Genomic DNA, 123572 nt, shown 5'->3' with positions numbered 1-123572 from the left:
CTTATCTGCGCAATCTGGATAGAAGAACGCATACCCGATGATTGGGCCTCAGCATACTATGCCCCGTACTCAAGAAAGGAGACAAGATGGAATGTGCCAACTACAGAGGAATAAGTCTTCTCCCCATCGCATTCAAGATACTCTCGAGCGTGTGAAAGATTAAAACCTAAAGTCAATGAGACAATTGGGCCCTACCAATGCGGCTTTAGATCTGGTAAATCCACCCTGTACCAGATATTGACATTGCGTCAAATCCTGGAAGAGGCCCGAGAAGGACAAATCAACACCTACGATATATTTCTTGACTACAAAACCGCTTTAGATACCCCTTTACGTTCAAAGGTATTCCAAGCCATGTCTGAGTTTGGTATCCCTGCAAAATTAATAAGACTCTGCAGGATGACACTTGCTGATACGCGTTCCACAGTAAGAATAGGAAATAATCTCTCCGAACCATTTAATACCAAACGAGGTTTCAAACAAGGAGACAGCCTATCGTGTGATCTCTTTAATATCCTGCTGGAGAAGATTATACGAGATGCAGATGTGAATAGATATGGCACACTAATCACAAGAGAACACATGCTACTCGCCTATGCCGACGACGAAGTAGTAACTGCAGCCTTTGAAAGAGTCGAAAGAGAGTCAGTGAAAACGGGTCTGGCAGTAAATGGAGATAAGACGAAATGGGTGGTTTCAACTTCCAAAACGCCTTGTACAACCGAGCAGATAAAGAAAGTGGAGAAATTTGGGAACCACTACTTTGGACTAAGTAAGCAGTTAAGAAACAAGGCCAACTCTCGACAGACGAAGATTACACTATACAAGACATTGATATTACCCGTGTTGTTATATGGTTCTGAGGCATTGGTACTTGTGAAAACTGATGAAACAGTGCTTGGAGTATTTGAGAGAAAGATTCTTCGTAAAATACACCAGTTTTGAGATAAAGCGAAGAACAATACTGGCAAACAGATGCTACTTTGAACTAAGTAAGCAGTTTAGAAACAAGGCCACCTCTCGACCGGCGAAGATTACACTATACAAGACACTGATACTACCCGTGTTGTTATATGGTTCTGAGGCAAGGGTACTTGTTAAAGCAGATGAGGCAGTGCTTGGAGTATTTGAGAGAAAGATTCTTCGTAAAATATATGGACCAGTTTGCGTTAATGGAGAATATAGGCGACGTATGAACCACGAGCTGTATGACGACGATAGCATAGTTACACGCATCAAAATACAATGGCTGCGTTGGCAAGATCATGTTGTCAGAATGGATGAAGAAGCTCCAGCAAATAAGTCTTTTGAAGACAATCACGGTGGTAGACGCAAACCGGGAAGACCAAAAGCCCGATGGAAAGATCAAGTGGTGGGAGACACCTCGAAACTCGTTGTCAGAGATTTTAAAATGATCGCAGAAGATCGAGGCGCTTGGAACGCTATTCTACGTTCGGCAAATGGAACAAATGTTCTGTCATAGCTAATTAAAGTAAGTAAACTTGGTTTTCAATAAATTGATTGTGACATTTGCTGTGTGGCTTGGGGCGTTGTTTTGTTGGAACCACATGTCCTCCAAGTCCATATCATCCGATTGGGGCTAAAAATATTCTATTCACTGTAACGTGCCAGACTTGATCATCACGGAAGAAGTACGGCCAATGACGCCACCGGCCCATAAACCGCACCAAACCATAAAAAATGGCGTTGTTTGCTGTCCCTATCGGTTTACTTTTGTAGCGTCTCTGAAAAACCACCATTAGGTGTCCACAATTAATTAACATGGACTTTTGCCAAATTAAAGCCACTCAGAAATGTTACCTTGTACATATATGTACATTGAATTTCCTATGAAGAGAACCGCAATCTTGGTAAAAACTCATGGCCTTATTAGCAAAACTTAATGAAGCCCTAAAATAGATTTATTTGACAGTTCTATAAAATCTATCAAATTAACCCAAGGCGTATTTATAAGTTGGCCGCATCGGCGAATTGCTACAACAAAGCATCTTTTTTGGGAACTTGATATGTCAAAATTTGTAAACATGGTGAAGAAAATTTAATTCGCCCTGACATTTAAAATTTTCGGCAAATTTGCTTTGACCAGTCAGAGCAAGAACAAAGAAGTTTATTAATTTTTGAGTAGAGTGTCAAGCAAAAAATACAATTTAAAATTGTTCAAATTTCTTCTTATCTCCAGACAAAACCATCAGGATGGCAGGTTTAAATAGTTTTCATATGAATGTTGTAGCGGTAAACTAGCATTCAATAGCTACCAAGAATGCATTTAACCTTCCACGGTAGACCAGGGTAGTTCTAGCTCAATTCCAATGGGGCTGGGATTGAATCCAACGTCATAGACGTTTGTCTCTATTATCACCAGACAAATTGCAAATGTTGCCCATGAACACTCCACTAAGGAACATAGGCAAACTTCTCACATATCAATGAGTGCAGTCCGATTCAGGTTTAAGCTCAATTATAAGGGGCCTCCTTTTTATAGCCGAGTCCGTACGGCGTGCAGCAGTGCGATACCTCTTTGGAGAGAAGTTTTATATGGCATAGTACTTCACAAATGTTGCCAGCATTAGGAGGGGAAAACCACCGCTGAAAATTTTTTTCTGATGGTCTCGCTAGGATTCGAACCCAGGAGTTCAGCGTCATAGGCGGACATGCTAACCTCTGCGCTACGGGACCACACATCACATGTGTCAAATGCATGACTCACTGGTGGACATGAGTATTCCTCCTGAATTGAGTTTTTACGATGTTGATGGGCAGAATAATTAGCCTAGCACTAGCAAAGGGCTCCAATAGGAAAATTGTGACTAGAGCTCAAGTACGGTTTTTGTAACCCTTTTTTGGGCTCTTGGATAATTGTGGGATTTTTAGGTCATTTGAAAAGTATGGAGCTAAAGTTTATTGGCTACGAGGAAGACGTTTTCATCTTGGTGTGTAGCTGTTCAGAGAATATATTGTAAAGATACATTTGGTGCTATTCTCCAACATGAAGTAATTTGGTGTGTTCAGGGGACCTCTCCTAGATGGGGTGGAGCTTTCGCTGTAACTACTGATAGTGCTTCTAACAAGCAATTGCAACGTCAGTATTGAGTTTATACGATGTTGATGGGCAGAATAATTAGCCTAGGACTAGCAAAGGGCTCCAATAGGAAAATTGTGACTAGAGCTCAAGGACGGTTTTTGTAACATTTTTTTGGGCTCTTGGATAATTGTGGGACTTTTTGGGTCCTTTGAAAAGTATGGGGCTAAAGTTTGTTGGCTACGAGGAAGACGTTTTCATCTTGGTGTGTAGCCGTTCAGAGAATATATTGTATGCTGGCAAGATTGGCCATTCTCGGAAAGATAAATTTGGTGCTATTAACCAACATGAAGTAATTTGGTGTGTTCAGGGGACCTCTCCTAGATGGGGTGGAGCTTTCGCTGTAACTACTGATAGTGCTTCTAACAAGCAATTGCAACGTCAGTATTGAGTTTATACGATGTTGATGGGCAGAATAATTAGCCTAGGACTAGCAAAGGGCTCCAATAGGAAAATTGTGACTAGAGCTCAAGTACGGTTTTTGTAACCCTTTTTTGGGCTCTTGGATAATTGTGGGACTTTTTGGGTCCTTTGAAAAGTATGGGGCTAAAGTTTGTTGGCTAAGAGGAAGACGTTTTCATCTTGGTGTGTAGCCGTTCAGAGAATATATTGTATGCTGGCAAGATTGGCCAATCTCGGAAAGATAAATTTGGTGCTATTCACCAACATGAAGTAATTTGGTGTGTTCAGGGGACCTCTCCTAGATGGGTTGGAGCTTTCGCTCTCACTACTGATAGGGTTTCTAACAAGCAATTGCAATGTCAGTACTTTGAAATCGCGCTGTTTGACGGTTGTGTACCTATTGTGAAACTGCCTAAATTGGTTCAGGATTATGGCTAATTGAACACCTTTTTTCCCGTCTAAATTATTTTCAAGCACATAGTCTTTTCGATATTATCGACTGCAATAGGGGCATGCAATGGCCCCCAATATTGTCATGCATCTAATATCTGGCATTGTACCGCCGTAAATTTTGTCTTTGTCCTTCTGCACTTTTTAAATCAATTTCAGGGGCGACGCAATAAGTTCATTGAATGAAGCTGATAGCGATTAAGGTTGTTAGTTGCGTACCATTATCCAATCTAAGTTTAAGAACCAAAACAGCAGCAAACACAAGTAAAAAGGCGTTAAGTTCGGCCGGGCCGAACTTTGGATACCCACCACCTCGGGTATTTATGTAAACCACCTTTCATTAAAATTCGGTGAAAAACGCATACCTTATGCCCCATAGCAGCTATATCAATATATGTTCCGATTTAGACCAAATACTAATAAGTAAAAGTTATTGATCAATTGTATAGATCAAAATATTGGCAACATCGGACAATAAATGCGTTTTTTATGGCTCCAAAACCTAAAATCGAGAGATCGGTCTATATGGCAGCTATGTCCTAATCTGAACCGATCTGAGCCATGTTGACGGAGGATGTCGAAGGGCCTAAGACAATTCACTGCCCCAAATTTCAGCAAAATCGGTTAATAAATGTGGCTTTTATGGGCCTAAGACCCTAAATCGGAGGATAGGTCTATATGGGGGCTTTATCAAGATATAGTCCGATATAGCCCATCTTCGAACTTAACCTGCTTATGGACAAAAAACGAATCTGTGCAAAGTTTCAGCTCAATATCTCTATTTTTGAAGACTGTAGCGTGATTTCAACAGACAGACGGACGGACATGTCTAGATCGTCTTAGATTTTTGCGCTGATCAAGAATATATATACTTTATAGGGTCGGAAATGGATATTTCGATGTGTTGGTGTCGGTGGTGGGTATAAAAATCAATTTATAAATATTTATTTTGAAGTTTAAATTTTTATAAGGCGAATTCAAAAATGATTTGACATTTCAAATTCCATCAGCTGTTCTGATGCGGCTACCTTATTAAATACGCCTTGAATAAACCTATTTCACAGCTAAATTAAGTTTGGATGTCAATTTTTTACAACTTTTCCATACACTTCCTGCATAAAAAAGAATACATCGAACTATTTTTTTTTTGTAATATTTTTTATTTGAATTTTATTTTTCTTTAGTCTCTTTTGTTGTTGTTGTTTTTGTTGCTATGTTTATATGTTTGCAAATTTATACCTGTGTTTCAGTTATTTCTCATTATTTTATTTATTCATATATATATGTATATGTAAGTTTTAATCAATTTCTTGCTATTGATTTATGTACACAGATTTAATATTAATTTAATTTTTTTTTAATCGTTCTGTTTCATTTTTAATTTTAACACTAAAAGATTTTGTTGTTGTATTATTTTCACGTTTTGTTGTGGTAACATTATTTGGATTAGTTAGAATAGTTTTGTTTCGATATTTCATTATGTATGTGTGTGTATATTAATTTATTTATTTAATATAAAATATATATAAGTATAGTTTTTTTCTACATTTTTTCTTTTATTCTGTAGATATAATCAACGTTTTATTCATTATTTGTTTATTTTTTATTATATTTATAGAGGAAAATTTAAAGAGTTTGAAATAGCGATAGAGGGCATAAAGAGAGAGATTTCCATGAATGTTCATATAACCATAATTAACCATGTACATTTATATGTGTTTTGTTTTATTTTTCATTTTTTTTTCCTTTTGCTATTTTTAATAGTAAAGTGTTTTATTTTACATTATATGTAAATGTAATTTTTAAAAAATTACAATAATAAAATGATTTTTTGTTTGTTTTCAATGCATTTATATTCTAATTAATGAATTTATACTTCCAATTTTTGTTTTCATGTTCATATTTGTTTAGTGTTACATACATACAGGAGTGTGTAAATAAATTTGAAATTATTTTTTTTTTAATTTTAAAATTACTTTATGTACACAAATATTTAAGAAAATCAAATAACTTAAGGGCATTACAAAATAAAAAAAAATTGTAAGAACAAGTTGTAGTACGATTCGGACCATAAATGAATGCTGAACATTGTAGAAGTCATTGTGTAATATTTCAGTACATTCGGATAAGAATTGGGCCTTGTAGGCCTTCAAGAAGCAAAATCGAGAGATTGGTTTATATGGGAGCTGTATCAAGCTATTGATCGATCTTATAAGATGTTGAAAGTCACGAGAGAAGCCGTTGTACAAGATTTCTGCCAAATCGGGTGAGAATTCGGCCCTCTAGAGGCTCAAGAAGTCGAAATCCCAGATCGGTTTATATGGCAACTATATCAGGTTCTAAACCGATTTACGCCATACTTAGCACACTTATTGGAAGTCATAACAGAACACCTCATGCAAAATTTCAGCCAAATCGGTTGAGAATTGCGCGCTCTATTGGTTCACGAAGTCAAGATCCCAGATCGGCTTACATGACAGCTATACCAGATTATGAACCGATTTGAATCATACTAAACACAGTTGTTGGGAGTGCTACCAAAACACTACGTTCAAAATTTCAGTTAAATCGGCCGAGAATTGCGCCCTCTAGAGGCTGAAGAAGTCAAGACCCAAGATGGGTTTATATGGCAGCTGTATCAAAACATGGACCGATTTGGTCCATTTACAATACCAACCGACCTACACTATAATAAAAAGTTTTGTGCAAAATTTCAAGCGGCCAGCTTTACTCCATCGAAAGTAAGCGTGCTTTCGACAGACAGACAGACGGACGGACAGACGAACGGACATGGCTAGAAAAACCTAAAATGACATAACGATCAAGAATATATAAACTTTATGGGGTCTTAGACGCATATTTCGAGGTGTTACAAACAGAATGACGAAATCATTATACCCCCATCCTATGGTGGAGGGTATAAAAATTAAATGGACATGGAAACTATGATGGATTTTTCATCTTGTTCTAGGCTTCTTAAATGGATTGTCCCTTCGGCGTTAAAAACAGCATTGGGATTTCTGTGTCCTATCAGTGATTGAGATCATTTCGGCAGACCGTCTAACTTCGATGATGACAAACATTTTAACCCATTAATGATGAATGGGTAGAATAATACCCAAGAATAGAGCTGTCTTAGAAAAATTCTGGCTCGAGTTGGAAAAGAGGTATCCTAATCAAACTGGGATTGGCATAAGGCGGATGAATGAATTAAATTCAGTGTGTATTCCAAAATACGGACGCCATAATTTTTCCAACTGACAGCTGAGCTGTTGGCCGCTTTAGACGTGGTTCTCCAAATGCAGTCCACAAACAGGACGCTTGTTAGGACCCCGGTGTATTCCCAGCGGCGGAAAGAGGTGTGCAGCAGGCTTTTTTTAATGCCTGCAAAGAAGTCTGCAGGCAAGTTGGTTGTCACCATGGTTAAACTGCACAAACTATGTTTTGAATTGCTTACGCATTCCCAGTATTCACCAGAATTTGCCCCCAGCGACTAATACCTATTTGCAAACCAGACAAAAATTATCCAAGGAAAGTGATGACGAAGTGATTGGTAAAACTGAAATCTATTTTGGGGACAAGGATTAATCGTTCTACAAAAAAGATATTGGAAATATTTAGAAACGCTAGAATGATTTGGTTGTCCTCGAAAGATACTATGTTATTTGTTTTTATTAGTTATCCTAGGGTCTTTTCAGCCTATAGGTCATGTTATGGGCCACTTCTCCATTACTACTAATCGCACCATCAAAATGCCACATTACCTCAATAAAAGGATTTTAATATCTGACAAGGCTTGACACTGGGGAGTGTCCTCAGATAAAAAATTAATTAAGATGTGCCAAATTCAGCCAGGAGGCCACCGTAGCACAGAGGTTAGCATTTCCGCCTATTACCCTGAACTCCTGGGTTCGAATTCTGGCGAGTCTATTGGAAAAAATTTTCAATGGTGGTTTTCCCCTCCTAATGCTGGCAACATTTGTGAGGTACTATGCCATGTAAAACTTCTCTCCAAAGAGGTGTCACACTGTGGCACGCCGTTCGGACTCGGCTATAAAAAGGATGCCCCTTATCATTGAGCTTAAACTTGAATCGGACTGCACTCATTGATATGTGAGAAGTTTGCCCCTGTTCCTTAGTGAAATGCTCATGGGCAAAATTCGCAATTTGCAATGCTGGCAACATTTGTAAGGTACTATGTCATGTAAAACTTCTCTCCAAAGAGGTGTCGCACTTCGGTACGCCCTTCGGACTCGGCTATAAAATGGAGGCCCCTTTTCATTGAGCTTAAAAAACTTGAATCGGACTGCACTCATTGATTTGTGAGGAGTTTGCCCCTGTTCCTTAGTGGAATGTTCGTGGGCAAAATTTGCAATTTGCAAGATTCAGCAGCGTACATCCCAAAGTTCATACATGATGAAAACGGAGTGCAGCATACGGATCTTCACCCCTATGGGGAAAAATATGTGGAATTTTTATTCCCATGAGATCTGAATTCCCCTCGAAAGGGATTCTACAATCGTTAAACTCCCGCGAAATGTTTGTTCCCTTCTTTAATCAGCTGTTACAAGTTTTGTAAGGCTATCAGTGGATACTGAATGAAAGTAAAATACAAAAAAAATTGACATTGAATTAAAAAGAGAAAATGTTGAGAATCGGAGCAAAATTGTTGCTTCAGGAGGAAGAAACTGTGCAGCATCGTATCATCCGCAGACGTGTGCGAGATGCATCTAACCCCTTGGATTTTAAATGCATTAAAAAGTGTTTTGTTCTAAATAAACTTTTGTTGTAGATTCACCCAGCACTATAGATTAAGTAAAGATGCTTTTAAGTATATTCCCGAGGAGCTCGAGGAAAATCTGCCGCCATCAAAAACATTGTCCGGAATTCCAATAGTTTTAAAATTATGTGCCTGTCTGCGATTCTTTGCAGAGGGTGGCTACCAGAAAGGAGTAGGCAGAGACTACGAAGTTGGAATGGTGCAGTCAACGTTCAGCGAAGTGCTTACACAAGTTTTAAATGTAATGGAGAGAACTTTATGCTGTAAGTGGATCACCTTTCCGACCGAGAAAGAGAGTCGAGTGACAGCGCAAGATTTCTATCGTAAATTTGGAATACCAGGCGTTGTGGGATGTATTGATGGCACTCACATCAATATAATAGGTCCAATGGAAAATAAACACTTATACTTCAACCGGAAAGGACACTATAGCCTAAATACCACACATGTAAGTTTCCATTCTGACACGTTTTTAACAGAAGGGCCGTTACTATTCAATTCCTCTGTAAGACTTTTCCAAAATTCTGTCATTACGTCCTTTGAAATTTTGACGAACACATGCAATTGTCCTGTTATTTTGCATTTTGTTGAGCAAAATCTCGTGTTGATTTTTGTTCACACTTTGGATCCTAAAAATTTTACATAAGGCATATACTTACATACATGTTTAAAGCAACTCCCAGCAAAAACGATGTGAACAAATTTATGAGAAAAATGAAATATTTTTTAGGAAATCCCAAGTTTATGATAAGGGGATTTTTTGTTTGATGTCAATGGGTTATCATTCCCCTTTGAATTATCACAAAAAGGGAAAACATTTCATGGGAAAATTTTTTTTGGTTGCAAATTTGCGGAATGGGAAAATATTTCGAGGGAAAAACTTTCACGATAGGGGTGCTTATAACCGGTTCAAAGAACGTTTTGCCTTGGCATTGACAAGACGACTCTATTTTTAAGAATTACTAGGTTTCTTTTGTAGTATTAAGTTTAATCTGTCCAAAAAAGGGGTTTCCAATTCTATGCAAAAAAAAAAAATGGTAATGACATTAGATTTTTTAATTCTCTTTGCCTTATTTAAAATCTAGATATCATATATCAGAAAACTTAAAAAACTAAGAAAACAATTTCACTACTAAACAAACTAGAACAAAAATATGCTTATACTACAATTATATATATATATACTGAAACAAAATTATTATATTTTTTTAAATATTTTAAAACAACTTTTATACACACAACTACACACACATATATAGTTAGAGTACGCCTAAATTGTGTATATGTAGTCATAATTAGTTACAAAGAAAAACTTAATAGAATTGATTGATTTTGTATCTCTTTTCGTTTAGAATATGATTGGTTGCTGTGATTTATCTTTTCTCCTGATGAAATTTCGTTAAGAAAAAAGACAATTTCCACGAGTATTGCTTTTCGTTTTTGCTCAACTTCAATAATTTCGTTTGTTTTTTTTTTTTAATTATTTCAATTATAACATTTTCATAGTTATTTTAGTTAAATTTCTCGCTCGTTTTTGTTATTTATCTTTTATGGTATATTATATAATTATAAATAGTTTTGTTGTTATTTAAACATTCACTAAAGTTTTGTTTCGTATTTTTTTTTGGGAACACCATTTTTTTTTTTAATTTTGTTTTGATTCATTTTTATTTTGTTTCGTATTTTTGTAGTTTTATTTTATTTCTTGTATGACAGTTTGTTTTAACGTTACATAACTTATACACTTAATTAATGGATAAATTAACTATAAGGCAAAATTATTTAGGAAGTAAAGATTTTGTTTTATTTGTAACATAACACATATTTAGTTTATTAATATATGTGAATATAGATCAAACAAAAAACATAAAGGAGTTTATTTATAAAAAGCTTGCAACGTTTTATCGTTTTGTATCAATATTCCGAAACTAAAAATCTTTGGTATTTTCCAAAAAAAAAGTCTAAAATTTCCCAGGGAGTTTTAAAGAACCTTCCAGTAATTTGAGATAAAGTTTTCACAGATTTTTTTATTTTTGAATTGAAATTTTAAAAAATTTTGGAAATGCTTGCTCTAATTGGTTTTTGAGTTTCACTGATTTTTATCAGATTTTGGACAAACATCGCACAGTGTTTCCTCTTCTTACATTCGTTGGACAATAATAGTAAACATAAATCTCTAAAGTTTTACAAAGATGTACTACAACCAATCCCATGGCAGCCGGTTGTATATACCGGATTGACCCGATGAATTCCTTCATCGGCAAGGGCTGTCGACTCAGTGTACCACACACTGCAACTACAACAACAACAATCAATCCCATGACAGCCGGTTGTACGTACTACACTGCTACTACAACAACAACAACATCAACAAAGATGTACATATAGAAAAAAGTAAAGCGTGGTCCAAGTCGGTCCTGATATAGCTTCCATATAAACTAAACTCCCGGTATGTAAAAACATCTCTCCAAAGAGAATTCGCACTGCGGCAAGCCGTTCGGACTCGGCTTTAAAAAGGAGGCCCCTTATCATTGAGCTTAAACTTGAATCGAACTGCACTCATTGATATGTGAGAAGTTTGCCCCTGTACCGCTTAGTGGAATGTTCATGGACAAAATTTACATTCCTAAAGGAAAGTCGACGGCTGTGTGTGTTTATCACTTATGTCTGAATCGTTTTTCTTTAAATGTTCACAGATAGTTGTTGTTTTTGTTGTTGCAGTGTGTTGTACATTGAGGCGGCATTCCTGGTCGATGAAGGATCTCACCGGGTTAATCCGGGACGTACAACCGGCTACCATGAGATTGTGTAAATGGTATGTAACGTTATATAAGCTGCATATTTTTTTGATACCACCCAAACTCAAGAGTGGACCGATCGGTACTACATAGGTTTCAAATGAAAGGTATTTAGGAGGAGAAAAAGAATCCGATATAAAAAATGTGGGGTCCAGTATCCCCAAAAACCAACTCCAAACTTGTGGACCAATCGCGTCAATATGGAACTTAAATGAAAGGTTATTAAGGGTACAATACGCATATGATATTTGAATTAGGCACCAAGTCTCAGGATGCCCCTCCTCTAAGGATCCCCCTATCTTCAAAAAAGGCAAATGAAAATCTTGAACCACCGTGGCAATAAGGGACTCAGTTGAAAGCAATTTTGGGAGTAGAATACGAAATTCCGAATTCGGAGCCATATCCCCGCACCAAAAATAACCCCAAATCTACTCATACACCGAATGGGATTTCAATGCAAGGTATTTGATTACTCTCAAATAATCACCCTTATTCCCGTTGTCGAAGGCGAAAATCGACAGCAGTCGCAGTCGAAGGCGAATTTCACATTTCGTGGTATTCTGTAACTTATTCGGCTTCGACAGTTTGATAATAGAAACATTTTGTTGTACATAAAAAAAATATATAAATAGGTTCCATACTCTTTCAACAAACAGGCCCGATGTAGTTTAGAATGTCAAATTTGAAAATCGAACTCGACTAACGTGATACCAAAAATGTAAACGAATTTTCGTCTTCGACAACCATAATACCGTTTTGTAAAAATTTCGACATTCGACAACACCATCTTCTGCGGGAATGAGGGGAAATAAATTTGAACCAAGTCTAAAGGGAGCGGCGGCACTGTGGTATCATTGAAACAATAACCTATGGTCCAGACAGTGTGGATTACACCCTACCTGTACCACTATTCCTGATAGAATCCATTGGTACTACAATATCCCTGGTAATAGTAGTTACATAGACTTTTGTATGGATGGTTCCAAACTAGACAACCAAGTGGGCTTTGGGTGTACTTTGAAGAACTTGGATTTGTCATATCGAGAAGGTTGCTCGACCACTGCAGTGTTTATCAAGCGGAGATCCTTGCAATTATGGAAAACATGGTGACAGACTGAAGGTTGCCAATAACAACTTTTGCCGAAGCTGTGAGGACGTCGAAGAAGAAGAGACTATAGAACTTGGGAGCAGCTCATACCATCGCGGTATAACCGAGGCGACGAAAGGAAACCTGGAAGGAAGGAAAGAGGTTTCCGGTCGAATACCTGAGACGACACTTGAGGTCGAGTGCGAGGCACTGCTGCCAGCGCACCGTCTTGGGCTGACGAAATCCTAGTATTTCCATATGGAAGATCATGTTACACGGATGGATCAAAGCTAGAGAACAGAGTTGACCGGGGGTCTACATTGCGAACCCAGGGACTGAAAACTGTTTTAGACTGCCTGACCATAATACGGTCTTGCAGGCGGAGATCCGTCCGATCGCGGAATGCGTGGTGGTGTGTGTGCTAACGCCAAGACATCGAGTGTGAACATCTTTACGGAGAGTAAAATGATCATAAGGACAATAACAACCGGTACGGCAATATGACGAACAATCTTGTTATTTAAGAAGGCGATTAACGCCTTCTCTGAGGTGGCGCAATCCGCATAGTTTGGGTGCCGGGCCATAACGGAGTAAGGGGGAATGAAAGGGCAGAAGATTTGGCGTTGTAGGCCAGATGATTGCCGACAATAAACTTGGTTAACCCGAAGCGAGATAAGGACGTGGGCGACAAACTCACATGTAACACTGTGGAACCACGAAACAGTCGGTACGACGGCGAAAATCCTATGGGGTGATACGGATTGTGAGAGGACGAGGCTATTACTGAAAGGAAGTAAGAAGGAGGTCAGCATAGCTTTTGGTATCATATCGAGACACATAGGACTAAGAGCTCACTTATGTATTAACGATGCGGCAAGTGATCTCATGTGTAGGACATGTGGGGAAGATGATGAGACGTTGGAGCATTTCCGTTGTCGTTGCAAGGGCGTGGCATGGAAAACAATTAAGAATATTGTAAGTAGCACGGAATTCCTTACTTATATTTTCTTTTTCCAGGTTACTTTTTTAATATTTAGAGCGCGCAAGCAGCCGATTACTGGCTTAGGTGTATGTCCATAGTGGCATGGTGCGGATTAATATCCGCACCCTCTTTTGCAACCTAACCTAACCCAACCTAACATGGACAGACAGACGGACATAACTAAATCGAATGAAAATGAGTCTGAGTCGATGGGTATACTTATCAATGGATCTAGTTCTCTAGTTCTAGCGACATTTGTGAGGTACTATGTAAAAACTTCTCTCCAAAGAGGAGTCGCACTGCGGCACGCCGTTCGCACTCGACTACAAAAAGGAGGCCCTTATCATTGAGCTTATGTTCTTGGGCAAAATTTGCATTTGCTAGTTCTCTTCCTTCTTTGTGTTAAAAACAAATTCACTGTTATAATACCGGATTAATATCCACACCCTCTTTTTCAAACTAACTTAACCCAACCTAACATGGACAGGCAGACGGGCAGACGGTACTATGCCATGTAAAAACTTCTCTCCAAAGAGGTTTCGCACTGCGGCACGCCGTTCAGACTCGCCTATAAAAAGGAGACCCCTTATCATTGAGCTTATGTTCATGGGTAAAATTTGCATTCGCTAGTTCACTTCCTTCTGTGTGTTACAAACAAATTCAATGTTATAATCCCCTGTTACACAGCACTGGGGTAGGGTATAAGTATCAACTTTGAAAGTTGTACACATTGTGTGATACGTACGAAAAATTTTATATGACAAATGCATTTTTGTAATAATAAGCAACTTTTTCGATTAAATCGAGCTTTTATTTCATTAAACATTCATGCAGACACATGTCTATAAAACAAAGTACAACTACAAGTCTCAGGCTGACGACAGAGTGCGGGCGGGAAGCATTGCGTTGCTATAATATTTCATGCTATTTAAATGGTATAATGTAGCAGAGTGCGTGCGATAGAGAGCAAAACGTATTGTTTGTAAACATCAGCGGTTTAAGTTGTAGAGTTTTGTTTGTTTACTCAAGATGTATTCAGATGAAGAATTTTTCTTGCCGTAAAATAAAAGAAAATAAGTAAAAGTCGAAGAAATAATAGGGAATTCCATAATTTGTGTTCTATACTTAGAAGTCACCCGGAGTAATTTTTTAATAATACCAGGATGTCAGTAAATACCTTTGACTATATTTTGACGAAAATTTAACACAAACTAGAGAAGAACTGGCCAAATTTCATAATCCCCAATGCTGTTCGCCGGAAAACTAATCATAACTTAGAGGTAAAATTTGTTTGATTGGAATATTATTTATTTATTAAATAAAATTATGCTCATGAATTCAGAAATATTTGACACAAAATGATCAATGCCTTTGAAATGTCAAAAAAATGCAAAAGAATGAAGCCAATACAGCTCAATAAAGGTAAAATCAAAAAATAAACAACGAAAATTATACAAAGGCAAGCTAGTTCTTGCTATAAACCATTTCATAACACGCTTTATGGCTAACACTAGCGCCGTCTCGCTTGTAGCATAGTATTTACTCTGACAACATATGCGCTATAGCGTAAGGTTTATAGCGCCGTCTATCGCCATATCATAGCAACGCTGTTCGCTCGCACTCTGCCGTCAGCCTTATGAATGCCCAACGTAAGAGCTCATATGAAATGTTTGATAACGTAGTAGCAACTTAACTAATTCCCTTTTCATGACGTAGAGACACTGAAGAAGCTCAACAGATCATACTAACGATGGATGTCAAAAAATATTGAATAAACTACAAAATTTATTTGAACGAATGAAAAATTAATGTGCATGAGGTAACCTGACATTTTAAACATATTTTACAAGAAATTGTCGTAGAGACACTGATCAAGCAAAACGTCCAGAATTTTTTGCAAAAATCGACAAAATAGCCTTTGAATAAATTAATGATAAACTCTTTTGGGTTTAGTTGGTTCACTTTTTCATTTCGCAAGTCAAAGAAACCCTGATTATACCAAGTGAACGTCGAGAAAAAAATCCACTCAACACAGCATATAAGCATGAAGGAAATGCCCTTTAGTTATGTGCGTAAAGCATGAAGAAAATGTCCATATGGTTCATCCGTAGAAACACTAATGATGTTGGTCGCAGCTGAAATCGAGAAGAAAGTGAGTTAGTATGGACTATGTGACATCGAGAAGCTATTGCATAAAGAATCACCGTTTGTTCTTGCGATTTTTAAGATGCAGAACCTAGTCCCCGAGTCCTTTGAGAAATGGTTAGGTTTCTTCTGATATTTATAAACCACGTTGATATGAAATTAAAATGTGATTTGCTAGTTCGCTCGAAACGTTTCCCTAACATGTCTAGCGACCGTTTGAATGACACGTTTGTGGATAAGGTTCGCAATTCTTCACCTGCATTTGTCTTTGATTTTTTTTGGACCAATTTTTAAATATATGATCTCAAAGTGGAAAGGAAAGCAAACTAATTAATTACAGAAGATGAAAATTTATATGACCTTAGTGATTTTTTTGCGAAAACAAAATTTTTTGTATGATTTTTTTTTATTTTTTGTTTAAATTATTACAGTGGAATTATGTGAAAATATATGTATAGAATATTTATATATATATTTTATTATTATTATTTAGTCCTATGCTAATTGTATTTAAAAATATTTAACAAAAATGAGAAAATGTTGTAGAAGGACTATTTATTTTTGTTATATAACTTTTATGATTTTTGTTGTGTTTTTAATGCAATTTTATGATTTTGCCGTACATAACTTTGCATTGTAATTTTTCTTGTTGTTTTCTATTTTTTAAATATCAAAAATAAAGGAATTGTATAAAAAAAGTTTTTTATAAAAACTGTTTTAGTACTATTTTCTATTATTTTTTTTCTTTGTTTTTAAATAATTTTTACACTCTTTTCTCACCTGTGGTTAAAGAGAGACTATTTGTTGTTGTTGTTGTTGGCGCTAAATTTCTTATTGTTGGAGTAGTTACAGTAGTATTTGTTGTTGTTGTTGTTATTGGTGTTTCTAAATAACAGCAGGAGGGAGTAGAAGTTATAATAGTAGTAGTTGATGTGGTAGTACTAGCATTTGGAATATAGTGATTGAATTTCTCTAGATTCTTATGATACTGTTTAATATTAATTTTATCGAACTATATTACCGTACCACCAGGCGGTGCTGTTTGCGTTGGCGATAAATGTTGCGGTACATTCTGTAACAAAACAAAGAAAAAGAGAAAATAAATTAATGTTATATAAAACAAGTAAAAGCGTGCTAAGTTCGGCCGGGCCGAATCTTATATACCCTCCACCATGGATCGCATTTGTCGAGTTCTTTTCCCGGCATCTCTTCTTAGGCAAAAAAGGATATAAGAAAAGAGTTGCTCTGCTATTAAAACGATATCAAGATATGGTCCGGTTCGGACCACAATTAAATTATATGTTGGAGACCTGTGTAAAATTTCAGCCAATTCGTATAAGAATTGCGCCCTCTAGAGGCTCACGAAGTAAAATAGAGAGAACGATTTATATGGGATCTGTATCGGGCTATAGACCAATTCAGACCATAATAAACACGTTTGTTGATGGTCATGAGAGGATCCATCGTACAAAATTGCAGGCATATCGGATAATATTTGCGACCTCTAGGGGTCAAGAAGTCAAGATCCCAGATCGGTTTATATGGCAGCTATATCAGGTTATGAACCGATTTGAACCTTATTTGACACAGTTGTTGAAAGTAAAAATAAAATACGTCATGCAAAATTTTAGCCAAATCGGATAGGAATTGCGCCCTCTAGAAGCTCAAGAAATCAAATCCCCAGATCTGTTTATATGACAGCTATATCAGGTTATGCGCCGATTTCAACCATACTTGGCACAGTTGTTGGGTATCATAACAAAACACGTCGTGCGAAATTCCATTCTAATCGGATAAGAATTGCGCCCTCTAGAAGCTCAAGAAGACAAGACCTAAGATCGGATTATATGGCAGCTCTATCAGGTTATGGACCGATTCGAACCATACTTGGCACAGTTGTTGGATATAACAACAAAACACGTCGTGCAAAATTTCATTCCAATCGGATAAGAATTGCGCACTCTAGAGGCTCAAGAAGTCAAGACCCAAGATCGGTTTATATGGCAGCTATATCAGGTTATTAACCGATTTGAACCATACTTGGCACAGTTGTTGGATATTATAACAAAACACGTCGTGCAAAATTTCATTCTGATCGGATAAGAATTGTGCATGCTAGAGGCTCAAGAAGTCAAGACCCAAGATTGGTGTATATGGCAGCTATATTAGGCTATGGACCGATTTGAACCATACTTGGCACAGTTGTTGGATATCATAATAAAACACGTCGTGCAAAATTTCATCCCAATCGGATAAGAATTGCGCACTCTAGAGGCTCAAGAAGTCAAGACCCAAGATTGGTGTATATGGCAGCTATATCAGGCTATGGACCGATTTGAACCATACTTGGCACAGTTGTTGGATATCATAGCAAAACACGTCGTGCAAAATTTCATTCCAATCGGATAATAATTCCGCACTCTAGAGGCTCAGGAAGTCAAGACCCAAGATCGGTTTATATGGCAGCTATATCAAAACATGGACCGATATGGCCCATTTACAATACCAACCGACCTACACTAAAAAGAAGTATTTGTGCAAAATTTCAAGCGGCTAGCTTTACGCCTTCGGAAGTTAGCGTGCTTTCGACAGACAGACGGACGGACAGACGGACGGACGGACATGGCTAGATCGACATAAAATGTCGCGACGATCAAGAATATATATACTTTATGGGGTCTCAGACGAATATTTCGAGTAGTTACAAACAGAATGACGAAATTAGTATACCCCCCATCTTATGGTGGAGGGTATATAAACAAGATATATTAACCCAAGTAGTGTACGCAAACATCTGAGTGCAATTTTTTTCTCGCGAAGTGCACTATCTGTCAACGAGTTTTGGTCGTGTGTGTGCACTATAGTTAAGAACCATAACACACATCCAACGAAAACTGGCACAAACTGGTAACACACTCAAAATCAGAACTGCACAAATTTAACCAGGTAGTGTACAGCAACTACCTGGGTAAAGGAGTACACTATTTGTCAACGAGATTTTATAATGTTTTGGTTGTGTGTGTGCTTTATAGTTAAGAACCATAGCACACACAAATAATGAAAATACTCAAAATCAGAGTTGAGCTAATCACTAATTTTAACAGGTAGTGTACTCGATTTTTCGTCGTTGGCCAACTGCTCCTACTTTTTAAATTTGTCTTGAATTTCCTAGGTGTTAAATTTATCTTGTACATAATGGTCAACGTGTATTTCATTTTATTGTAGCTGCCGCCACCTTGGCCAGAAGTTAGCATGTCTGCCTGTGACGCCGAGGGCGTGGATTCAAATATTGGCGCTAACATCAGAAAATTTTTCAGCGATGGTTATCCCCTTACTAATACTGGCTTTATTTGTAAGGTATCCTGACATGTTCAAACTTCTCTACCAATCGCTGGTGTCGCTGTGCGGCACGCCATTCGAACTCGGCATAAAAAAGGCCCCTTATCATTGAGCTTAAACATTAGTCGGACTGCACTCATTGATATGAAAGAAGTATCCCCTGTTACTTAATGGAATGTTCATGAAAAAATTTAGTTTAGTAGCTGCGGATTAAATTCAACAAGTAAAAGCGTGCTATGTTCGGCCGGGCTGAAACTTGGGAACCCACCACCGTGGATTCTGCTAAAATATGGGAGCTATATCAGGTTATAGACCGATTCAGACCGTACTTGACACAGCTGTTGGAAGTCATAACAGAACACCGCATGCAAAATTTCAGCCAAATCGGTAGAAAATTGGGGCTTTCGGGGGCTCAAGAAGTCAAATCGGGAGACCGGTTTATATGGGAGCTATTTATAGACCGATTTGGACCGTACTTGGCACAGCTGTTGAAATGTATTGGGTTGCCCAAAAAGTAATTGCGGATTTTTTAAAAGAAAGTAAATGCATTTTTATTAAAACTTAGAATGAACTTTAATCAAATATACGTTTTTTACACTTTTTTCTAAAGCAAGCTAAAAGTAGCAGCTGATAACTGACAGAAGAAAGAATGCAATTACAGAGTCACAAGCTGTGAAAAAATTTGTCAACGCCGTCTATATGAAAAATCCGCAATTACTTTTTGGGCAACCCAATAAAAGAACACTATGTGCAAAATTTCAGCCAAATCAGACAAAAATTCGAGCTTCCTGGGGCTCTGGAAGTCAAATCGGGAAATCGGTTTATATGGGGACTATATCAGGTTATACACAGATTTGGACCGTTTTGGCACAGTTGTGGGAAGTCATAAGAGAACATAATGTGCAAAGCCAAATCGGTTGAAAATTGAGGCTTCTAGGGGCTCAAGAATCCATATTGGGAAATCGGTTTATATGGGAGCCGTATTGGGTTCTTGACCGATTTAGACCGTACTAGGCAAAGTTGTTGGAAGTCATAACAGAACACATATACAGAATTTCGGCCAAATCGCACAATAATTGCGGTTTCCAGGGGCTCAAGACGTCAAATCGGGAGACCGGTTTATAGGGGAGCTATATCCAAATCTGAACCGATATGGTCCATTTTCAATTCCAAACGACCTATATCAATATAAAGTAACTCTGCAAAATTTCAAACGGCTAGCGCATTCGACTACTATCGTGATTTCGACAGACGGACGGACATGGCTATTCCAACTCAGAATGTCGAGACGATCAAGAGTATATATACCTTATGGGGTCCTAGATCAATATTTCGAGGTGTTACTAGATTAGTATACCCCCATCCTATGGTGGTGGGTATAAAAATGACTATATAGAGGTCGATAATGAATAATATGCTTTATTATTTTAGTTCGATATCTGAAGCGGACCTCCACTTCAACACAGAAAATGTTATCCAAACTTATAACTAGATCAATCGGGATAATTACGAACTCAAAGGAAAGGCATTTGGAAATAGAATACGAATCGCATATTAAGCCATTAACGACGAATGGGTATAATGCCCAAGAATAGAGCTGTCTTAGAAATATGTATGTGAGAATGGAACTACAGTGGAAACCGCATAACTGTTGTTGTTTTTGTAGCCACATTTTCATGTGGATTTGGCGATCCTCGTCAAGCTCCTGTAGGTGAGCAAGCTTGTTCCGGTCCAAAGAAGATCGTCGTGGGAACAAGGTGGCCATTGGTTTTTTGTCATATCGAGCATCATAGGCACTCAGTATTTACGCAAGAGTCGGTGCCACCCGGCCTCTCACTAAGAGTCTCTCCGTTCGGTACCGCTGATTGTCCGCGACTGCCGTTGCAGCTACTCCGTATGGAGCATTCCACTATCCGCAACCTGCGGAAGCGTGTGTGGTACTCATTGTTATCCCGTGCCAGGCCGGAATAACTGTAATACGCTTTAGTGAAAAATCTCGCTTAAGTGAAACTTAATGGAAAGACCTCTTCATTTTTGGTGTTATTCAATGCAATTGAATTCACTTAAGTGAAAAATCTCTTAACTAAAAATACAGCTAAACTGAAAAGGTTTTTACACCCTAAATTCTGGCTTCATATGAAACTGAAATCTCATAAGTTAAAAATTTTTAATATGGGAAAAAAATTCTCGTCATCAACAAAATTCCCAGTAAGTTGAACACTGAGGCGGCAGCCCTTGCCGATGAAGGACTTCATCGGGTCAATCCGGTACGTACAACCGGCTGCCATGGAATTGGTTGTTTCGCTAATGATTATCTCTGCTTTTTGTACTGATCATTGCTCTTTTTAAACTCAATTTATTTCTAACATGCTGGTATGTTGACGTAAAAATTCGCTTTCACTTAGTCTCATATCGCTTAACCGAAAATTAATTTCACTTATCCGAACTACTTTTAACTTTTTCAATCCCAATGGTAGCCGGTTGTATGTACCGGATTGGCCCGATGGAGTCTTTCATTGGCAGGGGCTGCCGTCTCAGTGTACAACACACCGCTACAACAACAACTTTTAACTGAAAATAAAAGATAAGTGAACCAACGTTTATGAAATTTTAGGGTTTCAATTATACGGTTTGACTGTAGCTAAACGAATTTTTCCCATCATATAAAGTCATGTTTTTGGGGAAAATTGGCTGTGGAAAGTCAACAATTTATTATATCGAAAAAAAAATCAAACAAAAAATGTTCACAAAATTCGTAGAAGTGAGATTTCTGGAAACCGTTTATGTGTCTTGTTGCATTTGATGGTTTCTATATTAAAAAAATAAATGTATGGCAGAAAGTCTACTGCTTTTGACATCAGTTGCAATTCTATGTCAAAGTCATTAAATAAAATTTTAGCTTAATGGTCATAAAATATTAAGTAAATGATATTCTTTGTTATTAAAACAAATTGACTTAGGAAATAAAAAGATATATATATTTTTTTAATTTTTTCAAAAAACAAATAAACGAAGATGATAAACTCCCAGAGCACGGGGTAGTACTTAGAAAATAAAACAGCTATCAGTGGTTGTTGTTTCTAAATATAGAAACGAAAAGCTCGTTTCAAAGAAATTAAAGCCCTCACAATTTGTGGTGGGTGTATTGTTGTTGTAGTTGACTGATGATGCTAGTCACGATGACGCTAAAAACAATAAGATAGTGTAAATTTCAACGAAATTCGACAAAAAATGCGCATTTTATGGGCCCAAGACCTTAAACGAGAGATCCGACTATATGGCAGCTATATCCAAATTTGGGCCAAATTGAAAAAAAATCTCGAAGGGCCTAACACAACTAACTGTCCCAAATTTCAGCGAAATCGGACAATAAAAGCGACTTTTATAGGCCCAAGACCTTAAATCCAGAGATCGGTCTATATGGCAGCTATATCCACATCTGTACCGATCTGCGCCAAATTGAAGAAAGATGACGAATGGCCTTACACAACTCACTGTCTTAAATTTCCGCAAAATCGAATAATAAATGTGGTTTTTATGGGCCTAAGACCTTAAATCGGCAGATCGGTATATATGGGGGCTATATCGAGATATAGTCCGATATATCCCATATTTAAACTTAACCTGCCTATGGACAAAAAAGATTCTGGGCAAAGTTTCAGCTCAATATTTCTATTTTTAAAGACTGTAGCGTGATTTCACCAGACAGACGGACGGACATTGTTAGATCGTCTTAGATTTTTACGACGACCAAGAATATATATGCTATATAGAATCGGAAATAAATATTTCGATGTGTTGCAAACGGAATGACAAAATGAATATTCATACCCTCATCCTTCGGGCGTGGGTATAAAAAACAGCCATTAGCATGGCTGAAGGAATTCATTGTACTGGAATGGTCCAAAATACCAGCGGATTGCAACTCGTTTTTTAGCCGACTCAGAGCAATAGTCAAGGCAAAAGGTATTCATATCAAGCAAAAGTCAATAGATTCTAAAATTTAGATTGCTTCCAAAAATTTTCGTAGTTTGAATAAAAAAAATTCAAACAAAAAAATTTAGTTGTTTGTTTTGGTAACACTTCAGCTACCCTGTATTTAAGCAAATTAAACCGATTATAGCAGCTGTAATTGCTTATGACAAAAAAAAAATCAATCAATATGTCTACAATATAAATTATTACCAACAATCACTCACCGTTGAATAGCCTGGTCTGGCCCATGTGTAAATAAAACCATCCTGACATGCCGTAAGGAAACAATCCTCACGAAATATTAAAGCACTCAAGCGCTCATGGGCAATCTTCTTACACACCAATGGCTCTAGCAGTGGACATTCATCGAATCTTGGGCAAGCTGGCGTACCAATTAATTTCAATGGATCATATGACGTTATTATTGAATTGGATGTCGACGATGGCGAACAACCCGACATGTTGTGTGACAAAGAGTTGTGGTGCTGATGCGATGATGATGATTTGCCCAATTTAAGAGAACCAAAACTATGTGAAGAGGTCGATGTCGAATTGGCATTTGTTTCAATTTGTGTTGAATTCGCCATATGCTGATGATGATGATGATGATTAAGCGTTGAGGAATTATGATGATTATGCGATTTGAGGAGACTTAAGGCACGACGATTTTGTCGCGTACTGCCACCTTCTAGATTCAACGATTTCTTGTCGTTTGTATTGAGAAATGAGAAGTTTGATAATCTCTGTGTTAGCGAGTTGAATGCCGATATGCCAGAATCCGAAGATTTACTGCTAGTCGACGTTTTGCTATTGTAGCCTGATGACGAGGAGAATGTGTTTATGTGATTCCCCGTCATATTACCATCAATCGAATCTGACTTAGTGGTCGTTATGCAATTAGGGAATTTTATGGTACCTCCGCCACTGCCGCTGCCAGTGACGGTATTAGAATTGGACTTTGAATGGGCTTTCGTTGAAGTCGATGCCGCCGCAACAGAACTGTCATCGGGCGGGGTGTTGGCATTTGACGATTGCGATGATATTGTACAATTGGCTGTGGAAAATTTACTAGAGCTACTATTACTATTTTGTTCTCCCGCAGATGTTTGTGGTGTTGTGGTTGTTGTTGTGGTCATATTGTTAGTTTGAATTTCTTTGGTAGGACTGCTACAGTGCTGTGGTTGTGGAAAATTGGGATGGCCTATGGCCACTGGTCGTATAACTTTAACACCATCGGCATCGGTGCCGCCATTCATAAAACTAGTATCATTCAGATTTGAACTATTCACCCGTTGTCTTAGAGACAGTGGATGCCGCAAAATATCCTCCGTGATATCCCACAAACAAATTTGAGTATCTTGACTTACAGAGCCCAGACGATAACTTATGGCCAGTTTGTCCGGTGCCAGGGAAGAGGCCTCCGAACGAAACGACGCTGACTGAGGCCTTTGCCTTGAGTGTATGGGCGTTGAGTTCTTTTCATGATTTCCCGTCGCATAAGAAGAATCATAACCATTGGCGTTAGTTTGATCTCCCGAAGGATATCGCGATGATGTATATTCCATTATTTGATTTTCATCATCGGAAAAATCACCACCATCCCATGAGGTATATGAAGTGGTGTATGGATCAAATGCCACCACTGAAACCCATGATCGGTGACCCTGTCCTCGGGCCACCACACGTCGCTCGTGAAACGACCACACAGTAACCAAATCATCTTCGCCGCCCACCACAATGTACTTGCCATCTGGTGACCAGCATACACACAAAAAGCCACCAAAATAGGAACGTGCTATACCCAACAATTCCATAGTGTCATAATGGAACACTCTCAGAAAGCCATCTTGCGATACTATTGCCAAATTTGAACCGCATGGTGAAAAACAGAACTCATTTATGCAACAGTTCTCTGTGTTGAAGACCCACTTGTAGAGGGGATTTCTACTGGATTTCGATTTGCAGGTTAGTATTGAATAGCCATCGCCCATTTTGAAGGGCTGATAGACAGGCGCTGCCGGCGGACATTGTAGATTCTCGTTGTACAAGTACAAGTGTCCCGAGGCATGGGAGGCCAAAAAGAGATTTGGTGAATTTGGCAGCCATTTTAAGCAGGTCACTTTGGTTTTGTCAATAAGACGCTGGAAAGGAAAAATGGAAAACAAATTATATAAAGTGTCTTTTTTTTTGGTCCACTGGATGGCAAATACTCACATCTTCATTGTAAAGTTTTCGATATTCTCGCGGCCCTATCTGTGGGGAGACCAATTGAATTTGGCCTGTTGTAAAACCTACAAGCAAAGGAGCTCCAGTAGGTGTTGCTGTGGATGCATTGAAATCATGACAGCTAGGATTGGTTCCCTTGTAGAATTTCCTATCAATTGGTTTACTTAGTTCCGCACTCTATAACACAAAATTAAGAAAAACATTATTTTAATTAAGCATTATATAGAAGAATAAAATCAGGATTGAAAAAAATCTTAAACTATATAAAATTTTTAATTAACGTAAAATCTAGACAGATTTGTTATGTACAGCAGCAATTTCACACATAAGAGTCGTTTTTTACTATGTTTGTATGCAAACTTTTCAAAATCGGCTGAGCCGATTATTCTTAATTTTCATTAAATTGGGTGCGCCAATGTGATTAAATTTTAGCAAGCACCCGGCGGGGAAAATCGAAAAAAATATCTAATTTCACACCCCATAAAATGATCCCAAAAACGCGAATATAAATTCCGTTTTTGTGGCTCGGCATTTCGGAAATTTTGCGTTGACCACGAACATGACAAAAAAATAAAAAAAAAGTCCACCTACTGTGTTTGGTTAGGGGCTTTTAAATAATTGCAGAGAAGAATATTGATATGAATTTTAAAAAATAATAAGAAAAAACTTTTTACTTCATAAAAAAAGAAAAAATTTATAAAAAATTGAGCAATATTTAAAAAAAAAATCGCCTGCGCAGCATTAAATTTTTTTTTAATTTTTCGAAAACAAAAAAAAAATAAAGTTATTTAAAGAAAAAACTAAAATACTTTTTACATTTTCAAAAAGTATTTTCCTTTACGTCTCATTTTTAAGAAAAAAAATATTTTTTTCACTGTCGGAAAAATGGAGGAAACTTTTCTTTTCTTTTTTAATACAAAACTATAATAAAATTCAATATTTTCGTGATTTTTCAAGATGTTCGAAAAGCTCGGGATCATAATCAATGATTTCTATTGAAAGAATAGCATCGCAAAGTACTCTAAAGTTGACCAAGTGTGTGTTATTATAAAAAAATCACTTTGGCTAAGTTACATGGCGTAACAGAAATCGCGATACACCAAACAGTCAAAGTGTTTTGAATAATAAAACACACTTGCTCAACTTTTATAAGTTCTTTTCTATGCTATTCTTTGAATATAAATCATTGAATATGATGTCGGGTTAGAATAATTTCGAAAAATCACGAAAAGATTTTAAAGATCAAAACCAATCTGTATTAACATCGTTAGAAGGAGAGGTAATAAAGATTAGTTAAGAGATAGACGATAACATTGGTTTAAAACAAAGTTTGATAAATAAAAGAAACATAAAGGAATTTTAGATGAATGGTGAATAAAATACAACGAAGAACAAAATTGATCTCACGTCATAGAAGATCAAATACGTAACTTCCCCTCGTTTAAATTAAACCATGTCCACACTGCTATTTTTGCATAAAAAAGCTTAAATCGATGTTAATACAAAAGTTATTAATCTGAAATTAAAACTAGGTTATGTAAGGTTAGGTTGAAAAGAGGGTGCAGATATTAGTCCGCCCCATGCCACTATGGACATACACCTAAGTCAGTAATCGGCTTCTTGTGCGCTCTAAAAACTATAAAGTAACCTCTAAATAAGAAAATTTTAAGTTAAGAATTCCGTGCTACTTACAAAATCCTTAATTGTTTTCAATACCACTCCCCTAAGTTGGTTCATGTCTGATATTGTATCTCCACCTAAGTACCGGCATCTGTTGGACGCGAAAGCCGGGCAATGACAAAGGAAATGCTCCAACTAGTCATCACCTTTCCCATATACCCTACACATGCTATCACTTAACGCACCGATTTAACATAAGTGTGCTCGTAGTCCTATGTGTCCGTTAAATTGGCCCACCTTCGTCTTCCTAGTGAACAGCCATATTTCAGTCTTCTCTGGGTAAACATTGAGACCTCTGGGTCTAGCCCAGTCATATGCCATATGCAAGACCCTTTAGACCCTTCTGCATAGCTCGTTCGGATCCTTCCCCTTTAGAAGTATTATAACATCGTCTGCATAGCAGACGGGTTCAAATCCCTCCTCAGTCAGCATCCGTAATAGGTCATTTATGGTGGTCACCCATAGGAGTGGCGATAAAATGCCCTGTTTGGCGTGCCCTGTGCCACTTTCTCCCTTATATTTATATCCATGCGACACACAATTTATCCACCTGTTCCTTGGCATGGTTTATCCAGTCTCTAAGGACCGGGTCCACCCGATACTGGTCTAAGGATTGGATCAGTGTGTCGGTACGCACATTGTTAAATGCCCCCTCGATGTCAATGCATACCGCCAGTGTGTACGTTTTGGCATCGAAGGATTCTTCTATTTTATGCACAACCTCGTGCTGGGCAGCTCCACCGACTTTCCCTTGACAAAGGCATGCTGTTTGTATTTGAGCAGTTCGTTCCAGAATACGTTCCATAGTTTTGAGTAGAAAGGACGTAAGGCTTATGGGTCTATAGGCCTTTGGTGTCGCATAACTTGCCTTGCCGGGCTTGGGTATAAACATCACCCTTGTCTCCTGCCAGGCCTTCGGAGTATATGAAAGTCCTAGGCACGCTGTGAAAGATGGAATATTTCCATCAGTAACGACGGAAATATTCCATCAGGTCCGGGTGACTTAAATGGTTTGAAGCTCCTCAAGGACTCCTTCACCATAAATTCCGTTACTATAAACCTTCGATCAACATCATTATTCCAAGATTCCGGTGTCTCCGTGAGTCCCGTCATATCCTGTGTAAAATGGGTTTTCATCAAAAGCCTCAACATGTCCTCCGTTGTCTCTGCTCTCACTCCCATGTCGTCTACTAAAGTATCAGTTTGAACATGGGTTTTTGAGAGAAAATTTTTTTCTTGGCGGCGTCATTAACGCTATCGACCTGTTCGCAGAAAAGCTTCCAGGAGGCACGTTTTGCCGCTCTGGTAATCTCACTATATTCTTTGAGCCGTGTGTAATACACATCGCAATAAACTTCCGCTTTTTTGCGACGTGCTCTGTTAAAAAGTCTGCGGACCTCTTTTCCAATATTGCAAATCTCCCCGGTCATCCAGGGTTACTCTTGGGCTGATTTCCTTTTCCCAAGAGGACAACTATCTTCGAAGGACCCAACAAGTGCAGTCGTAATCCTATTGACATTTTCGTCCATGTCTTCTATGCTTGGACAATCTAAATTATCTTGCCCAAGTATTCTTCTGAGTAGCCTTCCGAATTTTGTCCAGTTGGGTTTCAACTTATTCCGGAAGCTTATCGGATTCGGCGCTGGCCGTGCTATTCTAAACCTAATGTAGCGATGGTCAGAGAAAGAGTGTTCCATGGAGACCTTCCCAACCTGAACCTCATCGATTAGATTTTCTGAACATATCGTCACATCTAATACCTCCTCCCTAATCCTATTAACAAAGGTAGCGGTGTTACCAATATTAAGTGTTATCAGGTCGTTAGTATTCAAGATCTCTGCCAGGGCTTGGCCCCGCATATTAGTGTTAGTACTACCCCACGAAATGTGGTGAGAGGGGGCATCGCACCCTATTAGTACCTCGTTTCGTGTCTGTTTTGCTTTCCCCACCAGCCGCGGTGTCGGAGAGTCGAAAGGCAGATAAAGTGATGCCAGGTATGCTCCACTGTCTCTCTGTCTCACCACTGTTGCTTCCGACGTTGACAACTCTGGGGAAAATATATAATTCAAATTTTTATGACAAATAACGCAGGTCCTCGGCTGAGTACCAGTGTTAGCATAGAATAATTGGTAGTTGATATGGTTCAGTCCAGAAACTTTGTTCCGGGTCGTCCATGGCTTCTGAATTAAGGCAATATGAATCTTGCCTTGCCCAGAGCGTGTATTGCAGTCTCGCTCTGGTGGAGGTGCATCTGGATTACCGCAATCATTAGTTCTCCAGTAAATGGGCATCTTGGGAGTAGGTGATGATCCAATATTGAGAGATGCCGTGATGGTCTCGTTGTCGGCCCCCTGTTTGTTGGGCAGTGTTGAGTCACCTGCCACTGCACGGCCTGATGTCGCAGAATGAAAATTTCTGCCTATCCTAGTCTTCCCAATCTAGAAAAAGACAGCTTTGCTCCCGTAGTGCGCCATGCCTTTAGTCTTAGTCAAACTTTTCACGGAGACTTGATCAATGCCAATTAAAACTAAAAACCTTAATAAGTTGTGCATTAACATCAAGTAGGGTTAAGGCATTTAATATCGATTTAATTCACATATTTGGTTTGTCTTTTAATATTAGATGTATGTACATTTTGCAACTCATTTATTCTAAATTTCGGCTCGTTCTTATGTCTTACAGACTTTTTTTTCTTTTATTGCCGTGAACTCCTCAGTCCTTTATTTTTCTCTCAGTCAATATGGTGAACTTTAAATCTATTAACCACTGTATCAAGTATTCCGATGTAGTTTCTATCTCCTTCAACCTGAAAATGTACAGTAACCAAATCGTCATCCCCATTATCGTACAAAGATTCATTGGAATTACTCAAATGATTGATTTGTCCTTGTCCTGATTTATCGTACTTTAAAAGTCTGCAACCGTATTGTCCCTTCCTTTAATTTATTCAATGGTAATATTGAACTAACTCAATTTCATTATCCACCTTTACAGTCTAGGACTTAATTCCTTTGTCTGCGATTTCACAAGTAACCATCTTAATGGTTGGTGATCAGAAAGTATGTCAAATTTCACCCCATACAAGTAGGGACGGAAGTACCCAGTCGCCCAAACTATTGCAAATAATTCCTTCTCTGTAGCCGAATAGTTTTATTCATGAATATTCATGGTCCTACTAGCATGTAAGATTGGGTGTCCGTTTTGCTGTAAAACTGCACCAACTGCGGTGGCACAAGTATCAATTATAAGCTGAAAAGGTTTTTGGAAATCAGGATACTTTAGTACCGGATCTTCAGTTAAAATCCTTTTCAGTTTTTCAAAAGAATTTATGAAATTAGGATAGTTGACGTCCAATCTAACATCCTTCTGCAAATATTTTATCATGGGATATGCCACCTTTGAATAATCTTTAATAAATTTCCGATAATAACCTGTAATACCGAGAAAAGAATTCATCCTCTTAATGTTGTTCGGTAGCCTTAAATTAAGTATTTACTTTTTCCTTATTCGGCTTAATCCCCTCTGTCGTTAGCAAATGTCCCAGGCCCAATGTCTGCTTGGCAAAACATGAGCATTTATTCATTTGAATCTTAAGATTCACTCTCCGTAATCTATTCAAAATCTTTCTTATACTTGTGATATGCTACTAAGGACTTGTCGAAAAAATAAGGATATCGTCTAAATAGACGACGCATATCTTATTTTTGATTGATCAACCTCTGAAAAGTCGCAGGGGCATTTTTCAACCCAAACGGCATGCGAACAAACTCTTAATGGCCATATTCGAAAATGCAGTCTTATGCCTGTCACATTCCCTCACCATAATCTGGTACAACCCCTTAGCTAGATCTATTGTAGTAAAATATTGTGAACCTCGGTCGTTTACAAGTATATTATGAATATTAGGTATCGTGAACTTGTCATCAACCGTCCGATCATTTTATTTCCTATAATCTATAACAATTCGATATCTATGTCTCCCGGAGTTGTCCAACTTCTTTGGAACATTTCATATAGGGCTGTTATATGGAGAATTATTTTCAATAATTATACCGTGTTCCAACATTTCGTCAATCTGGTTGCATATATTCTGTTCATATATGTGAGGATATCTGTAAATCTTCTTATAGGCAGCCTATCAGTTATAGTCCTAATTTCGTGTTCTATACAAGGGGTGTTTACTAACAAATCGCCTTGTTGATAAATCAAATTGTTGAAGGTTAGGTTAGGTTTAAGTGGCAGGCTGCCATCAGACTAACTTAGACGTTTTCGCCCATTGTGATATCACAGGAACAGAAGAAGCAAGATGCCTTCTAGTTCCTACCGTTGAACCATCCAGATCGCTTTAAAAACCCCAATAACTTGAGAATGTTCACATCCGCTAAATCAGACAGGTTCTCAAAGAAATGAAGAAATGAAATGAATAGAGCGGGACACACACAGGTGTTCTATAGTCTCTTCTTCTTCGATGTCCTCACAACTTCTATAAAAGTCGTTGCTGGCAACCTTCAGTCTGTCATCATGTTTTCCGATTAGACAGTGACCTGTCATGACGGACACAATGACTGAGACGTCTTTTCTAGCCAATGACAGTAAAGCGGTAGACCTCCTCAAGTATAGATTAGACCACATAGTTTTGGAATGCTTACAGCCCCCTCTTTGTGATCATCTATCATTCGTTGTCCTTCGGGCATGATCCTGAAAACTTAGCTTATATGTCGCTAGAGGTATACCCACAGATTCCAATTTCCAATTTGATTTAAACCGATTTTGTATTTTTTTTCTGACGCGATGAGTATATGTCTATAAAAATCTTTAGGAAAACATGGATCAGGTTGACAAAAGTTACCCATATATGGTTTCAGCCGATAATATGTACAGCTTGTTAAATTCAAAAATTTTCTAAAATTTTGCGAGATTTAAAACTATATACATCTTTCTACCCCAATTTAGAAAGAATACACCCATTCAAGTTAAATTGTTGCAACATCAAGTAGGGTTAAGGCATTTAATATCGATTTAATTCACATATTTGGTTTGTCTTTTAATATTAGATGTATGTACATTTTGCAACTCATTTATTCTAAATTTCGGCTCGTTCTTATGTCTTACAGACTTTTTTTTCTTTTATTGCCGTGAACTCCTCAGTCCTTTATTTTTCTCTCAGTCAATATGGTGAACTTTAAATCTATTAACCACTGTATCAAGTATTCCGATGTAGTTTCTATCTCCTTCAACCTGAAAATGTACAGTAACCAAATCGTCATCCCCATTATCGTACAAAGATTCATTGGAATTACTCAAATGATTGATTTGTCCTTGTCCTGATTTATCGTACTTTAAAAGTCTGCAACCGTATTGTCCCTTCCTTTAATTTATTCAATGGTAATATTGAACTAACTCAATTTCATTATCCACCTTTACAGTCTAGGACTTAATTCCTTTGTCTGCGATTTCACAAGTAACCATCTTAATGGTTGGTGATCAGAAAGTATGTCAAATTTCACCCCATACAAGTAGGGACGGAAGTACCCAGTCGCCCAAACTATTGCAAATAATTCCTTCTCTGTAGCCGAATAGTTTTATTCATGAATATTCATGGTCCTACTAGCATGTAAGATTGGGTGTCCGTTTTGCTGTAAAACTGCACCAACTGCGGTGGCACAAGTATCAATTATAAGCTGAAAAGGTTTTTGGAAATCAGGATACTTTAGTACCGGATCTTCAGTTAAAATCCTTTTCAGTTTTTCAAAAGAATTTATGAAATTAGGATAGTTGACGTCCAATCTAACATCCTTCTGCAAATATTTTATCATGGGATATGCCACCTTTGAATAATCTTTAATAAATTTCCGATAATAACCTGTAATACCGAGAAAAGAATTCATCCTCTTAATGTTGTTCGGTAGCCTTAAATTAAGTATTTACTTTTTCCTTATTCGGCTTAATCCCCTCTGTCGTTAGCAAATGTCCCAGGCCCAATGTCTGCTTGGCAAAACATGAGCATTTATTCATTTGAATCTTAAGATTCACTCTCCGTAATCTATTCAAAATCTTTCTTATACTTGTGATATGCTACTAAGGACTTGTCGAAAAAATAAGGATATCGTCTAAATAGACGACGCATATCTTATTTTTGATTGATCAACCTCTGAAAAGTCGCAGGGGCATTTTTCAACCCAAACGGCATGCGAACAAACTCTTAATGGCCATATTCGAAAATGCAGTCTTATGCCTGTCACATTCCCTCACCATAATCTGGTACAACCCCTTAGCTAGATCTATTGTAGTAAAATATTGTGAACCTCGGTCGTTTACAAGTATATTATGAATATTAGGTATCGTGAACTTGTCATCAACCGTCCGATCATTTTATTTCCTATAATCTATAACAATTCGATATCTATGTCTCCCGGAGTTGTCCAACTTCTTTGGAACATTTCATATAGGGCTGTTATATGGAGAATTATTTTCAATAATTATACCGTGTTCCAACATTTCGTCAATCTGGTTGCATATATTCTGTTCATATATGTGAGGATATCTGTAAATCTTCTTATAGGCAGCCTATCAGTTATAGTCCTAATTTCGTGTTCTATACAAGGGGTGTTTACTAACAAATCGCCTTGTTGATAAATCAAATTGTTGAAGGTTAGGTTAGGTTTAAGTGGCAGGCTGCCATCAGACTAACTTAGACGTTTTCGCCCATTGTGATATCACAGGAACAGAAGAAGCAAGATGCCTTCTAGTTCCTACCGTTGAACCATCCAGATCGCTTTAAAAACCCCAATAACTTGAGAATGTTCACATCCGCTAAATCAGACAGGTTCTCAAAGAAATGAAGAAATGAAATGAATAGAGCGGGACACACACAGGTGTTCTATAGTCTCTTCTTCTTCGATGTCCTCACAACTTCTATAAAAGTCGTTGCTGGCAACCTTCAGTCTGTCATCATGTTTTCCGATTAGACAGTGACCTGTCATGACGGACACAATGACTGAGACGTCTTTTCTAGCCAATGACAGTAAAGCGGTAGACCTCCTCAAGTATAGATTAGACCACATAGTTTTGGAATGCTTACAGCCCCCTCTTTGTGATCATCTATCATTCGTTGTCCTTCGGGCATGATCCTGAAAACTTAGCTTATATGTCGCTAGAGGTATACCCACAGATTCCAATTTCCAATTTGATTTAAACCGATTTTGTATTTTTTTTCTGACGCGATGAGTATATGTCTATAAAAATCTTTAGGAAAACATGGATCAGGTTGACAAAAGTTACCCATATATGGTTTCAGCCGATAATATGTACAGCTTGTTAAATTCAAAAATTTTCTAAAATTTTGCGAGATTTAAAACTATATACATCTTTCTACCCCAATTTAGAAAGAATACACCCATTCAAGTTAAATTGTTGCAAGGCCTAATGAATTTTTAACAAAAAATATCGATGAAGTATCAACGTTACAGGGTCATATGTTTTGCACTTGTTAATTTTATTGATATGTTGTTGAGTCTTAAGTATCTTCTAGTTGCAATAAGCAATATTGAAAGCCATTTTTGCACACTTCTGTTAATTAAATGACGTTAAGAATGTTGGATGACACACAACAAAAACAATAGGTGTGGTAAAATTTTAATGGAATCGATGGATAAAGTGTCTAATAGTGTTAAATAGTAAGTTGATACAAAGTTGCAGAGGTATGCCATGTCTATTAAAAGAAAAAAGTGCTATTAAAATTACATTTGGTTATACATCTTATATATTGTATCTTTCTTCTTCTTTGTATATAAAAATGATAGCGTTTGTTTGTTTTTATGTATCTTCCGTATAGACTCAAAAACGGCTGAACCGATTTTCTTGCACAGTTGGTGCGCTATGGACCTATGGTGAAAATAGGACTCTTCATTTTTGGATATCCGAAGGGAGCGGACCCTCCCCCTTACCCTAATTTTCAGAAATGCCAGATCTCGGAGATGGGTGGTACGATTTTAGCGAAAAGAGTGGAGTTTGATATTGATAGTTTTTAAGGCCCATACCCCAAACCGGACATATTTGCTGACTTTTCCAATATGATATCCAATTTTGAAGCCAATGGCAATATGAGGTTCAAATAAATGATATCTGAAAGTAGAGCACGATGCTGATTTATTTTCAGGGCTAAGTGTTTGGCGGACCACCACGCTCCCTAAATCGTACATATTTACCGACCAAGTCAATGAGGGGCTCAAATGAAAGGTATTGGGGGTTTACCCCTTTACCAAAACACCCAAATAATTGCAAATTTTGCCCATGAACATTCAACTAAGGAACAGGGGCAAACTTCTCACATATCAATGAGTGCAGTCCGATTCAAGTTTAAGCTCAGTGATAAGTGGCCTCCTTTTTATAGCCGAGTTCGAACGTCGTGCGGCGTGCCGCAGTGCGACACCTCTTTGGAGAGAAGTTTTATATGGCATAGTACCTCACAAATGTTGCCAGCATTAGGAGGGGAAAACCACCGCTGAAATTTTTTTCTTTTCTGATGGTCTCGCCAAGATTCGAACCCAGGGGTTCAGCGTCATAGGCGGACATGCTAACCTCTGCGCTACGGTGGCCTCCATCCAAAACACCCACAAACAGCAATTATTTACTGACCATCGCAATATGGGGGTCAAACAAAGATATTTGGGATTAGAATACGAATCTGGTATCCAAATGTGGGATTATGTATTAAGGGGACCGCCCCTTGCCCAAAAAAGTACAAATTTATCGACCATGGCCATATGTGTCTCAAATATAAGGTACTGGAGATTAGAAAACGAATTTGATAACCAATTTTTCGGACAAGTGTTTGGAGACGGCTCATTCCATAAACTTCCCATAATTCTATAACAATATGAGGTTTAAATAAATGGTATTTGAGAATAGAGCACGATGTATATATATATTTGTTTTCAGAGCTAAGTACCAGTGGGACCACCTCACCCCCAAATCTTACATCATGATAATATCGAGCTCAAATAAAGTCTTTTAAGAGTAGAGTACATCTATCTTCCAAACTAAAACACTCCGAGCGAATTCATAGACCAATAAAGATCATATGGGATTAGGTAAAGCCATTTATTGGGTTGCCCAAAAAGTAATTGCGGATTTTTCATATAGTCGGCGTTGACAAATTTTTTCACAGCTTGTGATTCTGTAATTGCATTTTTCTTCTGTCAGTTATCAGCTGTTACTTTTAGCTTGCTTTAGAAAAAAAGTGTAAAAAAAGTATATTTGATTAAAGTTCACTCTAAGTTTTATTAAAAATGCATTTACTTTCTTTTAAAAAATCCGCAATTACTTTTTGGGCAACCCAATATATTGTTCTACTGTTAGTCAAGCGATATACATTTATTATCTTGAATAATCGAAAATAAATATTCAAAGGATAATTTTGTTCTATATAAAGTAAAAGAAGGCGCAGCGGAGTGGGCCCGGTTCAGCTAGTTTTCTATACAAATCAATTTTGAAATTGATTTTTTTAGGAATTTAATTTCTTTAGTTATTTTTCTTCAAACGGTGTCGAGCTAACTTCGGAGAAAGTTTTATGAAATCCTATAAATTCTGGTTGTTTTTTTAATTTTTAATCAAAAATTTTTATGACAATAATATATGTTATTTTTTTTGAAATTAGTTGATATCTTCCCATACATACACATTTTTTTATTATTCTAAAAATGTATTTTACCCAAATTTAACGAATATTCAATTAACACATAAATAAAATAGCCCAAAATAGACACTCTGTAGGTATGATTGGGAAGCATCTGACAACTTAAATTGAACACGCAATGTGTTTGTCTGCAGCAGAAATCGTCATTTATGGACAAATTAATTATATCGATATGTATATATATATACAAACATACAGTATTTATTAAATATTTAAAACTGTAGTAGAAAGAAATACAAGGCTAATGTATTGGGTTGCCCAAAAAGTAATTGCGGATTTTTCATATAGTCGGCGTTGACAAATTTGACGGCGTTGACTCTGTAATTGCATTCTTTCTTCTGTCAGTTATCAGCTGCTACTTTTAGCTTGCTTTAGAAAAAAAGTGTAAAAAAAGTATATTTGATTAAAGTTTATTCTAAGTTTTATTAAAAATGCATTTACTTTCTTTTAAAAAATCCGCAATTACTTTTTGGGCAACCCGATATATTTTTAAGGCTTAAGCGCCTCTTTCGAAACTCGAATGCTTTTCTTCTAAACTAACCTTTGACTTTAATGAATGACGAAAAAGTAAACCATAGTTAAATTTTTCAAAATAATTCAATGAATAAAAGTATATTCAAATTTCAGTAGTTTTTATACCCCCTACAATAAAAAGAGTATTAATTTATTTGCCATTCCGTTTGTTAGCATGTCCGCCTATGAACATAAGAAAATTTTTTGCCGGTGGTTTCCCCTTACTTATGCTTGCTACATTTGTGATTGGCTGGCTAAGTCATGTGGCTATGCGGCACGCCGTTCAGACTCGGCAACAAAAAGGAGGACCCTTATCATTGAGCTTAAACATTAATCGTACTACACTCATTGATATGAGAGAAGTATCCTTAACGGAATGGGAAATTTAATATTAGTAGATAGGTTCGTTCAACTTCAAGAATATTTAGAAATACAGTCGAAATAAATAAGTAGTATAAGTGAAATGCCAAAAATGCACCTATTTTGTTTCACTTATCCGTAATATTCATTTAAGCATAGTTCGGAAAACTTGAATTAATTTCCTGTTGTACCCACATTTTCATGTGGAAGTCGTACAACAATAACTCTTGGGTTATTGTGACAGATGCGACAATTTTGCTTGTTGGCAAGGTGGAAATGGGCCTCATCAGTCAAGATGATTTTTTAATTTCGATGGGAACTGTGACTGCAAGTTTTTCAACATTTCTGTATTGAATTTTAAAAATTTCTATGCGTTAATGAAGTTTGTATCGTTTCATTTTTAATAATGGCATGGTTTCTATTTGTCATATGTCAAAGAAGCGAAATATTGGGTAATGCAAAATACATACACTTCTTGCTGGAAAACCCTTTAAATGCAGAATTTCTAATCATTGTCCTTGCTCATCAACGCCCTCAATATTAAACATTTCATCCGGCAACCCATCGGATTTTGCTGCCTTTTCGTTCGTCAGTCGGATTACTGCTACGTAATCCTTATTCTGATTATGTGGTATACATTCTATACCATCATCACGGATTGATTCAGCGATAACCTTGTCGCCGCCACTATCGTATTCGTATTCGTTGCAAGATCGCTTTCTTTGCCTCTGCAGGAGGGGATGTGGCTGTATCAAAGGCATCATCCGTTTGATGTTGTATTTTTTGGAAAATTTCCTGACTTCATTTTGATCTCGGTTCACTCACACTCACATACTATACATCTCGGTTCACTCACACTCACGTCTTTCCATTGTTGTTGTAGCAGTTTGTTCTGTCCTATTTTACGTTTGCTTGGTTCTGATGAATATCCAGATACAGGAAGGCTATGGATATGGATCTGAGTCGAGTAGATCGAGCTGGGCAATTAAATAGGTAACGTGTGTCGTGTGGCCCCAGATCACAATCGGTGACAGATATCTTCAATTTTCTTGCATCGAAATAGGCGGCAAGATTGTAGATTGAATGTAGATGTTAACTTATCACAGATGTCTTCAACGATGGGGCCCGATCGTACAATCATCCGCACATGCTACGATCTCAAAGCTATCTGGCATGTAAAACAGTAGTTGCGCTATGCAGTCAACGAAATCCATGCTGGTGCTGCGCATATGGAAAATTCTCAACAACAAGGCTCCGGAGAAGAAGTCCTTCAAGCGTCTGGCTACTGGCGAGAGAAAATAGATCGCTCTGTACGAATCTTCTTAACGCGCGTCCTTTCCAGGCTTCAGATGCGCGGTCACTCTGCCAATTTTCCAGACATTGGGAACTATATATAAGAGTGCTAAGAGATAAGTTGAGGATATTTGGTATGTACCAGACGCAGATACAAGTTCTTTGGCATCAGTGTAGTGATTACGTGTGGGCCCAGCGCCTTGGATGATTTGGAGAGGCGGATGACATTTGTAACTTCGTCCACCCCAAATTTTAAGGGTTATTTACTCGGAGACCACAAATACTTCGGATAGATCTTCTCCTTTTCACACTGGAAATGCTCAATAAAATTATGGTTAAATAACTCCGGCACGGAATAGCTGTGTGCACCACACAACCTGGAACATTGAGGTCCGACCTTTGTGGTGTTCTTTGCTGTCATGAGAAGCTTAAATGCGAGCTACCGGGCGCGTCCACATGTTGCGGATAGTGGAATGCTCCATACGGTGTAGCTGTAACGGCAGTTGCGGACAATCAGCGGTATCGAACGGAGAGTCTCAGTGAGAGGTCGGTTGGCACCGGCTCTTGAACAAATACCGAGTGCCTATGATGCTAGATATGACAAGGCGAGTTATTGGCGTCTTTAAATAGCCAATGACCACTCTGTTCCCGCGGCTATCGGTCCTTTGGTCCGGAAAGAGCTTACTCACCTACAGGGGCTTGACGAGGATGTGGTTACAACGACAACAACAACAACGGTTAAATAACCGGGAGCATATTTTCAGATCAGTCACAGTTACGGTATGGAGGCCACCGTAGCGCAGAAGTAAGCATGTCCACCTATGACGCTGAACGACTGGGTTCGAATCCGAAAGCATTAGAAAAAATGTTCACCGGTGGTGATTCCCTTCAACGGTAGGCCACCTGGTAGCCGTGTTGGCAGCGTGCTCGGTTTGACATTGCGGAGGTCGTGGATTCAATTCCCACCAGAGGCCTTGGTTTGTTGCTACTGTGGTACCACAATGGACTTAAAATGGTTCAAGTGAGTCTGTAAAGAACTGCCAGCCTATCCTAACCTACCCCCTCCTAATGCCACAACATTTATGAGGTACTATGCCATGTAAAAAATTTCTCCCCAATGAAGTGTCGCAGTTCGTCACGTTGTTCGAACTCGGCTATAATAAGGAGGTATCTTATTATTTAGCTAAAAACTTAAATAGGACAGCATTTTTTGATATGTGAGCAGTTTGTGTCTGTTCCTTAATGGAATTTTCAGGGGCAAATTTGCAAACTTGCTCTGTTACGTTGTCACAAGTAACTGAAGGCCTGCCATCTCTTTTGCAGGGTTGCGAAAGAAACTTAGCATAAGACCAGAACTTGCAAATCATGGTCCTTAATTCTATTGCGGGGGTCGTCAACATTAGGGGTGTCCGTTTTTCTTCGTTTTTCACAGTACTCGACGCTTTCTGCAAGGGGGGGTTACTGGTCCAGCGCTTTAACAATATTGGGCATGTTATGTATATCGGCCGATCTGTCTTAAAGGTAAATATTGGAGACGACGGAACCTTAGATTGACATGCAAATGCAAATTTTGCCCATGAACATTCCACTAAGGAACAGGGGAAAACTTCTCACATATCAATGAGTGCAGTCCGATTCAAGTTTAAGCTCAATGATAAGGGGTCTTCTTTTATAACCGAGTCCGGACTCGGTGCAGCCCGTTCGGACTCGGTTATATGTAAAATTTCTCACCTTTTTGGAGAGAAATTTTACATGGCATAGTACCTCACAAATGTTGCAAGCATTAGGAGAGGAAAACCACCTTTTGCCAGTGCAGGCAAACTGTGGGCCACTGTTAAGTCACTCTCGAACCCCGGTAGACGGGACGACAGGACCTCAGTCACTTTTGGCGAGATAATCGTGACTGATCCGAAGAGATGCGCCAGGTTGTTCAATCGTCAATTTATTGTGTATCCCGAGAGAGACAGGGCAAGGAGGAGAGCCATTCGCCGTATTCGTGGTCACCGGGCCGATGAACAGCCATCACAATTTACCGTGGGCGAAGTTACGAATGTCATCCGTGGCGCCGACCGAATCTCTACATTGATGCTGAAGAATCTAGATTCACCTAAAGTTGAGTACCTTACCACCTGTCATTGAACACTCTTATAGATCCCGATGTCTGGAAAATGGGCAGAGTGATCCCGCTACTGAAGCCTGGAAAAGACCCGAGTTTGGGGGAGTCGTACAGACCGATCTCCCTTCTCTCACCAGTGGCAAAGACGCTAGAGACATTACTCCTCTCGAGCCTTGTAGGAGAATTTCCATTCGCCGAGCATCAACATGGATTTCGGAGACTGCACAGCACAAGAACAGCTTTGCATGCCATCACCACACACATTTGCCGTGGCTTCAATCGACCCAGGCCATGTGATAGGACGGTCTTCGTGGCACTGGACCTATCGAAGGCATTCGACACGGTCAGCCATGCCAAATTATTTGAGGACATCGCCAACACGTCCCTCCAGCCAGGCCTAAAACGATGGGTCGCGAATTATCTGTGTGGTCGCCAGTCATTTGTGGAATTTAGGGATAAGAAGTCGAAACACCGTAGAGTGAAACAGGGAGTTCCCCAAGGTAGGGTGATATCTCCGGCACTGTTTAACCTCTACTTATCCTCCATTCTACCCCCTCCAGACGGCATAGAGATCGTATCATATGCGGACGTTTGTACGATCATGGCATCAGGCCCCCACCCATTGATGACATCTGCGATAGGTTGAACGTCTACCTCAACGAGCTTGCCTCATATTTCGCTGCAAGAAATCTTAAGATATCCGCCACCAAATCTTCAGCCACACTGTTCACTACAATACGCGTGAGGTGAATACTACATACGCGTGAGGTGACTGCGATGGTCGATGGAGAAATGATTCCGACCATCAAGTGTCCCAAAATACTTGGCGTCACATTTGACAGCTATTACACTTTTTCCCCATATGCCACAGCAATCTGCAATAAAGTCAAAAGTAGAAACAAGGTCCTCAAGTCACTCGCTGGCAGCACTTGGGGTGCAGACAAAGAAACCTTGTTGACCACGTACAAAGCAATTGGCCGGTCTGTGGCAAGTTATGCAGCGCCAGTGTGGTCTCGTCAACTTTGTGGCACGCAGTGGAATAATATTCAGATCTGTCAGAATGCCGCCCTCCGAACTGCGACGGGCTGTCTCCTCAGTTCTCATGTGGACCACCTCCATCAGGAGACAACGATCCTACCAGTACGAAGACATAACTACATGTTGTCTAAGCAATACCTTGTGGATAGATACCCACCGCCCAAAAAGCTTAAGGTAGATCTACACGATCTAAAGCGTGAGGTTCAGCGCTACAAGAGAGAACCTCTAGATCAAGCGGCATATCAAGCGGGTCTGAACAACATTCATGCAGACACGGCAATTGGCTACAGGGTGAACGTAGTCCTTGGAGAACGACCGCCACCCATTGCACCCGAAGAAATCGACCTCCCCCGGCAAACCAGAGTGGTTCTGGCAGATGCAGCCGCCTCAATTCCCACAGAGCTAGGACTGATGCCGACGTGCAAGATGTATGTCCCGATTGTAACCAGGGACCGCACGATACACGTCACCTGTTTAACTGCCCGGCCAGACCCACTCGACTCAGACACAGATCCCTGTGGACGCACCCCATCTTAGTCGCAGAGTTCCTGGGTCTTGACACTCAACAGAATCAAGCAGACGAAAGAAAGAACACAATGAACTGGTACAACAACAACAAAATGAACCGGAAAAAGCTTACGCACCTAACGCCGGAAATATTTTTCTGGACCGGGTGACCTAAATGGTTTGAAGCTCCTCAAGGCTTCCTTGACCATAAATTCCGTTTTGATAAACCTTCGATCACATAGAATATTGAACATTGGCTAGGTCATGTTTTGAGAATGGAGGAAGTTCCAGCCAGAGACGTTTATATCGACATTCCAATGTGCACATAAACAGGGAAGAAGCAAATTTCGATGGGTAGATCAAGTAGAACAGACATCTTGAAACTTGATATTAGAAATTGCAGAAAACGAAGAGCTTAGTAGAAATTTAATTCTTTCAGTCAGCAAAAAATATTCGTATAACATGGGGAGCTATCAAATGGTAAGCCAACGATTAAACCTTATTGATCTAAGTAGTTGTGTAAATGTCAATATCTTTGATAATAATTATCGATTTCAAAACTTAAACCAAACAAAAAAATATTTTGTTTTTCTTTTGCCTCATCCTATTTATTTATATTGTTACTCAGTTCGTTATTATTTTTTTTTTCTTCGCATTCTGATATGATAAGATAAAATGTCATTGAAAGGCTTTGTGTTGATACAAATGCATCCACACACCGAGTTCATAATTGCAATCGTTAGAGAGATAGACACAACAAATAAAATGGGATTGTTATTTAATTTGTAACAACAATAATTGTAATTCGTAACAACGGCTTCCGTTCGTAGAATAGCAATGAGTCTCAAAAAGGGATAATTACAAAGAACATGGTGGCAGTGACACATTTTCAGATTACCATGAAATAAAGAAATATTTCCCATGCCATGAGTTTCGTTCGAAAAGAAGAAACTCACTTCTTAGTCTTGCATTTGAATTTTTGATAGCTTTTAGAATCATCACTATTCACTGACCAGATGCTGTCATTTGTGTCACTGATAGCCCGGAGGCTTGTATGCACAATTACATTTATCTTTTGATATTGTGTGCAAAGCAAATAATATTTGGAAAAATTTCAAGAAAACTTTCAGCTGGCCTCTGTGCCAGTTTTTGTGAAAAGTTTTTTTTTCCCCCATTGTCATTTTACGACTTACATAGACACAAAAAAAACACATAATTGAACCTGTGCCGGTTTCGGGAATCACATTCACCGTTGCTAATCATCTTGTCTGTTGGAACTAAATTTCATACAGCCAAGAGAAACTAATTTCACCACCAATAAAAAAAAACTTTAAATAGTTAGAAAATTCATTACTTTCAGAAGAGATAGTGTGATGGTTTAGCATAATTTTGATTTTACGACTAGACATGTGTTAAATGCGCTCGAGTCTAATCTTATCCAAACTGGATCGGTAGTAAATATGATTTTTTAGCTATTATCTTTTTGGCAACGCTGGTTGAAACTGGCTCACGCACGTTTTGTGTTTTTTTTTCACTGTCAAACATCTTCAGTTTGGTCTATAATTTAAGCAAGAATCGTCTTACAAACAAACAAGAAATGCGTGCTCTGTTAAGAAAGTTCATCCCGCGCTTCTTCGCTTTTACGACAAAGCTCATTTTTGGTTCAATGAGTACGTTAATAAGCAGAATTGTCGATTTTGGAGTGAAGATCAGCTAGAAGCATTGCAAGAACTACCAATGCATCCCAAAAAAGTTACAGTTTGGTGCGGTTCATGGGCTGGTGGCATCATTGGACCGTACTTCTTCAAAGATGATGCGAATCGTAGCGTAACTGTGAATGATGAGCGCTTCCGTGAGATGATATCCAACTTTTTTTTGCCCAAAATAAAAGAGCTTGACTTGCATGACATGTGGTTTCAACAAGACGGTGCCACATGTCACACAGCACGCGTAACAATGGACATATTAAAAGGCGAGTTCGGTGAACATTTTATTTCACGTTCGGGACCGATCAATTGGCCGTTCCACTTAACGCTTTCAGGCTATTTTTTGTGGGGTCACCGTAGCGCAGAGGTTAACATGTCCGCCTATGACGCTGAAAGCTTGTGTTCGAAACCCGGCGAGACTATCAGAGGTGTAGCACGCCGTTCGGACTCGTCCGTGTCATCATCGAGCTTAAAACTTGAATCGGACTGCACTCATTGATATGTGAGAAGTTTGGTGGAATGTTCATGGGCGAAATTTGCATTTGCATGTTAAATCTCATGTCTATACAGACAAGCCCGCTTCAATTGATGCATTGAAGCATTTATTCGTGAGACACTGGCCGAAATATTGGAAAGAGTATGCCAAAATTTAACTAAGCGGATGGACCATTTGAGTCGCAGTCACGATCACCATTTGCATGAAATAATCTTCAAACATATTCAAATAAAGATTTCATGAATTGTTCTGAATTTAATGTGTTGTTTTCTTTGGAAAAAAAAAATCTTAAAAAATCACCCTTTATAATTTGAGGTCTTGTAGAAGTATTTATACCCACCAACATAGGATAGGGGTATATTTCGTTCGCTACCCCTCAAAATATACGATTTCCGTGTTTCTATTTGTCCGCCAGTTGTAATCACGCTGCAGTCCCTAAATTAAAATATTGAGCTGAAATTTGGAACAGATCCATATATGCTGCATTTCTTGAATGGGCCAAATTAGACTACATTTCGATATAGCTGTAGAGCTGTACAAAATATCGATGGCACTATCGATATTTAATTTTTTGACTGAATGTCGATTGATATTTTTCCAATGGGTACTAACGCAAAAGTTCGATTTATTTGCAAAAAAAAACCGAAATAAGTAATCCGACACTGAATACATCCTTTAAGATGCATTGTGTCTATAGAGGGCGCAATTTTCATCCGATTAGGCTATCATTTAGTACAATGATTTTTCTCATGACTTCCTACTGACTCTATTAATCTTGGTTTTATTTGGTTTGTGCATTGATATTGCTTCTATATAAATCGATCTCCCGATTTTTACTTCCCATTATCGTTTGAAATAAAGGTGATGGGAAATTAACGATAATATCGATAGTATCGATACTTATTATTAAATCTATCGAAAATATCAAATTTTGCGATTATTGATACTTTGCCAGCTCCAGATAGCTGCCATAAGGACCGATCTAATAACGGTGCAAACGGAGTGAGTGCTGATGCTGAGGGGAACCGAGGCGTACCGAGCATACTGACGCTTATTTTCATGCGAGAAGAAAATTTGTCTATAGCACAGTGAATGCGAAAATCAGCGCTGAAATAGTTGTTTTTGTTGTTGTAGCCACATTTGTATGTGGAGGTGGCAATCCTCTTCAAGCTCTTATAGATGAGCAAGCTCGTTCCGATCCAACGACCGATCGCCGCGGGAACATGATGACCATTGGTTATTTAAAGGCTCCAATAAATCTCCTTGTATCGAGCATCGTAGACGCTCAGTATTTAAGCAAGAGCTTGTACCACCCGGTCTCTCACTGAGACACTCCACTCGTTACCACTGATTGTATTTGTAGCTACTCCATATGGAGCATTCCACTATCCGCTCGGTAGCTCCCAGCTAAGCTTCTCGTGGAGCTCAAAGTTCCAGCCTGTGTGATGTTTGATTCTGTTGAGTATCCAGATTCAGGAATTCTGCGACTAAGATGGGGTGCCTCTAGAGGGATCTGGGTCTGAGTCGAGTTGGTCTGGCTGGACAGTTAAACAGGTGAGGTGTGTCGTGTGGTACCTGGTCACATTTGGGACGTCGCCAAAAGTGACTGAGGTCCTGCCATCCCGTCTACCGGGGTTCGAGAGTGACTTAACCGCAGCTTTCCTAAACCTGCCTGAATATAATACAGATTTATGGGCCGATTACGAGTACACTAGGGGGAGACGATGGAAGTTATATCATAATTCAAAGAGCATGACTATCGAATTAGAAATGCGCCCCTCCGGCGCTCGCGATGTAAAATCGGGTTGGAGCTTATACGGTCGACGATCTCTACGATGACCGCGTGAATAGAATGTGAACGCTTTGGATTGCAGGGTTAGCAAAGGTCATTTATTCTGGGACTGAGTAAGCGTGACTTCGACCGCTGTTGTAGCCCTGACTTGTCATTGCAACGTCAGTTCTTTAACGTCTCACTGGACACAGGCAGGTGAGGAATTCTGCACGGTGTGTGTTGACAAGCAAGACTTGGAGATGGTCGACCAACTTTTGTGCCATTGCTCCGCATATGCGAAAAGTACCAGGATAATGATTGAAAACATGCAAAAATTCTGCTAAATCGAAAAAAAGTCCAAAGATCAATTTACATGGGAGCTACAACAGGTTATAAACCGATTCTGATTATGGCTGGTAGGTACTTTTTATTGAAAGTCTACATGAAAATTATCCTTCAAACCAACCAGCTTAGTTGGTAAGAACCCAGTCAAACAAACAAACAGGGTGGCCATTGGTTATTTAAAGGCGCCAATAACACGCCTTGTCATATCGAGCATCAAGACACTCATTATTTGTACAAGAGCCGATGCCGCCCGACCTCCCACTGAGACTCGCCGTTCGATACCGCTGATTGTCTGTGACTGCCGTTGCAGCTACTCCGTATGGAGCATTCCACTATCTGTTACCTGTGGACGCACCCGGTAGCTTGCAGCTAAGCTTCTCCTGACAGCAATGAACACCACACAAATTGGAGCTCAATATTCCAGCCTATGTGGTGCTCACAGCTATCATGTGCCGGGACTGAATTAGTTGCGAACTTTTTGTTACAGTGGATGTAATGTTACCGCGCGAAAGATGCTTGTTCTGATGTGGTAGGTTAAGTGCCCCTGTGTACGATTCTTTCGTGATATAGGACGTCTTTACCTTGTGTCTGAGGAATCATGACGTCAGACTGTATCTATGAGTTCTGACTGCTCTTTGAAAAGTCAAGTTTTTGATGGAACAATAAGCATTTTGTTTACTGCCCCGCGATTTAGAAGAGAAGGCAAGTGTTGGGGGAAAATCTTTTTTTCTACCTGGATTCCCTTCATGCATTTATTACCCCTCTCACCCCTAGGGCAGGCGGTTGCTCGAACCGGATTGACTCGATGGAGTCCTTCGCCGGAAAGGGCTGCTGCTTTAGTGGACAACATACAGCTACAACAACAACTCCTCTCAATCCTATGGCAGGCGGTTGGATCGTACTGGATTGACTCGATGGAGTCCTTCATCGGAAAGGGCTGCCGCTTCAGTGTACAATACACTGCTACAACAGCATTTACCCTCTCTTTATTCTGGAACACTGCAGAAGCCTGAAGTGGATGACTGGATGAAGCTTCCACCTATGAGACCACAGCCCTCGCCCGCCTACTGCTCTTTTTTTTTTTTTGTGCTTGTGCTTTGGTTTTTCCTGTTCTTTCGCTCGTGGGCGAGTTAATGGCACCGTTAAATAATCAGCGGCCATAACATTCCCGCGGCGATCGGAACGACCTTGCTCACGTTTAGGACCTTAACGAAGAATACCTGCGTATACAAATGTTTGGCTACTACAACTACAACAACAGTGAAGGGCAAGGGGAGGGGCGGCACCAGCTCTTGCTTAAATCCTGAGTGCCTGTAACACTCAATATAACAATAACTTAGTATTAAAATGCCCATCATTATCTCCCGATCGGTCCTATGGATCGGAACGAGGATCGGTACCTCCACTTGGAAATACCTGGTTTCAACAAGAACAACAACGACAATAGAACTCTTCGTTTTATGGGAAACCTGAGAAATATATTTTAAGTATAGTTCAATTTCTTTCCCATATACATTGGCATATGGATTTTGGAATCTTAGCGATAAGATCCAATAACCATATGCATTGTTGTTATATTATAAAATTTGCTTGTCGTTGGCCTAAATAAAAACATTTTTGGCATAAGAGTAGCTCCTTATATTCTATAGTAGGATGTTTGTGGGAAATATCTTATAAATAGATTTCGACAGCTTTCGATTGGACGCCACCGTAGCGCAGAGGTAAGCATTTCCGCCTTTGACTCCGAACGCACTCATAGATATATGAAAAGTTTGCCCCTGTTCGCTAATGTAATGTTCATGGACAAATCTACAAAAATGTACACTTCGAAATCGCTCGAGCAAAAGATTTGTCCAACATTCTTTATTTGCTCATTTTTATAAGTACATATACACATAATACATAAAAGAAAGACGCTAAAATGTATAATTTTAACAAATTTTCAATATAAGAATTATCGCAAAATCAAACTCACCTTTTTAACACCTCGAAATGCATAAACGTACAATTCACGACCAAAATTGAAACAGATACGATCACCGCCCAACACCTGATTGATGGGCATGCCATTTTGATCCATGCCATTGTTGCCACCTGAACCTACGCCAACGCCGCCGGAACCATTCATCATGGTATGCATAGACATGCCGGCCCCCAAGCGGGCATCCATTGATGAGGGTACCACATATTGCGATTGCGAAGAGGTTACAGGGCCATTTAGCGACGATGAGGATTGTAAACCATCACTATAGCCATCATTTGCAACGGCGATGCCGCTGCCTGCTCCAATACCACCTCCGCTACCATTTGATGTAGGGTTATTCGAAGTGTTTCCAGCGGGGGGTATTGATCGGGCGTTTGTGCCATTTGCAGAATTTGTAGCTACTGCACCAGCACCGGTAGCAGTAGATGCGGCTCCTCCTGCACTACCACCTCCGCTGCCAGCAGGAGGATTTGGCAAAGTCACAATGGAGACTCGTACTTGTGGCGAACTCTGATTATTGGTGTAACCCACTCGATTTGGTCTGGAATACTCAGAGAGGGTTAATAGCCTGTAGGTGCCCTCTCGCGTAATAAATTGAGTCTTCAGATCATCCTTGACATTGGGGTCTAGTTGTGTTGCCATTACGGCAACTTTGATTCGTAATTGTTATTTCCCTAGGCCACCACCACCACCTTTTGTTGCGTTGCCTTGTGCGACGACGTCTCAGGTTGCGTATGTTGCAGTCTTTTTTCCCTCTGGGATACCTTTGTGAATGAGTGTTGTGTTATCGCGACTATGTCGCAAAGTTTGCTTGTTTATTTTGATTGTTGGCTGATGGGTGGTCTCCGTTTTCGTCTTGTGATCCTTCTCAGTGTCTTGTAACAACCTATACAGGGAGTTGGCCTTTTTTGGGATTCACTTCAAGTAAAATTGTTGTTGCTACTGCTGGCATTCGTTGGATCCGTTTGCATTTGTTTTGAATATTTGCTCATATCATCACTTTTTCACTTTTTGTTGTTGTTGGCTAAACGATTGGGTTGGGATGGCATTTTTTACTTTTCTAATTAAATAAGTTCTTTTCTCGTGTTATTTCCACTTCATGTTCTTTGATTTGACAAATTACACACATTCGCAGCGAATAGAAAAAAATTGCACTTACACACATACAAACTTACGCACACACATTTTCACACATTCAAAATATAAATTGTAAGTGGGGAGAAAAATCATCACACACATGACCGACCAACCAACAAACACCAAAGGAATGAATCCGAATCTTGTTTTCTTATATTTTTGTTGTTTTTCTCGGGCTATATGGCAAGTGGGTGTGGAGATATAATACGAAATTTGCGTAATTTTCTCAACGATATCTTGATTGCAATCTTCCCGGACTGTTTGGTTAATTCATTCTCAAACTGTGCTTATGGGCTGCGCTTTTGCCCTGTATTTTTTACGGTTTTTTTATTCACTTTTTTCTTGTTACCGTCGTCGTCCGTCAAAAAAAATATATTTTTATGTTTTTCTAATTTGGCACACAACCCCGTTCTAAGCGCTCATTCTATAGACCTTCCGAGATTTCGAATATTTTCTATTAGTTATCATCGCGTATTATAAGCTAATTTAATAATTTTCGGTGAATTATATGTAAAAGTTTCTTTTCCGTTGTTTCGGAGATAGATTTTTTCTTCTGGTTTCTTGCCTTTTTTAATTTCTTCATATCAAACAGCTGATTAATACATCCAGCCGCTCTGGGATTGACAAGTGCTACTACACGATTTGTAGTTCAAGCAGACATGTATTCCAAAAAAAAAAAACAAAGTCATAAAAATTTTAAACTTAAAAATTCATAAGTTCATAATAAGGAAAAATATGTAATCTATGTATAACACGAATTAAAATTTATAATTAAAATTTGTGTGAAATGTGGTTTAAAAATTGTCTGTAAAACCAGTAATTACAATTCGTCGTTCAATTTCAAGGGTGAGTCTAATGGTACGTTTCCACTTGAAAATAAGCCTATTCAACAGGATACACCAATCGAAGATACCGACAGCATGTACGTACAGGATTGACCCGATGAAGCAGTTCATCAGTTAGGGCTCCCGCTTTATTGTACAACACACTGCTAAAACAACAACCGTCACAGAAGTGACTAAAGGCCAAAACAAAATGAACGCGTTGTGCCTTGTTTTTAAGCGTCGCGTTGAAAAAGCACCTCAGCAAACAAATGCCACAAAAGCAACACACAAAAGTTAAGCACCGGTATTCCCAAAACTTACTGAAATAGGCTTATTTGACGAATTTCTTCAATAGAACTGTCTAATAAACCTATTTTAAGATTTCATTAAGTTTTGTGAATACGGTCTAAAGAATTTTCAACCTTAACGCCTTAAAACACTACTTCACGTACGGTAACATAGAGTGACGCTCGATTTCAGAACCTAGTTTAGAGGTTCTTAAAATAGCAAAAATGTGTATTAAAAATGGGGTCACATCTCATAATAGCTGTGTTCGAAAGTCGTTCACGTACTTTATTTGCCAGCAGAAGAGAGCGCGAGAGAGCAAATTTTGATAGTTAGAAAATAGCGAACCTGCAAATTTCTACTGGGAATTTTTTTGGCAGCAGAAATTTGCAACTTTGAACATATGTTATGCAAAGGTCAGCTGTTTTATGAACAGCAGTCGTTACATGAAAATAAAAAAGCTAACGCCAAAATGGATCAAAAAGGCAGAGGTAAATAAAAAAGTATAAATTTTGTTTATTGATAATTATGAAATTTGTTTCATTTTTATTTACTTTTAATGAAGATTCATGGCAGCAGCTAGGGTTCAGGTACAGGAAACTCGACAAATGAAGTTGTAAGAAATTTAATTGGCTGAGGACAGTTGTAAGGTAATCGAATGTAGGTAGATCCAGATTCTTAAGCATCAGTGTAGAGATTCTGTCTGGAACCAGCGCTTTGCGCGACTTGGTGCCACGGATGACATTCGTAGCTTCGCGCACGGTTGTTGCTGTAGCAGTGGGTTTTACACTGTAAGACTAGACTCCATCGGGCCATCGATTGCACGGTAATTTGTGATGGCTGTCCAGCGGAACGGATATACGAATGGCTCCCCTTCTAGCTTTTGCACTCTCGGGTCAATAAATTGACGTTTTTCTTAGGACAATACCTCAAAAGTATCGCCAGAATTTTTTATTATAAAAAATCTTTTCCAAGCAAGCAAAAAAAAAACAACCAAAACGAAAATCCGCTATTTTCCTGCAAAATTTTTACTGGAAGTCGTTCGCGTACATTTGCTTGCAAATTTTTTAAAGAGAGTAAAATGGCTCTTACTCTCCTGCAAATTTTTACTCGAAAAGTGCGTGAACAGACCTATTAGCACAACAACAAAACTGTACCCCCAACGAAACAACCTTGAGTGGCAAATGCCGTAAATTGAAATGTAAAAGTGGGTTTAGAAAAAAGCTTTGTTTTACATCTTATCTTCTTCAAATGTGTTTTATATTTGTATTTTCATCTTTTTAACACTATTTTGTTTCTTATGTGTGGAATATCTGGCCAAATATGACATCCCCTCAAGATTTTAGAAAAAAATGACAGCTGTGTTATCAGGGGTGAAATTTTGATTTACAGGATAATCAGAACAAAAATAAAAAAAATGTACTCACCTGTTCGCATGACCTCACCTTATAGTGCATCCTGTTAAAATACTTGGCAATTTTGCTATTCCAGAACGTTTAATCATTGAATAAAAGTGTTGCGTTTTTCCTTTTTTTAGTTCTGTCATTCAAATTGAATGATGACACCATATAATTAAATAAACGGCGTTAGTAAGCAAAAAGATAAGTCGCTTGGCTGTGCGAGGATAGCATTTTCCTCCATACAAACTAAAGGCTGGTACTATATTCGTAACCAGGGACCGCACGATACACGTCACCTGTTTAACTGCCCGGCCAGACCCACTCGACTCAGACCCAGATCCCTGTGGACGCACCCCATCTTAGTCGCGGAGTTCCTGGGTCTTGACACTCAGCAGAATCAAGCAGACGAAAGATAGAACACAATAAACTGCTACAACAACTACAACAACTATATTCGTTTTTCAAAAATCTCAATGAAAACATAATACTTTTAAGAAAAAAAAAACGAACGTAGTATCAGCCAAGATATATTCATTTACAGGTAGTGGCAGTTCCCAACAACAAAATATATATCTATCAAAATCAGTGATTAGTGCAACTCTGATTTTATGTATGTTACTAGTTCGCGGCATTTTTCTTTGTTTGTGTGTATTATGGTTCTTAACTATAATACACACACACAACCAAAACTGGTTGACAGATAGTGCACGAGAAAAATTATACTCCGCTGTTTACGGGGGACTACCTGGTAATAATGGCATCAGCCATAAGCAAGAAAATGCGTCTAATTGGTAAATAAAACACACCTAATATTACTATTCGACTTTAAAATCGATTAGTCGACTTTTTAGTCAGTGAAAGTCGACTTCCACTTTTTTACACAAGTCGATTAGTCGATAGTCGACTTTGGAATCCCTAAGCAAATAATCAATATAGTTTAAAAATTAACTAAAGAATAAGTCAATATATAATCAATACGCGGACATATAAGCTTTTTAACAAATACTAAAAATCCTACATAGAGTAAGAGGATCTAAACGATTGGTGGGTAAAACTTGAGCTACTTCTGAATCATCGGGACCTTTGGAAATTGCTGTTTTCTTCCCCTTATCCTGTCAAAGCTTTGAGAATTTTTACTGTACATTAAACATTTATTAACATTTAAGTGCTATTACTATAGTAAGGTACAACAACATTTTATTGGGCATGGTAAATTTAATAATTAATTTTTTAATGTAGTTGGTATTTTTTTTAATTTGTTCTCTTTGTATATCCTCAAATTTTTTTTGTGTCCTGTATCTATTATCGTGCAGTCCTGCAATTTGTTGTTATTAACTTCTCCCCTAAGCATTATAAGAAAATAAATGTACGTATTGTATGTTTGTCTGGCTGTATGTGGTTTAAAAATAAATCCAGTGTCAGTTGGTAACCGATAGTAACTGCCGGTCTTGGATTAATTGCTAAGGTTTCTTGGATTTTCTTTACCTTAAGCAATTGTATGCTGTTAAAAGCCAAAGAGTTCAATATGTTATTACATGGATAAAGGGATGAGTGCTATTGAGATTTTACAGGTTTTATTTCGAAATCTCTGTGGCTTTGAGTCATCCGAAGAAGTTAGTTCAGCAAATGCAGGATAATAGTTTGTTAGATAGTTTTTAAATACACCCAGCTTTTTGATATTTCATATAGTTTTCTTATGCCTACTTTTTTATTTTATAGTTTAGTAATATATAATAAATATTCTAAACAAAAAATTCTCGTTTTATTTATGATTTCATAAAAATAAAATCCTTTTAATGCTACCAAAAAATGTTTTGTTTTTCTTTTCGAACTTGTTTTGTTTTGTCCTTCTTTTTTGCACCTTTAGCATATCTTATTGTTAGTTATTTCATATGAATGTATCTTTGAGTAAGCCACATTCAGCATCAAAGATTTAGACTTCCCTACATGGAATGTCTTGAAATCATATACAAAATGATATTTGAGCCATTGTGGTCCTACATATAGACAATCTGGTAAAGTTGCAAATTTTGCCCTTGTACATTCCATTAAGGAACAGCGGCAAACTTCTCACATATCAATGGGAGACATGCAGAGACATCTGCATTTTGGAACAACGAGGTTGATCGAGGGCTTATAATCTCTTGACATTATGATAAACGAACATTCACTTTCAACAGGATTCACTAATAGGCAATTGACGCTAGCTTCTATTGGTGTATGCTGAGCATTCCACATTGTATTGACATCTAAAGGGCTTTTTACAACGTAAGAATCCACAAACTGATCCAATCTTCAAAACGGTACCAGGTGGACTGGGTCCTTATAGACTAGATAAGACAAATACTAAGAAACAGTTGGATACATTTTGGATCTCAGACATTTTGATGACCACCATGAGACCGAGTAAGGAACTATGTGGTTGCATCGTGTTTATTATTCACCAATCGATGCACTGCTGGACGATGATGATCAGAGATTGCAGAATTACCAGTTTGAATCACAGGTCATCGCCGTCAACGATTGTCGCCCACGTCTCAGACCGACCGCTTGACCGACCAAACGGTTTCATAGTCTCTGACCACAGAACGTACGTCAACAAGGAAAAGGAAGAGTGGTCGGTCTTCACGGACAATGAAGGCAATGTATTTCGATGAAAACCAACATCTTTCGAAGTTCGCTGTGCAAAGAAGGGTTTCATCTCAATCATCACGGCAGCAGCTGTCCTCTACATCCCAGCTGGCCCAATATGTGTCATTAAACCAAATTCCCTGACCGAAGAATTCATATTAGCAGACGAAAGTGATTAGCTTCGGAAAGATGGTCGGAGCATATTGGAAGCTGCAACACAGACTTAGGCAAAATAAACAGTGGTCAATAGTTGAATCTCCCAATAACCAGCCGAAATGGCCAAAGGCCAAAGGAGAACCAAGCTGTCAAAAACTATCGGGGGAGTCATAGTGTCTGTCCCCTATCGGTGGTCGCAAAGAGGCGCTAATCCAGTAGGTTTGAGTTCATCACAGTCATCCTATGGCAGCCGGTTGTACGTACCAGATTGACCCGATGGAGTTCTTCATCGGCAATGAAGTTTGCACCGCCTCAGTGTATAACACACTGCTGCAACAACAACAATAAAGACTCCAGTAGGTTTGAGTTCATCACAGTCTGATCTCTTGAATTCGAGGAGAAGAGGTGGGCAGAAAACTAAATGAGTGGTCCATAGTCATACGTAGAGTTTAGAAACGCGAAGAGTAAAAAAGGTATGTCGATAGGGGGTGTTCTTTCGACGGTCCTGCTTAAAATCTACCTCTTCCAGCCCGAAATAGTATCATATGCGGATTACTGCTCTATCCTGTCGAAGGAATACGAAATCGATAGGCTATGCGAACGAATAAATAATTCCCCCCAGGATCCGACGTAGTTGTTTTTTTCTTTGGAGATTTAACCTGAAAATCACCCCAGTAAATCATTTGCAACACCGTTCCCTACATGGACCAGTGAGGTCTAAGAAGTGATCGAAGCCATTTTCGATGGGCAAAGTATTCTGTATGTAAATTTACTGGTACTTCACGCTACACGGATAGAAGTTCCACATATAGAGTTCTGTTTACGGCTGCCTGTCCATAACACAGTGCGGCGGACGGGCAGAAAGTTGGGCATTAAGGCAATACAACCATGGCGGTGACGGACTGTAAGATAGAGATTAATGCCTTCTTTGAATATGGCACAATTCGCATCGTTTGGTTGCTGGGCCATTGTTGAGTAAGGGCGAATGAAAGGAAAATAAGAGGCCAACACCAAGGGAAAGTAAAACGGAGATCAATATCGCCTTTGATATGACAATTTCAATGAGACGTTACAGCATTTTTTATACCAATGGCCGGCTTATGTGGCAGATTCGCACATCCAGGTTCGGGCCTGGACGCTTAAGGTGTTATATAAGACGATCAGGAGTTATGTAAGGAGCATGGAATTCCTGGTATAGACAATAAGAATGTCTTATTAGACCCACACCTCTTGGCAATAAGAATGTCTTATGACATCCACACCTCTTGGCTCCTTTAATACCTGGAAAAGGGAATATTCAAAGACCGGCATTGTCAAAGGAAATTAAAGCTATCTTCGTGACGTCGAAATCCCTTCTCTCGCCTCCCCATTCTTGCTGGAGAATTCCTAGTATTGTGATGACAATTCATTGGCTTGGACACCACGAATACGGCGAATGGCTCTCCTCCTTGCCCTGTCACTCTCGGGATGCACAATAAATTGACGGTTGAACAACCTGGCGCAACTCTTGGGATCATTTCGTCAAAAGTGTCATTCTGTCATCCTGTCTACCGTGGTTCGAAAGTGGCGAAAGTGACAACAGTAGACCACAGCTTGTCTAAACCGGTGCCTAAGTTACATTGTTCCAAGTGTTCTAGCCACAAATTCCGCTTATGTTCGTTGACTACCCTATTTATTTCCAGATTCAGCTCGCTGATTCTGGGGTTAGTGGGGTCCATACAACGAATCCCATCACGCTCGTCTGCGAGTACCACTGTCTGCGCCGGGAAATTGGGCCGCACCAGGGATATTCGACCGGCTGATATATACCGAGCTGCTGCTGCCTTAATGATGTCTTTGATTGGTATACTCTCTGAAGCCAGCCAATCGGCCTTCTTCTGATTGATAAACGGATATTCGACCGGCTGATATATACCGAGCGGCTGCTGCGTTAATGATGTTTCTGATTGGTATACTCTCTGAAGCCAGCTCAATCGGCCTTCTTCTGATTGATAAACGCCCGGCGCTCAGAAGTAGTGAAGTTTGGAGGTCGGTTGTTGGTGAGAATTATGGGGAGGTGGTCTGACCCCAAGGAGATGACGTCTTGCCAGGATACGTCACTCAGGAGATCAGGGGATGCAATGGAAATGTCTGGCGAGCTGCTGCGCCTCCTGTTAATCCTAGTGGGGGCATCCTCATTCACCGTGCAAAACGTGGAGCATCCAATCTGCTCTGCCAAAGCTATGCGCTGCTGATCGTTACCTGGGGGAGTATGCCATGACGTGTGATGTGCATAAAAGCCCCCTAGAATCAGACGATTATGGCCAGATAGTAACCCACTTATGTCGGGGTTGTAAGCTTGGTCATTAATCGGGCTACACAGCTACCAACCGGCGGTATGTATACGTTGTATAGCTCTATTTCAGAAGTAGCGGACCTGACTGCTATCCCCATGCACTCCAATTAGGGCTCACTAGCGCCAGGCGCAAGCGAGATGGGTCTATATTGCACGGAATGGTGTATCACGAAGGCCGATCCCCCACCTCGATTCCTTGAGCGATCCTTACATAGCACATTGTATCCGTGACATATGTGCAAGCTGCAGGTAATGGTCAGCTTTGTCTCCTAGATCGCGGCGACCAATATATCTTTCCGACTCATGAAATACACAATCTTATCGATCTTGCCACGGAGACCGTTGTAGTTTAGTTTAGTTAGTTTGGGCTGGGATGCTGCCGTCGCGTATATTGCCGTACCGGAGAGGTCGGGGGGGTCACATAGTCCGACGACGAGGACGTAGAAGGCGACGACGACGACGCTTGTGAGCCACTCCTACACCTCACCTACACCGACCAATGATGAAGGCGGTTCTAGCAAGCCAAAGCTTCGTATAGCGAGTTCCCTAAGGTGGAGTGATACCTCCGGCACTAACAGACTGTTGTGTATACCATAACATGGACCTTCTACATAAGCTTGTTAAATTCATGGCTGTATATATCACAGTTGGCACTCTTTCCCACATATATTTAAGTATCTGTACCCGTAGGACGAATCTTGTGTCAACATATTCATATGTGGAAGTCCGGCGTAATGACCTTTATATTGCTTTGTAGTATCCGAGACAGTTCTCCCGAATATGTCTAGTTGCAGTAGTCTTTACAGTTTCTCAGCACCCAACATAACTTCCAAAAAGTCGAGGTACCCATATCCTTGAATTAAATCTTCCAAGATAGTGTTAGTACGTTATTTTATATGTCGCTTGCACGAAAATTATGACTTCCTTGTTTGCAACGTCACAACCTTGCTTAACGCAGACTACCACTAATGACAATTTACCAATTCATTCTGGTTGTTGCTATTGTAGCCATATTTTTATGTGAAAGTGGCAATCCTCATTAAGCTTCGTAGGTGAGTAAGCTTGCTGCGTCCATAGAACCGATCGGCATGGCAACGTTGTGGCCAATGGTTATGTAAAGGAACCAATATTAGGAGTCGGTAATGAATTCGTTCGATTTATATCGTGCTTTCTCAGAGATCGAACTATACGAGTTGTTGTAGATGGGTTCTCATACATTGACCGCAGGTATGCCACAAGGCTCTGTCCTTTGCGGTTCCCTTTTTCTTATTTTCATTGACGATCTATTGGGTCAGACTTCGAATTCAGTCTACTCATTTGCCGATGACAGTAGCCTGTGTCATTCATATTCATTCGACCATAGGCTCAATCCTCTAGAAGTTGTGGATGAGACGCTCTCCCAGCATTTGTTGGCCATTTCCGAGTGGGGTAGAATGAACAGAATAGACTTTAACGCACAGAAAGCGCAGTACTGTTCCTTGTCTCACAAGTGATTCACTGGACTACAACAATCGTCGATAGCTATCGACGCTATAGATATTGAACAGTCAGATGCTCTTGATGTTCTGGGCATGAAGATACAATGTGATGTCCGTTGGTCAAAACACGTATTCGAAGTGTCGAAAGAAGCATTCAAGCTTTTGGGCTTTCTTAAGCGGTGCAAGAAATATTTCACCTCTTCGGACACAATGGACCTATGGTCTCTGAGTGAAATCGAGCATGGTTGCTTGTCGCGTGCCCTCCAACCTAATCTTGCCTACATAAATAAGAATCTGTGAAAAATTTGCAAGCGGATATCCTATTTTGTTCAGCAAGATCAATTTAGGATGTCAACACGATCAAAAATACATAGACAAGGGTCATTTTTCGATGTATTACGAAAGGAATGGCCAGCCGGCCAAAGTAAATTCTGAATTTTCATGGAACTTCTCCAAGTGATGAACCACACTTTGTGGTACCGAGTCCAACTTATACACAGTTTTCCACCAATTGAGCATTGATCTCACAGTGGCTGTGTATATTCAGTAAAATTAATTTTTTGGGTTAACTTCCCACTATTGACAGAATAAAGGCTTCTTTCCTCTGTGTGCCTTTTCCAGAATAATTTCGAAGCGAAGACTAGATCTAGGCATTCCTTTCCTTCTATAATTACTGAGAGATTCCGTCCAGAGACGGAAGTCTAAGTTTCGGTATTTTATACCTTAGAGGGAAATGCACCAGTTTTGTCTTCTCTGGGCTCGTTGGCCATCGTCCAGTCTACTGAGCGGCCTTTTTATGATTGTCGAATGAAAGTTGCCTTGGAGCAGCATCACGACTATACCAGAGGTTGGACTACTCTCTTGACATCCAATAGGATTTCGTTTATCGCCAGGATCCAGAGAATGGGCGCTAAGAAGCCTCTGTAAGGCGTTCTCCTTTTCAGTCACCTGCTGACCTTACCTTCGTCTTTGTTAATATGTTCAACTTTTCGTCGATGGACAGCATTTTTTTTACTTTTGTATGAACCCCATGTGTTTATTTACTTTTTCTCACTTTCTTTTTTTGTTGGAATGCAGCGCACAGTTTCTTTCTTTTTTAAATATCCACCAAACCTCTTGATTTCACATAACTCCCCCCCCCACCCACTACTATTTTATCTAATAAATCTAACATTACAGTATCGCAGAATGGAAGAAAGGAAATCATCTAAGTCAGATGCCAAGCATCAAAATAGTAGTGAAGGCAGAACAAAATCTTCATCCTCAAAGTCTTCGTCGTCGAGCTCGAAATCAAGCAAGTACTCAGAGCGCAGTAATAGTCGGGAAAACTCCAATTCCATGGCCATTCAAAAATACAATCCCAACATGCGTTTCATACGTAAAAGTGTGGAGACACCGGCCCGCAATGTCTCCACCAACTATTTGGAATTGGAGACAGAATTCCCTCGAGATTATGATGACAACATTGAAATGTTGTCACGGGAGGCAGAACATTTGGAGGAGCAATTCCGTACGCCTACCAGGACTAGCACCACTGATTTGTCCTTGACAACTACGGCAACGGAAACAGTGTTGCGTCCTGTAACTCCCACGCCCACACGCATTGTACGCGCCGAGGTTGTGGAGATAAACAGAAGTAAGGAACCAACAGATAGCCCGGATAAAGAATCAAAATCCAAAGGACAGAAACACTCCAAGCGTGTTGGCTTTAAGGTGGAGGAGAAGATTGAGGAGCAAACGGCAGAATGTAGTGTGGTGGCCAAGGGCACTTCAAAGTTGTCCAGCATTGAGGAGAGTGCCCAAACACAACCGTCTGAAGCAGCAATTCCGGTGGTTGAGGAACCAGAAGTGGTAACCACCATTTCTGCCCCCGAAAGTCCCCAGGCGGGAGAACAGAAACGCAGTCTGCAGCCAGCTAGCAAAACATCTTCTACAACTACACCAGCTTCGACCGCTACTACAGTTCCTGTTGCCATCACCACTAGCTCGGCCAAGGATGACGATGATGAACCTGTAGCCATGTCGCCTTGCGGCCGCTTCTTCAAGTATGACAAAGAGGTGGGTCGCGGCAGTTTTAAGACGGTCTATCGTGGTCTAGATACCGAAACTGGTGTAGCCGTAGCCTGGTGTGAATTGCTAGACAAGCAGGTGAAGAAAAGCGAGCGCAAGCGGTTTCGCGAAGAGGCCGACATGTTGAAGAAGCTGCAACATCCCAACATAGTGCGTTTCTACACGTATTGGGAATTCAGTGTGGCTCGTAAGAAGAATATAGTGCTGGTCACTGAGCTTATGCTCTCCGGCACCTTGAAGTCCTATCTGAAGCGTTTCAAGAAAATCAATCCCAAGGTCTTGAAGTCTTGGTGTCGTCAGATCCTTAAAGGCTTGCACTTCCTACACACTCGACCTCTGCCCATCATACACCGTGATTTGAAATGCGACAATATTTTCATAACTGGCACCACGGGAAGTGTTAAAATCGGTGACTTGGGTTTGGCCACGCTCAAAAATCGTTCACATGCCAAATCGGTGATTGGCACTCCGGAATTTATGGCTCCCGAGATGTACGAGGAACACTATGACGAGTCGGTTGATGTCTATGCCTTTGGCATGTGCATGTTGGAGATGGCTGTCTCAGAATATCCCTACAGCGAGTGCAAGGGTCCGGCACAGATCTATAAGAAAGTCATTTCAGGCATTAAACCAGCCGCCATGAGCAAGGTGGAGGATCCCAAGGTGAGGGAGATCATTGAAAAATGCATAGAGCTGAAAAAGGAAGATCGACCCAAATGTAAGGATTTGCTAAACTCCGAATTCTTTGAGGAAGACATAGGCATACGTGTGGAGGCCACCTCTACCGAGACGTTTCTGGAGAATCCCGATAACAATGTCATTGAGTTTCGCCTACGCTTCTTGGACCCCAAAAAACGTTCCTCCAAACACAAAGAGAATGAAGCCATACAATTTGAATATGATGTCAAAAATGATGATTGTGAACGTGTGTGCGATGACATGAAACAGGAGAACATTATCACCGAGGAAGATGCTCGTGCCATTGTACGTTTGCTCAAGGTTCAGGTATTCTCTTTGCTCAAGGAACGAGTTCAGCGACAAACTCAATTTCAATTGCAAAACGAAAAGTCACGCTTGGAAAAGATCGCCTTACAAAAGCAGCGGGAAATGTTGCCCGAAAATGTCGAAGAAGAGGAGGAAGAAGACGAGGCTGACTCTGAGGAGGATGAGGATGGCACCAAGGCTAGCCAAAAGCAGCAACACCAATCTCAAGCAGCCACACAAAACACACAGCTGGAAGATATCGCCAATCAGCAGCAAAGGCCTCAACAACAACTGCATCTCCAGACGCAACAAGTTGCCGCGCAAGAAGATGCGGTTAATGCTGCATCCGCTACAATGGTGACCTCACCCACAACGGCCCCTGCAACACAGCCACAATTCTACAATACTCAAATGGCTTTGGCCTCATCATTGAATGCCATACTGCAACAACCCTCAAGTCAAAGTTTTGCTCAGCAGCAGCAGCAACAGCAGCCGCAAGCAGCTTCTCAAACTCATCCTCCATTACAAAGTCAACAATCGCAAATGGAGTTTTCTCCGCAACAGCAGCAAACGCAGTCACAACTTGAATTTGTGGCACAACAACAGCAGCAAGGGCTTCAAACTCAAACTCAGCCTCAGACTGATATTGCTCCTCAACAAAATCAAGTTGTACAGCAGCAACAACCTCAACTGGAATATGCGAATCAAACATCACAACAACAGCAGCAGCAGCCGCAGCCTCAAATTGAATATATTAACCAACAACCACAGGCGGCTTTGCAGCAAGTGTCACAGCCCAATCAGACCATGCAACAACCCCAACATGAATTTATCACCCAACAATCACAAGCCTCATTGCAGCAGCCGCAGCAACAGACTCAGCCTCAATATGATTTCATACCCCAGCAGACTCATCAGTCCCAAAATATCCCCCAGCAGCAGCAACACCCACAAATGGAATTTGTTGCTCAGCCCACTCATCAACAACCCCAGTATAGCTATGTTCCCCAACCGACGCAAACATTACAACAATCATCTCATATTGACTATGTTTCGCAACAATCCCAGTTATCACAACCACACCAGCAACATCAGCCATTACAATCATTACAGCCATTGGGTTTAAGTAACGGCATTGAACAAGTAGCAGCACAAGTTCCTGTATCCACAGACTGCAATCAAGCAACCAACACTGGTGCCATACATGTGAGTAGACTATTTTCATTTTGTGGTAGTGTCCAAGAGTTTGAATTCAAAATGTCCATCTTCGATCTTTTGGAAAGGGGGGCGTGGGAGAAAATGCTACGACACAGTTGTCCGAAGGAATAGGTTGCAGCAACATTCCAGTTGTGTTGCTGAGTAAAAGGATGCCGGCAACATAAATGTTGCAGCAACATTGATAATATTTTTGTTTATCGAATGCACTAATTGCCTCACCAACAAGGAGAGAAACTTCCTAAATTGGATTCGGGATTAAATATGGGTAAGAAGGCACGCTGCTGGAAACCTTGGTTGCTAGAGCTTCACTCATTGAACTTAGACGTACACTATAGTAGGTTAGGTTAGGTTGAAAAGAGGTTGCAGATATTAATCCGCCCCATGCCACTATGGACATACACCTTAGCCAGTAATCGGCTTGTTGTGCGCTCTAAATACACAAAAAAAGTTACCTCGAAAAAGAAAATCTAAGTTAGGAATTCCTTGCTACTTACGAAATCTTTAATTGTTTTCCATGCCATTCCCCTAAGTTGGTTCATGTCTGTTATAGTGTCCCCACCTCCTTCTTACTTCCTTTCAGTAATAGCCTCGTCTTCTCACGATCTGGATGCCCCCGTAGGATTTTCGCCGTTCTACCAACCGTTTCGATGTTTCACAATGATACATGCGACCCGAAAGGCTTCGGGTTATCCAAGTTTATTGGCGGCAGTCCTGTGGCCTTAACCGCCAAATCATTTGCCATTTCATTCCCCCTTACTCCGTAATGGCCCGACACCCAAACGATGAGGATTTTGCCATCCCCAGAGAATGCGTTAATCTCCTTCTTACACTCCAACACTGTTCGTGATCTTACCGTCCTGGTTATTATTGCCCTTAAAGATGTTCACACTCGAAGTCCTCGCGTTAGTACCACATCACTTCATGCATTCCGTGATCGCCCGGATCTCCGCCTGCAGGACCGTTTTATGGTCATGGAGTCTAAAGCAGATCTCAGTCCCTGGGTTCTCAATGTAGACCCCCAGGCCCACTCTGTCCTCTTGCTTTGATCCATCCGGGTAACATGATCTTCCAGATGGCAATATTAGGGTTCCGTTTATACAAGACTGTGCTGCTGGCAGCAGTGCCTCGCACTCGACCTCAAGGTTCATCTCAGACATCCGATCGGAAACCTCTGCTCTTTCTTCCAGGTTTCGTATCGTCGCCTCGATTATACCGCTATTATACCATTCTCCCATCGCTTTAATAGCCGCCGTGGCTGCCTCACACTTAATCTGTATGTCATTGAGTCGGATATCTAGAATAGTCTCCAGTGCCCTAGTGGGCGTGGTCCACAACGCTCCGCCTTTGCCAAGGCAACATGTTTTCTGAACCTGTTGTATGGTCCTTTTGTTGCACTTTTTCTCCATAGCAGTCCCCCAAACTACAGAGGCGTAAATAAGTATTGGTCTAATCACGCTCCTATAGAGCTAGTGGACTATCCTCGGATTCAGGCCCCATTTCGAGCCTACAACCCGTCTACATAGTACCCAACATCTGTGAGCCTTCTCAGTACGCTCCTGAATGTGATACTTCCAATTCAGTTTCCTGTCCAAGATCACACCTAAGTATTTGACGTTGTCAGATATCGAAATCGTCTTATTGAGGAAACGTGGTGGGTTAAATTGGCCCACCTTCGTCTTCCTCGTGAACAGGTGTATTTCAGTCTTCTCTGGGTTAACATTGAGACCTCTGGGTCTAGCCCAGTCATATGCCATATGTAGGACCCATTCGGCCCTTCTGCATAGCTCGCTCGGATTTTTACCCCTTGGTAGTATTATAACATCGTCTGCATAGCAGACGAGTTCAAATCCCCCCTCAGTCAGCATCCGTAATAGGTCATTTATGGTGGTCACCCATGGGAGTTGCGATAAAATGCCCCCCTGTGGCGTGCCATGTGGCACTTTCTCCCTTATATTTATGCCATGGGACACACAAATTATCCACCTGTTCCTTAGCATATGGTTTATCCAGTGGATAATGTGTCGGTCCGCACATTGTTGAAAGCCCCCTATAATCTCATCGTCTGCTCCCTGTTCTTTAGACTGCATTGACTTTCCTGTCACTGCCCTGCCTCATGTCATCGTTTTAGGTTCTTTGCCCAGTCTAGTCTTCCGACTCTTTATAAAGTCGGTAATGGTTCCATCTTCGGGTCCCTGTTCGTTAAGCTGTATTGGATTTCCATTCCCTGTACTGCCTGATGTTTCAATACTAGGATCTTAGTCTTCCAAATCTTAAGTAAATGGGCTTCTTGGGAGTAGGTGATGGTACCATCCTCGGCTCCCTGGTCGTTGGGTTGCATAGAGACTCCTGTCGCTGCGCTGCCTAATATTTCAATATTAGGAGCTTAATCTATCCCAGTATTCCGAATCTTTAAGTCGGTGATGGGTCCGTCGTCTGGTTCTGATTACTTACTTTTCGTTATCTAGAGCGTATAACTGTCATTTGCCGGTTTAGGTGTATATCTATAGTGGCATGGGCGGATTATAATCCAAACCCTCTTCTTCATTCTAACCTAAGGCGAATAACATCACGGCCACTAGGGCTCTTTAAATCTAGGATTTTTTACCAGTCAACAATGATTGGACACGTTCCTAAGATGTTAAAAACTCGCACTTTCCTTATCCAAAGATTGACGATTTTTAGCTTCTTTTTTTCAAATTCAACTGCGTCCTTTCAAGTCGTATTTTTTTAAATGCAAATATTTTCAAACTCTTTTTAAAATTTCCTTCCAGTCTTTACAACAACAACAACAACAAACATCTCAGATTGAATATGTTACACAACAAACACCCCCCGTACAGCAGTCACATCAAACACAGCCGGAATTTATTCCCCAACAAAACCAAATGTCACAAAATGATTTTGTGGCACAATCAACACCGACATCACAACCACAATTACAACATGTGGAATGTACCACTCAGCAGCTTCAGCCTCAAACTCAGCCTGAGTTTGTTAGCCAACAGCAAACGCCTCCGGTACAACAGGTACAACAAACTCATTTGGAATTTTCCATTCAGCAAACACAGCCTCAACAAAACAACAGTCATCAATCAACTCCGCCAGCACAACAACAACAGACGCAATTGGAGTTTATGCCCACACAAATCCAGCCCCAACAACCATCTCAGATGGAGTTTATTCCCCAACAGACCCAACCATCACAAATGGACTATATGCCACAACAAACTCAATCCCAACCTCAAACATCCCAAATGGAATACCTACCACAACAAAATCAATCACAGCCATCACAAATGGAGTACATTCCACAACAAACTCAATCCCAGCAGCCCCAGATGGATTACATGCCACCACAAAGTCAGGCTAAAGTCCAAGCCCAATTGCCCCAAGTAGAATACATTTCACAACAAACCCAACCACTATCCCAGCCAACACAGATAGAATACATTCCCCAACAAACACAACCCCAAACTCAGCCATCCCAAATGGAATACATTCCACAACAATCTCAACCCCAAACTCAACCATCCCAAGTGGAGTACATTGCCCAACAAACTCAACCACCACATATGGAATACATTCCACATCAAACCCAAACTCAACAACCACAGATGGAATACATTCCCCAACAAACTCAAACTCAACCCCAATCCCAACCCCATCAAATGGAATACATTCCCCAACAAACTCAAGCTCAAACGCAACCAAATCATACTCAGCCTCAAACTCGGCCAGCTCAGATGGAATATATACCTCCACCAACTCAAAGCCAAACCCAAGTTCAACCAACCCAAGTCATGACCCAACAAACGCAATCGCAACCACAACAACCAATGGAATACCAATCGCAGCCATCGCAATCAACTCAACTGGAAATTCTTACCCAACATTCTCAAACCGCTCAACAGCCTGAATTTGTTCCTCAGACAATTTACCCCTCCCAACCAGTACAACAACAGCCTGTGAATTCGCAGATTCAATTTCCCATGCCAGTGCAACAGGTTTATCAACAACCACAGGTTACCCAAGAATCCTCCCATGAATCGTCCCCCTCGGTACAGCTTCAAGAACCGGCGTTTGAAGCAAAAGCATTAAATGGCAACAATGCCGGTGGTATTGTGACCCTTCCTCAGGTGAGTGTGGCAACTAGCACCACCATTACCAATGGCACCGTAGTAAATACGATGGAGAATAACAATCCTCCAAACTCATACCAACTACCATCAGATGCTGCAGCACGCACTGCTTCGTTTAGTGAATCTCCCATAACGGGCAATGTAGTTGCACCACTTATGCAGCAGATTGTAACTCCGGATCCAGGCTCAAATCAGCAATCCCTAGCTTCAGCAGCCTCAACAACATCAGCCACCTTTCCTACTTCGAATGATATACGCGATTCTTCGACCCTTAACGATTCCGAAACGGTTTCACGTAAAACCAGCACCGCCTCCGAGTATACCACCATATCATCGGACTATTCTCCGGAGAATACCATTACACCCAATTCGGTGTTTCCACCACGCCATCTCAGCAGCCAGCAATATTTTGAAATAGGTCAAAACAGCGATTTCCTGCTACATGAGTATCCTAATGTGAATATTATAAAGGATTCGCTGCAGGATATACGCCGAGAGGATGTGGGCAATGTCAGCAGTGATGAATGCGCCACAGAAAATTCCTCACCTCCTTATGATGTTAGGGGAAATCCACCCATGAAATCGAATACCCCTGATGGCAGTGTGGCAGGAGGAGCTCGCAAAATCTCTCGTTTTTATGTCAACCCAGTGGTCTTGCCCAGTGCTACAGCCATGGAAGAGGGCCAAGGGCAGGCAACAGGTGAAAATAAAACTCCCTCGGGATCAAGTGAGACGGGAGTGGCACCTAATGCTAATGGGACTCTGACTTCAGCACCTCTGTATGTTACGCCCTCGGGTGAAGAGGGCAGCAATGCGCCTACCCTGGCAACCAATGGTAACGCCAATCATTCCTTGGAACAGCTTAAAATTGAACTGGAGAACATTACCCATGCCCAGGCATTTGCATCGGCCATTGTGGCTTCCATAAACAGTGACCACTTGCAGCAACATAATCCCACACAACAGCAATTGACACCAATTCAACAGCAGCAGCAGCAATTGAATGTGCAAACAGATGATGATACACCTACGGGTCCCTTGAGTTCGACTCGCACCACCTCTACCTTCAATTCGAGGCGTACCTCTTTGGACAACAGTGGCTGCAATGAGTTGCAAAATGCAGTCACCCATTTGGGCGACTTTAATGATGTGAACGGAGTAACACTGCTGGCGCCCAACCAGTTGCAGACCAGTCTACAGCCCAGTCTACAGCAAAACACAATTCCCGAGACCTTTAGCCAGAGCAGCCTCAGCAGTGAGCCCATAGTGAATATTTTCGAGCGCATTGAAAAACAACAGCTCTCCAAACAGAATAGCCTGGAATCCAACACACAGTTTCCTCCACTCTCCAGTGGCAGTGTGGACTCGACCATAACCACAAACACAAATACACAGCGTCTGTGTGGTCTCAGTCAAACCAGCATAGCAGATTTGGAGAAAAAGTTGGCTGCTTTGCGCAATGTGGAGTTGACCGATGAGATGTTGGTGGAGCAGCAACAAACCGAAAACGAACTCAATGCTCGTAGGGTATCACGTTTCTGTGTTAGCCGAGTGCAAGAGGCAGCCAGCAGTGAACAGCAGCAGCAAGGAGCCAGCACTGCAGAACAAGACACTACACCCACACAGGAATTGCAACAGCCTTTTGTGGTGCCGGTGACTGTAGCTATACTCAGGCCCACCATTGATCTGCAGGCAGCCAATACATTGGCCAATAATAGCTTCAATACACCAACAGAGCTGTTATCACCATCTTCACTGACCTATCAGCCTTTGGGGGGACCCTTGACGGCGGCCAAAACCGCAGCCGCAGTAGTGCTTCCCTTGCAACAGAGCCAAGCGGCCCCGGTTTATAACATTGAACCGGCGGCTCAATTGCAGCAACAATTGCAACAACAAATACAACAACAACTACAAAGAGTAAACTCAATGCAGGTCGAAGCTGGGCAGTTTATGGCCAACTTTCCCCAAACTCAACAACTACACCAGCAGCAGCAGCAGCAACAACAGCAGCAGCCCCAAACATTGCAACAAACTGCTTTGGCCAATCATGCCGGCCAACAATTACAACAATTGCAACAACAACACATACCGCTACCCTTTGTTACACCCATACAACAACAACCAACCGCTATGCATCCCTACCCCTACATATCCCATGAACTGATCGAAAGTGCCCAACGTCTATCGCTTACATCTCAAGAGGACAATGCCATGTCGCTGGCAGCCACACATCCCAATCTCTTGCCCACAGTCATACAATCGGACATCAAACACAATTTGGACTCATTGGTCAGCCAGTTGTGTAGCACTCGTTTGGGTACCACTCAACATCAGCGTTTGCTGCTACTACGCCAACGACAATTAATCGAGGAGGATGAACTACGTCTCAAGCACTATGTGGAATATGAGAAATTCCAAAAGGCCATGCGTCAATCTTCCAGCGATATGGTACACCCTCAGCAGGCACCCATGTTGTATATACAGCCCACAACCATAAATCAACAGGGCTATATAAATCTAACCAGTGGTTTTATGCCCAACTTTGCCGGTGGTGCTGGGGGTCACTCATATCCCCAACATTTCCAACAGCACCATCAGCAACATCTGATAAATGCCAATGTTCAAACCTCGGCTATGTCTGGCTATGCGGTGATGATCAATCCTCAATTAGCTGCAACTGCTCCCATACAGCAACAGCCTCAAGCGCAGCAGCAGCACCAACAGCAATTCCCTCAGTACACAATTGTTGGTAATATGGGAGCTATGCCAAATCAGCATACACCTCCACCAAATGCAACGGCCACAGGTCAAACGCCAATGTCCAAGCAGACCAACCTGTCGGGCACACCACTTCAGAATGGCATCATATTTGGGCAAGAATAGGACATGCCTAAACAAGATGTTAATGCGGATGTATGTGGATTGCCATTTTTTTGCTGGAAAGGCAACTGGAATCGAAGTCATATAATGAAGGAATAATCCTATAAAAAAGGGAAGGAAAGAAGCCCAAGGCATGCCCTTATTAGCCAGAATTGGTAAAACTGAAAGGTTATGCCGAAACCTAAGCAATGGTTGGTTGGTTATGTTGAACGTTAACATCATCCCAGTAACTCTTGTTGTTATCAAATGTTTTTTTTTTATTGTTGTTAAATCTGGAAACTTCCAAAACATTAGCATTAAGGTAAGCTTATGCCATCACATGCATCTTCTCTGTTTCGGAAAATTTGATGCAGAGTAAAACGTCTTGGAGAAGATAAGCAACGAACTATGATCAAATCATCATGAACTAACTCACACTGAACCGCTCTGCCTACAGAGCTTTAAAGAAACTGTGAAACTCACTACTAGGATATATATATACAGCACTAGATATATAGAAGCAACAATATCAATATGCGCTCTCACGCTTGGAACCCTAGAGATATTAAGTTGCTGCAAATATTCGCTATACGGTATATGGGACATTGTTATCCATTTATAATCTATCTATCAAGGTATTTACCATTATGGTTTTTGGGTCTACCTTCGATTTATCAAAGGCACTGAGAAGATAATTATTGAGGACATACTTACGACATTGTCAAATGGACCACCACTTTGGGACCGCTTTCATATAATTCAGGTTTGGGTATTATGGAAACTATGACAAAGTCATTTCAAATATTCCATAATTAGACAACTGCTTTGTTTAAACTCAGCTACATCTAGTCCAGCGATGGCCAGCCCTTTACGGTGCGCTGATGGCAAGTCACATGCATTCTTATGCTCTTTGTTTCAGCTGTTGTTGAGACAGCAACGAATGTACATGCGCAGGGGTATACTCATCATTTTTCTGGTTTTACTTCAAACACTGATTTATCCAAATATGGGATCGTCGTGTGTGTTACCTGATCGTCCATTTTGTTCATCTTCGGAGAAGCACATCCCGGAGTGCATTCTCCGTATGCTATTGGTACGTGTCCTTGCGAATGTACATGCACAGGGGTATACGCATCATTTTTCTGGTTTCACTTCAAACATTGATTTATCCAAATATGGGATCGTCGTGTGTGTTACCTGTTCGTCCATTTTGTTCATCCTCGGAGAAGCACTTCCCGGAGTGCCTTTTCCGTATGCTACTGCTACAGAACAGAACAGAATTTTTTAGTGGTTGTTATTTTTTACTAATGCTGGCGACATTTGTAAAGTATTATGCCATTATTCAAGTTTTTTTTTTGCCTGTTAGGGCGAAGATCATTAAATTTTACAATCTCTGTTTGTTTCTCTTTCGAGACGAGCTCAATGATCGGAGATGAAAATGGAAAAGGAAAGCCAAAGATAGCAACACACACCAACCAATCTGTGACGGGTTTCGTCTTTGGTTAGAAGACTTTTCAACCAAATTAGGTGTGATGGCTTCAAGGGCCGTGCGTTGGTATGTTGTATATGAATCGTAATAATAGCGAAAACGCATCTTTGATACAATTACCACATTAACCACGCTCGACAATCCTGTATATTAGCTGTACTTTTCCCAATGCATGTATTTTTGTGTAATGACAGACATTCTTTCTGTGAAAAATTGCACTTCTTCCGTACTACACATGATTTTGGACATCTGTTGGAAGTTGTATTGATGGCAATGGCTCTCACTGCTGTTCCGAGGTTCGAATCCCGGACGGGCTCTGCCGAATTTTTAATTTTTCAAGTTTTTTGCCTGTTAGAGCGAATATAATTAAATTTTACAATCTTTGTTTGTTTCTCTTTCGATACGAGCTCAATAATCGGATATGCAAATGGAAAAGGAAAGCCATGTACAACTTCTCTGCGTAGAGGTGTCACTCAGCAGTAAGTCGTTTGGATTAGGCTATAAGGATAGGGTTAATATTTAAATTGCACAGTACTAACAGATATGAGAGAATCCGCATCTACCTTCAATAAGAGGGAGGTGACAAGACAAGATTGTGGACTAGGAGGAGATAAATTGTCGCTTCGATCCAGCAGGCGAGGCCAAGTTACACCTGATTGTTAAAGTTGCTATGGTTACAATATGCTTGGTTCCTGGAGATTTTAATGCACATTTTCTCCTAGCAACGACCAAAGGGCCTACGATTTGGCATAACAGATAATCGCCCTCAAATTTATGGTCAGCGAAATAACGAAGCGTCCCTAGGCTTCGTTGGTAGTCAGCTCGATATACCAGTGAGGAGGTCGTATGTTCTATACCTACCAGAGGCTTTGGTATATCGCTACCGTAGTACCACAATGGCCTATAAGTTGTCTAAATGGATCTGTAGCTTGGAGGCCACCATAGCGCAGTGGTTAGCATGTTCGCCTATGACTCTGAACGCCTGGGTTCGAATACTGGTGAGAACATCAGAAAACATTTTCAACGGTGGTGATAACCAATCCTAATGTTGGCGACATTTGTGAGGTACTGTTCCATTCGGTATTACAGCCATGTATAAACTTCTCCACAAAGAGGTGTCGTAGAGGTGGGGCGAGTGCCCTTATCATTGAGCTTAAACTTGAATCGCACAGCACTCATTGATATGTTAAAAGTTTGCCTCTATTCCTTAATGGAATGTTAATGGGCAAAATTTTTTATTTGAGTCTGTAACTGGCCGCCCAACCTAACGTAAACCAGCCTGTCATTTTATAGGAATCAGATCTTTTTCCCATTATTTTATTATTTTACTGAACTTCATAACCTCTGACTTTGGAGAATCCATTCCAATCGGTCCTTGGTGGACCTACACACCTCTTAAGAAGTTGCTGCTGACAGGAAATTCCAAAGCAGCATAAACACCATAACTGCATGCTTTTTTCCGTTGCACAGTGGGATAGAATCGAAAAAAAAATTAAAAAATCTGTCTGTTGAGAACGGGTAGAGATAATATCTTAAAATTTGGAATGGTCAGAACTAAGGTTTTGGGACCTCTTGGCCCTTAAAGTTGGTCGCCTTAAAATTGGTGCAAGATGCCAAATATTTTTAATGGTCCTATTTCCAAAAAAAAAAAACAAATTTTGCTGGATAGTTTTCAAATCCACCACAAACCAGTAAAAAGGCATTAAGTTCGGTCGGCCGAACTTTTAATACCCACCACCTCGAATATTCATTATTTTTGAACTCGTAGCAATTGAAAATTGGAATGGTCAGAACTAAGGTTCCGGCGCCTCTTCGCCCTTAAAATTGGTTCGGGATGCAAAATTATTATTAGTGGTCCGATTTCCCGAAAAAAAAAAATACTGGATAGTGTTCAAATCGATCACAAACAAGTAAAAAAAGCATTAAGTTCGGCCGGGCCGAACTCCCATCCTCAATCCATTTTCCCATCGCCTTAAGTCTCATAACCGCAGTGGCTGCCTCAATGGGTCGGATAGCTAGAATAGACTCCAGTGGTATAGTGGGCGTGGTCCTCATCGCTCCTTATGTTGCACTTTTTCTCCATAGCAGTCCACCAAACCATAGGGTTGCTCCCCCTATTCTCCATAGCAGTCCACCAAACCATAGGGTCGCTCCCCCTATTGTCCATAGCAGTCCACCAAACCATAGGGTCGTTCCGCCTATGCCAAGATAACATGTTCGCTGAACCTGTTGTATGGTCCTTATTTTGCCCTTTTTCTCCATAGCAGTCCACCAAACCATAGGGTCTTCTGAGCCGTAAGTAAGTATTGGTCTAATCACTCTTCTGTAGAGCCAGTGGACTATCCTCGGATTCAGGCCCCTTTTTGAGCCTATGACCCGTCTACATAGTGACCAACATCTGTGAGCCTTCGCAGTACGCTCCTGAATGTGACACTACCATTTAATTTTTCTGTTCAAGATCACACCTAAGTATTTGACCTTATTAGATATTGAAATCGTCTTATTGGGGAAACGTGGTGCATTAAATTGGCTCACCTTCGTCTTCCTCGTGAACAGGCATATTTCAGTCTTCCCTGGGTTAACATTGAAACCTCTGGGTCTAGCCTAGTCATATGCCTTATGTCAGACCCTTTCGGCCCTGCTGCATAGCTCGTTCGGATCCTTACCTCTTAAAAGTATAACATCGTCTGCGTAGCAGATGGGTTCAAATCCCTCCTCAGTCAGCATCCGTAATAGGTTATTTATGGTGGTCACCTATTACGGATGCTGACTGAGGAGGAGGAGCAGCTTGATGTAGCTCATATATATTTGATAAAGTCATTCAAAGAACTTGACAACTGCGATCGATTGTGGAGGGTATATAAGATTCGGCCCGGCCGAACTTAGCACGCTTTTACTTGTTATTCCTATTTCTGTCGCAGTTCTGCGATGTTTGCTACTCACCTATAACACTGGTCAACAAGAAATTTGTTTTGCTGATTTTTGTTCTTGTTTCTATATTTAATTGGAGCATTATTTCCATGCCCTCCAAGTTTTTCTCTAACAGCTTTTGTTTTTGAGATATAGCCATAATATATGATTTTATCCATATTTTCCTTTTTCTTTTTTTGAAACAAAGACAATTTTGTTGTTATCGAAGAGGATATGTATTCGCAAAGACGATGTAATGTACTTAATCTAAATAACTTTTGCTATATTTGTGGATAAAAAATTTTTTGTACAATATAAATAACTTAATTTGAGACTTTGTCAAAACTGTGTATCAGCAGTAGAACAACGTTACCAGGTATTCTCCTACAAAATGAAAATTTTGCCCATGAGCATTCCAATAAGGAACAGGAGCAAACTTCTCACATATCAATGAGTGCAGTCCGATTCAAGTTTAAGCTCAATGATAAGGGGCCTCCTTTTTATAGCCGAGTCCGAACGGCGTGCCGCAGTGCGACACCTCTTTGGCAAGAAGTTTTACATGGCATAGTACCTAACAAATGTTGCCAGCATTAGGAGGGGAAAACCACCGCTGAAAATTTTTTCTGACGGTCTCGGCAGGATTCGAACCCAGGTGTTCAGCGTCATCGGCTGGCATGCTAACCTCTGCGCTACCGTGGCCTCCATAGGAGAAAATCTCCAATTGTATCTCATAAATGCTGGGTATGTCAGTGGTTATGGTCCAGTGGAAGAATAGATGTCATATAGCTGGCGATAAGATTTGCAAATACATAATTGCAATGGAATTTTGCCCATGAGCATTCCACTAAGGAACAGGAGCAAACTTCTCACACATCAATGAGTGCAGTTCGATTCAAGTTCCTTTTTATAGCCGAGTCCGAACGGCGCGCCGCTGTGCGACTCCTTTTTGGAGAAAAGTTTTGCATGGTATAGTACCTCACAAATTTTGCAGCAACGGCAATGGAGGGAGGGGAAAACCACCGCTGACATTTTTTTTTTCTGATGGTGTCGCCAGGATTCGAAACCAGGCGTTCAGCGTCATAGGTGGGCATGCTAACCTCGGCGCTACGGTGGCCTCCGCAAATGCAGAAATACATAATTATTGGGTTGCCCAAAAAGTAATTGCGGATTTTTCATATAGTCGGCGTTGAAAAATTTTTTCACAGCTTGTGACTCTGTAGTTCCATTCTTTCTTCTGTCAGTTATCAGCTGTTACTTTTAGCTTGCTTTAGAAAAAAAGTGTAAAAAAAAGTATATTTGATTAAAGTTCATTCTAAGTTTTATTAAAAATGCATTTACTTTCTTTTAAAAAATCCGCAATTACTTTTTGGGCAACCAATATTTGTCGAATATTTTTGATGTGGAACATAAGTGACCAAGGTGGCGTATGATGCATGGTGTAAGTGGGTATAATTTTCAAATAGTAATCATACGCACCAATGTTTCATAAAGAAATGATTGTAAATGGTTGGTGATTTGTGGCGGATCTCCCCAAATCAAACGTATTGATGTCAACTTTCCACTAAGGAGTTCACGACTTGTCCGGATGGTATAATTCTACTCCACTAAAGTACTGCTGATATGCAATTTTGACAAAGCGCGGTACACATTTTTCAAATTTTTCAAAAATATATTCACCACAAATATTGCAAAAACTGTTTAACGAAATTAATATCGAAAACCAACAACAAAATTGTTTGTTTTAAGGGTCCCAAAGAGGAAAATTAAGATATAAATTGTAAACAAACTATGTTGAAGCTGTTACAAACTATCTTGAAAGTCTATTGCATTATGACATTAGTCATGTCGAAGGATCTCATATAAACAATTTTAATTACTAAGTTAAAAGAATTCTGTATATTTATATTAATTTATGTTTTTTAATAAGGGAAAATTTGAGAATATTGAAATTTAAAACCTATTCATAGAGCACAAATTCTTTCGCACCTGAAAAACAAAATTTTATTATAACCCTTATGGCCAAAAATGATTTGTTTTCTAAATTTTAATAAAAAAAAACATGTCAATATATGCATGATATTTGATAATATTTCCCTATTTTATGTACGAGATTTACTTATAGATTGCGCTATTTATTGTTATTGTTAATTATGCTTAAATTTAACGTTTGCAATACGCTCTCTGTCTCTTTTTAAATACATAAAATGTATTGACGTCCATAATTTATTAAAAAAAAGACATTTATTATAGTATACTTGAGTTAATCTACAAGAATGTAATTTAACTATTATTAAAGCAAATAAATTATCTGTTGGAAAAGCATAAGATAAAAGTATGGTGTTTTCTTTTTTCACTCTTATTTGCAGGCTGGCGTAGGGATTATCCGATGCACGATATACCTCAAATTGGTGAGGTATAGGCTAATCTTGCTCCCTCCTTTACCTCAACAAACATCCAACCTTGCCATTCTGTAGGATAGTGGGGAAACATGTTGCGCGATTTCATAAAACAACTACAGAAAGGGTAGAGACGGCGGTCCAATAGGTTACGTTAGAATAAGTTTGTGCATCACAGCCGCACTGTTGACGACACCATCTGATGCAATGAATTTAATGCTACATCTTATGCCTCTAGACACTGTGGCTAGATAAATTGCAGCGACCACTGATGTGAGGTTAAGGGAGCTTTCTTATTTCTCAGTCCCTTGATAAAATATTCGATGTTCGTGGCAGTGTGAAATACACCCCACCTGAGCCGCTTTTTGATAAAAAGTACTGTACCACTATTCCTGATAGAACCGATTGGAAGTACGATATCACTGTTAACAGAAGTTACATAGACTTCTATACGGATGGTCCCAAACTAAACGATCAGGTGGGCTTTGGGGTGTACTCCAAAGATCTAGAACTGGTCATATCGAAAAGGTTACCCAACCACTGCAGTGTGTATCAAGCGAAGATTCTTGCCATTAAGGAAGTTGCGGAATGGCTAAGATACAATGTCATTACGACGATTGACATAAATATTCACCATCAAATCCCTGGAGCATGTATTTCACACAAAAACCACCCTCGACTGTCGCAGATCTCTCAAAGAGATGGCTGAACCGATCACCCGATTGACTTCTTGAGCCCTTGCAAGCCGCAATTTTCCTCCGATTTGGCTGGAATTTTGCACAAAGTGTTCTGTTATGACATGCAATAATTGTGCCAAGTACGATTGAAATCTGTGTATAATCTGATATAGCTCCCATATAAACCGATCTCCCGATTTGACTTCTTGAGCCCCTGGAAGCCGACATTTTTACCCGATTTAGCTGAAATTTTGTTCTGTTATGACTTGCAATAACTGTACCATGTACGGTTTAAATTGGTGTATAACCTGATATAGCTCCCATATAAGTAAATTTTGCATATAGTGTTCTGTTATGACTCTCGACAACTGTGCGAAATGCGGTCCAAATTGGTCCATAACCAGATATAGTCCCCACATTTTAGCAGAATCCATGGTGGAGGTTCCCAAGATTCGGCACGGCCGAACTTAGCGCGCCTTTACTTGATTCAGCCTAACTTAATCTGTTAAATTTTTATACCCACCACCGTAGGATAGGGGGTATATTCATTTAGTCATTCCGTTTGCAACACATCGAAATATCAATTTCCGACCCTACAAAGTATATATATTTCGGATCGTCGTGAAATTCTAAGACGATTTAACGATGTCCGTGTATCTGTCCGTCCGTCTGTTGTAATCACTCTACAGCCTTCAAATTGAGATATTGAGCTGAAATTTGGCACAGCTACGTCTTTTTGATGCACGCTAGTTAAGTTTTTGAACGGGCCAAATCGGACCATATTTGGATATAGCTGCTATATAGACCGATTTTCCGATAAAGGGTCTAATGCCCATAAATTCTTTATTTTACATCCGATTTCGCTGAAATTTTAAACAGTGAGTAGTTTTAGGCCTACCAACATCTGATATAAATATGGTCCATATCGGACTATATTTATATGTAGCTGCCATAAATACGGATCTGCCGATAAAGGGACCTAAATATGGATCAAATCGGACTATATTTAGATATAGCTGCCATATAGGCCGATCTACAGGGTCCTAAGCCCATAAAAGCTATGTATTTTAACAGATTTTGCTGAAATTTGAAACATTGAATAGTTTTACGCCTCCTAATATAGGACCCAAATGTGGTTCAGATCGGACTATATTTAGATATAGCTGCCATACATACCGACATCCCGATAAAGGGTCTGAAGCGAATAAAAGCTCTTTTTTATCCGATTTCGCTGAAATTTGAAACAGTAAGTAGTTTTAAGCCACCCGCTACCCGACCCAAATATTATAAAGATAGGACTGTATTTAGATATAACTGTCATATAGACCGGTGTGCCGATTAAGGGTCTGAAGTTCATAAAAGCTTTGTTTATTACCCGATTTTGTTGAAATTTGAAATACAAAATTCAACAGTGACTTATATTTATTAACCCACTCAATATCCTTGTCAAATTTGGGTGCATAAGTTATCCAATTTTAATCGAATTGGGGCGAAAGGTTTTCATTTATACCCGAGGTGGTGGGTATCCAAAGTCCGGCCCGGCCAAACTTAATGCCTTTTTACTTGTTTTTACTATTTTCGTCAGGATTTGAGCGCAGGCTATCATCGTTATAGACGTTTATGCTTACATATGCGCTACGATGGCCTCTAAATTTATTCCCATAAAAAATTTTGTTTTCATATAATGTTAAAAAATTTAAACTTTTCTTTAAAAAATGGGGAATGTGCTTAAAATATGATTTCAAAAAAATGTTCTCAATGTTTATTAGTTTAGGTTAGGTTAGGTTTAACTGACAATCTGCCATTAGACTCACTTAGACGTTTTCGTCCATTGTGATACCACAGGAACAGAAGAAAGAAGATGCCTTCTAGTTCCTACCGTTGAACCACCCAGATCGCTTTAAAAAGCCCAATACCTTGCGAATGTTCACATCCGCTAAATCAGACAGGTTCTCAAAGAAACGAGAACCTCAAAGTTTATTGCATCTAACAAATTTCGTAGCAATATGAACATAGGAATTGCTGTAGAAAATTAAACACTCTAGACAATTTTGCCACAAATTTTTCAGTTTATATAAATTATTATTGAAATGTATATTGTTTGATCTATTAGTAAAGTTTGCATTAAAAAAATGATTCTACTTACATAATTTGGCAATATTTCTATATCGTAGATTATTGTGTCAAATCCTCAAAATGTTTTCCTCTGGTTAATGACCCCGAAGTTCTTAAAGAAAATATGATTTTGCTTGTGTCGATGTCCTCAAAGTTTGATAATCCGTTTATCCACGTCCCCAAATTCGAATTTATTAACAATTTCCTTTTTAATCCTGTTAAAAAATTAAAAACCAAAATTTGCATAAATATACATACATACAGGTTGATTTTTTATTTATAATTTTTTTTACAAGATTTTACATTCATAAATATTCTTAATTATTGTGTACAACTGGGTATCACATGTGGGTGTGTGTGTGTGTTTGTGTGTGCGTGCTGGTGTTTTGTGTGTGGTTTTTATTTCTTTGTATAGAGAAGACTATTTTTAAAAATATAACGGTGCTTTGCATTGGAGCGTTTTTTTATTATTGTTGCTGTTGTTGTGCGCTGTCACCCTTTTGAAGTGTGACAACGTCTGTTGGCATCATATCAGACTGTCTCGGAGGATTAGGATTTGATAGTGGCTGTATAACTTGGATGGCTTGAAGATGATGTAATTGTTGTTGGTGTTGTTGCAGCAATAACTGCTGTTGTTGTTGATGGTGTTGGAACTCTTGTTGTTGTTGGTGGGCATGTTGATGCTGCTGCAATTGCAGTTGTTGATTAAACTGTTGCGGTTGTTGGATTGCGGTCATTTGCCCTGCAATTTGTTGTTGCGGAGGAGCCATGGACAACTGTTGGTGGGGATTGAGCATTACTGCATAACCTTGTACAGATGCTGACATGGCTGTTTGCGTTTGAGTGGTGTTGGCATTTAGTATATGCTGTTGCTGTTGTTGTTGTTGCTGCTGCTGCTGTTGCTGCTGATGTTGTTGTGCAACAGCAGCTGCCGCTCCATGATGGCCCATTAGACTATTGCCAAAATTAATGTAACCCTGCTGGTTTATGGTGGTGGGTTGTATATAAAGATACGGCTGCTGTGGATGAACAACATCATTGGTGGTCTGTCGCATGGCCTTTTGGAATTTCTCATACTCAACATAATGTTTCAGCCGCAGCTCATCTTCTTCGATCAATTGTCGTTGACGCAGTAGCAGCAAACGCTGGTGCTGAGTGCTACCCAAACGGGTGCTACACAATTGGCTGACCAGGGAATCCAAATTATGTTTTATATCCGATTGTATGACTGTAGGCAATAAATTTGGATGTGTGGCGGCCAATGACATAGGCTCATCTTGCTGGTTGGACATGGCTAAACGTGTTGGATTCTCAACCAGTTCATTGGACATTTGTGTTTGGGGGGGTGCAGCAACATATTGGTATTGCTGCAGCACATTTGTTTGCTGCGGCATTTGCTGCATCTGCTGATGGCCTAGTGGCGTTATAAATGGCAAACTTAATTGTTGTTGTGGTTGCGGCTGCATATTTTGGTGTTGCATGATTTGTTGTTGTGGTTGTTGCAGCATCTGCTGAAATCGCAAGAAAATACAAATGTAAGTCAAATTAGATAAAAATTCGAAAAGGAGGAAAAAAGAGACCCTTATTCTACAGTAAAGAAAGAAAAATGGCAAAAAGAGAGTCTGGACAAATCGATCATGCATGTTCCATTCCAAGAATGAAGTTCAAAGTCTTTTTTGTACGGCTACATTCCCTCGTAGAGACAAACATGAAATGTGATAGCAGATACATATAGGAGGCTGAGAATATAGAAAGAAAATTTTCCTGCTGGCATGCGAAAATGGGGTGACGAGGATTCTTCATATACCAATACATAATAACAATATTCCATTTATACCGCCTAATAAAAACGAGGTCTGTATAGCAAAAACCCAGCTGAATAACAACATGGCAGCAAGATCCGATTGGTTGCCAGCTCAACTATTTAAGACTGGAGGCGACACATTGATAAGGTGTTGGCTTAAGTTAACTGTTTCGTATAAAAAAATGTACAGTCACATGTTCCTGCAGAGAAAAGGAAGGAAATCAGTTAACAGATCCAGTTTGTGGGGTGACACTATGGCAGCAAGAGCCGATGAGTTACCAAATGTTGAAAAACTGGAGACTACACATTGATAAGGTGTATGTCTCAGCCTCTACTGCAGTAACCCAGCTGAAATAAAAACAAGGCAGCAGGAGCCGATGGGTTACCATCTGAACTATTTAAGACTGGAGACGCCACACTGATAAGGTGCATGCTTTAGTTCGTCTACACAATATGTCTCATTGCATACTATCTCGAAAAATGTTTGCCTGCTTTACAATTCTCTGTGGCCATTCATTGGGAACAAATGAATTTTGAACGGCTATGTCGTTGAGAGCTTTGATGTAAGGCATCACATTTAGTAGCAGTAGTGTAGTGTCTGAGAAGTTGTTTTTACACACCATCCTTCAGATCTTATATGGCAACCACTCTACTACTTCTTTAAGGTAATCTCCTCAATGTTCCCAATCCAAGTTCTTTAGAATATAACTCAAAGGTTATCCATTATTAACGGTGAGAGTATTGTCCAGAAAGCCAAACCAGGCCTCTACAGAAATACAGAATGTGAAGAAGACTAAGTGCCTGGAGAGAAACGAGGCGCGAAAAAATTTGTTCCCCTTAATTTTTGTGTTCTCTCCTCACAATTGCAGTGTTGTGATGCAAAATGATCTCGTCTGTCTCCAACTTTAAATCCTTTTCTTCATCACACACTGCAGAAATCTGTCTCTTCCTGTAACCATTGCGAAGGCAAATCACTGACATTGCATTCCTGGCAAGCTCGCGGGCAAAGATGAACAACTGACGTTGCATTCCTGGCGATCTCGTTGGTCGCCTCGTTCCCCGCCATCATTTGATAGCCCGGGACCCAGCAAAGCCTTACACCTAGCAAAGCCTGACACCCATCTATTATTCGAAAAAAGCTCCTTGCATCTTCCAAACTCATAACGCCAGAACGTTCAGCTCAGCCTAACTGTTCATGAGTATCTTGACAGTGCAATTGGGCTTCTGCTCCGTTAACGTGACTTTCATAAGCCTGTATGAGTCCCTAATTCCAAGAAACACAATGAGGTCTACTACCCCAATCCCTCATCCTTGCAGAGCGCGAAGAGCGGGATACCCAAAGCCTAAAGATCCTATTCCGGGAAAACTACCTCCAACCTTTCAACAGGGAAGGACTTCCTTAGAAAATAATCCGTCGTGCCGCATATAGCATGCCGCCACGCCGTATCTCTATCCTCTAGCACATCAGAAGAGCGCATAAAGTTTAAGGAGCGACGGATTCCGGACTGCATTAGTCTATCGGCAATCTTTGTCGTCTCACACCTTATATACAGGTACAAAGGCCGGGGACACTTTTTACCTATAAGATCGGTATCCTGCGGAAGGCACCGTTATCCAGAGCTCGCCATTTATTGATGAGACTCGGCCGAACAACCGCCGGAAACATCCAGTGTGACGTCCTTGGCTTAAAATCCCAACACCTTCCTATCGAGTTGCGACAGGAGTAGAGCACATTCGGTACCCTTTTTACCCTTTCTCCCACGTTCTGCATTATTTTTAATGAAGAATCTCGTCCACATTGATCTTCGGAGCTACAGCTCCACCCCATCCAGGACAGATCCCCTGAAAACACCCTGAACCAGGAAGACAAAATTCCTCAACGCACCCTGATCGAGGTCCGTAATAATAGAGGAATCAGTCATCTACTATGTCGACGACGCCATACGAGTAGACAACGAAATTAAAGTCGCCCATACACAATATATGTATCTGTTGCTTGACCACAGAGAAAGCTTCCACAACTTGATTGCAGTGTCGCAGCTCATTGTCCAACCACAATGTCCAGAGACATAAAGTGTATCCTAGGATGGTATAGCTGTGAGAACCACACAGGCCGGAACATTAACGCCCGATCTATGTGGTGTTCATGTGGCACGAGGTTTCGGATAGTGCTGCATACGGAGTAGCTGCAACGGCATTAGCGGACAATCAGTGGTATCAAGCGGAGAGTCTTAGTGAGAGGTCGGGAGGCACCGGCTCTTGCACAAGCGGTATCAGTGAGAGGCCGGGATGCGCCGACTCTTGTTTAAATACTGAGTGCCTATGATCCTCGATATGACAACGCGTGTTTTTTTTTGCGCATTTAAATAACCAATGGCCATCAGGTTCCTATATACTGGAAATCGGTCCTATATACTGGAAAGAGCTTACTCATCTTTAGGAGTTTGACGAGTATCGCTACCTCCACATGCAATGTGGCTACAACAACAGCAACAACACCACTTTTTCAAATGGCATAGTTCCTCACACATGTCGCCAGCATTAGGAGGGGATAAGTACCGCTGAATACCTTTTCTGATGTTCTTCCCAAGATTCGAACCTAGGCGTTCAGCGTTATAGGCGTGTATGCTAACCTCTGCGCTACGGTGACCTCCTTTGGAGCTCTATTGTTTGTGATTATTCCATAGTAGTGGAATGGGTAAAATACAGATTTGCCCACGAAAAGTCCATTTAGGATAAGGGGGCAAATTTCTCACATATCAATGAATGCTGCACAATTCAAATTTAAGCTCAATGATGTGTAAATTGTAGTCTTCCTTAATATATTCTCCTAACGACACATCTTCCTTATGACTTACATCGGTTTTTTTACTATGGAGGGCACTCGCAATGTCAAGGAATAATATCACCTTCCATATTGCCGACTTCGTCATGAATGATTGTTTTAGCTGACTTGCCCTTGCGAGGTGTTGTCGTAACAGACGATACTTTCGGAATTTTCCTACATGTTACATGAGACTAATGAGACAAAAATTGTTTTGTAATACATTCTCCGAGCGTGGCGATTTAAATGGATATTTAATTAAAGACAAGACAACAATACTTACATTATTTGATGCCTTATCGGAGATCATTTGCTGTTGCTGCAAGCCCATTTGCTGTTGGTACTTATAATTTGAAACATTTTGCACCACAAATTGCTGTATTGCTGGTTGACCGGCTGGTTGTTGTGGAGTAGCCTGTAAAATTGTTTGCTTTGGTGCTAAAACTGGTTCTTGGATAGGCATTGTTGGTAAATTAGACGGCACTTGCATCATCACTTGAGCGGGGGCAGGGATTTGTTGCTGTAGCACTGCAGTTCTAGAAATTTGTTGTTGAATATGCTGTTGCAATTGCACAGCCACCGGTTGATTATAAAGAACTTGAGGCTGTGCCGAGGGATCTTGTAGAGGTAAAACTACCGCTGTTGCGGTTGTGGCTGCTGCAGCTGCTTTTGCATTTGCATTTGCATTTGCAGCTATGGCCATTTGTTGATAATTCGTATTCGGTAGCAAATGCTCAATGGAAGTATCATGAGATTTTCTTTTGGGCTTAGTAGCGGCATTATTGTTGGTGATAGCATTCGAACTCTGCTGTATGTTGCTTTGAGTATCCGCATTAGATGGCATTGTAACTCCAGTTGAAATTGCTGTAATATCTGTGGTCAAGGGTGGTTGAGGGTTTTCCATATGATGTGTTTGTTGCCCCTAGATTTTGAAAAAAGGAAAAGAAGAGAAAAAAGTGAGGATCAGATTGATAAAATATATCTACATTCCGTTGGAAAAAGCGAGTCATCTCCTTAAGATGTATCCAAAGTTATAGAGGGTTCTGTTTAGACAGTTTGGCAAGACACTCAAAGAGTTATAGTGCTACCTTGTTAAATAATTTTTCAATATACTCAAAGAGATGCCTGATTATGTGCGTGGAATGGGCGTAGTCAGGGCTAAAATCCGCAATTTCTGGTTTTAAGCACGGCATGTTTCTTCATACCACTTTTCTCATCATTATGCATGCGCTAGGGTCATCCTAGGGTCCCAATTATAAAGAACTACATGTGCCTGCTTATATGTCTGCCAAATGCCTATTTGAGGTCCTTTTCACTAATGTTCTGCCCGGAACGGGATAACTATAGCCACCACACCGGCTGTACCTTTGAGCTCCGATCTGTGTGGTGTTCATTGTTATCACGAGCAGCTTAACTGCGACCTACCGGGCACGTCCACAGGTTGCAGACAGTCTCAGTGAGAGGCCGGGTGGCACCGGCTCTTGCAATAATACTGTTTGCCTATAATGCTCGATATGACAAGGCGAGTTATTGGCGCCTTTAAATAACCAATGTCCATCATATTCCCGCGGCAATCGATCTTTTGGACCGGAACGAGCTTGCTCACATAAGGGTGATTTTTTTGAGGTTAGGATTTTCATGCATTAGTATTTGACAGATCACGTGGGATTTCAGACATGGTGTCAAAGAGAAAGATGCTCAGTATGCTTTGACATTTCATCATGAATAGACTTACTAACGAGCAACGCTTGCAAATCATTGAATTTTATTACCAAAATCAGTGTTCGGTTCGAAATGTGTTCATTCACCGTAACGTTGCGTCCAACAGCATCTTTGAAAAAATACGGTCCAATGATTCCACCAGCGTACAAACCACACCAAACAGTGCATTTTTCGGGATGCATGGGCAGTTCTTGAACGGCTTCTGGTTGCTCTTCACTCCAAATGCGGCAATTTTGCTTATTTACGTAGCCATTCAACCAGAAATGAGCCTCATCGCTGAACGGTGAATGAACACATTTCGAACCGAACACTGATTTTGGTAATAAAATTCAATGATTTTCAAGCGTTGCTCGTTAGTAAGTCTATTCATGATGAAATGTCAAAGCATACTGAGCATCTTTCTCTTTGACACCATGTCTGAAATCCCACGTGATCTGTCAAATACTAATGCATGAAAATCCTAACCTCAAAAAAATTACCCTTTATAAGAGCTAGACGAGGATCGCCACCTTCACATATAGACATGTGGCCACAACAACAAGTAATGTTCTGGGTCGGATATCCTCATGGCCTCATGGTTGAAATGGCGTGTGCCCTTTAAACCTGTCTATGTGTATCTGCTCCAAAGCCTTTTAAATTCTCATCACGTGCGTTGTTTGTAGGATGTTCCTTTTACATGATGTTCTCTATATCGTATTCCGGTTAGGTCATGAGTTTGGGTGATATTACCTCCATTAAATTGTGCTGACAGATAAGTTTCGGATGAGTGAGGAAATTTAAAACTTAAAGTCAATAGTTTTGCCTGTACGACATACATACGTACATACATAATTTCGAGACTAAAGGCCTGGTTATACTATCGTAAATGTAGAGCCAATTATGCTTATTACAAAACGTAGCATTTGACATTTCAAACAAAACAATTTTATTAACAAAAAAAAAAAAAAAAGACTTGAAGGTGAAGGAGGGCCTGATTTCGGAGAACTTCAGGCATACCCAAGGGCTCAACATGCAAACCTTAAGGGCAGATCATAGCTGACGGTCATCCACGATGATGCGAGACGTCTCTCAAACTGAATGAGTACGCTATGGCGACCTTCCAGAACATTAAGAGGGCATTTAACAACCAGGAGATTGGTTGACTGTCACCACTCTGAGCCGCACGGGGATCCACCCGAGATTTTCCCTGCGGACGGACTGAAAGATACGTAAAAGCACTATCAACGAGGACTACGGACACTATGAATGCGGTGAGGCAGACTAAGGAGTGTTTCAAACTACTTGAAATTTCGGAAGATTTACAGCTTTCGAAATTAGTATATATGGCGGCCCTCAAGGCCGTGCGTTCTACTACAGTGAGGTCGCAGTGCGTAGCGGAGTGTGTTGAACCCCTGAATAGACTCCAGTTTCAGGACATATATTAGTGTATACGACGGCGCCGTATTGGCGCCTACCCCCTACTCTCTTCTTGTAATTTCTTCACATATTTCTCACATTTTCATTTCCTTATCACAGGTCAGACTGTTTTTGTCTTGTGCTTTGGATTTTCGTTTTTCTGGGTGTGCTCTATCGTCATTTCTTCATATTCTTTTTCTATTTTACCATCTTCTAGAGCGTACATAATGGTCCGAGTGGAGTGGCTAGCAACCGATATTGCTTGTCGCGTGCCCTCCAACCTTAACTAACCTAGTAGATTTGAGTTGGTTGCAGTTTATCATTGATCCTCGTCAAACTCGTGTAGGTGAGCAAGCTCGTTCCGGTCCAAAGGACCGATCACCGTGGGAACAGGTTATTAAAAAGTGCCAATAACCCGCCTTGTCATGTCGAGCATCATAGGCACTCAGTATTTCGGAGGTTGGACTCGAGTAGTAAAGGAAAAGTTGGAGAAGGGGCACTTACCTGTTGCTGTTGTTGCTGCTTCTGTTGTTCTTGCGGTTTTTGTTCCTGCACTCGACTGACACAAAAACGAGATACTCTACGTGATCCCACATCCTTTTCACTTGATTGTTGATGTTGGTTTGTATTTACTTGCTGTGTATCCATTTGGCTAGGTTGTGGCTGTTGTGTTGCCACTTGTTGTTGCTGCTGTTGTGAAATTTGTGATTCATCGGATGTCTCAGAATTTCGGAGAGCAGCCAACTTCTTTTCTAAATCAGCTATGGAGTTTTGGGTAAGACCACCACCGCCTCCTGTACGAGGTTGTATTGAATTACTCGTTATGGTGGAATCCACACTTCCACCCGAAGTTATTTGTGGCACATTGGGCAAATCCAAACTATTGGAATTTGAAAGTTTTTGGCTGTGATGTTGCTCATTGCCTTGTGAGGGCCTAGATACGGTCTCTCCATTTGTTGTTGTTGTTGTTGCTTCTGTGTGCTGTTGTGGCTCTGAATTATCATTGCACTCAATGATATTTGTTAGAACATTTTGTAATTCACTACAACCACTGTTGTCCAAAGAGGTTCTCCTTGAATTGTAGGTTGAAGATGTGCGTGTAGAGCTTAAGGGAGCTGTGTTAGGTATTGGCTCTTCATCCTGATATACAACCAAAGCATGTGGCTGCTGTTGTTGTTGTTGTTGCTGCTGTATATTATCATTATTAATGGATGCCACTATGGCCGAAGCAAATGCCTGGGCATGGGTTATATTTTCCAATTCAATTTTCAATTGTTCCAATGAATTGTTGTTGGCATTGCCATTTGTAGCTGCTGTCGAACCCATGGATTCTGAGGCAGTATTTTCATTGGAATTGCTGTTTTCACTAGCTCCATCATTATTTTCTGGTATAGGTTCTATGTTTGAGGTCGAGGTCGAGGTCGAAGACGAAGACGACGGAGGTGGCCCCACAGTAGCAACACTACCACTGCTGGGCAATATAACGGGATTCACATAAAATCTAGATATTTTTCTTACCATGGGAGTGGGATTGCTGCCAGTGTTATTATTGCCTTCATTCGCACTCGCTTTCGCATTGCCATTGACATTTTCCCTAGGTGGTGACACTTTGTCAGAGCTAAGACCATTCTTAATGCTACCTATGCCACTGTCATCCTTCCGCATATCTCTGGCACATTCATTGATCACACCATTCTCATTTAAATCGAAATACTGACTGGAACTTCTTTGCGGTTGCCCACCTGAACTCATGGAATTCATAGTTATCGTACTGTCAGGCGAATAATCCGAAGAGAGTGATGTATATTCCGAGGCTGTGCTAGTCTTGCGTGACGAATTAGCCGTATTGTTCTGTTGTCGTCTGCCGTAATCTTCCGTTGACGATGAGACCGGTGTTGATGAAACTGCATCATGCGTTAACTGTTGTTGCATTTGCGAGTTTGTATAGACACCAGATTCTCCAGAACTTGGCCCATTGGATGTATTATAGTCATTGGCATTGGGTAAATCAATGCTGGAAATGACGACATCTTGTGCGGAAGAATTTGTGATGTTGGAGAAATTGTTGGTTTCCTGAGAGGAGAAGTCCTTAGGCTGTATCGTGTTGTTGTTGTCCACATTAGTAATATTAACTTGGGGTATTTGTTGTTGGTGATGATACTCATTGTTGCCATTAACAAGGATGTTGTTCTGCTGTTGATGATGGCTATTCTGTGTTGGCTGTTGGACATTTTGCTCACTTGACTCATACATTCTGGAAACATTCATATTCTGATTGTTCATATCATAGCCATGGGAGGCTGTAGTTGCAGCCGCTGCTGCCATTTCATAGAGAGACTGAGCGTTTAGGTGTTGATTACTAATATCGTTGTTTCCATTTAGTTGATAATTTTGTTCTCCTTGTATGAAATGTTGTTGTTGTGGTTGATGCGTATTTATCTCGTTGGCGTTGATACCATTGTGTTGCTCTTGGCCAGAGTTATTCATATTATCATACGTGTTGGAAGTTGGAGCTTGAATTTGCTGATGATGCTGATGATTTAGGTTATGCTGGTTAGAGGCTGTTATGGACTGGGCGTTTTGTCCTTGGCAACTGTTATCCTGTTGAGGTGTAGAGTACGACTGTGGTGGTTGCATTACATTTTGGGGCATGTTGTTATACTGTATGGGAAAATACTCCTGCTGTTGTGGTTGTTGGCTAAATTGTTGTTGATTGGACGCTGGCATTGAGGGACTATAGAATTGAGGCTGTGAATTCAGTGTGGTTGGGGACATACCCTGATCATCTGCAGTCTGCGGCTGAAATTGCATATAATTTTGTTGCTGCTGCGGCTGTTGTTGGTTTAAATCCTCCACTTGAACTTGCATGGGAGTAACCTGCATTTGTTGTTGCATTTGAGTCTGCCCTTGCTGCTGCTGTTGAGGATTGCCTTGGTGATGATGATGCCTACCCGTTTTTATGCCATCCTCATCTTCTTCCGAGTCACCCTCATCTTCTTCCTCCTCTTCCTCAACATTGAGTGGTAACATTTCCCTTTGCTTTTGCAAAGCAATCTTTTCCAAACGAGATTTTTCGTTTTGCAGTTGAAACTGTGTTTGACGCTGCACACGTTCCTTATTCAACGAGAACACCTGCACCTTAAGCAAACGCACTATGGCTGGTGCGTCTTCCTCGGTGATGATATTGCCCAAACGCATATCCTCGCACACACGCTCGCAATCGTCAGTCTTGACATTGAATTCGAATTGTATGGCCTCGTTTTCTTTGTGCTTCGACGAACGTTTCTTGGGATCCAAGTAACGCAAACGAAAATTAATCACCTCAATTTCGGGATCATTTAGAAAAGCCTCCGTCGATATGGGTTCAACGCGTATGCCTATGTCTTCTTCGAAGAATTCAGAGTTTAGCAAATCCTTGCATTTGGGTCGATCTTCCTTTCTTAGCTCAATACACTTCTCAATGATCTCCTTGACCTTGGGATCCTCCACTTTGCTCATGGCGGCCGGCTTTATGCCAGATATGACTTTCTTATAGATCTGTGCTGGCCCCTTACACTCGCTGTAGGGATATTCTGAGACAGCCATCTCCAACATGCACATACCAAAGGCATAGACATCAACCGACTCGTCATAGTGTTCCTCGTACATTTCAGGAGCCATGAATTCTGGGGTGCCTATAACGGAACGGGCATGTGAGCGGTTTTTAAGCGTGGCCAAACCTAAATCGCCGATTTTTACACTTCCCGTTGTGCCCGTTATGAAAATATTGTCACATTTCAAGTCGCGATGTATGATGGGTAGAGGGCGGGTGTGCAGAAAATGCAAACCTTTTAGGATCTGACGACACCATGACTTCAAGACTTTGGGGTTGATTTTTTTGAAACGCTTCAGATAGGATTTCAACGTGCCCGATAGCATCAGCTCGGTGACGAGCACAATATTCTTTTTGCGGGCCACCCCAAATTCCCAATAGGTATAGAAACGCACAATATTCGGGTGTTGTAGCTTTTTCAGCATATCGGCTTCCTCGCGAAATCGTTTGCGTTCGCTTTTCTTTACCTGCTTATCAAGCAATTCACACCAGGCCACCGCCACACCTGTTTCGGTGTCTAGGCCACGATACACAGTCTTGAAACTGCCGCGACCCACCTCCTTGTCATACTTAAAAAAACGGCCACAGGGCGATACACCCACTGGCTCGTCGTCATCGTCTTTCAGCGAGGTGGCTGAGGAGCTGGTTGGCAATGCATTGGAGGATAGTGCATTTAGAGAAGGTGCCACCGTACTCGATAATTTAGGAACTTCTACAGCGGTTTTTTGTGCTTCATCATCTTGGGGACTTTCAATGGCTATAACAGGTATAGCTTGGTCCTTGCCCTCTTGCAGTTTTTCTATGCCAGCACCTTCACCATCCTCAGCGACTGCACGTTGGCTCTCCAAAACACTTGTCACTTGTGAAACACCTATTGGTATGATACTGCATTCCGCTTCCTGCTTTTCGATTTTCTCCTCTACCTTAAAGCCCACGCGTTTGGCACTTTTATTTTGGTGGTTCGCAGAAACTTTGATGTCTTTATTGTTTTGATCCACCCCATAGGATTTATTTATATGATCGGTTTCGTTGAAGGAGAAATTATCCTTGGATTTGGCAACTTTGGGAGAAGGTGTAGTCTTATTGGTTCGAGTTGAGGCCGAGGTGGGTGGCCCGACCATAAAAAATGAATTCAATTCTGAGCCACTGGTACGCGTGGGCGTGCGAAATTGTTCCTCCAAATGTTCCGTTTCACGGGATAGCATTTCAATGTTGTCATCATAGTCTCTGGGAAATTCAGTTTCCATTTCCAAGTAACTTGTGGAGTTGTTGCGAGCCGGCGTTTCCACCTGTTGGCGTATGAAACGCAAGTTAGGATTATATTTCTGCATAGCCATGGAATTTGAATTTGAGTTGCGCTCCTTGTTCGGCTTGTTCGTAGGGTTTGATGTTGAATTTGAGGCGGGTGTTGACATTTTACTACTGCTACCGCCAACACTGGCGGTGGAACCTTCTTTTGTATTACCCCCTGAGGCTGCACCTTTCATAGGTGTTGTGATGTCTTTTGTTGTGGAGGTGGTGGTGGTGGTAGTGATTGTGGGGGTGTTGATGATGGTCGTCGTCGCAGTTGCATCATTCTTGTTGGCTTCTTTATTCTCCGTATTACCCAGTTTGGAGCTGTTCCTATCCATTCTAATAATTGAAGTTTGAAAACGTTAATGTATGCATGTATGTATATGGATTAACTCTACGTTGTCTATTTATCTATAGAAGTGCGTAACAATATCCCCTTATTTGCTAGTAATGAAACTGTTCTTGAAAAAAATAGGAATAGAGAAATAAAATTATTAGTATTTTCTTATATATAATATACATACACGTAGAGAAATATTTAGGTTTTTTTGCAATGGAAATACCAACTCTTTGCACTCAAGTATTCAAGCGGTTGAGGCACAACAGTCCTGATGGCTTTTTAATTCACTTAAATTTTACATTAGAAAAAATTGAGAAATGAAATGTAATGAATGTAAGGCCCTATGACAATGATGCTGTTTCTTTTTTTACCTCAGTAATCTGTAACATTATTTATTTAATGATTAATTTGTTTCAGAACTACAATAAATAGGACAAAGTACGAGTTACCAGCTGCTATTGTGTGAATAACGGTATCTCTAATCGTAGCCTTACAGTGGCCTATGCAACCCTACCATATAGTGCGAGAGGCTGTTATCGCTAGAGATATATCGATATACTAAGCAAGCGTAACATTGTACTTGATTGCCTAATACATATGTGAGTATGTACATATGTAGTACATTTGATTTGCATACACTAACTTCCCAGAGAACTAATTGCAACTAAATTCTTGGTCTGTAATAGTAATGATATTAACTAAATTTTACTCAATGTCTTGCAACAATAACTAGATCGTGTGCAGACCCCTTATATCCTGTGCACTTGTCAATTCTTCTTCTTCCTAAAATGTGTTTTTTCTCAGTTGCGCGTTTATGTTCGATTTGTGCGGATGTTGATCAAGTGAACAAATTGATAGAAGCGCAAGGAAATTTAAAGATACCAAGATACATAAACAATTAAGCAGCAAAGCCTACCCAATTAATAATGGCAAACATAGTAATTCTATGCCGCAAAACAACTTCGCTCATCAAAAGAAGTTTCCCAAGGATAGCTGTCCCCACATGCAAGTATATGGCTAAAACAACAACTGCTTCTAGCGAAGACTTACCAACTGCAAGTGGTAATATAAAGTGCGCATTGGTCTTAAAAGTTTTGGTAGAGGCATATTGATTGTTTGCGAGATTAATGGAGCTCAATCGACAGTAAGTACATTTGTTTACAATTCTAATTGGAGAAATATTTCAATTACGACTATTCCTTTTCCATTAAAAAAAATTGGTTATTCCAGTTTGTTCGAAAGAGAGGTTATGGGAAATGGGCAGCATTCCCCCTTACCTTTCTCTCTTCTACAATTTGATTATTGCCACAAGTGTGGATCAGGAATCGTACAACGGTAAAATATGCACTCTCTTGCTCTCTTTTGCTCCAACCAATAACTTTTACATACATACAAAATTGTTGCATTCACATACATACATACAAAGAGGTTGCAAAAATACCCGGAAAAGTATAAAGTTTTAAAAATTAAAACAATATACAATAGCAACTTTTTATAATATTTTAGCAACTTTTGACATACCTAATATGTCCATTTATATTTGCTCATAATCTTTTTTTGCTGATCTATGCCAACCAATATCTCAATTAATTAGTACATTACGTACAGTGCCTTAACAATTAGCCTATTGGATTTACGTTACGTTTAACCTTACTATGCATCCGTCTCCATTTGCCCTCAATCGTGTGCAGCCCCTTTATATCCTGTACTCTTGCCAATTCTTCTTCTTCTTTGAGTAAATATGCTGCAATTGACATTTAATTTTGTCCCGCGTTTTTCTTTGTTTTGAGCGGTTGTGAAAAAGTGAAAGCTTAAAGAAAATAGTTAATAAACCATTGAAAGCTTGTAAAACTTATAGATTTTGGTTAGTTTCTCAATAAAAAACAAATTGTTTTCCAAATAAACTACTTTACTTCAACAAGTCGAAAAGATCAAACGTTTGTTTTGATGAAAAATACGGTGCTCGTCGTTTGTTTATGGTATAAAGAACTTTAAAGATTTTACCAGAGCTGTTGTGACTGGACACCAATAAAAAACTTAAAAATTTACGAGAAAAAGCAAAATAATGTTTCTTAGATCAACGGATGCTGCATGCAGCTTTGTTTATGATGTTCTTTAAACCAAGGTTAGTTGATTTAACTAGATTTCCAATTGGAATCCTATATTCCAATCGTCAGTCATATTGACGAATACTCTGTTTCAATGTTTTTTTTTTTTTTGTATACGTAACTGGCAATGTGATGGCACCGTAGCGCAGAGGTTAGCATGTCCGCCTATGATGGTAAACGCCTGAGTTCGAATCCTGGCGAGACCATCAGAAAAAATTTTCAGCTGTGTTTTCCACTCCTAATGCTGGCAACATTTGTGAGGAACTATGCCATGTAAAAACTTCTCTCCCAATAGATGTCGCACTGTGTCGCGCCGTTCGGTCTCGGCTATAAAAAGGAGGTCCCTTATCATTGAGCTTAAAACTTGAATCGGACTGTACTCATTTATATGTGAGAAGTTTCTCCCTGTTCCTTATTGGAATGTTCATGGGCAAAATTTGCTATTTGCAACTGGCAATTGGAACAAACATAAAATGAAGTCTTCTTTAAAAAAAACCTGCGAAAATTCAGTTTATTTTGTTGTTGTGGCGAGTAAGCTTGTTCCTGAGGAAACGAAATGGCCATTGGTTACTTAAAGGCGCTAATAGCACGGGCAAAATTTGCAATTTGCTAATAGCACGCCAAGCCATATTGGGCATCATAGGTACTCATTATTAAGGCAAGGGGCGATACCGCCCGACTTCTAACTGAGACTTTTCACTCGATATCGCTGATTGTCCACGACTTTAATTGCAGCTTCGAAATATCCGCAACCTGTGGAAGCGCCCGGTAGTTCACAGCTGAACTTCTCGTGAGGACGATGAATCCCAGCTAACCAACTGGAATCGAACAGAAATCATTGATGTGAGATAATACGGTGTTCGAGGATAATATGATGTTTGTGGATGAAAACGTTTTGCAATCATAAGTAAGGGTCACGCAACTAGTAAACTCTTTTCTCTCGTATACCTTAGGTCCATTGTATTCGATCTATAATGTAGAAGAGAAAAAAGAAGCCAAAGGATACAAATAGGGATCCACCATAGCACGGTGTAAATTAATAAAACCAAGGAAGGGGGAACGAAAGAGCTTCACCCAGTCAGCTACTTCAAGCTTCTACCGTAGTCCAGAATGATATAGTTCTCTTATCTTAAAGGAGATAGGTCAGAACTTCTTCCATTCAACCACTTCTGGCTTCTATTGTATATTAGTTTAGAAAGACAGGTGCCAGATGGGAATCAAAGCAAGGAAAAACGTGTTCACCCACAATCCTGTGTCTTTCAGTAAACGGTTAACAAGGATATTGCTGTGCACCACAAGGTTGTACCATTGACATTCGCACCCAAGTGCAGACGTACTTCCTCTGTTCATATTATGAACGATGTGGATGAAGATCTGTTTTAGGATATCTCATATATCTCCCAGCGAATTGGGTTAGGTTAGGTTAGCTTTAAATGGCAGTCTGCCATCAGACTCATTTAGACGTTTTCGTCCATTGTGATACCACAGGGACAAAAGAAGGAAGATACCTTCTGGTTCCTACCGTTGAACTATCCAGATCCCTTTATAAAGTCCAATAACTTGCGAATGTTCACATCCGCTAAATCAGACAGGCTCTCAAAGAAATGAAAATCGCATAAGTGGGAATATAGGTCCGTAGCCACCGAGGTGCATAGCTTAGCATGCCCGCCTATCGCACCCAAACGGCCTGGCCCAAATCCCGCCGGCGAGAACACCTTAAAACATTTTTCATCGATTGTTATCTCCTCATGCTGGCAACATTTGTTCGTATTTTAGTCATGTTCAACTTCTCAACAAAGAGGTTTCACTTTTCAGTGGTCTCCGAGCCGATGGACATCCATCACAATTTGCCGTGGGCGAAGTAACGTATGTCATCCGTAGCGTCAAATCATCCAAGGCGTTGGGTCCAGACGGAATCTCTACACTCATGCTGAAGAATCTGGATTTACCTGGATTAAAGTACCTTACTACTGTCCTCAACTTGTCTTTGAACACTTTTATAGTTCTCGATGTCTGGAAAATGGGCAGAGTGATCCCGCAACTGAAGCCTGAGAAGGACCCGAGTTTGGGGGAGTCGTACAGACCGATCTCTCTTCTCTCACCAGTAGCAAAGACGCTTGAGGCATCACTCCTCCCGAGCCTGGAGAGCATCATTCACCATTCGCCGAAGACTGCATAGCACAACAACTGCTTTCCATGACATCACCGCACACATTTGCCGTGGCTTTAATCAGCCCAGGCCATGTGATAGGACGGTCCTCATGGCACTGGAGCCGTCGTAGGCATTAGACACTAACTATTTGAGGACATCGCTAACAAATCTCAACAGCCAGGCCTGAAACGCTGGGTCGCGAATTATCTGTGTGGTCGCCGACCCGATGATGACATCTGCGATAGGTTGATCGTCTACCTCAACGAACTTGCCTCATATCTCGCTGCAAGAGATCTGAAGATATCTGCCACCAAATCTTCAGCCACATTGTTTACTACAAATACGAGCGAAGTGAATGCCGAGCAGACTGTGATGGTCGCTGGAGAAATGATTCCGACCATCAGGTGACATTTGAAAGATCTTACACATTCTCCCCACACGCCACACCAATTTGCGATTAAATCAAAAGTAGAAACAATGTCCTCAAATCACTTGCCGGCAGCACTTGGGGTGCAGACAAAAAACCTTGATGATCACGTATAGGGCAGTTGACCGGTCTGTGATACGCAGTAGAATAATATTCACATCTGTCAAAATGCCGCCCTTCGAACTGCCACGGGCTGTCTCCTCAGTTCTCCTGTGGACCACCTCCATCAGGAGACAAAGATCCTACCAGTGCGACATAACTACATGTTGTCTACGCAATACCTTTTGGGCTGTTATTGCAGAGACCATCCAAATCATCATCTTGTGGATAGATATCCACCGCCCAGAATGTAGATCTACATGATCAAGAGCGTGAGGTTCAGCGCTACAAGAAAGAACCTCTAGATCAAGCGGCATATCATGTGAGTGTAGACAACATTCATGCAGACATAGTAGCAGATGCGGTAAATAGTTACCGGGTAAAAGACATCCTTGGGGAACGACCGATTCCAGTTGCACCCGAAGAAATTGAGTATCTCTGGCTCAATTTCGTTACGCCAGATGCAGATTGATGCCAACGCGAAGGATGTATGTCCCGATTGAGACCAGGGATCACACTTCACCTGTTTAACTGCCCATCCAGACCCAATCGTCTCAGACCCAGATCCCTCTGGACGCATCCCTTCTTAGTAGCAGAGTTCCTGGATCTTGACACTCAACAGAATCAAGCAGACGAAAGATAAAACACAACACACTGCTACAACAACAACAACTAATTGTGGTATCACAACGCATTAAAATTTTTCAAAGTGTGACTGAATGCAGGCTGCCGCTTTTGTAGACAATTGGTACTCTATCGACCTTGCTCTCCAAATATAGCTTGCCAGGTATCAATACGCCCACTTGCGAATATGTGGGTACAACAACAACATATCGTACATATCCTGGATATTGCTAATAAAGTGTCCTCTATGGACATAAAATTGATAATCAGTGCACCGGAATAAGCTCCCTAGATAAGCCATCTGTTGGCAATGCATTGATAATCCTGCTCTTTACCATCATATTAACAAAATGTAACGTTCACGCACTCTCACAAAAAAAAAAATATTGACGCACGAGAAAATCACTACTCATGATCCGGCACGGGATCGCTGTGAGCACCACACAAGCTGGAACATTGAAGTCCGATCTGTGTGGTGTTCATTGCAGTCACGATATGTTTAGCTGAGAGCTACCGGGCGCGTCCACAGGTTGCGGATAGTGGAATGCTCCATACGGAGTAGCTGTAACTGCGGTCACAGACAATCAGAGGTATCGAGCGGAGAGTATCAGTGAGAGGTCGGGTGGCACCGGTTTTTCTTTTGCGCGATCGGTCCTTTGGACCCGAACGAGCTTGCTCACCTACAGGAGCTTGGCGAGGATCGCCACTTCCACATGAAAATGTGGTGTCAACAACAACAACGATTTATGAGACACTCATGTCATTATTCACAACTCACGGTTAAAATAATATTTATCCTTCAAAAACATAATATTTTTTCAAGCGTCTTTAATCGTACGGCATTTTAACGAATATTAATGTATAAAATGTATCTCTTGAGTGTCTCGTGAGTCATGTTTTTTCTGGTGATTAGAGTCATGATCATGATTTCACTCAGAGTTTTTATTCAATCATGCTCACACATAATCAAGTTATTGGACTTGGATCTCACCCATGAATCACATGACTCACGCGTGATTTATACTTTACACGACTCAGGTGCACACTTATAACTAAGTCGTGCTCCTATTAAAAGCTTGAAGAAGACTATCAAAATAGAGTCGCATAAACCCAAATTCTTTTCTTTTGTAGCATACCATTTTATAAATGACAAATTATACCAACAACCATGGCGCAAGGATAGCATGTTCGCCAATCACGCCGAATATTTGATTTCCAATTCCTACAAGAAAACCATAAAAGATTGTTAGCGGTGATTTTAGGGTACCCAGCAAAGTAAAACTTACCGACGAAGTGAAGTCACTATACGGTACTCTTATTTTCCTTATCATAGGCCTACAAACTTAAATCGGACTGCACTGATTGATTGTGTCGTAAGGGAATGTTTATTGCAAATTTCGCAAATTTTGCCCATGAACATTCCAATGAATTCAGTCCGATTCAAGTTTAAGCTCAAAGATACGGGACCTCCTTTTTATAGCCGAGTCCGAACGGCGTGCCGCAGTGCGACACCTGTTTGGAGAGAAGTTTTACATGGCATAGTACCTCACAAATGTTGCCAGCATTAGGAGGGGAACACCACCGCTGAATTTTTTTTTCTGATGGTCTCGCCAGGTTTCGAATCAGGCGTTCAGCCTCATATGCGGACATGCTAAACTCTGCGCTACGGTGACCTACGGAATGGAATGTTTATGGGATAATTTATATATTCATACCAACAGACTTAGTATAAGCTTGCGGATAGCTGCTTAACAATGATGGGTGGGGAGTCTCTAAAGGTTTTCATGTAATTAAAAGCCCTTTTTAATGTGGAGGAATGCCGCCTAAAAAAGTTGCCTATCACCAAATTTTCTTCTATGTAGCATATTACAAGACCAACCGATCAAGTCTTAGTCTAAGCATGCTGATAACTTATATCCACTTTTAGTACGTTTTTAAAATCTTCTGTTGATTTTGTCATTTAACAAATGCTCTCAAGTTTAGTTCAAAATAAATTGCACTTCTATTGGTTTTCACAACTTTTAAACTACTGCGCTAGAGGCAAATAAGAGTACTGCTCATTAAATTTTTGGATATTAAACAGTACGGGTAGTAGGTACCTACGTATAGTATTTTATACGTTTTAAAAGCTATTAGCTTGTTTCTGTTTGCCTTTTATGACGCCTGCCTCTCTGCTGCTGTGAATTGGCCTGCTGCTGAAATTGTTTCAAAAAACAAATAATAATCAACATAGAATCAAATAAAGACCAAAAGGATGATATTAAATAAGAAGGAAGAATAGACAGAAAATGTTTACATAAAAACAAACACTAACAGCTGCAAAGATTTCGATTTCTAAAAGCAGATAGTGTATGGTTGATTTTTGATGGTGGTCTCTAAAAGCGTTTGCTTAAATACTCATGTATGTATATACATATATACTCGTACATACATACAATACATATGTACTAATATCGACCAATTTATTTTTTAGCGCGACACATTTTTCTATGGCTAAGATGATGGGATACGTTCATTTTTTTAGAGGATGATTACTCATCAAGTCATTAAAGATATTTTTGTTTAGCATTCACTACAGCATCTTTAACTATTTGTTTAAACGCTACGTACTTGAGGAGAAAGGGATAGAAATTCTATTTACTGCAAGCTCAAAATACCTGGCGATTTTATTGCACTGAATAATGAATATGAATAGCAACACATGGAAGACAGCGTTAAATAATTTTTGCATTTGTAGTATGTATTGCAATGCACTGGCAAATGACAGATCTATAATAATAGGATAGGATATATAGAGACAGGTTTGCTATGAACCGGCAGTTGTCAGATCTATGATAATATAGAATAGGGACACAGTTTTTAAACAGGTCCACATAGACAATTTTAGCTTGTTGTTGTTGTAGCCACATTTTTGTAAATGGAGGTAGCGATCCTCGTCATAGATGAGCAAACTTGTTCCGGTCCATTGCAACGATCGCCGCGGGAATATCATGGCCATTGATAATTTAAAGGCGCAAATGACTCCCCTTGCCATATCGAGCATCATAGGCACTCAGTATTTAAACAAAAGCCGGTGCAGACCCAACTCTCACTGAGACTCATCACTCAATATCTATGATTGTCCGCGAATACAGCCACCCCTGGTACTGGACCCCAAATATTTTATATAAGTTTCGTATTGTACTTCTATTTACCTTTCATTTTATACCCATACCGCCCTAATCGGCAAACATGTAATTTTTGGCCGGTTTTTAAGGGTAAGGGGGGCCCTCCGACACATGGGTCATATTGTTATATCAAATTCGTACTCCACTCTTAAATACCTTTCATGTCATACCCTTGATGTCCCAATCTGTATAGATGTCCATTTGGTTTGGCATTTAAGCAAAAGCTATTGCCGCCCGAACTCTCACTGAGACTCTCCACTCAATATCTATGATTGCCCGCGACAGCAGCCACCCCTGGTACTGGACCCCAAATTTTTCATATAAGTTTCGTATTGTACTTCTATTTACCTTTCGTTTGATACCCATACTGACCTAATCGGTAAACATATAATTTTTGGCCGGTTTTTGAGGGTAAGGCGGGCCCTCCGACACATGGATCATTTTGTTATATCAAATTCGTACTCTACTCTTAAATACCTTTCATGTCATACCCATGTTGTCCCAATCTGTATAAGATATCCGTTTGGTTGGGCATTTAAGCAAAAACCGGTGCCGCCCGAACTCTCACTGAGACTCTTCACTTAATATCTATGATTGCCCGCGACTGCGCCACCCCTGGTACTGGACCCCAAATTTTTTATATAAGTTTCATATTCTACTTCTATTTTCCTTTCATTTGATACCCATACCGTCCTAATCGGTAAATATGTAATTTTTGGCCGGTTTTTTGAGGGTAAGGCGAGCCCTCCGACATATGGGTCAAATTTTTATATCAAGTTCGTACTCTACTCTTAAATAACTTTCATTTCATACCCAAGTTGTCCCAATCTGTATAGATGTCCGTCTGGTTGGGCATTTAAGCAAAAACCGGTGCCGCCCAAACTCTCACTGAGACTCTTGACTCAATATCTGTGATTGCCCGCGACTGCAGCCACCCCTGGTACTGGACCCCAAATTTTTTATATAAGTTTCGTATTCTACTTCTATTAACCTTTCATTTGATACCCATACCGACCTAACCGGTAAACATGTAATTTTTGGCCGGTTTTTTGAGGGTAAGGCGACCCCTCCGACACATGGGTCATATTGTTATATCAAATTCGTACTCTACTCTTAAATACCTTTCATGTCATACCCTTGATGTCCCAATCTGTATAGATGTCCATTTGGTTTGGCATTTAAGCAAAAGCTATTGCCGCCCGAACTCTCACTGAGACTCTCCACTCAATATCTATGATTGCCCGCGACAGCAGCCACCCCTGGTACTGGACCCCAAATTTTTTATATAAGTTTCGTATTGTACTTCTATTTACCTTTCATTTGATACCCATACTGACCTAATCGGTAAACATGTAATTTTTGGCCGGTTTTTTGAGGGTAAGGCGGGCCCTCCGACACATGGATCATTTTGTTATATCAAATTCGTACTCTACTCTTAAATACCTTTCATGTCATACCCATGTTGTCCCAATCTGTATAAGATATCCGTTTGGTTGGGCATTTAAACAAAAGCCGATGCCACCCGAACTCTCACTGAAACTCTCCATTCAATATCTTTGATTGTTCGCGATTGCAACCACCCCTGCTACTGGACCCCAAATTTTTTATATAAGTTTCGTATTCTACTTCGATTTACCTTTCATTTGATGCCAATACCGCGCCAATTGGTAAACATTTAATTTTTGGCCGGTTTTTGCGGGGTCAAATTGTTATATCAACTTCGTACTCTACTCTTAAATAACTGTCATTTCATACCCATGTTGTCCCAATCTGTATAGATATTCGTTTGGTTGGGTTTTATGTTGGACATCCCCCACGGTTATTTGACCCCATAGTATTATACCAATTTTGTTGTTGTTGTAGCCATATTTTCATGTGGAGGTGGCGATACTCGTCAGCTGCTGTAGGTGAGCAAGCTGGTTTTGGTCAAAGAACCGGTCGCCGCGGGAACAGTGTGGCCATAAGTTGTTTAAAGGCGCCTTGTCATATCGAGCATCATAGGCACTCAGTATTTGTGCAAGACTTCTCACTGAGAATCGCCGCGACTGTTGTTGCAGCTACTCCGTATGGAGTATTCCAATATCCTTAACCTGTGGACGTGCCCGGTAGCTCGCAGCTAAGCTTCGCGTGTTAACAACGAACACCACACAGATCGGAATTCAAAGTTGCAGCCGATTTTGTGCTCACAGTTATCCAGTGCCTGGATGTTGTTTTAGCAGTTTGTAGTGTTGTATCTTTCATCTGCTTGATTCTGTTGAGTGTAAAGATCCAGGAACTCTTCCACTAAGATGGTGTTCGCCCAGAGGGATCTGGGTCTGAGTCGAGTGTGTCTGGCTGGGCAGTTAAGCAGGTGATGTGTATCGTGTGGTCCCTGGTCACAATCGGGGCATGCATCTTGCACATCGGCATCAATCCTTGCTCTGTAGAAGATTAGACGGCTGCATCTGCCGGAACTTAATTGAGCCAGATCTACTCTGGTTTGCCGGGGGAGGTCAATTCCTTCAGGTGCAATGGAAGGCGGTCGTTCTCCATGGACTACATTCATCCAGTAGATATTTACCGCATCTGCTACCGTGTCTGCATGAGTGTTGTCTAGACCCGCTTGATCTAGAAGTTCTCTGTTGTAGCTCTGAACCTCACGTTCTAGATCATGTAGATCTAGCTTAAGGCTTCTGGGCGTTTGATATCTTTCCCCAAGAAGATGACTTGGGGAAAGATATCATGATGATGATGAGAACTGAGGAGACAGCCCGTTGCAGTTCGGAGGGCGGTATTCTGACAGATCTGAATATTATTCCACTGCGTGTCACAAAGCTATCGAGACAACACTGGCCCTGCATAACGTACCACAGACCGGCCAATTGCTTTGTACCTGGTCAACAAGGTTTCTTTGTCTGCACCACAAGTGCTGCCGGCAAGTGAATTGAGGACCTTGTTTCTACTTTTGACTTTATCTCAAATTGCTGTGGCATGTGGGAAGAATGTGTAAGAGCTGTCAAAAGTGACGCCAAGTATTTTGGGACACTTGATGGCCGGAATCATTTCTCCAACGACCATCACAGTCTGCTGGGCATTCACTTCACGCGTATTTGTAGAAAATAATGTGACAGATATCTTCAGATTTATTGCAGCGAAGTATGAGGCAATTTCGTTGAGGTAGACGTTCAACCTGTCGCAGATGTCAATAATGGGTAGGAGGCCTAATGCCATGATCGTACAATCGTCCGCATATGATACGATCTCTACGCCGTCTGAAGGGGGTGGAATGGATGATAGGTAGAGGTTAAACATTGCCGGAGATATCACCCCACCTTGGGGAACTCCCTGTTTCACTCTACGGTGCTTCGACTTCTTATTCCTAAATTCTACAAATGAATGGCGACCACACAGATAGTTCGCGACCCAGCGTTTCAGGCCTGGCTGGAGGGACGTGTTGGAGATGTCCTCAAATAATTTGGAATGGTTGACCGTGTCGAATGACTTCGATAGGTCCAGTGCCACGAGGATCACCCTATCACATGGCCAGGGCTGATTGAAGCCACGGCAAATGTGTGCCTAAGTTACATTGCTCCAAGTGCTCCAGCCATGTTAGTCGATGGTAAGAATTATGGAGAGGTGGCTTGACCCCGAAGAGATGACGGCTTGCCAGGATACGTCACTTTGGAGATCAGGGGATGCAATGGAAATATCTGGCAAGCTGCACCTCCTCGTTATCCTAACTGCACCTCCCCGTTATCCTAGTAGTGGCATCCTCATCACCGTGCAAAACGTTGAGCCTTCAATCTGCTCTGCCAAAGCTTTGCCACGCTGGTCGTTACCTAGGGGTGAATACAATGAAATGTGATGCGCATAAAAGTCCGCTAAAACCAGGCGATTATGGCCAGATAGTAACCCACTTATGTCGGGGTTGTAAGCTTGGCCATTTATTGGGGGGACACAGCTACCAACCGGCGTTGTGTACACGTTGTATACCTCTATCTCGGCAGTACCGGACCTGAATACTATTCCCATGCATTCCATGTAGGGGTCACTAGCGTCAGGCGCAGGCGAGATGGGTCTGTATTGCACGGAATGGTTTATCACGAAAGCCAATCCTCCATCTCCATTACTTGAGCGATCCTTATGTAGCACATTATATCCGTGACAACTGTGCAAGCTGCAGGTGTTGGTCAGCTTTATCTCCTGGATCGCTGCGACCAATATGTTCTTCTGACGCATAAATTCCACAATCTCGTCGTTCTTGCCACGGAGACCGTTGCAGTTGAGTTGCAAAAATGATACACTTCCCGGCACTGACCTGGCAATATTGGGGTTGGGATGCTGCTGTTGCGTATATTGCCGCAAGGGAGAGGTCGGGGTGTCACATAGTCCGACGAAGAGGACGCAGTAGGCGACGAAGATGACGCTTGTGACCCACTGCTGTCTATGTTCGCACAGCACCTTGTAACATATTCAGTGTGACTATACTTCCGTAGTGACGTTAGGCCAGAGCAAGATCGGTCACCGACACCGACCGATGAAGGAAGCGGTTCTAGCAAACCGAACAGAACCAGGGTCCGGGGTTCTTTTCAATCCCGGCACGGACCAGAAGTGTGCGGAGAAGGTACTCCGCGATGTTCCTCTCCCATGACGAAAAAAGACGAACAAGTACACATCCCTTGCCGATGAAGTGTTCCATCGGGTCAATCCGGTGCGTACAACCGGCTGCCATGGGATTGTGATAATAATGAACACCACACAGATCTCAAAGTGCTCAAAGTTCCAGCCTGTGCAACTCATACTTATCCCGTGCCGGGTTGCAAATTGTAGAACATCACTGTAGTTCAGTCGACCCAACCTAATGTGGAATTGTCAGAATTTAAATCTACAACAAATCCCGCAAAGTTTGGGTCCAAAATCAAAATCGAGCTTCAGGTTTTTAGCGACAACATCGGAATTTTAAACTTTGTAGAACTTGTTTGTTTTGCTCATATTAGCCTTGGTTTCAACCAGGTAAAAAATGGGGATACCCGTGATTGTTGCCATATCGAAGGGTTTTCAATATTGACCGGTGATTCAATACAATCGGCGATCGGTCCTAAAGACCGGATGGTTTTTGCTAACCTATAGGAGCTTGGCGAGAAGACATCTTCCTGTAGTTCGAAGTGCAGCATTCAGGCAGGTCAAGATCTTATTTCGCTCCAAGAAACTCGAGGACATTGTTTATACTTTTACAGACCTGTAAAGGCTGTTTTCAATTTTCTAGGGACGCATGGAGAGACTTTTTGCAATGCCCTCAAAAAGCTTGACATGGGTTGACCACCCATGAATGCTGCACTTCGAACTACAGGAAAATGTCTTCTCGTCAAGCTCCTTTAGGTGAGCAAAAACCATCCGGTTTATAGGACCGATCGCCGCGGGAGTCTCAGAGCCTCAGCGAGTGGCCCGGCGGCGTCGGCTCTTACATAAATACTGAGTGCCTATGATGATCGATATGACAAAGCGATATATTGGCGCCTTTAAATAAGCAATGACCACTCCGTTCAAGCGGCGATAGGTCCTTTGGACCGGGACTGGCTTCAAGAGCTTAACGAGGATCGCCAATCCACATGTAAATGTGGCTACAACAACAACAACAAGTAGATTATTAGGGGGTGATTAATATTTTCCTGTTAATAGGACTTTCTCTCTAATGATGACTAATATCGGCGTTCGTTCATGTAGCTATAAAGTACTCTAAAAAAACTAGTATATGACTAAGTAAAATATCACCTAATAGATATATCCCGTTTAAAACAGATTGGTAAGCAGCTTCCAGCAATATATCTATTAAGTGCTTAGCTGTCAGAAATTTATCAAGGTACTGAGAGTCCGATTTATAATTTTTTTTTTTAATTTCTCCCCTCACTTGTATTTGGGTGCCATTTTAGGTTAAATATTTTGAAGCAAATCTGCTGAAAATGTTTGTATGTACGAGTTCCCGTTTTTTTAATGAAATAAAATTTACACATCTTCCCTTATTTGCAAATGTTATTAGAATTCCGCCAGTGCCATAGTAACACCAAGATTAGTGTGTACCAAAATGTACTGTGAATTTTGAAATTGTGTTAGCATCCCTCGTATGTTGTATCTCTGATAAAAGTGTTATCTCTTGCATTATTATTGGCATAAGTTAAAGCGGACCGCTTCCTTTACATTTCATTCAGTGGTGAATGCCGAATTGCACACAGGTTACTTATATGCGTACGTTTGATTGCACGAGTGTGCATGATTGAACGAAAATACAACAGATACACCTTTTTCAAGTGATCATGTGGATATGTTAGTAAAAGCAATGAAGATGTATAACACCAAGTGATATGCACACTGTAGTACATACATACAGACACTACATACCCACAAGCCAAAGTAAAAGGCATTAATTACTCAGCCACAATAAAAACAAAACGGAAAAATAAATTGAAGAAGACACAAGCCCCAACCACAGTAGCAGCAGCAGCAGCAGCGGTGGCAGTGTGAAGAGAGTGCAAAGAGTTAATATTCTGCATGATAATATTATGGTGAATACATGTATGAATGAATGTACGTATGTACGTTGTATTATGATGTATGGAGGTGGTAGCAGCAATTATATATATGTACATGCTAGATGTATATATATATATATATATATATATATATATATATATATATATATATATATATATATATATATATATATTTATTATGATGATGGTGGTGCAATGGGAAGATATTTATTTATATATTTGGGTGCAAAGTTCGTTCGTTCGTTTCAATGCAAATGCTAGCACAACAGATAGGCGCCATATCCACTTGAACTCTGGGTTTTCTGGAATAGGCCGCCACCACAAGCTTTCTGTTTATTTTCCATATTGAGTATTTTTTCACATTTCTTTTCTATGGCTGTGTGCTATAAATGACGTACGTGATATTGTTTTTCATACTCGCTTTGCATATTTTTTCTATTTGTGTAGTATTATTTATTTCTTTTTCTTCTGCTTATGTGTATGCGTTACTTTTTATATGGGAGTTGTTGGTTTCTGCTTTTGGCACAGCCCATTGTTATAAATATTTGTTTGATTGGTGCTGCATAATCATCAACTTCCCCACATTATCACTTGCACTAAAAATATTTCGTATACTTGTTGCTTGTGTATATTTGTATAATCGCGTTAATTAACTAGTTTTTATGTCGTTTTAAGAAATGTTCGTAATTCGTGTCGACGACCAAGACGCGAGAATAAAAATAAAAAAAAAATAATAACAGATGTGACAGTTATATGACAAACAGCTGTTATAGATCAAGAGCACACTAACACAACCTTTTCCAGTTCGTATGGATTCCGTGTATGGCAAATAATACACAGAGAAAAAGTGCAGCAAGTCAGAAATGAATAAAATGCTGTGTTTTTGGCATTCAAATTGAATGATGACCATAAAAAGATAGCGTCATTAGACCAATAACAAAAAATCCACCCCAAGGAAACTACCTTGAGTGGCAAATGCGGTAAATTGAAATGTACCGTACCTTAAAAACTATAAAACGCATATGAAGACCTGGTGACCTGGTTTAACATGCTACTCAAATAATATTTCTATGGGTTTAGATTACGATTATCAGATTGAAGTTTGAGAGAAGTGTATGAGAACTGTCCACCGAAAAAAAAAAAACAAATTGACATGTAGACCGATAGCAAAGTCTCTTGAAAAATGTTGTGGCATGTTTCTGAACTTGGTAACTTCCGAATGGCTTTGGAGTTACCAAGTTTACTGACGGCATTCCTTTGGCTTTTACGTCCAAATCCAACTTACTCCGCCAGGATTCTTTTATACCACGATGGTATGACCTGCTCCTAATCCCCTATCCATTTTATATCCTCAAATAAAAAGAAATGTAGGCAACACTACTATTAGATGTTTTACCACCAGCATTATTTTGGTAAATTATGTTCATTGCGTAGTGTTAGCACGAACAATAAAAGTGAAAGTGCTTTATAGCTATATTTGCTAATAACTGTTGTTTATTTAAAAAATGAACGAAAATGCAATGCAAATGCGACGAAAATTCCTTTTGTTGTTGTTATAGCAGTGTGTTGTACACTGAGGGGGCAGCCCTTGCCGATGAAGGACTCCATCGGGTCAGTCCGGTATGTACAACCAAGATATATTCATTAATATAGCCCAACAACAAAATATTGAGTTCACTATTTGTAAAAATCAATGATTAGTGCAACTCTGATTTTGAGTATGTTACTAGTTTGCGTCATTTTTCGATGTTTGTGTGTTTTAAAGTTCTTAACTATAACACACACACGACCAAAACTCGTTGACAGATAGTGCACTGTGCGAGAAAAAATTGTTTACGTTACACTACCTGGTAGTTATGTCATGAGTACAACCGGCTGCTTTTTAAATCATGTTGGCCCAAGTTGAAAAACGTTTCAAATGTCTACTCAATAAAGAACTTAGTACCACAAATAAAATTCTTTTCACAGATTTTTTGCACTACTTTTTTATATGGAGTGTGAAAACTGAAGTTAATACCCACCTTAATTGAAAAAATAGGTTAGGTTAGGTTGAAAAGAGGGTGCAGATATAAATCCACCCCATGTCACTATGGACATACACCTAATCGAAAAAATAACATGTATTACTTTGAAATGTGATTGTTGTTGTAGCAGTATGCATGGCGAAACAATTAAAGGTGGTCTCATCTGTACAACAACCACAAATCATATGGTGCAATCCACCATGTTGTCAACAAGTTGATCGGCGTTATGCCAACACACACACATAAATTTGTGTGAGTGTGTGTATACGTGTGCGTACATGAGCAGAGAATATTCGAGAAAGAAGATAACAACAAAGAGAATGTAAACAAAAATCTGTTGTCTTAATACCGTCAAACCTGGCCGGCTGTTAGCAGCTGTTCGCGTGAGACCACCTTTTTGAATCCGCCTTGAGCGGTGTGTTGCACACTAAGCCGATGATGGACTTTATGGGGTCAATTCGGTACGTATAACCGGCTGCCATGTGATTGTCATATGTTAGTTTCATTCTTATAACATTATGTGTGCAACTTAAAATGCAAATTTGGAAATGTCATGAGACAAACATTTATAGTGTGAGAGAAGCCTTAGCGTCAGCGATGGTCATATGAATGTATTGGCCACGGTAGATTTCTCACCTGTAATATTACGAATAATATTAAATAAAAAACTAATAACACGTTCAATTTGCTCAACAGCTTTTCGAAATTACATTACTCAGCATGCATTTAGGTTAATTTAATTAAATTTACATATATTTACTATAAATATTGATTTACTATTAAAGGTGGTCTCATCTCCTTTCTTTCAGGTTGTGTGCAGCCCCCTTAATGCCTGTAAATTGCAAATTCTTCTTCTTTCCTGTTTTTGGCATCTTTGACATATCAATTTAGCATGCATTGTTAAATTATAGTGCGCGTTGTTTTCACTTGGGTTCGTGCGTGTCTTAAAACAAATGCTTCGCCAATTGTATAAAATATTTCAACGTTTAGCGAAACACACAGGATAATGTCTATGTTAGATTTAGTGCGCGACGGTGTTAAAATAGTGATACTGCGTGAATCGAAACCAAAACTCTCGCGATCGAAACAAGTTGACAATTAACTCCTGTTTTTGGCGAAGAATACCAAATAATTACGTTTTTCGGTTTAGTGCGCGACGGTGTTACAAATGTGTTAGTGCGTGTATCGAAACAAAGACTATCGCGAACGATAAAATGGAACTTTTGATGTATAATGTGCTGCATTACAATGGATTCACTTGTAGATTGATATCCTGTTCACAAAGGTAAGTTCCACACCATTTACCCTTGTACATTTCCGGCCAAATCCAATTGGGATATTTTTGGAATTTCCTTGTTGTCTTTGTTGTTAGAGCAATGTGTAACGGTATTTCATTATACTGCTTTGTTTTTTGTGTATCTATGTGGCAACCCAAGCGACTTAACAAACACAGCTGTCGTCAGCTACCAGCTGTTTTGCTTGCCACTTCATAACAAATAATTTTTTTAGTTCATTTAAAAGTATTAGAACTTGAATATAAATGGCACTGAGATTTTTAAGTCGGTTTCCCCTTACGACGACAAGAATACAAAATAAATATATTCCTAGTGTAGTAGCAGCACAAAAATATGCATTTGCCACCCAGAACTCCGACAAATTCAATGGCTATGGTCGAAGAGAGAAATCAAGTTGGCCGTCCTTTATGTCAGCAGGTTGTTGCGTAGCCGTGGCTGCGGCATGGGGAGCCTACACATATCTAAGGTGTGATTCAAGTATTTGGCCCACCGTGGAGGCCAAAACATTACCTAACTTGAGTGGCAGGCGTAAGCAATACAACTTCATAGCAGATGTTGTCGACGTATGTGCCGAGTCCGTCGTTTACATTGAGATAAAAGATAACCGGCACTTTGATTACTATACCGGCAAACCACTGACGGCTTCTAATGGTTCAGGTTTCATCATTGAATCGGATGGCACTATCCTAACAAATGCCCATGTGGTCATAAACAAACCTCATACCATGGTGCAGGTGCGTTTGCACGATGGTCGTGTCTTTCCTGCCATGGTAGAGGATGTGGATCAAACTTCTGATTTGGCCATTATACGCATAAATTGTAAAAATCTGCCCGTCATGAAACTGGGAGAAAGTTCCAGTTTACGTTCCGGTGAATGGGTAGTGGCATTGGGCAGTCCTTTAGCCTTAAGCAACACAGTTACAGCTGGTGTCATCAGTTCTACACAGAGACCTTCGCAGGAATTGGGTTTGGGAAATCGTGATATAAACTATTTGCAAACAGATGCTGCCATTACATTTGGTAATAGCGGTGGGCCACTTGTCAATTTGGATGGCGAAGCCATTGGTGTAAATTCAATGAAAGTGACGGCTGGCATAAGTTTTGCCATACCCATCGATTATGTGAAATTGTTCTTGGCAAAGGTGGCCGATCGAAGAAAACGTAGTCCGGGTAGTAAACAGCAATATCCTGCCAAACGTTACATGGGCATAACCATGTTGACCTTGACCCATGACATTCTCAATGAATTAAAATCGAGAGCACAAAATGTACCACCCAATCTAACGCATGGTGTTCTTGTGTGGAAAGTTATTTTGGGTTCACCGGCTCATGTGTAAGTTATCATTGCAAACTTAAAACATGCCTTGCCTTAAATGTAAATGTTTTAAAATTTTAGTGGTGGCTTAAGTCCTGGTGACATTGTCACCCATATTAATGGCAAAGAAATCAAAACTTCTTCAGATGTATATGAGGTTCTGGCAGCTAACTCAAAAACTTTAGACCTTACCATCTTTCGAGGACTTAAAAGAATGACCGTGTCCATAAGCCCTGAGGATCCATAAATTAAAATCAGCGCCCACATCATGACCTTATTCAATTTTGTATTTTTTTATGTATTAGTAGCGACCTTAAAAGTTTCCTGATAGAGCTATACAAAAGAACTTGACTTAATAAATCAATATTTATATGTTTTACTGTATAAAAGAAGAACAGAGAGCTTACTGTATAAAAGCGTGCTATGCTATTATATGCGGCGATTGCGTGCCAAGCAGTTGTTGTTCTAGCCACGTTTGCATGTGGAGGTAGAGATCCTCGTCAAGCTCATTTTGGTGACTAAGCTTGTTCAGGTTTGCCGCGAAGACGTTGTTGTAGCAGTGTGTTGTACACTGCGGCGGCAGCCCTTGTTGATGAACGACTTCATCGGGTAAATGCGGCCATGGAATTGCCGCGAGAATGCGATGGCCATGGGTTATTTAAAGCGTCAATAACTCGCGTTGTCATATCCAGCATTATAGGTACTCAGTATTTAGGCAAGAACTGCTGCCGCCCGACTTGTCACTGAGACTGCACTCGATACCGCTGATGAAGCATTCCACTATCTGCAACCTGTGGCCACGCCAAGAAGCTTCCAGCTAAGCTTCTCGTGATAACGATGAACACCACACAGATCTAAGCTCAAAGTCCCAGCCCGTGTGGTGCTCATAGTTATCTCGTGCCGGATGCCAATACAATGTCGTCGTCCAATGAAATTTACGAAATTCATATATATGCTAATCACATGAAATTTTTTCTCGGTAGAGGTAGTGCTTTAAGCGTTGTTGATGTTGTAGCGACATTTGCATGTTAAGGTAGTGATCCTCGCCAAACTCCTATGTGAGTGAGTTGGTTCCGGTCCACAGGACCGATCGGCGTAAGAACGTGATAGCCATTGGTTCTTTACTCTCGCCTGGCCTCGCCCGCAACTTGTAGACGCGTCCGTTAACTCTAAGCTGAGCTTTTCGTGATGACGATGTACACCACACAAATCGGAGCTCAAAGTTTCAATCAGTGTGGTGTTCAGAGTAATCACGTGCCGTGGATCCGATCATCACTTCTGCCCGGGTTCGAGAGTCACTCGACAGTAGACCATAGCTTACGAATAACGACACCTTTGATACAGTGCTTTAAGAGTTTAAGTGTTCGCCACATATTCCGCTAGAACAGTTTACAATGGGATTGGCGCGCTCGAACAACAACAATAAAAATTTTTACAAAAATCAACTACGACAAGATTTTCCATGAAATGAAATTTTGTACATATACTTCTTATTATAGCGCGCAATTCTGGTCAGATTTGACTGAAATGTTGTACAATGACTGCTCCTATCATCTTCTACATACGTATCAAATATGGTCTGAATCTGTCCATAACATGATATAAATAGCTCCCATATTAACCGATCTCCGGATTTTACTTTTTGAGTCCCTATAGGTTTCAATTCTGGTCAGACTTGATTGAACAACAACTTCTCGTTAACCTCTATCAAACGTGCTAAGTATGGTTTGAATCGGTTTAAAATCTGATATAGCTCCTATATAAACCGATCTCCCGATTTTACTTCTTGAGCCCCTATAAGATGTAATTCTGGTCAGATTTGATTGACATTTTGCACAATGACTTCTCCTATAACATCTCTGTCCGTCCGCCTGTCTGTCTGTGGTAAGAACGTTGAGTTTTCGAAGGAGTAAGGCCAGGTGCTTGAAATTTTGCACAAATACTTATTAGTGTAGGTCGATTGGGATTGTTAATGGGCCATATCGGTCTATGTTTTGATATAGCTCCCATATAAACCGATCTCCTGATTATAATTCCCGATTACTTCTTGAGCCCCCAAAGAGTGCAATTCTTATCGGATTTGGCTGAAATTTTGTACAATTCTTTTCTCTACAACATTCAACATATGTGCCACATATGATTTGAATCGGTCTAAAACCTTGTTTAGCTCCCATATCAACCGATGTCCCGATTATACTTCTTGAGCCTCTAGAGAGCGTAATTCTTATCCGATTTGGCTGAAAATTTGCACAATTACTTCTTCTATGATCTTCATCATACATGTTTATAGCTCTCAAATAAACTGATCTCCCGATTTTTAATCTTAGGCTCCTATAGGGCACAATTCTGGTCAGATTTGACAGAAATATTGCACAATGACTTCTTCTATAATCTCAAACATACGTGCTAATTCATACTCTCGATTGCACTTCTTGAGCCCCTAGAGGGCGCAATTGTGGTCTGATTTGGCTGAAAGTGTGCGTAACGACTTCTTCTATGACCTTCCACGTAAGTGTCAAATATGGTTTGAATCGGTATATAACCTGAAATAGCTCCCATATAAATCGATCTCCCGATTTTACTTCTTGACGATCTCAAGAAGTAAATAATAGGGCGTAATTCTAATGTGATCTGGTTGCAATTTTGCACTATGGTTTAAAACATGATATAGCTCCAATACCACAGCAATTCGTATCCATTCTCCTTTGTGGGCCTAAAAAGAGATACCGGGCAAAGAACTCGACAAATGCGATTCATGGTGAAGGGTATTTAAGATTCGGCCCGACCGAACTTAACATTATTTTACTTGTTATACTCTCCACCATAGGATGGGGGTATACTAATCTAGTCATTCCGTTTGTAACACCTCGAAATATTGATCTAAGACCCCATGAAGTATATATATTCTTGATCGTCTCGACATTCTGAGTCGATCTAGCTAAGTCTGTCTGTCGAAGTCACGATAGCGGTCGAACGCGTTAAGCTAGCCACTTGAAATTTTGCCAAGATACTTAATATTGATGTAGGTCGTTGGGGATTGCAAATGGGTCATATCGGTTCAGATTAAGATAGAGCTCCCATATAAATCGATCTCTCGATTTGACTTTTTGAGCCCCTGGAAGCCGCAATTTTTGTCCGATTTAGCTAAAATTTTGCACATAGTATTCTGTTATGACTTCCAACAACTGTACCAAGAACGGTACAAATCGGTCTATAAATTTGCACTTAGTGTTCTGTTTTGATTACCAATAACTTTGCCAAGTACGGTCCAAATCGGTCTATAACCTGGTTCAGCTCCGATATAAACCGGTCCCTCGATTATCTTTGTTTGGTTCCTAGAAGCTTTAATTTTTGCTGGTTTGACGGAAGTTTGGTATGTAGAATAAATTTATTCCCTTCAACTACATTTATTTTTAGAAGAAACTATGGTGGTGGGTTCCCAAGATCCGGCTCGGCCATATTTAGCAGGCATTTACTTGTTTTTAATTCAAAATGACAATTATAAGTTTTTTTTTTAATTTTAAAAATTTTTTAAATTTAATTTTTTACTTTTTATTATTTAATATTAATTTTATTTATTAATTTTATTGGGTTGCCAAAAAAGTAATTGCGGATTTTTCATATAGTCGGCGTTGACAATTTTTTTCACAGCTTGTGACTCGGTAATTGCATTCTTTCTTCTGTCAGTTATCAGCTGTTACTTTTAGCTTGCTTTAGAAAAAAATCCGCACACATCAAGTGTGTTTTAAAAAATCCGCAATTACTTTTTGGGCAACCCAATATATTAACTAGTGTTTTTTAATCGTTGTTTTGTATGTTATTTGGTTTTGAATAATTGCTATCGATAGATAGCAATCGAATATTGTCGGTTAATTTAAAAGCTCCTAAAAGTATGCAAATTATTTTCTATTTGACAAAATTATACATTGGTAGCCTTTACACAATAAAAACTTGGAATTGATAAGAAGCTCAATGCAATTATTATTGTCTAACCGAAAGCGCTTGTGTGTTCTATCTTTATTCATAAAACAGTATCCAAGACTCTGTTATTTAACCAGAAAATCGGAAACTTGGATGGGGGAGAGTAATATGGTTGTAGGTTAGGTTGAAAAGAGGGTGCAGATATTAATACGCCCCATGCCACCACAGGCATACACCTAAGCCAGTAATCGGCTTGTGCGCTCGAAAAACTAAAAAGTAACCCCGAAAAAATTTTTAAGTTGGGAATTCCGTGCTACTTACAAAATCTTTAATTGTTTTCCATGCCACTCCCCTTAAGTGGTTCATGTCTGATATAGTGTCCTCACCTAAGTACCGGTATCTGTTGGCAGCGAAAGCCGGGAAAACTACATTGGAAATTCTCCAACGTCTCATTATCTTCCCCGCATGCCCTACACATGCTATCACTTGCCGCACTGATTTTACATAAATGAGCTCGTAGTCCTATGTGTCCCGTTATGACACCAAAATCTATACTGGCCTCCTTCTAACTTTCTTTCCTCTCACGATCCGGATTACCCCATAGGATTTTCGCCGTCCTACCGACCGTTTCGCTGTTCCCCATGGTTGCATGCCCATTCGTCGCCCACGTCCTTAAATCGGACTGCGTCGACCACGATTGAGTTATACTAAGACCGCTAGATATTTGTGTTGAGTATAGACCAGATCGAACCGTAATTGATTATAGCTGCCATATACACCGATTCCCCGATTTAGGGCCTTGGGCCCATAAAAATGAGCAATTATTATCTGGCTACTATAAAACTGAAAGAAATGAACTGTGTTGGATCGCTCAGCACCTTGACAAGGGCCTACATTGAAACCACATTTTGATATAGCTTTATATAGATCGATCTACCGAATAAACTTTTTGGGTCGAGATCATATATATTCGTTCTAGTGGGTGTCATAAGTTCAAACCGGGAGAACTTTGAACGATTTTTTTTCGTTTCTCTTTCGAGATGAGCTTAATGATCGAAGATTATTTGCAATGGAAAAGGAAAGCCAGATATCACAACACACCAACCACCATGGAACGCGTTTCATCTTTAGTTAGGAGACTTTTCAACCATATTAGGTGTGGAAGCTTCAAGAGCCATACATTGGTAGGTCGTACTTATATCGAATATACAAATATGATTTTCAATCAATATTTTGTTGAATAAATGTCCACAAGGTTTAAGCTCCCTCATAACTATCTCGCTTCACACTCCAATCTGCCCATTGCTTAAAAATTTTTGGGTCGAGATGATATCCAGGTTTTTTTTTACAAACAGTTTATATGGAAAAATCCACACATGTGACAAAAATTATGACTGCGCCCGTGTCAATTATTTTTGTTAACTTCATGGCCCAAAACTCCTCCATGCAATCAACAACAATTTATAAGATTGCTATAATTGAAATATCTTTATTGGAATAACCTCTGTTGTGGCATCTTCTTTGTGGCGATGAACAAAGGCCAGCTTATCTGACCAGGCCATGTTTCGTTTTGTTTTCGATTTTGCAAAATCGAAATTTTTAAAATCAATGAAGCGAAGATGCGAAACCACCAGAAGAAGAAGAAATTATTGGTTTAAACATAAATTATGTGAAATATCCTGAGGTTTGCCAGTGGGCGAGATGAGTATGAATGAAGTCATTTCAATGTAAGATTCTCATCGAAGAAGACAATTTCCGTTGGCTTAGTCTTATGCGTGGCCACCTTTTTGTTGTATTTTGCCACATTTTCGCCTGTCTTGATTTTTGGTGTTGGCCATTTCGTTGGGAGATTTAATTTTTTCTTTTGGTGAAAAGTGAAATTCTTTTAGTGATTATTGAATTTTTTTTTTTATTATTGACCAACATGAAAATTGATTCGAACAAAAAATTAAATGATTTTTTTTTGTGTGTCAATATTGCGTTACTTTGGCTCATACTTTGTTAAAACGCCCAGTAAGAGAATATGAAAATAAATGAAATTAAGAGGTATTGTTGGCCACAAAAAAACATTTTTTGACAATAAAAGGACCTAAGCGCGATAATATTTGTAATGTCATCGCTTTTATAAAACTATTTTTACAGCTTTAATCCAGTAGCGTTCTGTTACCGGCAAATTTGAATATATAACCTTGTAAGCTCTAATATTGAAAGCTTTGTCATTCCGTTTTTAAAAAGTTGAATAACTGATCTAATACTTGATCGGTATGATATTTTAAGCAGGGTTGCGGAGTCGGATTCTTGGAGTCTACCAAAATTTCACGGAGTACGGACAAAATAAACAAAAATTTTAAAGAAAATTTAATTCCCCCTACAACAAAATATTAAATTTATTGTATTTTTGGTGTCACTCAATAGAATGGCGTCTTATTTTATTTCATCATATTTTCCCTATTCATACTTAGGATCAACTTGATAATTGAAAATCGTATACATGGTGGTATTATTCGAAAGTGATGCTAATAAACCAATTAAAAGCAATGTCAGAGCAGCAAGCTCACTGCTGAAAAGTCTGTTGTTTGCTGAAAATGACTGCTGCTTAATTATGAAGTGGGGATGTTGGGAGAAAAAATAATATAGAATGTAAATGTGTGTCTCAGTGGATGTTTATAATCACCATTGAGGCTTCCACACTGATAGAAGGAAGACGTCGCAAAATCATGCACCAATGTTGTCATTATCATACACAGACGTTATTGGAAATATTGTTAACAAGTGAGGATGATTTTGTTAACTCGCGTTGTTGTTTCATGTACATACCGATATGAACACCATCCCTACAAAATGTGAATGTATACCAACCATAAATGTAAATGGCTCTAAAAACATTGCATCTACATCGCCGGCTGTGGTGCAATGTGGTAAGATGTTTGTAAACATTCAATGGGATGGATGGAACACAGATATACTGTGATACTCAACGATACTCAACAGCACATGAAAGCTTTTTGCAATCTTTAAAAAAAAAGCTGTGCACAAGACGTTGTCAGAATGTCAACGGATGTGCACGTTTCATATACAAAAACTGTTGTTGTGTTATGAACATTTGGGGTTGATTTGATAACATCTGTGTGTTGATACACTTTTTTGAACGAATGTGGTTACTTTGTCAACGCCATGCTTGGTTTTTTCTATGGGTACAAGTGCTCAAGAAGTCATATCGGAAGATCGGTTTATATGGGAGCTATATCTGGTTATAGACCGATTTGGACCGCACTTGACACGGTTATCGGAAGTCATAACGGAACACTATGTGCAAAATTTCAATCAAATCTGATAAAAATTGCGGCTTGTAAGGGCTCAAGAAGTTAAATCGGGAGATCGGTTTATATGGGAGCTATATCATATTATAGACGTATTAAGACCGTACTAAGCATAGTTGTTGGAAGTCAAAACAGAACACCAGATGCAAAATTTCAGCCAAATCGGACAAAAATTGAGGCTTCCAATGGCTCAAGAAGTCAAATCGGGAGATCAGTTTATATGGGAGAATAATTAGGTTATAGAACGATTTGGACCGTAGTGAGCTCAGTTGTTGGAAATTATAAAATAATATTATGTGCAAAATTCCAGCCAAATCGCACAAAAATTGCGGCTTCCAGGAACTCAAGAAGTCAAATCGGGAGATTGGTTTATATGGGAGCTATATCTAAATCTGAACCGATATGGCCAATTGCAATCCCCAACGACCTACATCAACGCTCAAATTTGTTGAAAGTCGTAACAGAACACAATGTACAAAATTTTAGCCAAATCGGATGAAAATTGTGGCTTCCATGGGTTCAAGAAGTCAAATCGGGAGATCGGTTTATTAGGGTTTGAGTATTGGTTTCAACAAAAAAATTAATCGTTCTTCGTACGCACGAATTTAAAAGTGGATTTATTTACACAGATTTTCTTTTTATTTTCTGATTAAAGTTTCACAATCTCAAATAATTTTGCAGGTGTAGGACCTTTTTATTTAAAGTTGGGATTGCAATGGGCTACATCGGTTTAGATTTGGATATAAAGAGTAATTTTTTAGCTATTGTCTTTTTGGCAACACTGGTTCCAGCTCATGCACATTTCATGTTTTGTTGCACTGTCAAACATTTTCAACGAACAAAGCTTGCAAATTGGATTTTATTATAAAAATGCGTGGTCTATTAAGAAAGTTCATAGTGCGCTTCTTCCATTGAGCGACGACGCTCGTTTTGTATTCAATGATTACGAAAATAAGCAGATTCGTAGATTTTGGAGTGAAGATTAGCCATTAGCATTGCAAGAGCTACCAATGCATCCAGAAAAAGTAGCAGTTTGTTGCAGTTTATGGGCTGGTGGCATCATTGGACCGTACTTCTTCAAAGATGATGCGAATCGTAACGTTACTGTGAATGGTGAGCGCTACCGTGGGATAATATCCATCTTTTTTTGCCCAAAATGCAAGAGCTTGACTTGCAGGACTTTTGTTTTCAACAAGACGGTGTCACATGCCACACAGCACGCGTAACAGTGGAACTTATTAAGAGGCGAGTTCGGTGAACATTTTATTTCACTTTCGGGACCGGGCAATTGAACGCCTAGATCGTACGATTTATCGCCTTTAGTCTATTTTTTGTGGGGCTATGTTTAAGTTCATCTCTATACAGACAAGCCCGCAAGCCCAAAATTGGACTAAACAAATAAACCATTTGAGGCGCAGTTTTGGTCAACAATTGCATGAAATAATATTCAAACATTTAATTATATAGACCGTACTATCGATTCAAGGCCATCGTAGCGCAGAGGTTAGCATGTCCGCCTATGACGCTGAATCCTGGCGAGACCATCAGAAAAAATTTTCAGCGGTGGTTTTCCCCTCCTAATGCTGGCAACATTTGTGAGGTACTGTGCCATGTGAAACTTCTCTCCAAAGAGGTGTCGCACTGCGGCACGCCGTGCGGACTCGGCTATAAAAAGGAGACCCCTTATCATTGAGCTTAAACTTGAATCGGACTGCACTCATTGATATGTGAGAAGTTTGCCCCTGTTCCTTAGAGGGCAAAATTTGCAAAATTCGCATTTTACTATCGATTCAAATAAAGATTTCATGCATTTTTCTGAATTTTATGTATTTTTTTCTTTGAAAAACTTTTCTCAGCTCTTAAAAAATCACCCTTTAGCTCCCATATAAAATGGTCCTGCGACTTCCCTTCGTGGGTCCTTACAAGACGGAATTATTATCCGATTTGAACCAGCAAATGATGCCAGCCGCTTGAAATTTTGCACAAATATTTTTTATAAGTGTAGGTCGGTTGGGATTGTAAATGGGCTATATCGGTCCACGTTTTGATATAGGTGCCACATAAACCGATCTGGGGTCTTGACTTCTTGAGCCACTAATGGACGCAATTATTATCCGATTTGGCTGAAAATTTGCATGAGGTGTTTTGTTATGACTTTCAACAATTGTGCCGAGTATGGTTCAAATCGGTTCATAACCTGATATAGCTGCCATATAAACCGATCTTGGGTCTTGACTTCTTGAGACTCTAGAGGGCGCAATTCTTATCCGATTGGACTGAAATTTTGCACGACGTGTTTTGTTATGATATCCAACAACTGTGCTAAGTGTGGTTTAAATCGGTCGATAACCTGATATAGCTGTCATATAAACCGATCTGGGGTCTTGACTTCTTGAGCTTCTAGAGGGCGCAATTCTTATCCGATTTGAATGAATTTTTGCACGAAGTATTTTATTATGATAACCAACAACTGTGCCAAGTATGGTTCAAATCGGTTCATAACCTGATATAGCTGTCATATAGACAAATCTGGGATCTTGACTTCTTGAGCCTCTAGAGGTCGCAATTTTTATCCGATTTGCCTGAAATTTTGTGCGACGGATCCTCTCAACATACGTATGGTCTGAATCTCCCATCTAAATCAATCTCTCTTTTTTTCTTCTTGAGCCCCCAAAGGGCGCAATTCTTATTCGAATTAGCTGACATTTTACACAGGTCTCCAACATATAATTTAATTGTGGTCAAAGCCGGACCATATCTTGATGACGCTCTAATAGCAGAGGAAATCTTTTCTTATATCCTTTTTTGCCTAAGAAGAGATGCCGGGAAAAGAACTCGACAAATGCGATCCATGGTGGAGGATATATAAGATTCGGCCCGGCCGAACATTGCACGCTTTTACTTGTTTTCTTTGAAAACATTTCTCAGCTCTTAAAAAATCATCCTTTAGCTCCCATATAAAATGGTCCTTCGACTTGCCTTCGTGGGTCCTTACAAGACGGAATTATTATTCGATTTGAACCAACAAATGACGTCAGCCACTTGAAATTTTGCATAGTTACTGTTCAATAACGTAGGTCGTTTGGAATTTAAAATGGGTCAGATTGGTTTAGATTTAGATATAGCCCCAATAACAAACGATCCTTCAACAAGACTTCTTAAGCCCTTTTAGGATACAATTTTTATCTGATTTCACTGAAATTACGCACGATAATTACTGCTGTGACCGGCATCATCTGAGTCAAGTATGTTCCGAATCGGTCCATAACCTGATAAAGCTCCTATATAAACCGATTGTAATTCTTGAGCCTCTAAAGGCCGCAATTCGTATCTGATTTGGTTGTAGTGACGCAGGATGATTTCTGCTTTGATCGTAACATCCAAACAAAGTATGGTTGATTACTTTAAATAGCTCTCAAACTTCTATATATAGGCTTCAAAGCTTTTTTCTATAGCTCTGCAAGAGGAGGGGATTCTTGGAGTGTTTGAAAAATAATATGACAGAGGCACCTAGACAACTGAAACTATGAAAGCAATAGACACTAAGTACTTTAAGAAAAGCAAACGATACAGATTTTCTATATGGAGTCCCAAGTCATTTCTGCCATGTTTTAAACGGAAGTTGTTGGTTATAACAAGACATTTCTTTGTTTTAAATCACTTCAAGTAAAGGCAAAAAAGAAAAAATACGGCAAGTATTACCTTAAGCTTACATTTTATTCCACAACAA

General features: G+C 40.2%; 4 protein-coding genes across 13 annotated transcripts; 2 read left to right on the top strand and 2 right to left on the bottom strand.

The window, feature by feature from the left end:
- Positions 1 to 15948: 15948 nt before the first annotated feature.
- Positions 15949 to 50517, bottom strand: LOC106089273 (WD repeat-containing protein 20). The gene is made up of 4 exons (XM_013255096.2): positions 48782 to 50517; positions 25273 to 25461; positions 23283 to 25199; positions 15949 to 16816 (listed from the first exon to the last, which is right to left on the bottom strand). Exons 1-4 carry the CDS (start codon positions 49430 to 49432, stop codon positions 16757 to 16759), a joined length of 2817 nt encoding a protein of 938 aa, XP_013110550.2. The 5' UTR covers positions 49433 to 50517; the 3' UTR covers positions 15949 to 16756.
- Positions 50518 to 53336: 2819 nt separating this feature from the next.
- LOC106089260 (uncharacterized) lies at positions 53337 to 75519 on the top strand. 2 transcript variants are annotated; one of them, XM_013255084.2, is made up of 3 exons: positions 53337 to 53620; positions 60216 to 63296; positions 66080 to 75519. In XM_013255084.2, the coding sequence occupies exons 2-3, from the start codon at positions 60225 to 60227 to the stop codon at positions 70328 to 70330; spliced, it is 7323 nt and encodes a 2440-aa protein (XP_013110538.2). In that variant the 5' UTR covers positions 53337 to 53620; positions 60216 to 60224; the 3' UTR covers positions 70331 to 75519. The 2 variants fall into 2 exon arrangements, with proteins under 2 accessions (XP_013110538.2, XP_013110530.2); XM_013255076.2 differs by having other exon boundaries at positions 53337 to 53645.
- A 4613-nt stretch (positions 75520 to 80132) lies between these two features.
- Positions 80133 to 108700, bottom strand: LOC106089194 (transcription factor SPT20 homolog). Of its 9 annotated transcripts, none has more exons than XM_013255024.2 (4): positions 108366 to 108700; positions 88143 to 92979; positions 84805 to 85443; positions 80133 to 81404 (listed from the first exon to the last, which is right to left on the bottom strand). In XM_013255024.2, the coding sequence occupies exons 2-4, from the start codon at positions 92859 to 92861 to the stop codon at positions 80361 to 80363; spliced, it is 6402 nt and encodes a 2133-aa protein (XP_013110478.2). In that variant the 5' UTR covers positions 92862 to 92979; positions 108366 to 108700; the 3' UTR covers positions 80133 to 80360. The 9 variants fall into 9 exon arrangements, with proteins under 9 accessions (XP_013110478.2, XP_013110453.2, XP_059218258.1 ...); XM_013254999.2 differs by having other exon boundaries at positions 88143 to 92862; XM_059362275.1 differs by having other exon boundaries at positions 88143 to 92984; positions 108385 to 108700.
- A 2762-nt stretch (positions 108701 to 111462) lies between these two features.
- On the top strand, positions 111463 to 112974 carry LOC106089054 (serine protease HTRA2, mitochondrial). Its single transcript, XM_013254809.2, has 2 exons — positions 111463 to 112619; positions 112683 to 112974. Exons 1-2 carry the CDS (start codon positions 111532 to 111534, stop codon positions 112846 to 112848), a joined length of 1254 nt encoding a protein of 417 aa, XP_013110263.2. The 5' UTR covers positions 111463 to 111531; the 3' UTR covers positions 112849 to 112974.
- The last annotated feature ends 10598 nt before the right edge of the window (positions 112975 to 123572 follow it).

This window comes from Stomoxys calcitrans, chromosome 2 (genome assembly GCF_963082655.1).
Source record: "Stomoxys calcitrans chromosome 2, idStoCalc2.1, whole genome shotgun sequence".
Taxonomy (NCBI): domain Eukaryota; kingdom Metazoa; phylum Arthropoda; class Insecta; order Diptera; family Muscidae; genus Stomoxys; species Stomoxys calcitrans.
Note: the sequence above shows the minus strand (reverse complement) of the source record. Positions and strands in the feature narration are given on the sequence as shown.

Coding starts and splice junctions, on each gene's coding strand:
- LOC106089273 (XM_013255096.2), bottom strand. CDS start 49,432: ATGGCAACACAACTAGACCCCAATGTCAAGGATGATCTGAAGACTCAA. Junction 25,200..25,272: donor GAAAACTTTACAATGAAGAT/GTGAGTATTTGC, acceptor TTTCCTTTCCAG/CGTCTTATTGACAAAACCAA. Junction 16,817..23,282: donor CCAGACCAGGCTATTCAACG/GTGAGTGATTGT, acceptor GTTTTGTTACAG/AATGTACCGCAACATTTATC.
- LOC106089194 (XM_013254990.2), bottom strand. CDS start 108,500: ATGGGCTGTGCCAAAAGCAGAAACCAACAACTCCCATATAAAAA. Junction 85,444..88,142: donor AGCAGCAACAACAGCAACAG/GTAAGTGCCCCT, acceptor TTCAAAATCTAG/GGGCAACAAACACATCATAT. Junction 81,405..84,804: donor CCGATAAGGCATCAAATAAT/GTAAGTATTGTT, acceptor TTGCGATTTCAG/CAGATGCTGCAACAACCACA.
- LOC106089054 (XM_013254809.2), top strand. CDS start 111,532: ATGGCACTGAGATTTTTAAGTCGGTTTCCCCTTACGACGACAAGAATA. Junction 112,620..112,682: donor TTGGGTTCACCGGCTCATGT/GTAAGTTATCAT, acceptor TTAAAATTTTAG/TGGTGGCTTAAGTCCTGGTG.
- LOC106089260 (XM_013255076.2), top strand. Junction 63,297..66,079: donor CCAACACTGGTGCCATACAT/GTGAGTAGACTA, acceptor ATTTCCTTCCAG/TCTTTACAACAACAACAACA.